At 48.5% G+C, this 114,868-nt stretch overlaps 2 protein-coding genes across 6 annotated transcripts; one reads left to right on the top strand and one right to left on the bottom strand.

Moving 5' to 3' along the window:
- Positions 1-523: 523 nt before the first annotated feature.
- hook2 (hook microtubule-tethering protein 2) lies at positions 524-75,883 on the bottom strand. 4 transcript variants are annotated; one of them, XM_072490996.1, is made up of 22 exons: positions 75,606-75,879; positions 66,861-66,946; positions 58,678-58,747; positions 51,054-51,104; positions 49,305-49,437; positions 45,733-45,800; positions 42,994-43,056; positions 42,077-42,154; positions 37,307-37,470; positions 35,326-35,466; positions 29,579-29,780; positions 29,285-29,395; positions 22,091-22,178; positions 20,165-20,231; positions 16,502-16,642; positions 13,773-13,860; positions 10,155-10,189; positions 8,986-9,068; positions 6,271-6,374; positions 5,813-5,917; positions 3,526-3,597; positions 524-1,822 (listed from the first exon to the last, which is right to left on the bottom strand). In XM_072490996.1, the coding sequence occupies exons 1-22, from the start codon at positions 75,648-75,650 to the stop codon at positions 1,682-1,684; spliced, it is 2,136 nt and encodes a 711-aa protein (XP_072347097.1). In that variant the 5' UTR covers positions 75,651-75,879; the 3' UTR covers positions 524-1,681. The 4 variants fall into 4 exon arrangements, with proteins under 4 accessions (XP_072347097.1, XP_072347099.1, XP_072347098.1 ...); XM_072490998.1 differs by lacking the exon at positions 75,606-75,879 and adding an exon at positions 69,165-69,426; XM_072490997.1 differs by lacking the exon at positions 5,813-5,917 and having other exon boundaries at positions 75,606-75,883.
- Positions 75,884-76,250: 367 nt separating this feature from the next.
- LOC140403236 (uncharacterized) lies at positions 76,251-92,782 on the top strand. Of its 2 annotated transcripts, XM_072491000.1 has the most exons (5): positions 76,251-76,521; positions 80,992-81,055; positions 83,746-83,808; positions 84,590-84,652; positions 89,856-92,782. In XM_072491000.1, exons 2-5 carry the CDS (start codon positions 81,016-81,018, stop codon positions 90,587-90,589), a joined length of 900 nt encoding a protein of 299 aa, XP_072347101.1. In that variant the 5' UTR covers positions 76,251-76,521; positions 80,992-81,015; the 3' UTR covers positions 90,590-92,782. The 2 variants fall into 2 exon arrangements, with proteins under 2 accessions (XP_072347101.1, XP_072347102.1); XM_072491001.1 differs by lacking the exon at positions 83,746-83,808 and having other exon boundaries at positions 76,253-76,521.
- The last annotated feature ends 22,086 nt before the right edge of the window (positions 92,783-114,868 follow it).

The following is a 114,868-nucleotide window of genomic DNA, read 5'->3' as shown; positions in this document are numbered from 1 at the left end:
AATTCCCCCCCCACCCACCCCTCTTTTTATCGTCGCAAAATCATATAGAACATCAGTGCAGAAGGAGGCCATTCGGCCAATCGAGTCTGCACTGACCCACTTAAGCCCTCACTTCCACCCTATCCCCGTAACCCAATAACCCTATCTAACCTTTTTGGTCACTCAGGGCAATTCATCATGGCCAATCCCCCTAACCTGCATGTCTTTGGACTGTGGGAGGAAACCAGAGCACCCGGAGGAAACCCACGCAGACATGGGGAGAACGTGCAGACTCCGCGCAGACAGTGACCCAGCGGGGAATCGAACCTGGGACCCTGGCGCTGTGAAGCCACAGTGCTATCCACTTGTGCTACCGTGCTGCCATTTAGATTGGTGTCAACTTTTACGGCTAGTAAATTGCTCCTGGCTTTTTAAGCAGCGCAATAATTAATGGCTGCTGAGATTCCTCTAGAGTTGTAAACTTCATTCAAGAGTCAGTTTGTCTATTCCAAAAGCGTTAAAAATCACAAGCAGCCAGCTACGCTTACATATATAAAGGACACAAACTTTATTTAAGTTAACAAAAATGTAGGACAACTGATAGAATCCAGACTCCATAATCTAGACGCTGCGTTGAGTACAGCTGAGATTCAGTTTAAATATAAATTAAAGTGTTTTCTTAAAAAAAAAGAATTCAGTTCAGCTAATGATTTCTGATCATTTCGCAGTCTGACTCCCCACGTGCTGGAGACCTTTACACCAGCGAGAAAATCATAAAAGTTAATTAGCCACAAAACCTAGTAAAATTCAACTCACCTAAATCATCCAGAGAGAATCAAATCTAAAAACGTTCAACTTCCTCATCATTAGAAGAGACAGAAAACACTATCATTTAGGGGGAGGGACCACATCCCATTGCCTTCATTGGGATGGGCAGAATCACCTGTCCCACTTCAATGCAGGCTTTTGAGCCTGCATGCCACCATTCAGTCTAACCAGAATCAATCAGCTACCAGCTAATAGTAAAGTGCAAGGACCTTGGGTATAAGCCATGCCAGTAATCCAGAGCAACCTGGCATCGTCAGTCAGACCTACAACTGCTTCTGTAACGTAACGAGACTCAGACACTCCCAAGCTGAAAGACAGCTCTTAAAAAGGAAAGCAGCAACAGTGTAAAAAAATGATTGTATCAATAGTCGTAGGGTTATTGCAGAGGAAGGCCCACACATGCCTACTTCACATTCATGTGGAGTAGTGGTGGCAAAAGGGGAGAGAATACCGACCGAGTATCTGAGACTGGCCATACGAGGGGGATAAATGAATACAGTTTAGGGAGAAAAATCATTCGTCACACCCTGGGTCATGGACAGCCCTGGATTTAATCCAATTCTCTTGTACGGTCGTGTCCCTTGCTAGTTGTCCCCAAGGGTATCATCGATATTTGGTGTAGTTCTTTAAAAAAAGCTTTCAACGTTGAACCAAAACCATGTCTCTGGTTTCTAAAATGATTAGGAACGGAAGGTGCCAACGTAAAGAATTCTCCTGCCGGGTAACTTAAAAACCTGATGGTAGGGAGAGTGGGGAAAAGAATGGTACACTCGGTAGCCTTTTGGACAGAAAGCAGTTAGTGTTTTTTTGGGGGGGCTGTAGTTGCATTGAGATACTCTAATTGCACTTGATGTTAGTGTGCTGGATTGACAGTTTATCTGGTCACAGACTGGTGCAGCCAGTTTGGGTGTATGCGACGCGCGTTGGTGGCTTGTCTCTGTTGAGCCAGGAACGACTGGGCTGGACCTTGGCCCCGAGACCTTTCTTCCGATACTTTCTGGTGAAGAGCCATTCCCTGTGGGAGAGTGAAGCGGAAATGATGCAAGCCCAACATTCCAAGGTGGATAAGTCAACAAGTATAAAGAAACGACCGAAGTCTGATTACTTCAGACAACAACCACTCCCATGCAGGCCCCAATCCCGAAAGACGTGCTCGTCATGTGAATTGGACATTCTGAATTCTCCCTCTGTGTACCCGAACAGGCGCTGGAATGCGGCGACTAGGGGCTTTTCACAGCAACTTCATTGCAGGGTTAATGTAAGCCTACTTGTGACACTAATAAAGATTATCTGAAAACCTCTGGATGGATCAAGCTCATTTTAAGCATCAGCCTTGGCTCAGTGGTACCATTCTTGCCTCTGTGGCAGGATTCGTGCCTCCAAATGAGAAGATTATCGGTTCCAGCTCCACACTAAAAACCTGAGGGCATCCTCCAGGCGGATATTTCAGAGGAGGGAGTGCTGCTCTGTCAGAGGCGCCTTCTTTCAGATGCGATGGCAGCACCAAGGCCCCCAGGTGGACATAAATGATATCGTAGCTGAAGAGTAGGATAGTTTGCGGTATTCCGATTCTGGTTAAGCAATGCCTCAATTTAAAAACTCTCATCCTAGTTTAAAATCCTTTCATGGCCACACGCCACAACCTCCTCCCCACTTCCCCATCTCTCCAAACTTCTCCAGCTCTACAATCCCCGGAGAACTGCGATCCTTGGAAATTCTGTGCCCCTCCAGCTCTGGCTTCTTGAGTATTCTCGATTTTAAAATCGCTCCAACCAGCCCCCTTCGGTTGTCTGGGTCCTAAAGCTCTGGAAATTAGACAGTCTCTAAAACTTATCTCTTTGACCAAAGCTTTGCTCATCTGCCCAGACATCTGGCTTGGTGGCAAATTTTGTTTGCTAAACCTCCTGTGCCTTGGGAAGTTCAACTAGGTTGAAGGGTGCAATACAAGAACAGGTTGGTTCTGTTGCTATGGAAACAAGATGGGCACATACCCGACTGCTTGTTTGGAGGTAACGCACCAGAACGGAGAGGCTGGACTGAATGGCCCATTTTCATATTGTACCTTCTGCTCAAGGCACATCACAAAGTACATATTAGCTGTGAAGTGCTTCAGGGCATCTTGAGCAGGTGAAAAACAAAACCAAGATAAGTTCATTTTTTTCCTCAGTGGAATGCAGATGGACCTTATGGAGCACGATCAGCCTTTTAAATTCTTCTTTACCAAATAAAACCTTTGCCTAAACTCAATGGGTTGACGTAAAATGTGACTTGTAAAAAGAGTCCCAACGCAGGTATTAAAGATCAACTCTAGTTTACAAATTTAATCTCAAAGAAAATGTACCACCCCCACCACCTAGTGGCAGATAACGTGCAAGATTACAATTTCTGACGGACCAGTGTTCAAATCTGAATTTTGACTGGAACGTCAGGTTTTATCACCTGCAAAAACGCTGGGGGGGGGGGGGGGGGGGGGGGGGGGGGAAAGGAATTTATTTTCACCAATCTGCCCTGCCTGGCAAATTGTGTACTCAAGTGTTGGAAGTAATGTTATATTTATTGTCTCCTATCTCTCTAGTCTCTTGCAGATCTGCACGGATGCTCCCCAAATTCAATGAGTGATTATATATTTTTAAAACTCACAAATGATCGTCCATTTCATAGATTTTAAGGGGAGGAAAATTAAAAGCGGCATCTATTTTCGCAGATTTCTGGACTTACCATGTTGTACCAGGCACTGATGATCAGTTTCTCTTCTTGGTCTCTTTGGGACTTGTTTTTTTCAAAGTCATTCTAACAAGGAACATAAAGTAATTTGAAAAAAAAAAAACAAGTTTTAAAAAAGGTGCCAGCAAGCCACTGGAATAATAATAATAATCTTTCTGGTCACAAGTAGGCTTACATTAACACTGCAATAAACTTACTGTGAAAATCCCCTAGTCGCCACACTCACAGAGGGAGAATTCAGAATGTCCAAATTACCTAACAGCACGTCTTTCAGGACTTGTGGGAGGAAACCGGAGCACCCGGAGGAACCCCACGCAGACACGGGAAGAACGTGCCGACTCCGCACAGACAGTGACCCAAGCCGGCAATCGAACCTGGGACCCTGGCGCTGTGAAGCAACAGTGCTAACCACTGTGCTACCGTGCCACCCCAATAACAGTGCCTGCAGCTCTTCCTGGAAACAAATCCACTGTCAAGCATTGGCACTGTGTCCATGCAGTTATTACAGGCACGGCACGAATCAGACACAACCAGCTAGCAATATGGACATTCCCTGTCACACTATGAAGGGGAGGGGAGCGCTAACAATGTAATTTGAGGCAACCTAAATGTGTTCTCTTAATTGTTTTTTGCAGCAAGCAATGAGATGGATTAAGGATTTGCCTCGTCCTTTGTAACTTTAAGAATGGGATAAAAAAAACTGTATTTATTTGGTTACAAGACATTCTACATTGAACCAGCAATTCATGTAAAAGGGTATATTATACGGCTGAGGAATCAAACGTTAATCTCTATTCCTACAAGAATGTTGTCTAATGAAATCCAAGACAGTTAATGAAGAGAATGAATAACTGTCAGGTGGACAAGGAAGATCCCAAGTTGTATCCCTGATTTTCGCCCAGTTAGCTTATCTCACTGAAGTAGGGCTGGGGAAATTGGTGGCCATACAATTTGAACTCCAAAGCCATGGGATAAAACGAGGGAAGTCATTTATTGCCAGGCTTCTTGTTTGTTAATTACCGGCCATCCTCGGGAATGGCCACTACTGACTGATACCCCGCGGCTGCTGACATCTGTTGACTAGGGTCACACAACAGGTGCAACACGTGCGTGCTACTGTGCCACAAGGAGTCAGCAGGCAGTAGCAGCAACGGGGGGAAAAACTGGGAAGGAATAAGAAAGAGTGAAAACTGCTGGTAACGGCTATAGGATCCTAGCAGCTGGTGAAGCCAGAACCAAGACACAGAGCTTTTCTTTATGGAGAGAGTTTATGGACTTGTTCAGTCTCAAAGCTCTCCTCCCACTCAACCCAGTGCCCCAGCTGTCCCCTATTTCTATGTGATCAAAGAAAGTTCATACCCCTCACCCGTTTCTTTTAACTGCAGCAATGTAATTGACATTAACAAACCATAACAAAGTAATTGACATGACATGAACAGCTATGCCCTCCTCACTGTAGGATATCAACTCATAATAATTCACGGTAGAAAGAAATTATTTTTTGGTTCAAACTCAGAATTGTAGAGGCAAAGAAATCTCAGATATACACCCCAAATTCCTCTGCATATCACCTAGAAGGCCATGGCCAACATGCAAGATACTGCAGGGGAGACCTGCTTAAGGTTTCTGAAGGTTTTTGGAGATATCAGAAGGAAAAAGATGGCATAGTTTGTTCTGTTGGTAACAGGATTTTGCAAAAAGCTAAACAAATCGTTTGTATTCTCTCCTCCGGTGTGAACATTCCACCCTATGCAATTAAGCTACCAATCAATTGGAAAATTAAATGATGGCAAAAACAATTAAGCCAAGCAATTACTGCTATTCTGAATACAAAGGCATCTTGCACTCCCTGCGTAGCTTCTCAACTTAGTGTCACTCCAGGGAACTGGTGTAATCTCATACACTGGGCTGTTCCAGTAAAACAGCTAGACAGCAAACAAAAGCTGTAACTTTAAACGCCCGAGATTTTGCTAGAATTTCTATCAAACACAAGGGCATTTCAAAGATTGAGTAAATGGTTCTCCTTCTCTTGTCCAGGCAACAGGGGGAAACTGATTCCACTGGCAGAAGGGTCAATCGCCAGGGGGGGGGAAAAAAGGGCAAGGCAAGGTGTTATAATGATTTAGATGTGCTACACGAGAGAAGCACATTTAATAGCAACTTTGAAATGGGAATTGAATAGACACTCGAAAAAGGAACAATCTGCAGAGCTATGGGGAAGGAAGAGAGTAAGCGATACTAATTCGATGGCTCTTTCAACCCGGCTAATCAAAGGCCTCACCTCCAACAGTTGAATCTTAGTCTCTTTCTCATGCAGTTGGTTTTTCAGAGCTTGAACTTCAGGGGCATTTGTTGGAGTTTGCTTTGGGTCGAGTGTTTGGATCACCTGGGAAAAGAGAATTTTTAAAAAAACATTCTGGATGAGCTGGTCAAACTATTTGGCACTGGGGAAATGTTCGGTTCGTTTTATTTCTGGAATTTAAATGCCTCCCTTACCCTGGGTAATCTGAATGCGCCCAAAGTTAATTTGAAAAAATAAAATTGGCAATCGAAGAGATTCCAATTTTTTTTTCAAATTAACTGGGTCTCAAAGTTTCTTAATCAGACCACACACAGTTTACATTGCAAAACTTTGTATCTGTTAAGATTTTCTAAATCCTAGTTTTTCTCTGAAAAATAATTCCTTTCTACTCGTTTGTGAATCATACTATACCACCCTGCAGTGATCAAAGGACATACCGTCCGTGCCTTCTCCAGGTACTTCTTATATCTTTCCTCCATGGCTTTCATATCTTCATCTTTCTTCTTCAAAACCTCTTGCAGCTCATCAATCTTGCGGGCTGCTGCCAATTTAAAAACATGAATTGCACATTAAGGGAGCCACGTTTACAGTCTAATGGTGCATTTCATTGAAAAGTAATTTGCTTCCTTTAAATGAGACCCCCTGGCTTTCCAAACACTGCTGCAAATTGGTGGTAGGTCATGCATTGAGGGTCCAGGAGGGTGGGTAAACTATGCATTCTCCTTGCTTCTGCATCTTTCCCCTCCTTCTCCCAAAGTTACCCACTCAGCTGCATTGGGTCAGTTAGCTCAGTGGGCGAGAGTGTGATGTAGAATGATGCCAACGTCCAGGGATCAATACCTGCAACGGTTATGGTAGTTCTTGGAGGCCTCCTTCCTCACCTTGCTCCACACACTTGTGGAGTGGTGCCCCTCAAGCTAAATAAAACTAATTGTCTCTCTTTAAATGGAGAGAGATGACTATGGTCCCTCATGCACATGGCTAATTAGGTTTTGTTTTTATTCGTACATGGGAAGTGGGTGTCACAGGTTGTACCAGCATTTATTGCCCATCCCTAATTGCCCTTGAAGGGGCAGTTAAGGGTCACCCACATTTCTGTGGGTCTGGATCACATGTAGGCCAAACCAGGCAAGAACGGCAGATTTCCTTCCCTAAAGGACATTAGTGAACCTGATGGGATTTTACGACAATCAACAATGGTCAACATTAGACTTTTTAATTCCAGATTTTACCATCTACAGTGGCGAGATTTGAACCTGGGTCCCCAGCGCCATACTCTGGGTCTCTGGTTTAATAGTCCAGTGACAATACCACTCTGGACTCCCCCCGCCATCGGCAACGTCCTTCCTGCATCTACCCTGTCCAGTCCTGTCAGAATTTTATAGGTTTCTATGAGACCCCACCCTCATTCTTCTAAACTCCAGTGAATATGATCCTAATTGACTCAATCTCTCCTCATAGGGTCTGTCCCACCATCCCAGGAATCAGTCTGGGAAAGCTTTGCTACACTCCCGCCATAGCAAAAACATCCTTCCTCACATAAGGAGGCCAAAACTGCACACAATATTGCAGGTGTGGTCTCACCAAGGCCCTGTATCATTGCAGCAAGACATCCCTGCTCCTGTACTCGAATTCTCTCGCTCTGAAGGCCAACATACCATTTGCCTTCTTCATCGCCTTACCTTCAGCGATTGGCGTACAAGGACACCCAGGTCTCATTGCACCTTCCCCTCTGTCAATCTATAGCTGTTCAAGTAATCATCTGCTTTCCTGGTTTTGCTACCAAAGTGGATAACCTCACATTTATCCACATTATACTGCATCTGCCATGCTTTTGCCTACTCGCCCAACTTGTCCAAATCATACGGAGGTATCTCTTCCCCCCTCCTCATAGCTCACCCTCCCACCCAAGTGTGTGTGTCACCGTGTGCCAGCCCTCATTCCTACAACTGACAAAATTCATGACTTGAACTGCTGATGGCCTATTTAATTTCTAACCTGGCAGCAGAGTCACAGCAGTCAAATACTGGTGGAGTGATTGACAGATTACAGATTTATTGATTGCTTCATTGATTCATTTGGGACCTTTAAGAATTGATGCAGTATAACTTTTTAATTAGGCAGAAAATGGAATATCCACAAAGGCAAAGTTTCAGACAGGAATATGATAACTGCTGGTCAAAGTTAATATGGTTTCAAAAGACATTTTCATAAGGCCTCCGTAATAAATAGATCATTGTTCCACAATACATTTAGGAATAAAAATGTATCAAAAGCAAGGTTAGTGCAAGCACCTTATCTTTGTAGGAATGGCATACATGGCAGATGCACAAAGACATTTAATTAATTTGATGGACATTAGTGAATTTTAAGTAATGACCAATGCCTGGATAACAAATCATGTTCTAAGTGACAGACAGTGGTTTGAATAAATCAGAAAACCTCAGCTGATAATTAGGACCAATGAAAGTAAACAAGGGGCTAAACCATAGATAAGGATTCCCTTAAGAATGTGATCCATATGACTGATTAGGAAGAAGAATTTTAGTCTTCTGAGATTCTTGAAGCATCCGTGAAAATTACTTTTAATAAAGCCTTTTGTTGAAATGACCATTAATTTGCAAATCTGGATTTACTTTTATCTTGAAGCTTTTTGCTTTCAATCTTCAACATCAAGGGCTTTTCAATGTACTCTCAAAAGTTTTTTGATTTAATTTTGTACAAACGTACCAAGGGAATTATTGAAAATAAAGAGTGATTTGTATACCTCTTCAACCGGACTGAGTGCCTTATCCGGAATAAGAGGATCTTTCAGTGATGCATTGTCAGAGGTGAACGAAAGGACAAATTGAATTAACATTGGATCTTCTGGTGCAATTTGAAGAGGAGCAGGAAATTCCCCCATGTGCCCCGGCCAATAATATTGCTCCCCTAAGTGAATGCTCCAAACTTAACAGACTACCAGCTCACTCATCTCGCTGCTGCATGTGGATCATCGTTGGTGCTGCTGCATTTGACCACACAACAGCCAACATACTGCAAAGGTTCAGAGCGTGTGAGGGGCGTCAAGGTGTTTCAATGGGCCGAGGAGCTTCACAATTGCAAGTAATTTTTATTTCTTTCCGAAAGGTCCTCCGGCAGCCGATACTTACTGTGGCAGTCAACGGTAGGCTCGAGGTCATCAATGTACTCCCTCTTTTTCTGCAGTTCAGTGTGAGCTTCGTGCAGCTTCTCTCTGTAACAGGATAGAAGGCCTCAACGTGGGGCTGCAGCACCTTTCGCGAGAAGTCAGACACATTACAAGAAGGTGGGGCAAATCAGTAGAATGGATGCATATTAAGGAGGCAATTTTAACAAGGCATTTGCCAATATAAATTGAACTTCCACGATGAACTCGCTAAAAGTTATTTTTTGCACTGAAGGTGGAAAACAGTTGTCAAAATACAGCACAACTCCCTTTAAGAGGGGCAAATACTTTCACCCCACGTTAGATTTCAGAGCATCGAGTCAGCTAGAGGCAATTAATAATAATCCTTATTATTGCCACAAGTAGGCTTACATGCAATGAAGTTACTGTGAAAACCCCCTCGTCGCCACATTCCGGAGCCTGTTCGGGTACACAGAGGGAGAATTCAGAATGTCCAATTCACCTAATAAGCACGTCTTTCGGGACTTGTGGGAGGAAACCGGAGCACCCGGAGGAAACCCACTCAGACACGGGGAGAACGTGCAGACTCTGCGCAGTGACCCAAGCTGGGAATTGAACCCGGGTACCCTGGTGCCGTAAAACAACAGTGCTAACCACTGTGCTAACGTGTTGCTGGAGACTCAAGCTGATGAACTAAGCCACAGGGCAGTGGGTTTGAAAGAATGGAGGTCAGACCCTTAGCTGTCCTCTACCCTAATATTGGTTGAGTACTGTTCACATTAAGTGAACCGAACAGGAACTGGGCCAGAATCAGATAGCCTCGTCTCCTGCAAGATAAAACCATTTTGGATCGGATTATTGAAAGAAAAAGAAATGGAAGCAATGAGAAAACAACACTAGACAATGGGCAGTAGTGAGAGCAACAAGCTGGTCGAGGAAGCAGGCCTCACTTCTGGACCACTTTCATCTTGAAGAGGTGCTTTTCAATGTACTCTCAAAAGTTTTTTGATTTAATTTTGTACAAACGTACCAAGGGGGGAGGGTGAGAGAGAGAGAGAGAGAGAGAGAGAGAGAGAGAGAGAGAGAGAGTTCTCGCCGGCGTTAAGGGCTGGAAAATTTGGTTCTCAAATTTCATCTGCATGACCAAACCTGTGGAGTTTCTTTTCTACTTACAAGTGTTCATCCAGCTTCCGTTTCAGCAGATTAGACTGCATGGAGAGAAAAAAAAAAAGGGGGGGGGGGGGGGAAAGAGGAAGGTACGGTTGAGTATCGATCACAGAAATACACAACTGCTCTTTTCATCAAAGATCCACTGAAATAATTTTCACTTTTACATAAATGGATTAACATAGGGGAGAGTGGGGGAAGGAATGCGTGATTGAGCACAAAGGACACAGAAAATGGCAGATAATCTAATGGGACTCCCCGTCCCAACTCTTTCACTCGACCATCAGGTTTATAGTATTTATATTTTAATAACGGTTTAAATCCGAATCCAGCAGGGCTCTTTCGAAGGCCGCCCTGGATCAATCAGATTGAAGTTACAGCTGGCTTGCCGTTTCTGAAGTGGACATAATCCAATATGGGGTGGATAGAAATGTTACTCCTCAACCACTTCTTCAACTCAACAGCCCCCACCAGTGTGTGAAAACAAATCTTTCTTCACTTCTACTCCAATTCTTCCCCAGGCCTCAAAACGTTTTGAGCTTCTTACTTCCTTCAGTCTGGTCTTTCTTCTATGGTCAAGATTTAGTAGTTTAATGTCCCACAGCCACTATTTCTTCTCTTCTACTTTTTCCAAGTGTTGTTGACATCCTGCGTTACAGGCCTTGGGTGTTTACCTTGATTTTCAAATTAAACAGATGCAGAACAGGCAATGTCGACTGAACATCAGTCCTGGGGTACCTAATGTAGCCAAGAGGATTCAAAATGTCGGAAAGGCCCTGCCTAACTACAGAGTTGTGAAGGCTCCTAAATAGGTAATTACCACACCAAAAGAGTCAAAAAACCCCAAACAAAAAATGAGGTTAGTGATATTTGAAATATAGCATTGTCTGAAAAGTATCGGGGCGACAATGTCTTTAAGCTCACAAGGTGGATTTAAAATCATCTCTAGTTCTAGTTGCGAGTCAATCTTTGAGGCAAATGTAAACCAAGGGTATGGCATCAATGGCCAACTTTGTTTCACACCTCAATTGCACCCCTTTGTATAAGCTTATTGTTCAGGTATTTGGTGGGAGTGTGGGGAAATTCAATTCTCGCTATTTGAAAGAAAACTTAATCAGAAGACTCTGGAAACACTCAGCAGGTCAGGCTGCATCCGTGGAGAGTGAAACAGTTAACGTGGGACTGAGTTTTCAAACTGGTGCCCCTGTTACCTAAAAAGGGGGTCAAGGAAAATCTGTAGATTTCTGTATTCCGTGACTTATTTTTGTATTATTTTAGTATTTTATGCCTATTAACCATTTTCTGGAATTCAAACGCTGTTTTCTTATGAGCAGCAAACATTGCCTTTGGCAAGTTAAATTTCCTGAAACTGTGTCAGAATTAGTGCACACATGCTGGTGCACACACATGCACAAAACGTGAAGATCAATACTGTAAATCTGCCAAGGAGAAATGGAGCAAGCTAAAACAGGTTGAAGTGATACACAGATTGAAGACTACACTCAAGGAAAACATCTCCTTCTGTGTTCCCTTCATTACAGCAGTGACTATACTTAAAACTGGCTGTAATTCACATTGGGATGTCCTGATGTTGAACTTGTGGTACTGCCCATCTCAAGTTTACAGTAGGGCCGACTAACCTTAACTGATCCAACCTATCCATACAAGTGGAGGAAATCGCCACGCTAGTCATGCAACGAAGAGGAAAGTTTTATGGTCAAAACACTGCATTATGCCCACAACAACCCAGCGAGTTTAAAAATCATAGCTTGACGCAAAGCATGTAAGACATTTGAGCGAGATTTTATTTAACATGAAAGACCAGTGAAAGAGTTAGGTGACCATTTTTCTTCCATAATAGCCAGCAGTGAATTCTATCTACAGCATTCAACCCTTTGAAAAGTCTCAGGTATCACCTACTTGCACTTCCAAAATTATTCTCGATGGATTTCCAATTAGAGGTGTGCAAATCGACCTTGGAATTGATCATTCAATGGCATCTGATAGTGTGCAGTACAAGCTACTTGTGAGGGGCAGGGGTCTTTACCCAGTTACCATTAACAGGGAGAGAGGAACCTACAGTGCAGGAAAAGACACTGCGCTCCACTTAGCAAGTGCCAGTAACATCAAACTTGGGGTTTTAAAAGCCTGTAGGTTGCAGGAGAAAGGCAAGGCTTGGGAAGGTGAAGTGTTTTAAAACCCATGGGTAAGGGATAGGCCAACAGTTGGAGAAATAGCACACCAGATGGGCAATAAGGAGATAGTGGCAGCACTTTAACCACTCCGTGAATTCATATAGGAGCTCAAGGGGCTTGATCCATTAATATTATCAGGCCATCTTCAACAACAAAGTAATCATTCATCTGTCATCTTCAAAGGGTTAAAACCACGCCCGAACCATAAATCAAGAAAAAATAAGCACTTTGAATGTAAAAACTGACCCTTTGGACGGTTTCAAAATTAAACGGTGATTTAACAGTAGCAAGAAAAATTATGTAAAGTGCACGAGGGCAACCAGTCCGTGCAATTTTCCATTGATTTGTGCTTTTGCTGTACACTAATGCTGGATTGATTTCTAATGCGGATATACTTACAATGACCTATTGCAGATGAAAACACACAAAAGGGAAGAGAAAGAAATACATTAGACATTTATAAAGCAAAGGTCATTTCATGTTAGTCAGTGCCACATTGTACATATAACATCTCCTCAGTAACGAAGATGCAGCTTTTGAAATACCTCGCATAGATGCCCAGTGAGGGCAAGAACAAATCTGCACAAAAGCAATGTTATATATGGGTTTTCAATCTGAAAATTTTCTCTGCACTCCCTGAACGATTCAGATTTGATCTCACCCCATCTCTGAAACCCTATCACAACTCTATGGAATAATTCAGATCTGCTCAGCCTCCCAGATTTGAATTGCCCCACCACTGGGGGCCAAGCCTTTTGATGCCTGGGCCCCAAGATCTGGAATTGCCTCCTTAAAAATCTCCACCTCTCCTTTAAGACCAAGATTTTGGTCACCAGTCCTAATATCACCGAATGTGCATCAGTATGAAAATTTGCTTTATATAACTGTGAGGCACCTTGGAACATTTGATTCGATTAAAGTTGCTTAATTGTTGTTTGCCACACCTGATCTTTCTTTAAATGCCTGTAGAATGGACGAGGATAACAATATAATATGCAATATTCTTGTTTGCGTTTGTAGAAACATCACCAGCAAGCTACTCCAACAATATTCCTCAGCTACAATCAATCACAGGGAGGGCAAAACGGACTGCTTTCATCATCTGCGCGGCATTTCAAATCGCATCTAGCTCCACAGGCAAAATTAGTGTTATGGATCTGGGCCCTTGAACTTCCATCAGGCTAAACTTCACTTAGGATGTGACACAAACATGGGTGGGTGGGCGTGGGTTATGGAGCAAGCAACAGCAAGACAGGCATACATAGAGGAAGGCGGGGGGTGGTACATCAAGGAATTTAACACGTCACTTGAATCGGCTTATTTCCCTCCAGCATTTCAAAACACCAAATATATTTTACTTTCTTGCTAAAAGGCCACTACGCTCTTTCCAGAAGACCAGGCCAGACAATTACCCACCACTCGTACTCACATCTTCAGCCTTGCTTCCCTGCTCCTGTAGGGCCCTTTGGAGTTGTTCCACTTGCAGGCGTAACTCAGTGATCTGCTGCCGATTCAACCTAGAGACATTGGCGAGCAGGGTTAAAAATTGCATTCATTAACGTTAAACTTCGCAAAAATGTTCATGTGGTAACTCCTGCTTCGGAGAAAGATCATGGGACTAAAAACAAAAAGATCACAGTGACCTGTAGGAACGAGTTTTACTTCGTAGCACAGGAACAAGACAAAGGCAATAAACCGGTAAGGCTTCTTTGCCATTGTCCCACTTTCATTTATCGGTCTTGGTTCCCTATTCCTCAACATCTTCACTCAACAAACAATCTTAGATTTTAAATTTTCACTTAAAGCCTCAACAGCTTTTTAGGGTACAAAAGTGCTTCTCACATTGCTCCTGAACAGCCCAACTCGAATTTTATTACTCTCCTTGTGCCAGACTTCCTATCTATCAGAGGAAAACAGTTTCTCCATCTTCCCGATTCCCAACCACAAATAGATCATCCCTTAATCTTCAGCACTCATTACAATGAAAAAAAAAAGGTGTTTACGGGATGTGGGCGTCGCTGGTTAGGCCAGCATTTGTTGCCCATCCCTTGAGAAGGTGGTGGTGAGCTGCCTTCTTGAACCGCTGCAGTCCATGTGGTGTAGGTACACCCTGTTAGGGAGGGAATTCCAGGATTTTGACTCAGCAGCAGTGAAGAAACGGTGATGTATTTCCAAGTCAGGTTGGTGTATGGATTGGGGGGGTTAACTTGCAGGTGGTGTTGTTGCCATGCATCTGATACTCTTGTCCTTACAGGCAGAGGTCGCAGGTTTGCAAAGTGCAATCAAAAGAGCCTTGGCGAGTTGCTGCAGTGCATCTTGTAGATGGTACGCATTGTTGTTACTATGTGCCAGAGGTCGATGGAGTTACTTTGATGGTGGTGGATGGGGTTTCAAACAAGTGAACTGCTTTGTCCTGGATGGTGTTGAGCTTCTTGTGTTGTTGGAGCTGCAAGTGGAGAGCATTCCATCACACTCCAAACCTGTGCCTTGGAGATGGCGGACATGTTCTGGGGAGTCTGGAGACGAGTTACGTGCTGCATAATTCCCGGTCTCTGACCTGCTCTTGCAGCAACACCATTTATGTAGCTGGCCCAGTTAAGCTTCCAGTCAATGTTATACCCCAGGTAGGGCAGCATGGTGGCGCAGTAGTTAGCACTGCTGCCTCACGGCGCTGAGGTCCCAGGTTCTATCCCAGCTCTGGGTCACCGTCCGTGTGGAGCTTGCACATTCTTCCCCACAACCCAAAAATGTGCAGGTAGGTGGATTGGCCACGCTAAATTTAAAAAAAAAATTAATAAATCTTTTAAAATAAAGTACCAAAATTACTTTTTTTTTCCAAAAAAGGGGCAATTTAGAGTAGCCAATCCACCTAGCCTACACATCTTTGGGTCGTAGGGGTGAAACCCACGCAAATACGGGACAAAGGGCAGCACGGTAGCATTGTGGGCAGCACGGTAGCATTGTGGATAGCACAATTGCTTCACAGCTCCAGGGTCCCAGGTTCGATTCCCGGCTTGGGTCACGGTCTGCGGAGTCTGCACATCCTCCCCGTGTGTGCGTGGGTTTCCTCCGGGTGCTCCGGTTTCCTCCCACAGTCCAAAGATGTGCAGGTTAGGTGGATTGGCCATGCTAAATTGCCCATAGTGTCCAAAATTGCCCTTAGTGTTGGGTGGGGTTACTGGGTTATAGGGCGGAGGTGTTGACCTTGGGTAGGGTGCTCTTTCCAAGAGCCGGTGCAGACTCGATGGGCCGAATGGCCTCCTTCTGCACTGTAAATTCTATGAATGTGCAAACTCCATACGGTTAGTGACCCAGGGCCGAGATTCGAACCCGGGTCCTCAGCGCTGTAGGCGGCAGTGCTAACCACTGTGCCACGTGCCACCCCCTGGCCATGCTAAATTGGCACTTAATAGGAAAAAAAGAATTGGGCACTAAATTTAAAAAAAAAATGTTAAACCTTAGGATATTGATGGAGTTCAGATTCAGCAGTGCTAGGTGTAGTTTATGCAACCTGTCCTCAATATTTCAGCTTTTGCTTAGTGTCTGAGAGCTGTTAAAACCCTGAAATAAGAGAGTGTAGGTTAGCTGTGCCGCTGACTTCTATCTGCATATATATGAGAATCTCAGGTGCCTCACAGCCTTTACATCAACATGTAATGCCAACAAATCTTGTGCATCTGATTTGGGATGTATCCTTCAATGCAGTGAGAGTCAATTCTAAACCTCCAATCTCACTAAATTGAGAGCTGTCTGAGCTTCTGGGGCGGCATACCTCGGGCTGACGGATCACATTATGGCACTTAATTTAGATTCTCAAGCCTCTGAAACTGGGAAGGTATATGTAACACTATACCCTAGCACTACGAGCTTTGACAGAACAATGTCAAACGGTTCACCATCAATATTCACCCCTTTCTTCTATTCTCTTTTCTTCCAGCTGCCTCTCCAAAAAAAGCACTTTGCGAGTAATAACGAATGTGCTATGTGGTAAAACCACTCGTCAAATCTGGATCGCAGTGACTTTCCATATGGCACATATATGTTATGTATGGATATATCACATATATATTATATAGCACTGGTACCGACCGTCTTATCGGGTGTAACCCCCTCCGCCCAGCCCCTCAGGCAGGAGCACCTTGCCAGCTTGTTGCTCACCTGTTTTCATTCTCCAGTTTGTGTTTGCTCCTGTTGGCATCATCCAGCACACTCTGGAACTCTGTTAACTGATTGTTGCTCGTCTCCTCTTGTTGTACACGCAGCATCTTGTTCTCGCGCTGCAGCTGGATGATCTTCTCCCTGAAAGCATTACAGGCTACAAGTCAGTGCCACCAAGCTAAGTACCAAAAGTAAAAGTGAAGTCGCCATAGTCCCAGATACCCATAGGCTACCTTCCCCTTTGAGGGGGAGAGCTGACTGGTGGTGGGGATTTAACCTCAAGGTCTCTTGAGGGGCAAAGTTGAGAAAGCGGGGCCCTTCATGAATCACCTCGGTCGGTACGGGAATTGAACCCACTCACTCCGCATCACAAACCAGCTGTCCAGTCAACTGAGCTAAAGTGGTCCCCAAGTACCAAGCTTTATATGGTACTTCTTTTTAAAGGAAGACACCAGCAGTTTGAGCTCTTTAGAAAGAAGGACCGTGTATTTATATGGCACCCTTCATGATATCTACTTCCAATGAATACAGTCATAGACTCACACAGTGAAACACAGAAATTAGAAGCAGTGGTAGGCCATTCAGCTCTTCGAGCCTGCTCCGCCATTCAATATGATCATGGCTGATCATTCAACCGTTTTCCCCCAATATCCTTTGATCCCTTTATCCCCAAGAGCTATACCAAACTCCTTCAGAAAACATACAATGTATTGTCCTCAACTGCTTTCGGTGGTGGTAGAGAATTCCACAGGCTCACCACTCTCTGGGTGAAGACATTTTTCCTCATCTCAGTCACCCCGTAACCTTCGACCGTGACCCCTGGCTCTCGACTCCCCCACCACCGGGAACATGCTTCCCGCATCTATCCTGCCCAGTCGGGTTCGAATTTCATACAGTTCTTTAGTGTCCCCACCCCCCCCCCCCCTCTTTGAAATTCCAGCGGGTACATTCCTAACCGGCTCAATCTCTCCTCATACGGCAGTCCCAGGTACAAGTCTGGTAAACCTTTTCTGCGTGCCCTCCAATGATAAGGAGACCAAAACTGCACACAATATTCCAGGTGTGGTCTCACCAAGGCCCTGTATAACTGCAGCAAGACACCCCTGTTCCTGTCTTCGAATCCTCTCACTACGAAGGCCAACGTACTATTTGTCTTCTTTACTGCCTGCTGCACCTGCATGCTTACTTTCAGGGACTGGTGTAGGAAATTCGCTTATTGTCACAAGTAGGCTTCAAATGAAGTTACTGTGAAAAGCCCCTAGTCGCCACATTCCGGCGCCTGTTCGGGGAGGCTGTTACGGGAGGACACCCAGGTCTCGTTGCACATTCTCCTCTCCCTTTCAGATAATAATGAAGGAGGTGGTCCTCCAGCCCATCTCGGTCAGCTCTTTGAAAGGTCTGTCCCTGCTCCCTTGCCAAGGCCTGAAAATTTCTGATCCAGTCGCACAATAAAGGAATTGCATTTGTACAGCACCTTGTCAAGGCCTCCCATCCCCTAAAGAGCTGAATGATTCATCGGCCTAGGCTAGCAGTCCCAGCATACTCACTATCGCTTAGATAAGTGTGGCAGCCATCCAGCGCGCAGAACCCCCACAAACTGTAGAGATAAATCTGTTTGAGCTAAATCAGTTGTGATGTCAACACCAGCCAGGCCAAGCGGAAGAAGCTCCGCCCACCTCCAACAGCAACACAAGGTTCTCCCAAAATATTTTTGATGCGTTACTACTTGCAATATAGGGTCTTTCTAAAGACAGCTGGAGCATACGGAGAGAGGAGAAGGAAGGGAAAGCTAAGACACGCATGCAGAGCAGTGCCCAAACTTTGATAGGTTTTGAAACCCGTAGCAATCTACACTAGCTAATGTTAACTGCTGGATCACTTGTACAGCTTTCTAATATCCTCTAGTGGTAGAAATAGAAACTACATTTCCCAGTTTCACACAAAATATATCACATCGCTATTTTGCCTTCAGTCATGATCTGAAAATAGATTTGTATTTCTTCAACTTCAAAATGTTAAAAACCTAATTTTGCATTCAAGTGAAAAATCATTGCATTGCATTAATTTTTTTTGTGGTTAGATTTGTTCATGGGCTGTGGGCAAGGCTAACCTGGCCAGCCTTTGTTGCCCATTCCTAACGGCCCGTGAGGTGGTGGTGGTGAGCTGTCTTCTTGAACCGTTGTAGTCTACGAGGTGTGGGGACATTCACAGTACCGCGAGGGAGGGAGTTCCAGCGTTTTAACCCAGTGAAGGAACGGGGATATATTTCCAAGCCGGAATGGTGCGTGTTTTGGAGGGGAGCTTGTAGGCGATGGCGTTCCCATGCATCTGCTGCCCTTGCCTTTCCGGTTGGGAGAGGTTGTACTTGTCGAAGGAGCCTCGGCGAGTTGTTGCAGTGCATTTCGGGCATGGTACAATTCAATTGAAAACTCACATCAAAGGCACTCACTTTTCATGGAGCACGCTGCCGCAGATATTGTTGCCCTTCAGTGCCTTAGAGCTATGCGACTGTGTGTAATGACAAGTGTCTGTCTCAAGGTATTTGATTAAACTACAGCTTATTGCGATCCACCTGCAGTAACCAGAGGGGGCAGGAATCCTCGGTGGGGGGAGGAAAAATGAGTGCTAAATATTTTGTTTAAGTTTGAGCCTAACCACATGCAGAGATAACCTCTTGTGAGGCAATGACTTGTCATTTTTGTAGTGCTCTTTGGTTTTTCAGTGCACAGTGCCTTTAAGTTCCAAGGCCTGCAAGCTGTCTTTTGGGTTGTTGGGTCGCCATGCACAAAGTCATGGAATTTACAGTGCAGAAGGAGGCCATTTGGCCCATCGAGTCTCCATCGGCCCTTGAAAAGCGCTCACTATCGCTTAGATAGCCCACGCCTCCGCCCTATCCCTGTGAGCAAGTAACCTCGCCTAACCTTTATTTATTTCTTTGGACACTAAGGGGCAATTTATCATGGCCAATCCACCTAACCTGCACATCTTTGGACTGTGGGAGGAAACCAGAGCACCCGGCGGGAACCCACGCAGACACGGGGAGAACGTGCAGACTCCGCACAGGCAGTGACCCAAGCCGGGAATCGAACCTGGGACCCTGGAGCTGTCAAGCAACTGTGCTCCATGTACTGCACAGCGGGAACATTGGTGGGAGGTGACCTGCAGCATTTGCAGGTCACCATCACGGGGGGGGGGTTCCATCACTGATGGAATCTGCGCAGTGACAAAGGCAGCAACTAATAAATATAAACTAGTACAAACGTGAACACTGTCGAGAGAAACTGGGTAAGGGCAAGAGGGATTGCGGGTGGAAATGTTTTATTTCCTTTATCCTTTCATAGGATGTGGGGGTCGCTGGCAAGGCCAGCACTTGTTGCACACAGGGCAGTCAAGTGTCAACTACTTTGGTGTGGGCTGGAAGTCACATGTCGGCTAGACTAGGTAAGGACGACCAATTTCCTTCCCTAAAGGACTGCTGAACCGGATAAGCTTTTACGACAATTTTCTATTCCAGAATTATTAACCAAATTTAAATTCCACCAGCCGCCGTGGTGGGATTTGAACCCGTGTCCTCACAGCATTAGCCGGGCCTCTGGATTACTCGTCCCGGGAAATTATTGCTATGCTACCGTCTCCCCACCCTCCAGTCAAAAAGAGACTTACTGGAGCTCCGCAGGAACCATCTCGGCTGCAAGGTTCCCCACTGACAAATCTTCATCGAATGCTGTATCTGAGCACAAAACACAAACCCAACGAGGTTATATACACTGCATGTATATAACATGATTAGCTACAGACATTCCTCCCCCACATTAGTAGGCTGGAGCATCATCAGTGATGTTAAAATGCAGATTACCGTACTGCTGCAGTACACAGCTTTTGGTGATTCAAAGAGGCTGGCAGATCTTTACGGGCCTGGTGGGTAAGGTTCAGGCAGACCTACAGGTGGGATAGCCTCCCTCTGTCCTTGGCAGGCCGTAATGTCTGTTCCTATTCCAATGTTTGCTTTTTTTTTTTAAACCAAGGGTGTTTTTTGGGGGGGGGGGGGGGGGGGGGGTGGAGAGGCTGATTTTGTCCTTTGTTTGGGCGGGTCAAGATGCTAAGGCTCGTCGAACAGTCCTGCCAAGTCAGGGGGGTTGGCGCTGCCGGAGCTTGCTCCATTACTACTGGGCGGCGAACGCGGAGAAAGTATTGGGTTGGTGTAGGGATCAGGAGGCAGCGTGGGTGAGGATGGAGTCAGGCTTATGCAAGGGCATGGGGCTGCAGGCGCTGGTGACTGCCGTTCTCTCCAGGGAAGTATTCAGATAATCCGGTGGTAGCTGCGAAGTTGAAAATCTGGCGTCACTTTTGGCAGCATTTTAAATTAGGTAGGACTTTGAAGCGGGCGTCGGTTTGTGATAATCATATGTTTGAGCCGGCAAGATAGGATGCCAGGTTTCGGGGCTGGGTGGATGGCATCAGGGACTTGGAGGCGCGGTTCGCGAGCCTGGAGGAGCTGTCAGAGAAATTCGGGTTTTCGCAGGCGGAAAGCTTTAGATATCTGCAGGCGAGGGACTTTGTAAGGAAGGTTTTCCTGTCATTTCCGGTCGTGCCGCCATCCTCACGGCTGGAAAGGGTTTTGACGCTCGCGGGGATGGAAGAGGGACGTTCCTCCGGAATCTACGGGAGGATAACGATGGAGGATGCTGCGCCCCTGGAGGGGATTAAGGCCAAGTAGGTGGAGGAGTTGGGGGTGGCATTAGAGGAGGGGGGTATGGTGTGAGGTCTTGTGTAGGGTGAGCGCCACTTCCTTGTGCGCGAGACTGGGGCTGATACAGTTGAAGGTGGTACACCGGGCACACTTAACTAGGGCTAGGTTGAGTTGGTTGTTTGAGGAGGTGGAAGAGAAGTGCGAGCACAGTGGGAGGGGCCCGGCAAACCATGTTCATATGTTCTGGGCGTGACCCAATCTGGTGAGATTTTGGTGTCTCCATCTTCAACACCATGTTGGAGATTTTACACATGGATTTGGAACCCAGTCCCCTCGTGACCATATTTGGGGTGTCAGACATGCGTGCGCATGAGTATGCGTGCATGTGCTTGTACATGGGTGTGCATACATATGCATCTGTGCATGTGTGCGCATATGTGCATGGGTGCATATGCGCTTGTGTGTATGCGTCTATACGTGTGTATGGAGAAGATGCCGATAAGGCCAGTATTTATTGCCAGTGCCTGATTTTCCTAGAAGGTGGTGAGCCTCCTTCCTCAACACAATGGAGTAGCTGCTAGGCCATTTTTGAGGGTAATTAAGAGCCACCCACATTGCTGTAGGTATGGACCCAGATATGGGTGGCCCGGTAACGACAGAATCCCTCCTCTAAAAGGACACAACTGAACCAGATGGGTTCTTTTGACAATCCAGCAGTTACGTGTTCACTATTACTGCTGCTAGCTTTTTATAATTCCAGGTTAATTTAATAGAATTTAAATTCTCCAGCAGCCAGGATGGGATTTGAACTCATCTCTCATGATCACTGGTCTGGGCCTCTGGATTAGCAGTCCCGCCAACAGAACCACTCGACTACCACAGGCCCGCAGCAGCTTTACCTGCTTTGCTCAGGAACTTCTGCTGTACTTGCGCACATCTCAGCTCTTCATTGGTCTCCCGGAGGGCATCTCTCTCTCCTATTAGCCTCTGAAAAAAAAAACATTTAACTGCATGAAATCAGGAGGTGTTTTGTGGTTACAATCAAGTGTGTAATTTAACAGTTTGAAATGTGGAACACTGCATTGCATTACAGCAGGGACTTTCTACGGTGTCCTTCATTCCATGGTTGCAGCCACTCTCCGTCTATTCCACGGTACGGCAAGAAGGCAGTTCGGCTAACAAATTTCTTTGCCTTGAAAAGGCGGCTTCTAAAATTCCCTGCTCCTCTTTCAGGCAGTGCTTCTGGCTGGGTCCTCCCAAATAAAGTAGTTCCACCGACCTTTGCTCAGTCCTCTCCTGAATCGGAGGATGAAACCGAAACACTGACAACGAGAGCAGACCTTGCTGAACTGCTGTCATTCCAAACTCAAACCGGCAAATAAGCCAGTGGTGTAAAAATAAATCCTTGAAGGTCTTCCAGTGGTGGCCATGGAGCGAGCAGTCGCACCCGCTCAAGACAGATATCTTTGGGTCTTGTCCCCAGCCAAAGGGCAAAGTATTTGAGGGCAAAAGGTGCAGGAGTGCCTGTTGAAGGTGTTACACCTTCATACGTAAAGAGCAAGAGGGTAGCCAGAGAAAGGGTTGATCCATTCAAGAATATTGGAGGGAATCTATGTATGGAACCAGAGGAAATGGGGAGAGATATTAAATGAATACTTTGCCTCAGTATTTATCAAAGAGAAGGGGCCCGATTCTCCGCTCCCGCGATTAAGTGCCCACGCCGTCGAGGTTCACGACGGCGCGAAACGGCCCCGATCTCGACAGATTCAGGGCCCGAAAATGGGCTAGGATTGGGGCCGTGAGAAACCTGGGGGGGGGGGGGGGGGGGGGTGTGTGTGTGTGTGTGTGTGGAGAAAGAGATTCGCTAAAGCAGCGTAGTCAGCGCGCGCCGGGCATTGGCGCCACATAAAAGCGGCGCCGCGTCATCCGCCGCCTAACTGGCGTCACCCGCGCATGCGTGGTTGCCGTCCTCCCCGAGGCCGCCCCGCAAGAGGATGTCGGATGGATCTTGCGGGGCGCGGAGGAAAGGAGGTCCTCCTTCAGAGAGACCGGCCTGCCGATCGGTGGGCACCTATCGCGGGCCAAACCCCTTTTGAGTGCAACCCCGGTGAAAGTACCCCCCTCCCCCCCCCCCCCCCCCCCCAGCGTTCCCGCGCTGTTCCCGCCGACAGCGACCAGGTATGGATGGCGCCGGCAGGAAGCCGTCTTTTTGGGCAGGCCACTCAGCCCATCCGGGCAGGAGAATAGCGGGTGTAGCGGAGAATCGCCATTTTGGGTGTCCCGGGCGATTCTCCGGCCTGCGCCACGCAGAACTCGACGGGGCCGTTCCCGCCACTTGGGTGCATCGCGGGAGTGCGTCGGACCGGTGTCGCGGGGAAAAATGGCCGCCAGGCGATTCTCCAAACCAGCGCGGTAGCGGAGAATCGCGCCCAAGGACTTGGTGGATGAGGAGTATAGGGCAGAGTGTGTAGGTATTCTGAGTCATGCCAATATTAATAACATTTCTTTGTTCTTTGAGGTGTTGGCCGTCTTAAAAGGCATTAAAGTAGATAAGTCCCCAGGGCCTGATGGGATCTACCCCAGAATACTGAGGGAGGCAAGGGAAGAAATTGCTGGGGCCTTGACAGTAATCTTTGTATCCTCATTGGCTACAGATGAAGTTCCAGAGGACTGGAGAGTAGCCAACGTTGTTCCTTTGTTCCTTCCGAGGTTTTTGTTTGTGTTTCAGTGCCTTCCCATCGTGATCACCAAGGGCTTTTTCAAGAGAGTAGGTGGGAGTATTATGGGGTTAGTGTGGGCGAATAAGACCCCAAGGGTAAGGAGAGGGTTCCTGGAATGCAGTAGGGACCGAGGAGGGCTGGCGCTGCCAAACCTAGGGAGCTACTACCGGGCAGCAAATGTGGCGATGATCCGCAAGTGGGTTATGGAGGGAGAGGGGGCGGCATGGAAGAGGATGGAGATGGCGTCCTGTAAGGGAACGGGCTTGGGGGCGTTGGTGACGGCACCGCTGCCGCTCTCGCCAAAGTATACCACGAGCCTGGTGGTGGCGGCAACGTTAAGGATCTGGGGCCAGTGGAGACGGCACAGGGGTGCAGAGAGCGTTTGAGGGGATGGATGAGCGGGAGATAACATGGAGGGTGGGGGAAACTGGCACGTGCGGGCGAGAGCCAGTGTATAAATCTATGTAAGTATACCATTTTGCCATGTATATATCTTGCTCAGTGCGATTTTGTGTTATTTTGTTACCGGGGTAGGGGGGGGGGGGGGGGGGGGGCGTTATTGTTTGTAAGGGGGAAAAATTTTGCTAAAAAACTTCAATAAATATATATTTTTTAAAAAAATGTTGTTCCTTTGTTTAAGAAGGGCAGCCGGGATAATCCAGGAAATTATAGGCCGGTGAGCCTTACGTCAGTGGTAGGGAAATTACTGGAAAACTCTTAGAGTTAGGATTTACTCACAATTGGAAACATATGGACTTATTAGTGATGGACAGAATGGTTTTGTGAAGGGGAGGTTGTGCCTCACTAATTTGATCGAGGACGTGACAAAAAAGATAGATGAATGAAAATCGCTTGTCACAAGTAGGCTACAAATGAAGTTACTGCGAAAAGCCCCTAGTCGCCACATTCTGCCGCCTGTTCGGGGAGGCTGTTACGGGAAAGGCAGTAGATGTTGTATACATGGACTTCAGTAGAGCCTTTGACAAGGTACCTCATGGTAGACTGGTACAAAAGGTGAAGTCACATGAAATCAGAGGAGAGCTGGCAAGTTGGATACAGAACTGGCTTGGGAACAGAAGACAGAGGGTAGCAGTCGAAGGGTGCTTTTCTGAATGGAAGGCTGTGACTAGCGGCATTCCACAGACATCAGTTATGGGGCCTTTGTTGTTCGTGGTGTATATAAATGATTTGGAAGAAAATGTAGCTGGTCTGATTAGTAAGTTCGCAGCCGACACAAAAATTGGTGGAGTTGCGGATAGTGAAGAGGATTGTTAGAGGATGCAGCAGGATATAAACTGGTTGGAGTCTTGGGCAGAGAAATGGCAGATGGAGTTTAATCTGGACAAGTGTGAGGTAATGCACTTTTGAAAGGTCCAATGCATGGCGGAATGACACAATAAATGGTAGAACTCTTGCGAGTACTGACAGGCAAAGAGATCTGGGTGTGCATGTCCACTGATCACTTAAAGTGGCAACGCATGTGGATAAGGTGGTCAAGAAGGCATACGGCATGCTGGCCTTCATCGGTCAGGGCATCAAATAGAAAAATTGACAAGTCATGTTGCAGCTGTACAGGACCTTCGTTAGGCCTCAGTTGGAATATGGTGTGCAATTCTGGTCGCCACACTACCAGAAGGATGTGAATGCCTTGGAGAGGGTACAGAAGTGGTTTACTAGGATGTTGCCTGGTATGGAGGGCATTAGCTATGAGGAGGGGTTAGATAAACTCGGTCTGTTCTCACTGGAACGACGGAGGTTGAGAGGTGACCTGATAAAGATTGTGAGTGGCATGGACAGAGTAGATAGTCAGATGTTCTTTCCTAGGGTAGGAGAGTCAAGTACATGGGGACATAGGTTTAAAGTGCGCGAGGAAAAGTTTAGAACTGATGTGTGAGGCAAGTTTTTTTTTTTTTTTTTTTTTTTTTTACACAGAGGGTGGTAAATATATGGAAGGCGCTGCCTGGGGAGGGGATGGGAGCAGGTACGATAGTGACATTTAAGGGGCATTCCCACATAGGGTGGGAATAAAGAACAAAGAATAAAGAAAAGTACAGCACAGGAACAGGCCCGTCGGCCCTCTAACCTGTGCCGACCATGCTGCCCATCTAAACTAAAATCTTCTACACTTCCGGGGTCGATATCCCTCTATTCCCATCCTATTCATGTATTTGTCAAGATGCCGCTTAAATGTCTCTATCGTCCCTGCTTCCACCACCTCCTCCGGCAGCGAGTTCCAGGCACCCACTACCCTCGGTGTAAAAAAAACTTGCCTCGTACATCTCCTCTAAACCTTGCCCCTCGCACCTTAAACCGATGCCCTCTAGTAATTGACCCCTCTACCCTGGGAAAAAGTCTCTGACTATCCACTCTGTCCACAATGGAAGGATACGGACTCTTGAGTGCATACGGTTTTAGTTTAGGCAGGTACCATGGTCGGTGCAGGCTTGGAGGGCCGAATGGCCTGTTTCTGTGCTGTATTGTTCTTTGTTCGTGGTGTGGCTGATGCATGGATTACAGAAGGAGTGGTGCAAGGAAGAAAGTGGTCGATGGAGCAGTTGGTGGAGTTCCTGAACGATAGGTTTCGGCAGCAGAGGAAAGAGGCCCTGGAATTGCTGAGATCCGGGATCAAGCAAGAGGAGCAGAGGCTAGAGTCCCAGGGCCTGCCGATCCAGAAAGTGGAGGAGGCGGTGGGGGAGCACGAGGAGCAGTTGGCCTCGTTGGTGGCTGAGGTGGGAGAGCCAGAGAAATCTGAGGAAGTAGGTGGAGGATTTGGAGAATCGCTCCAGAAGGCATAACCTAAGTATTGTTGGGATGCCTGAAGGCACTGAAGTAGGCGGAGGCTGCGGTGTATGTGGCAAGGATGTTGGAGAAATTGATTGGGGGGGGGGCGCCTTCGATCGGCCTCTGGAGGTCGACCGAGCGCACAGGGCAAGGAGGAGGAGGCTGCAAGCAGGCAGGCTGTGTACCAGGACCTGGGTGCAGTGCTGACGAAGAGGAGGACCGGGTTTAACCAGATTAAGGCTGCAATCTTTAAAAAGGGAGTGAAGTTTGAGGTATTGTACCTGGCCCGCCTGTGGGTGACTTTACAGAAGCGAGAGCTTTATTTTGATACGCCAGACGATGTGGGGGCTGGCTCAAAAAGGAATACGGCTGATTGGCAGGGGAAGGCGCCCCGACCAGCACCCACAGTAGAGGCTGGATGTGGGGTTGCTGGCGCATGAGGTGTGCGAGATGGCAAGAACAACCATTCGGGGCTACGTGGGTTTGGGGGAGGTGTGCTGGTGTTGCCGAATATGATGAATTACTACTGGGCAGCGAATATTGCTCTGGTTAGGTAATGGGCTGTGGAGGAGTTGTCAGTGTGGGAACGATGGAGGCGGCATCATGTAGGGCTGTGTGTTTAAGGGCTTTGTTGTTGGCGCCTTTACCATTCCCGCTGGCCAGGTACTCCGGAAGCCCAGTGGTGGTGTTGGTCCAAAGGGTGTGGGGACAGTGGCTGCAGCATCGGGGGCTGGAGGGTGCCTCAGTGTGGGCGCCGATTTATATTAATCATAGGTTTGCACTGGGTTTCTGGGATGGCGGCAGGGAGGGATCGAGCGCTTTGGCGATCTGATTATGGGGGACAAATTTGCGAAGTTGGAGAACTTGGAGGAAGGGTACGAGTTGCCCAGGGAGAATGGCTTTAGGTACCTGCATGTTCGGGACTTTTAGAAGGAGAGAAGTGCCGTACTTTCCTGGGCTGCCACTGCTGGGCAGACAAGGTGCTGTCGAGGGACGAGATCGGGGAGGGGGAAAGTGTCTGATGTCTATAGAGTTGATGGAGTGGGAGGGAGCCCTGGTGGCGGATAGTGGGAGGTGGGGGCCGAGAGGTGGGCAGAGGCCTAATGGAGGGTGAACGCGTCCTCGTCAAACGCGAGGTTAAACCTCATCCAGTTCAAGCTGGTACATAGGACTCATATGACGGTGGTGAGGATGAGTAGGTCCTTTGAGGGGGTAGAGGATACATGTTGGTGGTGCACCGGGGGGGGGGGATCACGTCCAAGATTGAGAGGGTTCTGGCAGGGGTTCTCGGTCGTGATGTTCGAGCTGCTGGCTGTGAAGGTGATCCTGAGTCCAGAGGTGCCGACATGCGTGGTGTTGGAACACCCGGGAGTCCAGGGGGTGAGAGAGGCCTTTGCCCCCCCTGATAGCCCGAAGGTGGATTTTGCTCGGGTGGCAGAACTCAGAGCCACTGAAAACGGAGGTGTGGGTGAGCGACCTGGCGGACGTCCTGAGGCTGGAGAAGTTTGCCTTGAGGGGTCGGGTTCTCCCCCGGAAGTTCTTTATTGATTTCTTTCAGGAGGTTTGATGTGAGCGAGGGGTTGACGTCAGGGAAGCCGGGGTGCAAGGGGGGGGGGGGGGGGGGGGGGTGTTGTTTATTGAATTGTTTGGTACATAATATATTCTAATCTTTATTGTATAATATATTATAATCACAAGTAGGCTTACATTAACACTGCAATGAAGTTACTGTGAAAATCCCCGAGTCGCCACACTCCGGCGCCTGTTTGGGTACACAGAGGGAGAATTCAGAATGTCCAATTCACCTAACAAGCACATCTTTCGGGAGGAAACCGGAGCACCCGGAGGAAACCCACGCAGACACAGGGAGAACGTACAGACTCCGCACAGACAGTGACCCAAGCCGCGAATCGAACATGGGACCCTGATGCTGTGAAGCAATGGTGATAACCACTGTGCTACCGTGCTGCCCCTCTCATTCTGTCTGTATATATGAAAAGGCCTGGAATAAAAATATTTAAAAATAATAAATCCTGGAACATTAAAAGAGCAGGAAAACAGGCTCATTTCCAGTTTGCCCTGTGCCAGTGTTGTACCCATCTGATCATGGGGAAAGTAACCATATTAGTCATTGCTGGATGCATTAAAGATTATCGCATCAATGTATTATATGATCAGCTCAAAGTCCTTCAAATCCTATGTACTGTGAACTCCCTGCCCCATTTCCACAGAAACACTTCTTCTCAAGATCATTTTACAAAAGCATAAATGCTGCAGTAGTTGGAACATGCTGGAAATGCGCAGCAGGTCAGGCAGCATCTGTTGAGGAAGAAAAAGAGTTAAAGTTTCAGGTCAAAATCATCCTGAAACATTAACTGTATCCCTTCCCTCCACCATACTGCCTGACCTGCTGTGCATCACGAGCTAGCACAGACATGATAGGCCAAATGGCCTCCTGCGATGGTGTCGCCACTCTGTTAAAATCTATTTTTCGAGATACTGATCTGATCGCTCGAAACGAGAGTCTTCCGCTTTCTCGCGCTGACCGACGCGCCGTGCGTATCTGCGTTTATTTCAGTGTCCTGCGCTTACCTCTTTCTCTTTCAGCAGTGCTTCATGGTTCTCCTGTAGGTGCTTGTACTCAAACTGCCACTTCTCGGTTTTCATTGACTCTTCGGTCTGCTTGTTGTGAAGCTCATGAACCTTTATGTTTAGAAGCAAAGAGGGGGGAGGAAATGGAAAAAAGGTCAAAGGATTTACCCCAGATTGAAAGGAAAAGTAGCCTCCAAAAAGAGTTCAATCGATCCTTTCGTGAAATTAATTCGGATAAGTCAAAACCAGTCCAGAGGGCCCGGGTTTAATGAGATAACAGCAGTTTCACATTACCTGCCTCTTGTATGCCTCCAGCTGGCTGCGTACGGAGTTTGCTTTCTTCAACTCCTCCTCCAGGTCAAAGGTCTTTTGCATGTACACAGTGTTCCTCTCCTCCAGGAGCCTGACTTGTCTACGCAAGTCCCCCAAGTCCTCAAGCTTCCTCTTGTAAGCCTCCACGGTCGCCTCCAGCTTACTGACTTTGTCCGAAGAGTGCCTATCAACAGCATCAGCAAAACCTTCATTAGTCCGGACTCCTTTAGTGCTTAAAAGAAAACACCTGCTGCTACAACAACTTGTGCACTTGCAGAGTACCAGCTCCTTATATTGACTAGGGAGAAAGCCTGTGCTCATGCAGCAGTTCCATAATGGCATACATATTCGTGTGCCATTAATGATCTTCATTAACCTTCCAACCGCTTCATGCTGTCTTTACCATGCTCCATAATATCAGGCTTTGATACTGGGAGGTCAGGCGGTTCTAAATAGGTGAAATAGGTCTCGAGAGCTAGGCTGTCATCCATCACCTCGCCAAGTTGGAAACGCAGGAGGAGGTTGACTGCACATTGTTTTGTTCCCCATAGAAATGGCACTTGGGGAGTGCAAGAGGGAGAAAATAAACCAGAAGGGGTTCAAAACTGATAAATTGGTGGGCATGAAGGGGGAAAAAGCTAATTTCATAATGCCTAGTGTGCCACTTGAAACTTCTCGATGTCATAAGAGGTTGTACAGATTACCTGTTAACTAAACTGTGAAACTTTCCATTCTGAGTTTTGAGTACTTAACAGTGACAGTGTGTGCGTAAGTGTTTTCTAAAAACCCATCACCACTGGGACAGTTGACCTACCCCAAGCACTGAAGGTAACAAAGAAAGAGCAATCTATGCTGAAGAATTGCGATGACCAACTGAGCTATAAGGAGACGATGGCATTAGACTAATAAAGATGAAGAAGGACTTCCGGTAGCGGCCATGACCTGCTAGGTCACACGAATGGCAGCTCCCGCCGGGATCGGTGTTTCGGGCCGCTAAAAGGAGCGGCGGCGGCAATTAACAGGAGGGACCGACGTGGGAACAGACGTGGGAGAGCCCCCCCCAGCTAGTACATGGAGAGAGGACCGGGAGCGGAGCTGGCAGACGCGCGAACCCGGGGAAGAAGGTCGAGAAGGTCCGGGAGGACAAAATGGCGGCCGGAGAAGATCGGGAGGTGTGGGCCCAGTGGGCCAGAGAACAGCAGGAGCTCCTTAAAAACTTCTTCATGGAGCTGAAAACGGAGATGCTGGCCTCCATGGAGAGAATTGTGGTGACCCAGAAGGCGCAGGAGAAGGAGATCAAAGAGGTGAGGAGGAAGGTAGTGGAGAACGAGGACGAGATCCTGGGCCTGGCGGTGAAAGTGGAGGCGCACCATAAGAGATGGCAGGAGAGGCTGGATGACCTTGAGTGCAGATCTCGGAGCCACAATCTGCGGATCCTGGGCCTTCCTGAAGGAGCGGAGGGGGCGGACGCGAGCACATACGTGGCCACAATGTTGGGGACGCTGATGGGTGCGGGGGGCCTTCCCGCGGCCCTTGGAGCTGGATGGGGTGCACAGGGTTCTCGCCAGAAAGCCGAGGGTAAACGAGCCACCGAGGGCGATGGTGATACGGTTTCAGCGCTTGGCAGACCGGGAGCGAGTCCTGCGGTGGGCGAAGAAAGAGTGGAGCAGTAAGTGTGAGAATGGCAAGATCCAAATTTACCAGGACCTGGGAGCTGAGCTGGCGAGGAGGCGTGCAGGTTTTAACCGGGTGAAGGCGGTCCTCCACAGTAAAGGGGTGAAGTTTGGGCTCCCGCACCTGGCGAGACTGTGGGTAACATACCAGGACAGGCACCACTATTTTAATACCCCAGATGAGGCGTGGTCGTTCATCAGGCAGGAGGCGCTGGACCTGAACTAAGGGACTGTTGTATGGGGGTGAAATGTGCGGGTAGGGAGGGACCGAGGGGAAGACGGCGGGTAAAGCATAAGTTTATGGGCATGTCTGCCCGAGGTTGGTTGGGGGTTTTGTGGTTTGTTTTGCTTGTTTTCCAGGTGTTCGGTGCTAGGGGGTGGGAACCGTCCGGGATGGGCTGTCCGGCGCACGGGGAGGTCCCAGATGGCGCTTGCCCCTCTACCCTGCGGGGGAGGGGGCCCGAAGGAGGCAACAAGTTAAGGGTGGATATACAGAGGCGGGAGTGGCCGGGGTCAGCATGGGTGAGCTGACTCACGGAAGCACAACAGGGGGGGGGGAAAGGTGTGCGGCTTTGCTGACTGAAGGGGAACCAGGTGAGGGGGATGGATGGAGAGTCGGGCAGGGGGGCCGCCGGGGGGAGAGCTGGAGGAGGGAGGCGGTGGCACGCGGTTGGCCAAAAAAAGGGAGATGGCTAGTCGGCGGGATGGGGGAGTGGTTACCCCCCCCGACCAGGCTGATCACGTGGAACGGGAGGGGCCTGAATGGGCCGGTCAAGAGGTCCCACATGCTCTCGCATTTGAAGGGGTTGAAGGCGGACGTGGCCATGTTGCAAGAGATGCACTTAAAGCTCATGGACCAGATGAGGCTGAGGAAAGGATGGGTGGAACAGGTGTTTCATTTGGGGTTAGACTCAAAGACCAGAGGAGTGGCTATTTTTGGTCAGTAAACGAGTGGCGTTTGAGGCAGGGAGCATCGTGGCTGATAAGGGGGGGAAGGTATATAATGGTGAGTGGCAAGCTGCAGGGGGCCCAGGTGGTGTTAGTGAATGTATATGCCCGAACTGGGACGATGCGGACTTTATGAGGCACGTGTTGGGTAGGATCCTGGACTTGGAGATAAGTCACCTGATAATGGGAGGGGACATTAATACGGTCTTGGATCCGAGCTTGGATCGTTCCAAGTCCAGAACGGGAAAGAGGCCGGCGGCGGCCAGGGCCTTGTGGGAGTTCATGGGCCAGATTTGGGGAGGGGGGGGGGGTAGTCCCCTGGAGGTTTATGCGGCCAAGGACAAAGGGGTTTTCCTTTTTCTCCCATGTCCATAAAGTCTATTCACGAATAGACTTCTTTGTGTTGAGTAGGGAGTTAATCCAGAGGGTGGAGGGGGTGGAATACTCGGCCATTGGGGTCTCGGACCATGCCCCGCACTGGGTGGACCTGCGACTGGGGGCGGAACCGGGTCAGCGCCCTCTCTGGCGACTGGATGTGGGGCTGCTGGCGGATGAAGAGGTGTGCGGGCGAATAAGGAGGTGCATTGAGAATTATGTGGGAGCGAATGACACAGGAGAGGTGACGGTGGCAGTGGTTTGGGAGGCTCTGAAGGCGGTCATTAGGGGAGAGTTAATCTCCATTAGGTCCCAGAGAGAGAGGAGAGGGCGGAGAGGGAGAGACTGGTGGGGGAGATACTCAGGGTAGATAGGAGGTACGCGGAGGCCCCGGGAGGGGGGGGGGGGGGGGGGGGGGGGCCTGTTGAACGAGCGCCGGAAATTACAGGCCGAGTTTGACTTGCTGTCCACGGGGAAGGCGGAGGCGCGGCTGAGGAAAGCGAAGGGGGAAGTTCATGAGTATGGGGAGAAGGAGAGTAGGATGCTGGCGCACCAGCTGCGCAGGAGGGAGGCGGCCAGAGAGATTGGGGGAGTGCGGGATAGGGAAGGCAACATGGTGCTGAGCCCAGAGAGGGTCAATGAAGTCTTCAGGGAGTTCTACGGAAGGTTATAAGAGTCGGAACCCCCCCGGGGAGGGGGAAGGGATGAGGCGGTTCATGGACCGGTTGAGGTTCCCAAGGGTGGAAGCGGAGCGGGTGCAGGGACTGAGGGCCCCGATTGGGTTGGAGGAGGTAGTCAGGGGGCTGGCAGGCATGCAGACGGGCAAGGCCCCGGGCCCGGACGGCTTCCCCGCAGAAGTTTATAAGAAGTCTCGGAGCTGTTGAGCCCGCTCCTGATGAGAACCTTCAATGAGGCAAAGGAGAAAGGGATCCTCCTTCCGACAATGTCGCAGGCATTGATCTCGCTTATCCTGAAGAAGGAGAAGGATCCGCTTCAGTGTGGGTCCTACAAGCCAATATCGCTCCTGAACGTGGATGCCAAGCTGTTGGCAAAAATTCTGGCCACCAGAATAGAGGAGTGTGTCTCGGGAGTGATTGGGGATGACCAGATGGGGTTTGTTAAGGGCAGGCAGCTGAACGCGAATGTGAGGAGGCTCCTGAATATTATCATGATGCCCCTGGAGGAGGGGGGTGGCGTGGGGGCAGTTGGAGGCGGCGTCGTGTAGAGGCACCAGTCTAGGGGCACTTATTACAGCTCCGCTGCCGTTCTCGACGGCGCGATACACCACTAGTCCGGTGGTGACGGCGGCACTGAGGATCTGGGGGCAGTGGAGGAGACACAGGGGAGAGGAGAGGGCCTCGGTGTGGACCCCGATACGGAATAACCACAGATTTGCTCCGGGTAGGTTGGATGGGGGATACCAAGGCTGGTACAGGGCAGGTAGTAGGAGGATGGGGGACCTGTTTATAGACGGGACTTTCCCTAGCATGCAGGCGCTGGAGGAGAAGTTTGGCCTGCCCCCGGGGAATGCATTCAGGTACCTCCAGGTTTGGGACTTCCTTAGAAAACAGGTGGGGACATTTCCGCTGCTGCCCCCACGTAGGATCCAGGACAGGGTGGTGTCTGGCATCTGGGTAGGGGAGGGGAAGGTGTCGGACATATATCAGGAGCTGCAGGAGGTGGAGGGAGCCTCAGTGGAGGAATTGAAGGGCACGTGGGAGGAGGAGCTGGGTGAAGAGCTGGATGAGGGCCTGTGGGCCGACACCTGGGCAGGGTGAACTCCTCATGTGCCAGGCTCAGTTTAATTCAGTTTAAGGTGGTGCATCGGGCGCATATAATGGTGGCAAGAATGAGTACGTTTTTTGGGGTGGAGGACAGGTGCCCGAGATGTGCAAGGAGTCCGGCGAACCATGCCCATATGTTTTAGGCATGCCCGGCGCTTAAAGAATTCTGGCAGGGATTTGCAAGGGTGATGTCCAGGATTTTGGACACTCGGGCGAAGGTGAGCCCAGCGGTAGCGATATTTGGGGTGTCGGAGGATCCGGGAGTGCAGGAATCGAAAGAGGCCGAGGTATTGGCCTTCGCCTCCCTGGTAGCCCGGAGACGGATCTTGCTAATGTGGAGGGACTCAAAACCCCCGAGTGTGGAGACCTGGGTTAGCGATATGGTGGGGTTCCTCAGCCTGGAGCGAATAAAGTTTGCCTTGAGAGGGTCCTTGATGGGGTTCTCTCAGCAGTGGCAACCTTTCCTTGACTTTCTAGGGGAGCAGCAAGTGTCAGCAGCAGCAGCATCCTGGGGGGGGGGGTTCTGTTGATACAATGTGAGTTGGGCATGGGCATGGAGACAGAACCCACCTTGTTCTGCTTAAAAAAAAAAAAATTCTGTTGTGTAAGTAGTTTCACTGTAAGCTTTGGGATATGTTTATTGTTTATTACTATCTGTATTTCTATTTTTGTTATGTAAAACGTTCATTGGAAAAACTTTAATAAAACATTTATTTTTAAAAAAGATGAACAAGAACGGTGACTGCTGACGAACAGGATTGTCAACAGCAATCCGAGATGCTACCATTCAGGCATCATCTGCGAACTAGTGGAGGTGAATGGATGGGCCCTCAGCTGGGCGTTTCTTTAATTACTTAAGCCAAAACATCAACACACTTAAATCAAGTCGTTAGTGCAAGATTTTGCTAACATGCAACTTAAGTTCGCAAGTTAGTGACCAGAGGCTTACCTCAAAATGTCCATTTCGTCTTTGAGAGACTGGGACTCCTCAGCCAGGCTAGTGAGCTCATCATTTCGGTGCTGCAAATCGTACACCTCCTTTTCCATCACCTCACAGCGGATACGGAAATCGTCCTTGATTCCTTCCAACCTGCGAAGGAAGAATCAATGAAATGAAAATCGCTTATTGTCACAAGTCGGCTTCAAATGAAGTTACTGTGAAAAGCCCCTAGTCGCCACATTCCGGCGCCTGTTCGGGGAGGCTGGTACGGAAATTGAACTGTGCTGGTGGCCTGCTTTCAAAGCCAGCGATTTAGCCCTGTGCTAAACCAGTCCCTAGGTGAAGCATTAGGCTCGAATGTTGGCTGTCTCTTTGAACGCAGAATTTCCCATAAAACAAGCAGGTGGCACACTGACCCGCTGGCCTGACAGTGGCCATTGGATTTGCATGTAAGCGCATGCAAAGTCGGGTATTTTGCCATTCTGCCTGACCATCGTGGGTTGGCAGGAGACACAAATCAATAGAGCTTGCAACATGGCACAGATGCACTTGCTAGAAGCAACGAACATTCATGTGCAGGGACCCATTCTCTGCAAAAGGAACATGCACCTTTCTGAAATTACTCAGGAGCTTGGGGGGGCCTACAGTACCTCGCTGTTTTCTCCAGCAGATGAATGCAGAAATTGTTATATATTTTATATCCTGTTGCAGTAATATCATTAAAAACCCCGATTTAAAATACATACATGCAGTGTGTCTAATAAAGCTGTAATTAAGTCGTGGAAGGGGAGATAATCATTCATTCCGACCACTTACTTGGTTACAGATAAAGGGCTAATGTACATTTGTTTATATTTTGGATGGCTTCCTGGAATGTAGATAATTCATGAGGCATTTCATTTAGTCCTAGCTATGCAGGTCATGGAACTTAGTGGGATACAGATGATGCAATTAATGAGAGGAGCCAGGTCTGTCTGTAGTTTTGCTGTCTGTTATATGATTTTAAGTTGATCAGCAGTTTTGCCAACTGCTGTTATGTTGAGCAGAAGTGGACTGGATCGGCTCTTGAAAGGGCCTCTCCACACAGCTAAGCAAGTAACTGGTTTTGTTAACTTTATTTATAAGTGGCATTTGAACTATATTGAGTTGCTGAATTGGAATTAGTGGCAGGTGTAGATCGTAAGTTCAGGTTTTTCAATGTGTTTAAGAACTGTTTATGACTGATAATTGTAAAGCCATTTCTGTGATGTTAATGTGATTAATTCTGTGTTTAAATTGAAATTTATTTGGACATAAAAGATACCTATTGGTCAGAGTAAAGTATCCTTTCCTCACAGTGCAAAAGGAGGCCGTTCGGCCCATCGAGTCTGCACCGACCCACTTAAGCCCTCACTTCCACCCTATCCCCGTAACCCAATAACCCTTCCTAACCTTTTTGGTCACCAAGGGCAATTTATTATGACCAATCCACCTAACCTGCACGTCTTTGGACTGTGGGAGGAAACCGGAGCACCCGGAAAGAAACCCACGCAGACACGGGGAGAACGTGCAGACTCTGAACAGACAGTGACCCAGTGGGGCATCAAACCTGGGGCCCTGGTGCTGTGAAGCCACAGTGCTATCCACTTGTGCTACCGTGCTGCCCACAGTTTTATAAATAGAAATATTGTTTGGGTTCTCATCTGTTATCTCAACAAAAGTTGGGGTCTGGTCCGGTATCCCAACACAGCAAATCAAGTCGATTTGCTAAGCAATGAGCGCCATTTTCGACTGTAGTATAAATTGTGATTATTTGAAATTTTGACCTTCTTGTCCTGGTAAGTACAAAGTGAAAAACTTCAGCAACATGTATCTTTTTTCTGCAATATTTAAATAACGGTTTGTTGCTGTATTTGAAATGCAATTTATCCAAGTGTGTTCAAAGGCCGGATTTGTTGTGTGTTCTTTTTTTAAAACCGCTTTTGATAATTTAGAAATATAGGAAAGCTACCTGAAGTTCTCCTCCTGTAACTGCTCCAGTTGGCTCTGCACCAAGAGGAGTTTCTTGTTGGTGACAGTGGTTGTTTCCTCAAAGGAGTCGGAGCATTTAATCTTTTCACGCAGCACTTTATTCTCAGCTACCAGACTGCTCTTTTCATCATTGAGAGTTGCAACCTGTTGGGATAAAGGTGCAGGAGTCAAGGCCTTGGATAGGGCGAAGAACGTTTGGAAAATCCTCACTACTCGGAGGGGATTAGCTGGCGAGTTCATCTCCGGTGGTCTAAACCCTTTTGTTACAACCCATTGCATAGTGGTCATCTCTTTCACGAGGAATGAAAATACTTTCTTCCCACTAAGTTTTTTTCCAGAATGAAGTGAACATGAGGCTCTAAAGATGTGCTGGCCTTATGGATGAAGTGAATGCATTAATCCAACATCATTTGCAAGAACTGTGCTTCTCCTAAACTGGAGCTACACCTGCAGTGGGAGTTCACCATCCAGAGATAGCATTGTAATAAAGATTGAAACTGGTTTTGCATCATAGTATTTACATTTTCTTTCCTGCCCGGAGGCTCGTCTTCAGGCAGAATAGCCCAACAGAGCGGTCAGATGTCGCCACAGACATTCACAATGTAATTGCAACAGCAGCAGACTACCTCCCTTTCCTTCACTCACTTCCCTCTATCCCAAGGTCTCACCTGGCATGTATGGTGAGGCCCAAGTTGAAATATCAGTGGTCCAATGCTCTAAATAAACAGAACCACAAGCAAAAGCATACACAGCACATAACAGGGAACAGAAACATCAGGATAGTGCTGTGTTGGTGTTTTATGGTTTATAAATATTAACAAAAGTGCATGCACTTAAGAAGCAGCAATTAAGTCAAGTAATCGTGCACAGCTACTTTAATACAAATTATAGCTCCAGTCAACTCGGACTCCTTGTCGATCACTTGGTTCCTTTTCAGCCGAGATAGGCAGTGTACTGCCCTGCAGGATTTGCCTGGGTCTCTGGATTACTAGTCCGGTGACATTACCACTACACCCCCGTCTCCCCAAAAGGTTGAACAAAGCCAGCTCAATGTCATGTCTCTGTTGCATTAACACCATTTCTATTAGAGAGGCAGTTAAGGTGGTGCGATTACCTCAGTAGCGCTGAGCCCGAAGGGAGAGAGGTGGGAAGAGAGAAAAGAAACCGAGGTACGTGGTCCTGAAGTGAATCAAGCACAAAAGTGTTTGTGTGAACAGATCAGACCCACCCATGATACCCTCCAGAGTATAAAACGGCATTGCAACCAGTTGGATCCAGATTATAACATATCCTGCAGATAACTTACATCATCGCAAAGAGAAAATTTAAGCCATTATTACAAAAGCCATGCTCGAGGTAGCATTTAGGTTACACTGTTAATAGGAGATGTGCTCATGCAGAACTTTGACTCCCAAGTCGGTTAATATACTTGTACAGCAGTGTACAGTGCCATTGTTAAAATTATATATTTAAAAAAAAAAAAAAGTAGTCTACTGTTTTTAAAACCTTACCTTAACCTGGCTCCCTTAGTGAGATTTTTTTTGGCCATTTATTCTTTTGCCCTTATGAAGCAAATGTATTAGACAAATTACTGAACTGAATAATGTAACTTTGCATGGAATGGTACATGATATTGGTGATGTATTCCCAAATAAGTCTCTCGCTCTCTCTCTAGGAATATTTTATCCAGCGAGTTCTGTAACACACCTTACAGGCAGACCCTTCTCACCTTCAAAGGTGTCACAACCCCCATGCACAGGAGGAGCCAAGGATTGATGATCTCTTTCCAGCAGTATCAACCTCTCACATGGATGGTTCAAATTCATGTTTGGACCATTTACAAGAAAAAAATGTGTTTGTTTGATGTGGGCGCTGCTGGCTAGACCAACATTTATTACCCACACCTAATTACCCTCGAGAAGATGGTGGTGAGTCACCTCCTTGAACCTCTGCAGTCCACAAGGTGTATTTGTACACTTAGCTCACTTGTATACTTAGCCTGATGTGTTCTGTACTTTGCCCCTAAGGTTCTGCCACTAACAGCCAAACAGACATTGGACAAACAAATCCTGAAGGGCATTTAAGAAAATAAACACTGGTTTTCTTTTGCTCTTTAGGAGCATCACTAAAAAAGCTTTATGGTGAGAATCTCTCGTCCCTTTATGGAAAGCATGTACTGCACAACTTGGCTACACAGTTAAAAGGGGCCACATATTATCTTGTCATGTGGTGCAATATTGATTGGAGGGAAGAAAATAACTCTGGCCCATGTTCGGGATCTAACTTGCTGCCTGACCTCTGCAATTTGGATTGAAATGAACGTCATTTTTCCAACGTTGCAAACAGATTGTTGTCTTTTGGTACTTTGCAAGGAGGATAGCAGAGCACAAGTCCACACACGTTACAGTAAGAACTAACCATCATCATAGTGTGTGTGCGCTCTGCCCGCAGGCAGATCTTTGGCTAATAGTCTTCTCCTTCTCTGTTCAAACTGTGCCAATCATTTTGTTATCGAATGAAATAACTAATACGAATAGAGCCAGGCACATGGGATGCCGCAGGTGGAATAAACACAAATTACCTGCGCTGGTTTTATCAGTGCAAGTCTACAGATTAAGGGTTTTTCTATTTTACTCTCTCCACTCCATGCCTTTAAAAAAAAAAAATTAAATTAATAAATAGGATGTGGGTGTTGCTGGCTGGGTCTTCATTTATTGCCCATCCCTAACTGCTGGTCATCTTGCTTCTCCTTCCCTTAAGGGCACGGCCATTTCACCCAGGAAAGTTATTCCTTTGGTGATTTCAACTAACTTCCCTGCAATCAAAGACAAAGGCCATTTGGTGACAAGATTATCATGGGAGCATATAGTTTTAAAATCAGTAGAGGGGCTACATTGGAAGCTTCAGAATCAAGACGGCTAAAAATGACCTTGCTTTTAAATAGTTGAGTAAAAGGTCAAACTTTGGAATAGCATCATCACAGCTGGCATAGTTTAGTTCTGATATTATTAGTTGTCCAGTGACAACAGAGCATTTGCAATGGGGCCAATCCTTCCACTTGGCATGCTTCCCCAGCTGCCCCAATTAACAAAATGAGCCATTTCCGCATAAGCAATATTCTCTAGGTACATTAATTTAATTTCATCAGAAAATCAGTTCTCAATTACCAGAGAAATACCAGCAATCATGTTATTTTGCTAGCTGAAGGAATGCAATGTCAGTAGTGTTGTTTCACCGGTTAAAAGATTACTGATACAGCCACCACAACTACAAGTTGAATAAAGTCTCTCAGAAATGTTACGCTCGGTTGTACCAACGTACCACATTTATGATCCTGCAAAAAAAAAACCTCCCCTTTGCTTAATATTATATTATATATTAACCTCGGCCTCAAGTAAAAAAAGTCAGAACTGCAGCTGTTTGGAGGACACCAGACTAACCAGTGTAATCAGTTAGGGGTTTAGGTATACATAAATGCTTTTAATTCACCTTCTAGACAATCCTCTATTTAAAAGAGAACCCTTTCAAGTACTTACTATTTGGGAACAAGGGCTGCAAAGCTAACTGCAATTTACCAGTGTCACTTTTCATCTTTCTGGGAGTGGGCAGGTGAGCAAGAAGCGAACACAAACTTTTATTTTATTGTGGGGAGGTGGGGGATAATTAACTTGAGGCGAGGATATTGGTTGCTGTTGAACTGGAAACTGTTAGCTACAGAGTCTGTACCAACCGAGGCAGTACCTAGCACAGCTCTGAATCTAGCTCTCACAGCCAAGAGAGAGAGAGAGAGAGAGAGAGAGAGAGAGAGGGCGAGGGCTGTGCGACAGGACTTACACGCACTGCGGGTCGCTCCTTCCAGCTACTTCTCAATGGTTTTGTGTGGGCGGCAGCAGGTTGTAGCATCGGCATTGTAAAAACATAACAATGAATAAGTCTATAAAATGCAGAGAGGTCTCCGAGTAAAGCCACCTACCCCCCAGAGCACTTTTAAAATCTGGTTTAATCTTAACGAGTTAGCTCTCTCTTAAGGGCGTCACTGGGTTTCACTAAAAATAACAATTTAAAGTTTATTTTAAAAATAAATTGAGAGTACCCAATTAATTTTTCTTTTCCAATTAAGGGGCAATTTAGCATCACCAATCCACCTAACCTGCACATCTTTGGGTTGTGGGAGTGTAACCCACGCAGGCACAGGGGAGAACAATTTAAGTTTATGTGCAAAGGTTCAAAAAAGTGCTACACAGTGCTTTGCACCATTGGACAGGCTGATATCACATGCAAAGTCAGGTCTCTGTAGTCCCAGAAAGAGATAATAGCAGGGGTTGGGAGAAAAAAATACCAAAGTAAATCAGTATTAGCATCTGGATTTTATTTAGGAAGAATAAACTTCTGAGGCATTGTTTTTGAGATGAAAGGTTTTGTTAAAGTGAAAACAATGTCAAGGGGGGCATTTGATCTCTTACCCGCAAAGAACATGTATTTATATAGCACCCTTAATATAGTAGAACATCCAATGTGTTTAGGGAAAAGGGATTGAAGCTGCATCTCCCTCCGCATGAGGCTGCCACTAATAATGTAGGCAGGGAGTGTAGTGTGCGTTTGAGAGAGAAAAACAGTTGTCATAAAGTTAAAACAAATCAGTTATTAGTTTCATGTGCAATATTGTCAATACCAGTTACTGATCCCTTTCAAAAAAATTTCTACTGCGCCACAGACACCGTATAAATCCAACTCATTTTTAAGCACACACCTGGAGATCAAGTTCATGACAACGCTGAGAGAGTTCGTCCTTTGATTCCACCTCGTCACACAAACTGAATCTCTTCAACTGGAAGGAAAAGATAGTTTCAATTCGATAATCTCAACATGTTACTTTATTCACTCTTGTGTACATGAGAGTAGCCATGTAGTGAGCCCGACAGCAACGTTGGGATCTAAACTAATCTGTGAAGTAAACTGTCCACTGACCTCCGCGATAAAGGCCAACCAATATTTATTTGTTTTATATACATGACAATTCCAGAGTCTAGAGACGCACAAGACAGGTGAAGCACGTCTGTTTTCATAGCATGCTTTTTCTGGGACAAGTCACTAGCCGGTTGTCCCACAGCTAGAGGGGCTCCACTCCATATCAATGGCTGACGAGGAGACGCTCCCGCTCTTACCACTGCTATAGGTCCTCCGGAAGGATTTACAGGCTGATAATCAACTTGTGCGGTCACCTTCCGCGGCCATCAAGTGGGGCCCGAACCAGGAATTTCTGGTTCAGAGGTGGGTGCTACCCACTGTGCCACAAGGCCTCAATGCACAACACTACCAACTTGCAATTGGACTAAAGTAAAGTAAAGTAATCTTTATTGTCACAAGTAGGCAATGAAGTTATTGTGAAAAGCCCCTAGTCACCACATTCTGGCACCTGTTCGGGTAACTGAGGAAGAATTCAGAATGTCCAAATTATCTAACAACACGTCTTTCGGGACTTGAGGAAACCGGAGCACCCGGAGGAAACCCACGCAGACACGGGGAGAACGTGCAGACTCCACACAGACAGTGGCCCAAGCCGGGAATCGAACCTGGGACCATGGAGCTGTGAAGCAACAGTGCTAACCACTGTGCTACCATGCTGCCTGCTAGTGTGAACAATAGCTAAATTCAATAATCGGTTACCTGGCAATCCACATCGCTATAGCTGTCGCTATGCAGTGATTCACAAGGGTCTCTGGTCAAAAGCTGGAGGAAAAGAAAAAATGATGATCAGTAACAGTGAAGTGATGGATGGTAGCAGGAAATCTAAAATTTGTGGCAATAAGAGAGATGTGCACTGGGAACTGATAGAGAGGTTTATAATCAGTAGTAGAGCTGCAAAGATAAAATTGGATACTTTTAATTATCTTTAGAAAATACCCAATGTTCAGTTGCACAAGTGCAGAAAGAACTCACCAACAGAGGGACACCACTATGAAACAGGAGAATGGGTATTAACGTGGCCATTAAAGAAATCTGACATAGGAGGATTACTAAAATCCCACAAGAAATAAAAACATCTTCTGTTCATCACTTCTATTAAATATAGGGTTCCTATTTAGAAGGCAAAAATGCTATCATTCAAACAAAGTGTCAACTTAGGGTTAGGATCCCGGAGGAGAACTCAACTATTTGCAATTTGTAAAATTGTGAGGCAATGTTACTACACCACAAGAGTGTTAACACTGACCAATAGGTATCTTTTACGGTAAAACAAGCTAAATTAAACACAGAATAGAATTCACCAAGTTAACAACAGAGAAATAGCTTTATCGTTAAAGGTTCTTTAGTAAAAGGAGAAAATTAAAAAATATATATATTTTCATTGGTTTTACATTTATACATTGTGCCCTTCTTCAGGGTCATCACACTATACTACAGAAGACATTCAATAAATAAAGTGGGTATACAAGGAGAAAAAAAGGAAACAGAATTATACAACAAATGAATAAGTATACTCTCAAATGTAATCTATGTACAGGTGTGGGGCCCCCTATTTTTGTGCACCTGGTGGTCAGTTGCTGCAACAATTATATTTTGGTTATGTACCTGCTGCCTCCTGGTACTAGAACATACCGGGGGGAGGGGGATCTTTTGGCATCTGCCTTGGCATTGCTGTTGCGGGTGTCCCCACTGCTCGTCCCTTCTGGCTCCGACCTTGCCCTGTATTTTGTTTGATGTCCTCCACCATTCCCGCCCCCTCCCAACTTGGCCGCCCCCTCCTGCCTAACCCCTCCCCCTCCTTTCCTCTCTCTTAGTTGCCTGTCTTGTTTCTCTCTCCCCTCCCCCTTTTACTTATTCTTATTGACCGATGGTCACAAACAGGTCTTGGAACAGGCTGGTGAATACCAAAACACTTCATCTGCAAAATCAGGGGTTACGTCACTTTTAAGACCCCTTAATCGCAGCTTTAGCAGGCATACTGTATGTATGCATCTTAACCCAGGTTTTAAAAACATTATTGCAAAAAAATATATATAATGACAATTTCTTGCATTCATCACGTTAGCTCTTGCCTCAAGATGTCTAAAGATCGTGGATTCGAACCCCACTCAAGGACATGAACACTCAAAATGGTTAACACTCAAATCTAGTGCTAAACTGTTGGGACAGGCTTTCCTTTGGAGTAAGACATAAAAACGGGAACCACGTCTGCTTGGGTAGGGTGGAAACAAAAGACCTGTTGGCACTATTCGCAGGCTATTCTCTTGCAGCCTGTCCAAGAGTCACCCTTCAAGCAACCCAAAAGAAAAAATAGAATAACTGACTCTTTTCTCATTATTTGACAAAATCTGCTGTGCACATTTGGCTGCTGCATTTCTGTGCAAAGCAGCTGTGAGCACTTACAAGTGTCAGTGGAATTTCCACACAACAGTGCTTTTTAAAGATCAATTCTTTCTTTCATGACTTCTATTCCCACCACCAGCTTAGTGTTATATTGGTTTGTTTTCCCTCATAATTTATTTATATCTAAAAGAGAGGTTTAAACATTCATCGCTCAACATGAACATTTTAAAAAGGGCTTGAAATTAAGTGAGCCATTGAACCAAAATGTGTCCAAATTCTTGAAATAATAATTTAATTATTCAGAATTTTCATGTTTTGCAAGTAATTATATTTTAAATGAATTACCAACATAGTAAAAGCACCAGGCAGAAAACCAAAAATCATTAAAAGTATAGAAGCTTACTAAACTGAGTCTTACTAACAAAACGAAATTATTTTTCCAGTAAGTAGCAGCAGTTTCTGCTTTCTCCAGCGTTGTGCCATAAAAATGTTAGTAAATGTTCAAATTGGTATTGTCGTATCAGCAGATTTTGATTGAAAAATCACAATTGCTGGTTTTAATCCGAATAACCATGAAGGTTTGGACTGAGAATTCAAGCTGTAATGGAGATTAAGGGCTCAGATAAGAAGCTCAACAGACCTGGCAGGGGGAGGGGGTAATAAAACGCACATTCGTACCCCATTGTCCCAAGGTCGGACATGCTGGTGCCCTGAAACTTTTTTTAAAATTCCAATTAAGGGGCAATTTAGCGTAGCCAGTCCACCTACCCTGCACATCTGTGGGTCGTGCTGGCGAGATCCACGCAGACACGGGGAGAACGTGCAAACTCCACAAGGACAGCGACCCAGAGCCGGGATCGAACACAGGTCTTCAGCGCCGTGAGGCAGCAGTGCTAATCACTACGCCACCGTGCTACCTTAGGTGCTCTGAAACCTGACACATGCATTGTTTTATCCGAGATTGACTGTGAAGCCAAACATCTGCTATATTCTCGCTCCGTCTGTACATTATCAGTGTAAATGGATCAGCGGAGCGTCAAACAGGGAGACGGCAGCCTCAAAGAAGGACTCTGCTTTTATATGTCCCGAGCTTACCTCCTGGATGGCCGTCATGACAACGTGTTGAACAGACTCCTCCAGCGTCATGATATGCTGGATGTATTCTGAAAGGGAAAAATGTGCTTCAGTTGTCGTACAGTATCACATTCATCATGTTAAAAGAAAAATGCAGTAATCTCAGGGACCAGAAGTTGCACTGAGAACTTTCAGAAGCAACCCGAGCTAGCAAGTGCTGCGTTACAGCATAAAAGTCCCTCTTCTCAAGGGCAGATTTCTAATTCCAGCCTGCAGTGCCATTTGAACCCGGTACTCTCCCTCTGCTGAATTTTATCAATGAGCAGCTGGGTTGTTTCATGGAATGCCACTTGCCAACGCAGCATTCCATTTGTGGGCCGGGTTAGAGGCAGAAAGAGAAAGGATTTTACAAATGAAAGACAACTGGCTTAATAACAGATATGGAAAGATCCATGTCCTGGAAAGTACCACAGGCCTTCAGGGAACAATTTTTTGAATTTCTTGCCTTTTTTTGAGCTAAAGTGCAAGATCCTGGAGCAGCTTTTAAAAAAAAAATTGTTTACGGGATGTGGGCGTCACTGGTAGGACCAGCATTTATTGTCCATCCCGAGTTGCCCTTCAGAAGATGGTGGTGAGCTGCCTTCTCGAACCGCTGCAGTCCTAGAGGTGTAGGTACACCCACTGTGCTGTTAGGGAGGGAGTTCCAGGATGTTGCCCCAGTGGCAGTAAAAGGACGGCAGATATATTTCGAAGTCAGGGTGGTGACTGACTTGGAGGGGAACCTCCAGGTGCTGGGGTTCCCATGTATGTGCTGCTCTTGTCCTTCTAGATGGTAGTGGATTTGGAAGGTGCTGTCTAAGGAACCTTGGTGAGTTACTGCTGTGCATCTTGTGAATGGTACACACGGCTGCCACTGTTTGTCGGTGGTGGAAGGTTTGAATGTTTGTGGAAGGGGGAGCAATCAAGGGGACTGCTTTGTCCTGGATGGTGTCAAACCTCGAGTGTTTTTGGAGCTGTACTCATCCAGGCAAATGGAGAGTATTCCATCACATTCCTGACTTGTGCCTTGTAGATGGTGGACTCCCAGGTACTCCCAGGATGTTGATTGTGGGGGATTCAGCGATGGTAATGCCATTGAATGTCAATGGGCGGTGGTTAAATCCTGTCTTGTAGAAGATGGTCATTATCTGGCACATGTGTGGCATGAATGTAACTTGCCACTTGTCAGCCCAAGCCTGGATATTGTCCAGATCTTGCTGCATTTGGACGTGGACAAGGGGTAGCATGGTAGCGCAGTAGTTAGCACTGTGGTAGCACAGCGCCAGGGAACTGGATTCGACTCCCGGCTTGGGTCACTGTCTGTGCGGAGTCTGCACGTTCTCCCCGTGTCTGCGTAGGTTTCAGGTTTCATCCGCATGCTCCGGTTTCTTCCTACAGTCCAATAATGTGCAGGTTAGGTGGATTGGCCATGCTAAATTGCATGGCCATTTGGACTTAGTGTCCAAAAAAAGGTTAGGCGGGGTTACTGGGTTATGGGGATAGGATGGAGGTGTGGGCCTAAGTAGGGTGTTCTTTCCAAGGGTCGGTGCAGACTCTACAGGCAGAATGGCCTCCTTCTGCACTGTAAATTCTATGATTCATTATCTGAGGAGTCGCGAATGGTGTTGAACATTGCGCAGTCATCCGCAAACATATCCACTTCTGACCTTATGATGGAAGGGAGGTCATTGATGAAGCAGTTGAAGATGGTTTGGCCTAGGACACTACCGCGAGGGACCCCTGCAGTGATGTCCTGAAGCTGAGATGATTGATGTCCAACCACCGCAACCATCTTCCTTTGTACCAGGTATGACTCCAACCAGCAGAGAATTTCCCCCGATTCCCATTGACTCCAGTTTAGCTAGGGCTCTTTGAAATCATACTCGGTCAAATGCTGCCTTCATGTCAAGAGCAGTCACACTCACCTCAGACACAGTTATTTTGTACAAGTTTGAACCAAAGCTGTAATGAGGTCAGGAGCTGAGTGACCCTGGCAGAACCCAAACGGAGTGTCCGTGAACACTTTAGTGCTGAATAAGTGCCGTTTGATAGCACTGTTGATGACTCCTCCTGTCACTTGACTGATGATGAAGAGTAGACTGATAGGGCATTAATTGGCTGGGTTGGATTTGTCCTGTTTCTTGTGTACAGGGCACACCTGGGCATTTTCCACATTGCCGGGTAGATGCCAGTGTTGCAGCTGTACTGGAGCAACTTGGCGAGGGGTATGGTATGTTCTGGAGCACAAGTCTTCAGTACTATTGCCGGAACATTGTCAGAGCCCATAGCCTATGCGGTATCCAATGCCTTCGGCTGTTTCTTGATATCACGAGGAGTGAATCGTATTGGCTGAAGACTGACATCTGTGGTGCTGGGGACCTCCGGAGGAGACCCAGATGGATCATCCACTCGGCACTTCTGGTTGAAGATTGTTGCGAATGCCTCAGCCTGGTCTTTTGCACATAGGTGCTGGGGACCTCCGTCACGGAGGATCACGATATTTGTGGAGCCTTCTCCTCCAGTGAGTTGTTTAATTGTTGACCGCCATTCATGGATGGACGTGGCAGGACTGCAGAGCTTAGATCTGATGTGTTTGCTGTGGTCTCTCTCTCGCTCATCTTTCCCCATCACCCAAAATTAAGTTTCAAATTCCTTAGAAGTTCTATTAATGACATTTTTGTGCACTTTATTTAAGTCTTTAGCAAACAATTGCTGTTTAATGTAAAAACATTTTAATCATAGAATCATGTGCAGGAGGCTATTCGGCCCATCAAGTCTGCACCAACCTCCGAAAGAGCACCCCACCCCCATTGTGACAGTATCAACTATTCCCAGGTCATGCAAGGTGTGACGCAGTGCAGCATGGAGCTCGACGCTAGCCCGCTCCCTGATGCTCTTGCAATTGGTGGCATTTTCATTTTCAGCTGATTGTCACAGGGTTAATCATTGGTGCCCGACGGCCAGTTCTGCACTTATTCATAAGTGGACTGACACTATCAGAGTCCAAATCATCAGTACACTCTTGTGGGGAGATGGTGGCATAGTGGTAATATAGAAACCCAGGCTATTGCTCTGGGGACATGGGTTCAAAACCCACCAAGGCAGGCTGGTGGAATGTAACTTCAAATCATTTAAAGCTCATCTCAGTAATGGTGACCATCGATTGTCATAAAGACCCAGCTGGTTCACCAATGTCCTTTCGGGGAGCAAATCTGCTGTCCTTACCCAGCCAGGCCGACATGTGGTCCAGACCCACAGCAATGTGATTGCCTTTTAACAGCAAGCCACTCAGTTCAAGGGCAATTAGGGATGGACAATAAATGTTTTAACTTACCCATCCCATGAAATGAAAACAAACTCTCCATGACCAAGGTTGCCTGAACAGACTTTCGTCCTGCACCCCTCTGGGATGTACTGGAAGTCAGATGGCATTCAAGGACAGCATTCAATAATCCACTACCGCCTCCCCTTCCTCAATTTGTAACGTTGTGGGAATTGCTCAGCAGCAAATGAGGAGATACAGCACAGCCCACTATTAACAGTTGGCACCTTACCTTGTTTCTTCTCACAACTGACGGCGCAGCCAAGCACCAGCTGCAGCATTCGGCCGAGCTCTGCTGCATCGGAGTGTTCTCCTATCAGGTTAACCTCGGGCAGATTGTACTCCGAAATCGGGTGACCTAGAACCTGAAAAGGTGGGGGGGGGGGGGGGGGAGAGAAAGAAAATAGTAAATCGGATCAAGGTTAACCTGAAGCACTCATTAATAATTCTACACTTTCAGGAAACCAGGCGCTGCCAAAACCCAAAATGTAACATTTGGAGACTGCTTCTACAGGTTGGTCTTTTTGTTTCGAAGGTGCATTTTCAAAGTTGCAATATTCAGTACTAATGTACATAGCTAATTGGGATTGCTGGGTCTAATGTTACAGGATACGTGAAAACTGATGCTTTCAGTCTTTAGTTTTGAAGATTTACAGCTTCCTTTTTTTTTTGCACCTAATCTATCATGCCAATGCAGAGCGGCCAGCCTATTCCAATTTTCTTTTACATTTGCGCCATTCTTCGTTTCTTGCCCAAAAGGTCTGATGGGGGTAATAGTACACAGGCTCGAGTTCACCTTTGCACAAGTAGTTTTTAAAGACCTTAAGAGTAAGGATTGTTTAATATCGTAACCAAAAGGCTATTTTAATACATTCTCCAGAGGTCACTGGACAGTAAATCCGGAACCCTTGAATGGTTTATCTTTCCTGGCTTGGGGACAATAAAGTCAAATGTAACGCTCCAGTTGGGACCTTATATGAAGATAGCCAAATCCAGCATAAAGCAGACTGTGAATCTCAGACCTTCGGGTCTGTACGCATTGGAGCACCACCATACTTACTGACTCAGCCATTAAGTAGAGCGTTATACTACTGTTCAGCCTGCTATTAGTGGGAAGGAGCTTATCCTTTAGGATTTCCCCCAAGTGCTGTATAATGTATAAATCACCAGACAATCTGTTCTTTAGTGATGCCGGTTGACAGATTATCCAAGAGAACCCCTCACTCTTTGAATAACTGGCATGAAATTTTTCAGACTCACTGGAGAAGACAGGCCTCAGTTTGCCAGCTCGTACATCCAACAGCAATGGCAGATCGACTGACATTGTGCGCCAATTGTAGACTCAACACCTAGTGGCTTCCAACTCAGGGGTGAGTGTTGCCAACCGAACCAAGATGATAGCCTACTGACAATGTTCCCTTACAGACTGACCTGCCTTCTCAAAGTGGCGGTGGTGCTAAGGGATGGAAGAAAGGGAGCCGAGGCAACTTGTAGCCCTTTGTACCGCCCAACTTACATTCCATAATCATAATGCAGCAATTTAAGACAATTTTTCATGAATTCAAAATAAATAAATAAATCATTCTGGATTTGTGCCTGTATTTTATACGATGAGCATTATATGACCTTTGCATAGTCTGAGGAGCATGGGAGGTGAGCGACTCCGATTGATAAATTTAATAACACAGGTAGAAGTATTGAACATGGGTGGAGATGACCCCATCGCAATCTTTACTGGAAATTCCACATGGACAGTGACAGAGCCGGGACCGAACCTAGGACCTCGGCGCCGTGAGGCAGCAGGGCTAACACACAGCACAACTTTAAAGGAGTTTTAAAGCTCCTGAAATATGTTCAGCATTGTTACCACTCTTAGTGTATCGAAGAGGCACAGCCATGGTTTATGGCCAGGTGTGGCAACATTGCAAATTTCAGACTGCTGAGATATAGGCCAGTGCACCACAGGTTTAGGAATACTTACGTCGTGATAATATTCCAACATGCTCTGAAGGATTTTCTTCAGGTTGCTCACCTAGGTGACAAGAGATTTTAAACAGTCAGAATCTCTCCGGCAAGCACAAGGCAAGGGAATGCTCAGGAGTTCGGTTCATCACAAACTTAAAAAAAAACATTACAGTTCAAACATAGCAACTACAGCTCAACCAGAGTGTGAAAAATCCACTTTATCGTGCGATTGACTATGTAATTTAAGCTTGTTCACAAGCACTCACAAGAGTGTGATAAGCTTTTAGCACAAACAGGGAATTTAGAGATTGCAACATAATTAGGTTTTTACCCTCTTGTCTATTAGCCAGCAAGTTATTTTGGGTATTAAGCAAGAAAATCTCTATTTAACACTGAATTTTCTCTTCGTAACTTCATTATTGGAGGAAATGTTTACTCGGATACTATACAGGATTTAGGTTTGGTTCGTTAGTAATTGATATATTTTTAAAAACAAGGTTCAAAGTTTGCATTTTATTTCAACAGAAGGCAAAAGGTCATCTGTACTTGCCCCTGCTGATAATCAACAAGATTAGTCTCAAAACAGAGTCATCTCAAAGAAATGGGTGGGGGACGGTAAGGTGTCGGATATATATAGGGAAATGAGAGACGAAGGGGAGACTATGATGGACGAACTAAAAGGGAAATGGGAAGAAGAGCTAGGGGAGGAGATTGAGGAGGGGATGTGGGCAGATGCCCTAAACAGGGTAAACTCGTCGTCCTCGTGCGCCAGGCTAAGCCTGATTCAGTTTAAGGTATTACACAGGGCACATATGACTGGAACACGGCTCAGTAAATTTTTTGGGGTGGAGGATAGGTGTGCGAGGTGCTCGAGAAGCCCAGCGAATCATACCCATATGTTTTGGTCATGCCCGGCACTACAGGGGTTTTGGATGGGGGTGACAAAGGTGCTTTCGAAAGTAGTAGGAGTCCGGGTCGAACCAAGCTGGGGGTTGGCTATATTTGGGGTTGCACAAGAGCCGGGAGTGCAGGAGGCGAAAGAGGCCGATGTTTTGGCCTTTGCGTCCCTAGTAGCCCGGCGCAGAATATTGCTAATGTGGAAAGAAGCCAAGCCCCCGGGGGTGGAGACCTGGATAAATGATATGGCGGGGTTCATAAAGTTAGAGCGGATTAAGTTCGTCCTAAGGGGGTCGGCTCAAGGGTTTACTAGGCGGTGGCAACCGTTCGTCGAATATCTTGCGGAAAGATAGATAGGGGAGAACAAAGAAGGCAGCAGCAGCGGCCCAGGACTTGGGGGGGGGGGGGGGGGGAGGAGAGGGTGTGTGGCCTGAGACAAGGCAGTTGCCAATTAGGGCTAGTTTTTATTTTTTGTTATTTAATATTTATTTATTTGTTGTTGTTTTTGTTTAAATTTAAAAAGGTCATTATTATCTGTATTGTTACAATGTTGTGTAAAGGATGCACAATGTACTGTGTTGGTTGACCAAAAATTTTCAATAAAATATTATTTAAAAAAAAAAGATTAGTCTCAATAACGAACTTCTTTTTTTTTTTACGCACGCACGCACGCACGCACACAAAGGACATCCTGCAGATTACTACAGTTGTAACATTTAACTCTGCTCTGGTAATTTAGTTTTATGCCCCAAAATGGATTTCAAAAAGAGCTGCATGACAGACAAGCACAATCCAACAAATACACTGCAGGATACCGCACAAAATACTTGTACTGATTCAGCTCCCCAAAATTAAATTTTACTGTAATACTTGGTAGTGCATTTAATGCCCGTAGATGTCAGTCTCAAAAGATGCCTCCAAAAATGGGGGTTGACTTGGATGTAGAGTATAATTTAAAAGTTCGAATTGAAACATTGAGGCTGACCTCTAATGCGAGGATATCAGGTTGTGGCTGAAAAGTGAGTGGGTCGGCTTGCACTCCCCAAGTATATGCAAAAACATGATTTTTGGGGCCGGAATAATGGGGTCACCCAGTTGACTTATACACCGTGATTTAGTGTAGCCATTTGGCAAGGATAAAACTATCCCCTTTACTCCGTGAAGCTTTAGGTTCCTGCTAGGAAATGGACCGATAAACATGGTTGGACCTCTTGGATTCTGCCCGTTCTTCATGCTTAGGCCTGGAGAGTGAATATTAGCAGAGCATTTAGCAGTGAGTGGCACAGGTCATGAGAAATAAATTGAAAGAGGAAACCAAGATTAATTAGATTTACAGAAACTGAAGGTAGGCATGGAACACGACTTGGATGAATTGCATTGTTTGCAAATGGAAAATAGTCACCTGTGAGACAAAGTTAGAGAGAGAGGAGAGGGGAGGGAGGGAGGGAGGGAGGAGGGAGAGAGAGAGAGAGAATATTGAACATACAGTGCAGGCGGCCATTCGGCCCACTTAAGCCCTCACTTCCACCCCATCTCCGTAACCCAATAATCCCTCCCAACCTTTTTGGGACACTAAAGGGCAATTTAGCATGGCCAATCCACCTAACCTGCACGTCTTTGGACTGTGGGAGGAAACTGGAGCACCCGGAGGAAACCCACGCAGACACAGGGAGAATGCACAGACAGTGACCCAGCAGGGAATTGAACCTGGGACCCTGGTGCTGTAAAGCCACAGTGCTAGCCACTTGTGCTAGAGAAACAGGGAGAAGAGAGGGGGGGGGGAGACAGAGGGGGGGGGGGGGGGGGAGACAGAGGGGGGGGGAGAGACCAGAGGGGGGGGGGAGAGACCAGAGGGGGGGGGGGGGGGGGGGGAGGAGACCAGAGGGGGGGGGGGGGGAGACCAGAGGGGGGGGGAGGAGACCAGAGGGGGGGGGGAGGAGACCAGAGGGGGGGGGGAGGAGACCAGAGGGGGGGGGGGAGGAGACCAGAGGGGGGGGGGGGAGGAGACCAGAGGGGGGGGGGGGAGGAGGAGGAGACCAGAGGGGGGGGGGGGGAGGAGACCAGAGGGGGGGGGGGGAGGAGACCAGAGGGGGGGGGGGGGGAGGAGACCAGAGGGGGGGGGGGGGGGAGGAGACCAGAGGGGGGGGGGGGGGAGGAGACCAGAGGGGGGGGGGGGGGAGGAGACCAGAGGGGGGGGGGGGGAGGAGACCAGAGGGGGGGGGGGGGAGAGGAGACCAGAGGGGGGGGGGGAGGAGACCAGAGGGGGGGGGGGGGAGGAGACCAGAGGGGGGGGGGGGGGAGGAGACCAGAGGGGGGGGGGAGGAGACCAGAGGGGGGGGGGAGGAGACCAGAGGGGGGGGGGGAGGAGACCAGAGGGGGGGGGGGGGGAGGAGACCAGAGGGGGGGGGGGGGAGGAGACCAGAGGGGGGGGGGGAGGAGACCAGAGGGGGGGGGGGGAGGAGACCAGAGGGGGGGGGAGGAGACCAGAGGGGGGGGGGAGGAGACCAGAGGGGGGGGGGAGGAGACCAGAGGGGGGGGGGGGGGGGAGACGAGAGGGGGGGAGACGAGAGGGGGGAGACGAGAGGGGGGGAGACGAGAGGGGGGGGAGAGAGGGGGGGGGAGAGAGGGGGGGGGAGAGAGAGGGGGGGAAGAGAGGGGAGAGGAGGGGAGAGGGGAGAGGAGGGGAGAGGGGAGAGGAGAGGGGAGAGGAGAGGGGAGAGGGGAGAGGGAGAGGGAGGAAATTATATTGGTAAACAATTGTCGAACAAGTTGTTGGAGTCTAAAGGCTGTGAATGGAGAGAGAGAGAGAGAGAGAGAGAGAGAGAGAGAGAGAGAGAGAGAGAGAGAGAAAGAGAGAGAGAGAGAAAGGGAGAGAGAGAGGAAATAAATTATATTTGTAAACAATTGTTGAACAGGTTGTTGGAGTCTAAAGGCTGTGAATGATAATCTTGACCATGTTATAACAAAGATCATTTCAAAATGCTGCACTTTTGTTGCAATCTGTTCAATGCAAAAAAAAAAAAAAGCATTTCACTGGAGCCAAAATTTTCCGTCCTCATTTTGCAGTTCGGATTTTACTGCGCAGCTGAAACTGAATGGAGCTCTCGCTTGCGACGGTCCCGCCATGGATGAGACTGGATAATCCCACCCGTGTTACTTGGACACGATGAGAATCAAGCGATATAGTGCAGAAGACGGGGTGAGATAGAAGATCCGCCTTAACTGACTGGCCACTCCCACTCCAAATGTTCTGAACCCATCTCCACGTGTAAATTCCCCCCCAAAAGTCAATGAATAGCGAGTAGGTGTGGGGACTCAGGATCCATTTCTCTTCTCTCTACCGGGAACTGTACCGTTTCAGCTAACTCGCTGGAGGCTACGGCTGGAATCTTTAATGTTCAGCAGGTGCATTCATCCAGTGAACCAATAAGGAAGTTAACAGTTTCTTGTTAAAGGTTTCAAGGCATCCCTTGGATGCCAACATCAATACAAAGCGAGTCTCGTACAGCGTGTGCTCAGAGTATGCAATGCAATCTCTCACATAACTCTCAGCAGATGCACAGAACGGCCCATTGATCAATCCTTTGTTCCCAGCTCTCTTTGATCTTCCAGCAACTTTGAGTTACTAATACAGATCACAGTCCGGCAGATTGTCTGACTTTACACCAAACTGCATTTTCCTCAGAATTGACCTGCTGCACACCTGCAGCACTGTGCAGGCAGCTGGGATCAAAGGTGCTCTGAACAAGCGTCACAGTTGGTGAGCACGTACACAATGCAATAATAAATAAAGGACACAACCCCTTTGATCCTCTTCACGGGATAAGTTACAGACCACCAAGTCAGTACCGGCAATAGACGGCATAGACGTTCAGGGAGGATAACTCGTCTTTTCCTGCCCCCACCGTTAACGGTTCTATGCTGAGCAAGGTCCGACTGATGTTCGAAGGCCTCCAGCACACTCATCACATAGCTGCCTTCCTAGACAGAAGTTGCTTATTCTGAATGGGTGACACGGCCAAGCTGGACCCCCTGGGATGTGAGCACCGCCCAGCAGATGACTCTAGATCTGGCATTGTCAAACTCGGGGTCGCGACCCGCGGGTGGGTCGAGGGCGGGTGTTGGGAGGGTTGCGGAGCCGTCCGTCTCGCCGCTCCCGATCGCGCAAATCCGCGCGCAACAGCCGGCTTTTAATAATGCCGGCTGCGAGCGGCCTTCAAAATGGCCAGGAAGAGAAGAAAAAAAGTCGGCCGCACTGCGCAGTGTGGCAGCATTTGTTTTTAGATGGTCGCAGCCTTTTTTTTTCCAATTTCGGGGGACAAAGGGACCATTGGGGCCAAAGGGACCCAAAACCATTTCCTCCATTTTTGTCAGCAACAAACAAGGTAAGAGAAAATGGTGGGTCGCGCAGCTCGGCCGGCGTGGGTCGCGCAGCTCGGCCGGCGTGGGTCGCGCAGCTCGGCCGGCGTGGGTCGCGCAGCTCGGCCGGCGTGGGTCGCGCAGCTCGGCCGGCGTGGGTCGCGCAGCTCGGCCGGCGTGGGTCGCGCAGCTCGGCCGGCGTGGGTCGCGCAGCTCGGCCGGCGTGGGTCGCGCAGCTCGGCCGGCGTGGGTCGCGCAGCTCGGCCGGCGTGGGTCGCGCAGCTCGGCCGGCGTGGGTCGCGCAGCTCGGCCGGCGTGGGTCGCGCAGCTCGGCCGGCGTGGGTCGCGCAGCTCGGCCGGCGTGGGTCGCGCAGCTCGGCCGGCGTGGGTCGCGCAGCTCGGCCGGCGTGGGTCGCGCAGCTCGGCCGGCGTGGGTCGCGCAGCTCGGCCGGCGTGGGTCGCGCAGCTCGGCCGGCGTGGGTCGCGCAGCTCGGCCGGCGTGGGTCGCGCAGCTCGGCCGGCGTGGGTCGCGCAGCTCGGCCGGCGTGGGTCGCGCAGCTCGGCCGGCGTGGGTCGCGCAGCTCGGCCGGCGTGGGTCGCGCAGCTCGGCCGGCGTGGGTCGCGCAGCTCGGCCGGCGTGGGTCGCGCAGCTCGGCCGGCGTGGGTCGCGCAGCTCGGCCGGCGTGGGTCGCGCAGCTCGGCCGGCGTGGGTCGCGCAGCTCGGCCGGCGTGGGTCGCGCAGCTCGGCCGGCGTGGGTCGCGCAGCTCGGCCGGCGTGGGTCGCGCAGCTCGGCCGGCGTGGGTCGCGCAGCTCGGCCGGCGTGGGTCGCGCAGCTCGGCCGGCGTGGGTCGCGCAGCTCGGCCGGCGTGGGTCGCGCAGCTCGGCCGGCGTGGGTCGCGCAGCTCGGCCGGCGTGGGTCGCGCAGCTCGGCCGGCGTGGGTCGCGCAGCTCGGCCGGCGTGGGTCGCGCAGCTCGGCCGGCGTGGGTCGCGCAGCTCGGCCGGCGTGGGTCGCGCAGCTCGGCCGGCGTGGGTCGCGCAGCTCGGCCGGCGTGGGTCGCGCAGCTCGGCCGGCGTGGGTCGCGCAGCTCGGCCGGCGTGGGTCGCGCAGCTCGGCCGGCGTGGGTCGCGCAGCTCGGCCGGCGTGGGTCGCGCAGCTCGGCCGGCGTGGGTCGCGCAGCTCGGCCGGCGTGGGTCGCGCAGCTCGGCCGGCGTGGGTCGCGCAGCTCGGCCGGCGTGGGTCGCGCAGCTCGGCCGGCGTGGGTCGCGCAGCTCGGCCGGCGTGGGTCGCGCAGCTCGGCCGGCGTGGGTCGCGCAGCTCGGCCGGCGTGGGTCGCGCAGCTCGGCCGGCGTGGGTCGCGCAGCTCGGCCGGCGTGGGTCGCGCAGCTCGGCCGGCGTGGGTCGCGCAGCTCGGCCGGCGTGGGTCGCGCAGCTCGGCCGGCGTGGGTCGCGCAGCTCGGCCGGCGTGGGTCGCGCAGCTCGGCCGGCGTGGGTCGCGCAGCTCGGCCGGCGTGGGTCGCGCAGCTCGGCCGGCGTGGGTCGCGCAGCTCGGCCGGCGTGGGTCGCGCAGCTCGGCCGGCGTGGGTCGCGCAGCTCGGCCGGCGTGGGTCGCGCAGCTCGGCCGGCGTGGGTCGCGCAGCTCGGCCGGCGTGGGTCGCGCAGCTCGGCCGGCGTGGGTCGCGCAGCTCGGCCGGCGTGGGTCGCGCAGCTCGGCCGGCGTGGGTCGCGCAGCTCGGCCGGCGTGGGTCGCGCAGCTCGGCCGGCGTGGGTCGCGCAGCTCGGCCGGCGTGGGTCGCGCAGCTCGGCCGGCGTGGGTCGCGCAGCTCGGCCGGCGTGGGTCGCGCAGCTCGGCCGGCGTGGGTCGCGCAGCTCGGCCGGCGTGGGTCGCGCAGCTCGGCCGGCGTGGGTCGCGCAGCTCGGCCGGCGTGGGTCGCGCAGCTCGGCCGGCGTGGGTCGCGCAGCTCGGCCGGCGTGGGTCGCGCAGCTCGGCCGGCGTGGGTCGCGCAGCTCGGCCGGCGTGGGTCGCGCAGCTCGGCCGGCTGGTAAAAATGGGTCCCTGGAAAAAAAGTTTGAAAAACACTGCTCTAAATAACAATCTAATGTGGAATCACAGTCGACTGTTTCTTTTGCTTGCTGAAAGGCTAGTGTCCCCATTTCAGCAGTGATCAAATCCATTCTCTCCAGCAGCAGAGAGCACCAGAATTTTTTTGTTTCAAAGTTGTTCGGACTGCAAAATAATTTCTATATGGCACAGAATATTTGTTACTCTGAACCATTCAGGGTCCAGCAAACAGACTAGGCACTAGTCTGCCCACAAAACCCCGTGCTGGTTTTGAGTTGACCTTTTCGGAAAGAGTAAAAACAATCATATTCTATCGCTATACCTTCAGCCTCCAGTCGCTGATGTCTTCCCTAATACGCCCTAGCCAGGCCTCATTAAACCAGGAAGGATCACTGTGAGAGAAAAACAACAAAGAGAATAATTGAAAGTAGTTCCAGGAAACAATACAGAAATGTATCGACAAAAGTCCAGAGTAGCAGATGACGTAAACCCACAAAATGGAGAGCAAGTTGTGTTTCAGATACTTGTAACGGCTTCATTCTGCATATCCCACACTGGGAACAATAGCACAGTGGCTGTGCTCGTAATCTAGAGGCCTGGATCAGTGCTCCAGAGATAGGGTTTTAAATCCACTATTGCAGTTGGGGAATTTAAATTCAATTAAGTGTTATGGGCCAGGGTTTAGAGAATCCCAAAGTGTATCATGGAGTTCACCTGACCCACAGCTTTTAATAGATTGTGGTATGGGGAGCACACGGTCCACTCTACAGGTGTGGTACAGCAGAAATGGAAAAGTATTTTTAAAAATGAAACAATGTTTATTCTATGAACTCAAGTTAACCTTTTTAAAACATACAGTGAACATCTTAGCAACCATCAATTCAATACAACCCCCAAAGAATACAATACTAAGTAATCCTTAACTTCCCAAATAACATCCAGAAGACAAAAGAAACACCTTTTAACAGAAGCACATTAGGTTTACATTCACTACTGAGAACATTTATAATTCTGAATTCACCAAATGATCAAGAGATAGTCTTTTCATGGCAGAGAGATCAACAGTACACCTGCTGTGTCTGGCTTCAGCTCCAACACTGAAAATGAAACTGAAGCACACCCTGCAGCAAACAGCCTAAAACAAAGTAAAAAGCTGACAGACAGCCCAGCTCCACCCACACTCTGACATCACTAATAAACACCCATTTCTTAAAGGTACATTTCTTAAACACACGCTTCTTAAAGGTACTCTCACATGACATAAGTGAAAAAAAAATCTGGAAAAAGCTAGTGTCAGTGATGGCGGCCATGAAACTACCAATTGTCATTTAAAAACCATTCTAAAATTTTATTAATTGAATTTAATTTCCACCAGCTGCTATGGTGGGGTTTAACCCATGGTACTCAGAGCTTTAGCCCGGGCCTCTCGATTACTAACCAGCGACAAAAATTTAAAGTTACTGCTTTGTGTTGGCACCACTTTTCAAATTACCTCCTGTGCACCGCGTTCACATTTTATATTGTGGCATAGACTCAGGGGTGAAAGTAGGAAACAGCTGGAGATCCTGCTGCTCATTTGTTCAAGTGGCTTAGGACATTCGCTGTGTCAGAGTGAGAGGGGGGAAAACAGGAACGTTCTCTTGGATGGGAGCATTGAGAGTTTCACCTACCACCATTCCTATCAGAGCGGAATGACTGCCTCAGATGGTAGGCACCAGTGGCGGCAATCGGAACACCACCAGCTGAAAGTTCTCTTTCAAGCCGCACACCATCCTGACTTGGAATTTTTTTGTGAGGGCCACGAAGAATCCAGCATGAGTTTTAAGGATACAAAGTAATAACATTTATTTGCAATAACATAACAGCAGCAGCAACTTCCCTTGCTGCACACTCCTTCCTGCTGGTTCCTAAACTGGCCAGCTTTATTTATACTAGGAGTTTACTAATGGTTTCTCCGTCCCCTCATTGGGGAAGCTCATACTCCCACAGGATTGTGGGATTGTCATTAGTCCCCAGCCAATGGTAAGTAGGCAGGTTATAACATCCCTCCCCCCAAAGTCCAAGGAATCCACCGAAGACCCTGGCGAAGGAGGGCATCGGACTAGTTTTGCCGCAGGCCGGACACCATTTGCACGCGGCGCTGGATCAGGTGGCGTGTAACGAGACGGAGACCGGCGCTTCCGTGATGAATGGCGCAACGGTTGTACATCCACGGCCCGTGGACCCGAGGATTCCCCCTCTGATGCATCCTGTGTCTCCATCTCGGAGTCAGAGTCTGCTGCCTCTGTCATGTCAGCGTCTCTATCTCCATTCGGTTCTGTAACGACCTGCGCAGGCTTCGAGTGAGGCACCAGTGGAAGATTGTGAGGACTACCTTCCCTTGTCTCTGGTCTCTGCAGCTGTAGAAATGAGCTCCGAGGGCGGGGAATCGTTTGAGGGGATAGTCTTCTGGACCGAACGTGGTCTACATGTTTGCGCTGGAGACGACCCTGGGCTTGCACCTGGTAAGATATAGGGCCCGTTTGGCGAAAGATTACGCCAGGAACCCACTGGGCACCACCAGCAAAATTCCGAACGAACACTGGGTCACCGGGCGCAAACTGCCGAATCGGCCGATGCCGAGAAAATCCCTGTCCCTGCCGTTCTTGTGTGCGCCGTACTTTTGCACCAATGTCCGGGAAAACCATACTAGGGCGGGTGCGAAGTCTCCGACCCATTAGGAGTTCTGCGGGAGCTACCCCAGTCACCGTATGGGGGGTGGTCCTATACGTAAACAAAAAGCGAGCCAGTCTCGTGTCCATTGATCCGGAAGACAGCTTCTTTAGGCCCCTTTTGAATGTCTGCAATGCGGCTCTGCCAACCCATTTGAAGCCGGGTGGTAAGGGGCAGTGCGGATATGGCGTATGCCGTTCATCTTAGTGAACCTCGCAAACTCCTCACTCGTGAATGGAGTGCCGTTATCCGTGACCAGCACCTTGGAGAGGCCCTGTGTACTAAACAACAAACGCATCTTTTCAATTGTTGCGCAGGACGTTGTCCCCTGCACCTTATGCACCTCTAGCCATTTAGACTGGGCGTCAATTAATAGAAGGAACATGGATCCTTGAAAAGGGCCTGCGAAATCTGCATGCAAGCCTGCCCAAGGCCGCCCTGGCCATTCCCAGTGATGTAGGGGCGCGGCCGACGGAAGCTTCTGATGCTCCTGGCAAATGGAGCAGTTTTGGGCCACCTTCTCAATGTCGGTGTCGAGGCCTGGCCACCAGTCACAACTCCGGGCCAACATTTTCATTTTGGTCACACCTGGATGCCCATTGTGCAAGTCTGTTAGTATCAGCTCCTGGCCTTTTTCCGGGACAATCACACGCGTCCCCCACAAGAGGATGCCGTCTTCCACGCTGAATTCTGACAGCTTGGAGGAAAATGCGTGCAACTCGCCTGGGAGCGGTCTATGCTGCCCACCATACAGGACTATGTGCCAAACCTTTGACAGGACTGGCTCCGTCTGGGTCCACTCATGGATCTGTGATGCCGTGACAGGCAAGGTGTCCATAAAATTTAGGGTTGCAACCACCTCACTGGTCGTGGGGGTCGACATGGGGCCGGTCGATAAAGGTAATCAGCTCAGTGCGTCGGCACTGAGAATACTCGTAGGCAGCAAGCAACAAAGCCCAGCACTGGATCCGTGCTGAAGCAATGGGCGGTATTGGCTTATCCTCTCTGAAAAGTCCCAGCAGAGGCTTATGTTCAGTCACGATAGTGAAATGGCAGCCATACACGTACTGGTGGAAGCGTTTCACCGCAAAAATCACTGCCAGGCCCCCCTTCTCGATCTGCGCGTACTTTTTCTCCGCTGCAGTCAATGTGCGGGAGGCGAAAGCTCGGTCCCGTTCTCCATCTTGTGGGACAGGATGGCCCCAATACCATACGGGGATGCAGCACATGTGACGAGCAAAGGCTTTCCAGGATCATAGTGGGTTAGTAACCCAGGCGACGACAATTGTTGCTTTACCCGCCGGAAAGCGGTTTCTTGCGGCTGACCCCAAACCCAGGTGTGATTTTTCTTTAGCAGAAGGTGCAAAGGGGCCAGCGTAGTTGCCAGATTGGGGAGGAACTTCCCGTAATAGTTTACGAGACTAAGAAAAGAACGAAGATGCGAAGTGTCAGTCGGGGCAGGGGCGTGTTGAATTGCACGCACCTTCTCTGCGACGGGGTGCAAACCTTCGCGGTCCACCCGATAACCTAGGTAGACTACTTCCTTTGCCTGAAATACGCACTTTGTGCGACGTAAACGGACTCCAGCCTCCGAAAGGCGTCTAAGGACAGCCTCCAGATTTTCCAAATGTTCCTGCTCCGACGTCCCTGTAATCAAAACGTCATCTAAGTAGACAGCAACACGTGGTAAACCTCTCAAAATGCCCTCCATAACACGTTGAAAAATTGCGCAGGCAGAGGATACTCCAAAGGGCAACCGTGTATATTCATACAGGCCCCGGTGTGTATTAATCATTACATATGGTCGGGAGGCAAGGTCCAGCTCCAACTGCAGGTAGGCGTGACTCATATCTAATTTTGTGAACGAGAGTCCGCCTGCAAACTTCGCGTAGAGATCCTCACGCGAGGCATTGGATATCGGTCGAGTCGGGAAGCCGTAGTCACTGTAAGTTTATAGTCGCCACACAAGCGAACTGTGGCATCTGGCTTCATTACAGGTACAATTGCTGCTGCCCAGTGAGCAAAACGGACGGGCCTGATAATACCCAAACTCTCCAAACGAGTGAGCTCCCCTTCTACCTTCTCGAGCAAGGCGTAAGGCACCGGGCGCACCCGGAAACAGCGCGGCGTGGCTCCTGGTTCGACTTGGATACGGACTACGGCCCCTTTTATTTTTCCCAAACCAGGCTGGAATACATCTGGGTATCATCCTAGCACCTCAGTCAACCCTTCAGAAACTGTTTGGAGGATGTGCTGCCATTGCAACCGCAAATGGCGCAACCAGTCCTGACCCAACAGGCTGGGCCCATGGCCGCGCACCACGATAAGTAGGAAACGCCCCTCCTGGCGTCCATAGACAACAGGGGTCATTGTAGTTCCTGCAATGTCCAGTGGTTCCCCTGTGCAGTTGGCCAACCTGGCCTGAGAGTCAGTTAGTGTAAGGGTCTGTATACCCTGCTTGATGCAGTCGAATGTCCTCTGGGTAATCACGGAGACCGCTGCGCCAGTGTCCAACTCCAGCTCAAGCAGGTGGCCATTGACCCGTACTGTCACCTTAATGGGGGCCACACGGGGAGCTGCCACACAATGCAACTGCAGGTAGTCGCCCTCCGTCTCCACGTCCTCAGGAGTAGTCGCCGCAGGTTCATCCACATGGAAGGTACGGCCCCTGGGCTGGTCCGAGTTACGGCCCCTGGGCTGGTCCCAGTTTCGGTCGGAACAGCGGCGCCTCTGGCGCCCCCAGGACCGCCATCCGCGACGGGGTCGGCGCCTACAAGTCTGACACGGACATGGCTCCTCATCCATTGGTTCTGGAGAAGGCTCCCTTCGGGGAGGAATGTCCGACGGCCACTGACGTCGGTCCGGACGTTGCCTCGCCCAAGGTACCGCAGGAATGCGGGGGGGACGTTTTCGGACGGAAGGGGTTGCGCCCCAAGGCATGCACTTCCATTCCCTGTAGCTCCTGCACTCCTCGTTCTGCGCTCTCTCGGGACAATACTATTTGAATGGCCTGTTGAAAAGTCAATGTTGGCTCAGCTAACAACTTTCTCTGAGTGGCCGCATTGTTAATACCGCAAACCAAACGGTCGGGTAACATTTCTGACAAAGTCTCACCATAGTCACAGTACTCCGCAATCCTGCGTAGCCTGGATAGAAAATCGGCAAGGGATTCTCCAGGGGTCCTCTCAGCGGTATTAAACCGGTAACGCTGGACTATCGTGGACGGGGTTGGGTTAAAATGTTGCCCCACTATATTCACAAGTTCATCAAACGTTTTGGTGTCCGGTGCAGCTGGGTACGCAAGGCTCCTAATCACCCCAAACGTATGTGGGCCGCAGGCGGTGAGCAATATGACCACCTGGCGCTCGTTTTCGGTGATAGTGTTTGCCCGGAAATAGTAACGCATCCGTTGTGTGTACTGGTTCCAGCTTTCCAGCGCAGCATCAAAAACATCCAAACGTCCGTACAGAGGCATGGTATAACAGAAAACAACTTCCAACCTGTATCCAACAAAAATCCAGGGAGGTGGCTTCAGCAGTGTAGATAGCTATTCACTTTAACCTTCATCGCCAGTTTTGTGAGGGCCAGCCAGCTTTATTTATACTAGGAGTTTACTAATGGTTTCTCCGCCCCACTCATTGGGGAAGCTCATACTCCCACAGGATTGTGGGATTGTCAATTGTCCCCAGCCAATGGTAAGTAGGCAGGTTATAACAGAATTATATTGCCGCTCCTTCACTGTTGCTGGGTCAAAATCCTGGAACTCACTCCCTCCCCAACAGCAGCATGGGTGCATCATGGACTGCAGCGGTCACAAGATAGCAGGTTACCCCCACCTTCTCAAGGGCAGAGGAGGATGGATCTCTGGCCTAGCCAGAGATGCCCATGCCTGCGGAAAGGATAAGTTTGTCTTTCCCATTGGCAGCCCTCCAGAGACGGGAGAGGAACAATTTCACGATGTAGTACTATGTCTCAGAAATCATGGACGAGGATCGGGTTTCTATTATAATACTGCCTCCAGTGACAAATTAATACAGTAAAAATCTTAAGTGCACATTACTTGTCAACATTTTCCATTCTAACTTCCTGTGCATATTTAATGGTGGCTGACGGTCTAAAACTCCAGTTGCCTGGCAGTGGAAGTATTGCAACATGGCATGTTTACAGAGGTCACTTGCATTTAAAATGTAGAAATAGGAATTCTTAATTTAATTAACTTACAGTATAAGGACACAATGATATCTCTACACCAGGGCAGCACGGTAGCACAAGTGGTTAGCACTGTGGCTTCACAGCGCCAGGGTCCCAGGTTCGATTCCCTGCTGGGTCACTGTCTGTGCGGAGTCTGCACGTTCTCCCAGTGTGTGCGTGGGTTTCCTCCGGGTGCTCCGGTTTCCTCCCACAGTCCAAAGACGTGCAGGTTAGGTGGATTGGCAATGATAAATTGCCCTTAGTGACCAAAAAGGTTAGGAGGGGTTATTGGGTTATGGGGATAGGGTGGAAGTGAGGACTTAAGTGGGTCGGTGCAGACTCGATGGGCCGAATGGCCTCCTTCTGCACTGTATGTTCTATGTTCTATGTTCATTTCAATTAATCACTGCATTGCCGGAACATTACTCAAATGTTACTGCACATGTATAAGGAAGCATGAGATTCAATTGTTTCAAAGTCAAGAAGTCCGTTCAGATGCCACTTATAAAACCATTTTTAGCATTACCTACACTTGGCTTACAACCTTTTAACCCATTTTCAAATAACTGCATAATCGTCTTTATCCATCATTTAAATTCTTTCATGGCTAGGCAAGCATTTATTTCCTATCCCTAACTGCCCTCAAGAAGGTGACGGTGAACCACCTTCTTGAACCTGTCATGAGAATGTAAGTACCCCAAGAGTGCTGTTAGGGAGGGAGTTCCAGGGTTTTGACCCAGCAACAGTGAAGGAGCGGCCAATATATTTCCAACTTATGGCATGTGGCTTGGAGGGGAACCTTCAGGTTGCTGGGATTCCCAGGCACGTGTTGCTCGTCCTTGTAGGTGGTACAGGGAGCTGGGATGGACAAGTGCCATCGACAGAGCCCTGGTGAGTTGCTGAAGTGAATCTTGTAGAAAGTTCACACTGTTGCCACTGTGTGTTGGTGGTGGAGGGAGTGGGTGTTGATGATAGTGGATGGGGTGCCAATCAAGCAGAGCTGCTTTGCGCTGGATGGTGTTGAGCTTCTCGAGTTTTGCGGGAGTTGAACTCAGCCAGGCAAGTGAGGAGTATTCCATCACACTCCCGACTTGCGCCTATAATAATAACCTTTATTGTCACAAGCCTACTGGTGACAATAAAGATTACTTATTTTATTTTTTATTAACACTGCAATGAAGTTACTGTGAAAATCCCTCAGTTGCCACATTCCGGTGCCTGTTCGGGTACATGGAGGGAGAATTCAGAATGTTCAAATTACCTCACACGTCTTTCGGGATTTGTGGGAGGAAACCCACGCAGACACAGGGAGAACGTGCGGACTCCAAACAGACAGGCAGTGACCCAAGCCGGGAATTGAACCTGGGATCGTGGCACTGTGAGGCAACAGTGCTGACAACGGTGCTACCATGCCGTCCATGGTGGACAGATTTTGGAGAGTCAGGAGGCGAGTTACTCTTTTCCATGCTCTTGCAGCCAATCGTAACCCCCCCCCCCCTCCCCCCTTGTTGTTAGTGGGTGATTGAAGAACATTTCCCATCAGCAACTCTCACTTCCAAATGTTAACTTTCAAATGCAACCAAACCTTCTTTTGCAACTTACATATGATAAAGGACCTGAGCAATTGCAACTCCACTGGTCAGTTGCTGTTTGGTATTACAGGGCGATGACACATGAAATGTCTGGAGCTAAGAGAAGAAAGATACAAAATGTTAAAACCAAAGGCGAGACAATAGGAGGAAATACAGAAAGGCTAACCGTTTGAATTCCAGATTCTCCAAACACTGTAGACGCTTGAGAGTTCAAACTGTACACTAGGATTTTGACTATTAAAACAGAGACTGACATTCACATGCAGCAGAGATGGCTGCAATTGCTGCCCTTTCAACAGGAAGTCATCCAAAGGTTCGGTCTACCAGTTTTCTGGTTTGGACGGTGAGATGTCAATGATTGTAAAACACTATCCGAATTTCAACAGGCAGTTCCCGCATTGTAGGTTAAAAAGTAGCAGTGGCCCCATCAACAGACTTCTTGTGTAGCAAAGAAAATAGATGAGGGGATTCAAATTAAAAGCTGCCAGCACAAACATTCAGTGTACATAGACCAAAGTTAAAGAAATAAATAACAACAGAAGTCAGGACTTCAACAGAACAGTCATTTTAAATGTTTGGTAGAGACATAAACTGTGCTCATTTGTGGTGGACATTTGGTGATTTAAAAATACACTATTTCAGCCTTAACCCCAAATTTAATGGTTAAATCATTCAAAAGATCACTGCTTACTAAGGGAAAATGGAGCTGTGTAGCAGCTCACTACATCCTGAATGCTTCATAATCAATGACTGAAGTGCAGCCATTGTTAAGTGGGTAAATATGACAGACAAATTTCAGCTGGCAATAGCTCATAACAGTAAGAGCTACTGGTTGAAAGAGGCTGTCCCGAATACTTGGAGAACAGTGACACAGTGGTTAACACTGCTGCCTCACAGCACCAGAGACCCAGGTTCAAATCACACCTTGGGTGACTGTGCAGTTTGCACTTTCTCCCAGTGTCTGCATGGGGTTTCTCCAGGTAATCTGGTTTGCCCCCCACAGTCCAAAGATGTGTAGGTTAGATGGATTGGCCATGCTAAACGAAATTGCCCCCTTGTGTCTAAAGATGTGCAGGTTAGCAGCGAGTGTTACATGGGTGGTGTGGGAGGGACGGGCCTAGGTAGGCTCCCCTTTTGGAGGGTCGGTGCAGACTCAATGGAACGAATGGCCTATTTCTGAGGCCGAACAGATCTGTATCTATGTTGATGTTCCCCCCTTCTGACTTTATCACACCCGAACACTCTTCTATTCCTTTCTCCCTCATGTGCTTGCCTAGCTTCCTATTATGTGCATCCGTGCTATTTGCTGAACTACTCAAAGTGGTAGCACTAAACTAATACAAGTTTAAAATTCTTTATCAGTGTTTCCCATGGAAGAACAATGTGCTGCAGTGCAGCTTCCCACAAACAGTGATAAGACAAAGGATTATTTGTTTCCCCTTGTGTGGCATTGGTTAAGGAATGAACATTGGCTAAACGGCTGGGAGAACTCGCTCCGCTTCTTCACATAGTACAATGGCAGCTTTAACGCACAATTTAACCAGGACAGGCAGGCAGAGCCTTGGTTTAAGCAGTTCAGCTGAAGGTTTGCAATTGCGATGATGCAACAGCACAGCAGTAGCACCCTGAAGTGTCAGTCCAGATTATGCTCACGAAGACCTGCAACCCCCAAGTAACTTTTGTCACGTCACAGGTCTCCAGCTTCACAGCAGAGACCTCGATATCTGGAATGTTCAACACCAAAATCTGTACAAATTTAAAAGTTAATGCTAAATTGCAGATTCTGTGGGTAAAATAATAATAATCGCTCATTGTCACAAAGTAGGCTTCAATGAAGTTACTGTGAAAAGCCTAGTCACCACATTCCGGTGCCTGGTCGGGGAGGCTGGTACGGGAATTGAACCCCTGCTGCTGCCTTGTTCTGCATTACAAGCCAGCTATTTAGCCCAGTGTGCTAAACCAGCCCCTTGTGTGGGAGCTGTAAATGAAACCTGTAAAAATGTAACCTGCATTGATTAACCCCATGCAAAATCTCACATTTGGATCATAAAATATTAAATTTTTCTCTTTAAACATTCTCAAATGCTCGTGTATAGAATCAGAGAGCATGACAATGAAGAGGAGTCACGTTTTGCACATCAGAACTAATCTTGCATGCTAACTATAGAATCATAGATAAGTTACGGTGCAGAAAGAGGCCATTCAGCCTATTGGGTCGGTGCAGTCAGAAAAAGAGTGTTCATTTTAATCCCAAGTTCCAGCCTGTAGTCCATAGCCCTGCACGTTACAGCACTTCAGATGCAGATCCAGGTACCTTTTAAATGAGTTGAGCGTTTCATCCTCACCCACCAACTTAGGCAGTGAATTTCAGACGCCCACCACCCTCGTGGTAATAAAAGGTTTTCCCCATGTCCCCTCTAATCCTCCTACCAATTACCCCTGGGTAATCGACCCCTCAGCTAGGGGAAACAGCTCTTTCCTGCCTACCTTATCTCAGCCCTGTCTAATTTTATCCACCTAAATCGGGTCGCCCCTTTTTAAAATTAATCTTCCTTTTCAAGAAACAATTACATTCATTATCAAATTACTTTTTTAAAAGTGATATATTCAGAACGACTACCAAACAAACTTTCTTAACATACTGCAGATGCTGAGGACAAAACAGAAAACTGCAGCCCCTGTGAAATAGGGCAATGTTGGGAGCAATTGACTTTAGTCAGAACTGGAATATATTATGGTGGGAGGCCCAGGTCAAAGTTGAGAGCAATGGAAAAAAGATATGGGTGGACTGAGGGGAAAATTTAAATTATATTAGGTGCAGACTCAAAAGTGCAGTTGAGACGACAACCAGATCTTATTGAATGACACAGCAGGCTCGAAGGGCTGAATGGTCTACTCCTGCTCCTGTTGCCATGTCGCTAAGATCAGATAAACAAGAAAGTAAAAAAATAAGCTGTAAAGTGATTAGCAGAGAGAGGAAGGTATTCTTGGTAACAGGATCATAATAGAGGCAGGAGAAATTGACAGAAGAATCATAGAATTTACAGTGCAGGAGGCCATTCAGTCCATCGACTGCACCGGCCCTTAAGCCCACACCTCCCCCTATCCTCGGAACCCAGTAACCCCACCTAACCTTTTTGGACACTAAGGGCAATTTAGCACAGCCAATCCACCTAGCCTGCACACCTGTGGTAGGAAACCGCAGGAAACCCCCGCACACACGGGGAGAACGTGCGGACTCTGCACAGACAGTGACCTAAGCCGGGAATCGAACCTGGGACCCTGGAGCTGTGAAGCAAGTGCTAACCACTGTGCTACCATGTCGCCCAGCTGAATGCAGAGACTGGTAACGGAGGACTGTTGGACCTCATCACAATGCGTGGAGGTGAGAGAGGGTGGAAGGATAGACTGTCGAGTGTCTCGATGGGCAGAGAGCCCTCAATTGAGGGAAAAGTCAGAAATTTCAGTTCTACCATGGAAGGGAGAAACTGGGAAAAGGGAACTGAGTTTTTACAGGAAGTGGTGTGTGTGGGAAGTATAATCCAGATAGGTGTGGGAAGTGGTGGGCCTATAACGAGACAGTATATCCCCAGAGGTAAAAGCAAAATACTGCGGATGCTGGAGATCAGCAGTAAAAACAACATGCCGGAAAAGCTCAGCAGGTCTAGCAGCATTGTGGAGAGAGAGAAACAAGAGACTTATTGAGTGGAACAAGAACAACCATATTAGACTTGAATTGTTCTCTCTCTCCCAACAGATGCTGCCAGATGTGCTGAGCCCATGAATGACTCTTCTGCCTCGCAATCAAAGAAAAGTACAGCACGTGCCGATGCCGATCATGATAACCTGCCTAAAAAAAAAAATCTTCTGCCTTACTCGGTCCCTCTATTTCCCCATAATTCATGTACCCATCCAGATGAGTAAATGCTGCTAATGTGCCTGCTTCCACACCCACTGGCAGCACGTTCCAGGCCCCCACCACTCTCTACCTGAAATACCTACCCCACATATCCCTTAAACACTTCCCCTCTCATCTTGAACCTGTGCCCCTTGAAATTAACACCTGCACCCTTGGTGAAAGCCTCTGACAATGCACCCTGTATATGCCTCTCATCATTTTGTAGACTTCTATCAGGTATCCCCTCAGCCTCCATCTTTCCAGTGAAAACAATCCACGTTTATTCAACCTCCCCTCATAGTCTTTGCCTTGACCACTCAGAGAAAAAAAATCAAGGTCGACACGCAGCACCGAGGGAGCGCCGCGCCATCAGCGACGCAAAGGATCGCCGCGGCCACTAATCTGAAATGCCGGAAACCTATCGCCGGCATGTTCTGGCCAATATTTATCCTTCAATCGACGTCACTTCAGAAAGCGCAAGATTGACTGGATCGCTCTCGCATCGCCGGAGCTTGCTGTGCGTCAATAGGCTGCCGGCGTTTTCCGTGGCCAGCGACGACACTTCGCGGAGGAACTACTCCATTGGCTGTAATGCACTTTGGGATTTCGAGGTCGCGAGAGGCGCTACATAAATGCACGTCCTTGCTTTCTTCGTCCTGGGGTGCGGATGTCCTCCACTCTGCTCTGAATCCCTCGTTTTCCAGGCTGTTTATACCATGCAGCTGGCCGGCCGGTCACTGAGTTTTCACTCCAATCCTTCTGCAACTGGTAACCTGCTCCCTCGGTCAGGTTTTCCAGGAAGGGGATTTGGGGGGGGGGGGGGTGAGGGGCTGGGATTTGGGGGGGGGGTGGTGAGGGGATGGGATTGGGGGGGGGGGTGGTGAGGGGATGGGATTGGGGGGGGGGTGAGGGGATGGGATTGGGGGGGGGGTGAGGGGATGGGATTGGGGGGGGGTGAGGGGATGGGATTGGGGGGGGTGAGGGGATGGGATTGGGGGGGGAAGGGGATGGAGGGGATGGGATGGGGGGGGGAGGAGGGGATGGTGGGGAGGAGGGGATGGTGGGGGGGGGGAGGGGATGGGGGGGAGGGGATGGGGGAGGAGGGGATTGGGGGGGAGGGGGAGGAGGGGATGGGGAGGGAGGAGGGGATGGGGGGGAAAGGAGGGGATGGGGGGGGAAAGGAGGGGATGGGGGGGGAAAGGAGGGGATGGGGGGGGAAAGGAGGGGATGGGGGGGGAAAGGAGGGGATGGGGGGGGAAAGGAGGGGATGGGGGGGGAAGAGGGGATGGGGGGGGGAAAGGAGGGGATGGGGGGGGAAGAGGGGATGGGGGGGGAAGAGGGGATGGGGGGGGAAGAGGGGATGGGGGGGGAAGAGGGGATGGGGGGGGAAGAGGGGATGGGGGGGGAAGAGGGGATGGGGGGGGAAGAGGGGATGGGGGGGGAAGAGGGGATGGGGGGGGAAGAGGGGATGGGGGGGGAAGAGGGGATGGGGGGGGAAGAGGGGATGGGGGGGGAAGAGGGGATGGGGGGGGAAGAGGGGATGGGGGGGGGAAGAGGGGATGGGGGGGGAAGAGGGGATGGGGGGGGAAGAGGGGATGGGGGGGGAAGAGGGGATGGGGGGGGAAGAGGGGATGGGGGGGGAAGAGGGGATGGGGGGGAAGAGGGGATGGGGGGGAAGAGGGGATGGGGGGGAAGAGGGGATGGGGGGGGAAGAGGGGATGGGGGGGGAAGAGGGGATGGGGGGGGAAGAGGGGATGGGGGGGGAAGAGGGGATGGGGGGGGAAGAGGGGATGGGGGGGGAAGAGGGGATGGGGGGGGAAGAGGGGATGGGGGGGGAAGAGGGATGGGGGGGGAAGAGGGGATGGGGGGGGAAGAGGGGATGGGGGGGGAAGAGGGGATGGGGGGGGAAGAGGGGATGGGGGGGGAAGAGGGGATGGGGGGGGAAGAGGGGATGGGGGGGGAAGAGGGGATGGGGGGGGAAGAGGGGATGGGGGGGGAAGAGGGGATGGGGGGGGAAGAGGGGATGGGGGGGGAAGAGGGGATGGGGGGGGAAGAGGGGATGGGGGGGGAAGAGGGGATGGGGGGGGAAGAGGGGATGGGGGGGGAAGAGGGGATGGGGGGGGAAGAGGGGATGGGGGGGGAAGAGGGGATGGGGGGGGAAGAGGGGATGGGGGGGGAAGAGGGGATGGGGGGGGAAGAGGGGATGGGGGGGAAGAGGGGATGGGGGGGGAAGAGGGGATGGGGGGGGAAGAGGGGATGGGGGGGGAAGAGGGGATGGGGGGGGAAGAGGGGATGGGGGGGGAAGAGGGGATGGGGGGGGAAGAGGGGATGGGGGGGAAGAGGGGATGGGGGGGAAGAGGGGATGGGGGGGAAGAGGGGATGGGGGGGGAAGAGGGGATGGGGGGGGAAGAGGGGGATGGGGGGGGGAAGAGGGGATGGGGGGGGAAGAGGGGATGGGGGGGGAAGAGGGGATGGGGGGGAGAGGGGTGGGGGGGAAGAGGGATGGGGGGGGAAGAGGGGATGGGGGGGGAAGAGGGATGGGGGGGAAGAGGGGATGGGGGGGGAAGAGGGGATGGGGGGGGAAGAGGGGATGGGGGGGGAAGAGGGGATGGGGGGGGAAGAGGGGATGGGGGGGAAGAGGGGATGGGGGGGAAGAGGGGATGGGGGGGAAGAGGGATGGGGGGGGAAGAGGGGATGGGGGGGGAGAGGGGATGGGGGGGGAAGGGGATGGGGGGGGAAGGGGATGGGGGGGGGAAGGGGATGGGGGGGGGGAAGGGGATGGGGGGGGGGAAGGGGATGGGGGGGGGGAAGGGGATGGGGGGGGGGAAGGGGATGGGGGGGGGGAAGGGGATGGGGGGGGGGGAAGGGGATGGGGGGGGGGGAAGGGGATGGGGGGGGGGGAAGGGGGATGGGGGGGGAAGAGGGGATGGGGGGGGAAGAGGGGATGGGGGGGGAAGAGGGGATGGGGGGGGGAAGAGGGGATGGGGGGGGAAGAGGGGATGGGGGGGAAGAGGGGATGGGGGGGGAAGAGGGGATGGGGGGGAAGAGGGGATGGGGGGGGAAGAGGGGATGGGGGGGGAAGAGGGGATGGGGGGGGAAGAGGGGATGGGGGGGGAAGGGGATGGGGGGGGAAGGGGATGGGGGGGGGAAGGGGATGGGGGGGGGGAAGGGGATGGGGGGGGGAAGGGGATGGGGGGGGGAAGGGGATGGGGGGGGAAGGGGATGGGGGGGGGGAAGGGGATGGGGGGGGGAAGGGGATGGGGGGGGGGAAGGGGATGGGGGGGGGGAAGGGGATGGGGGGGGGGAAGGGGATGGGGGGGGGGGGAAGGGATGGGGGGGGGGGAAGGGGATGGGGGGGGGGAAGGGGATGGGGGGGGGGAAGGGGATGGGGGGGGGGGAAGGGGATGGGGGGGGGGAAGGGGATGGGGGGGGGGGAAGGGGATGGGGGGGGGGGGAAGGGGATGGGGGGGGGGAAGGGGATGGGGGGGGGGAAGGGGATGGGGGGGGGGAAGGGGATGGGGGAAGGGGATGGGGGGGGGAAGGGGATGGGGGGGGGAAGGGGATGGGGGGGGGGGAAGGGGATGGGGGGGGGAAGGGGATGGGGGGGGGAAGGGGATGGGGGGGGGAAGGGGATGGGGGGGGGGAAGGGGATGGGGGGGGGGAAGGGGATGGGGGGGGGGAAGGGGATGGGGGGGGGGAAGGGGATGGGGGGGGGAAGGGGATGGGGGGGGGAAGGGGATGGGGGGGGAAGGGATGGGGGGGGAAGGGGATGGGGGGGGAAGGGGATGGGGGGGGAAGGGGATGGGGGGGGAAGGGGATGGGGGGGGGGAGGGGATGGGGGGGGGGAAGGGGATGGGGGGGGGGAAGGGGATGGGGGGGGGAAGGGGATGGGGGGGGAAGGGGATGGGGGGGGGAAGGGGGATGGGGGGGGGGGAAGGGGATGGGGGGGGAGGGGAAGGGATGGGGGGGGGAAAGGGGATTGGGGGGGAAAGGGGATTGGGGGGGAAGGGGATTGGGGGGGGGGAAGGGGATTGGGGGGGGGGGAAGGGGATTGGGGGGGGAAGGGGATTGGGGGGGGGGAAGGGGATTGGGGGGGGGGAAGGGGATTGGGGGGGGGGGAAGGGGATTGGGGGGGGGAAGGGGATTGGGGGGGGGGAAGGGGATTGGGGGGGGAAGGGGATTGGGGGGGAGGGGATGGGGGGGAAGGGGAAGGGGGGGGGAAGGGGATGGGGGGGGGAGAGGGGATGGGGGGGGAAGGGGATGGGGGGGGGAAGGGGATGGGGGGGGGAAGGGATGGGGGGGGGAAGGGGATGGGGGGGGAAGGGATGGGGGGGGAAGGGGATGGGGGGGGAAGGGGATGGCGGGGAAGGGGATGGCGGGGGAAGGGGATGGCGGGGGAAGGGGATGGGGGGGGGGGGGGAGGGGATGGGGGGAGGGGATGGGATGGGGGGGGGGGAGGGGATGGGATGGGGGGAGGGGGGGATGGGGGGGAAAGGGGATGGGGGGGGGGAAAAGGGGATGGGGGGGGGAGGAAAGGGGATGGGGGGGGGGGAAAAGGGGATGGGGGGGGGGGAAAAGGGGATGGGGGGGGCGGGAAAAGGGATGGGGGGGGGGAAAAGGGGATGGGGGGCGGGAAGGGAGGTTGTTGGGGGAGGGGAGGGGATGGGGGGGGGGGGGGGGGAGGGGATGGGGGGGGGGGGGAGGGGATGCCACCTGGAAAAAAACATCACCTCAGGGTGGCCCGGCCACCTCTGGGCTTTTTCTTTTGGCTCCCATTGAGCTGAGGCTCGGTGGCTGCCTCTTTAAAGAGTAAAGGTCGGGGGGGGGGGGGGCAAGAGAACCGCTTGTAAATCTCACCCAGAGCAAGAGGCTGTCGCACAGTTCAGCTTTATCCAAACTCATCCTTGTTTTTTTTTTTCCAAGGGGGGGTATTTAAACGACGACACTACCGAATTCTCCTCCGTGTCAGCCCCTCTCTCTCTCTCTCTCTCTTATCCCTCACGCTTCGCCTTATCCCGACCTCAACGGCTTCCGTACTAACCGCCAACAACACCCCGTAAAGGCGCCTGCGTCGATCTAGCAGCCACACCCCTCCTCATAATGCGCATGCGTCGATCTAAGCCACGCCCCTGCCCTGAGGCAGCCTCTCTCCGCCCCCCCGCTCATGCGCCGACGTCAATCTACCAGTCAAACTCGCGTCAGCCCAACAGCCACACTCCCGCCTAATGCGCCTGCGTCGATCTAGCGGCCTCCTCCCCCTCCCCGCTAATGCGCCTACGTCTACCGACCAACAAACCCCTGCCTAATGCGCCTGCGTCTCCCCTCCACCCAACCCCCAACCGCCGAATACGCTTGTGCCAGCACCCTCCCCGAATGCGCCTGCGTCAACCCGCCAGCACATCCCTCCCCGAATGCGCCTGCGTCAACCCGCCAGCACATCCCTCCCCGAATGCGCATGCGTCAACCGGCCAGCAACCCCCCCGGCGAATGCGCCTGCGTCAACACACCGGCACCCTCCCCGTGCGCCTGCGTCAACCCGCCGGCACCTCCCCATGCGCCTGCGCCGACCCCCACTTTTAGTCGCCCTCGCCGATCGCCTGCTCTGAATTATTGTGTTGGGGGTAGCTGAGTAGCGGCGGCCTTGCTGGTTCTCCACTTGAGGAAGAGCGAAATAACTTGATAACAATTTAAAAAACCTTCCCTTATGTTTGAGGGGGATGAAGAGGGCGATGGGGATGCTGAATTGGAGCTAGTTTAACCCAGAGCTGCCCAGGTAAGATGCTTCCAGAAACCTCAACACTTATTATTGTCCCCTCCTCAAAAACACTGCTGACACTTTCACCACAGCCCAAGGATGCTTCACCCTGCAGCATTTCTCTGCAAATGTGCCTCCAACCCCGCTTTTAAACAAATGGCCTCCTTTAAATTTCAGGGTCTGGTTTTCCACTCTTTAAAAACAAACAGCAATACTCCTTTTGTCCAAAGTGCAGTCTGAGGGAGGCTAACATGATTGTCCTGAGACCCCCTGGTGTCTCCTCTCTTACCCCCATCAACTTTCTCAATTCTTTCATTCCTCTGATCTGGTACTGAAGCACCTGCCAACTCCCCCCATTTTCATAATGCAAAGTGAAATCTATATCTCTTTATCTGTGAGATTGATGAACGCATGGTGACGTATTATGGGTGGGATTCTCTGTTGGTTGACGCTCAAATCGGGAAACGTGGTTGTGTGGAGAATAGGTTCCAATGTCAAAATTGTGGTGGGTGCAGATTTGATGCCAAATCGCAATTCTCCGTCACCTCGACAGCGACGTCAATGTGGCAGGAATGCACTTACAGTAAACACTGCATATCATTAGTGGGCTCGACCCGGTATTCCCCGGGGCATCCGTGATTCTACGCCTCTGAAGGGCCGAGTTCCCGATGGCGGAGTTCACTTGTGCTTTTAAAAATCGTGAAACCAGCGTCATGGCTGCTGAGGGAGAGAGAAGGGGTACGGAAAGTGTCCAACATGACCATAGTTGTCTGACAGCTGTGTTTTTGGCTGGGGGGCTTCTGCCAGAGCCGGGGGAGTAGAGGGAGGTGTTAGAAGGTGGGCTGTGGGGTCAGAATGGACGGGCACAGAACACCATTATTGCAGCCGGAAAGGCAGCCATGCAGCTGTGCACGCTGCTGACTGCCCACTGCGAACTTAGGGCCACGAGTCATGTAGGTGTCTCCCCAGGCCACCCCCCTAGGTGCCTCTGTCCCAGCTGACCCATCAGCTGTATGGGCGCACTCCAGCACAACCAATGCAATCTTGTTGGCATGGATGAGTATGTGGGGATTGTAATGTGTATGTGCAGCTGCAGCTTGTCAGCCTCCTGAGTGTCAATCATTGAACCGGTGAATTGCGCACCGTTTTTCATTGGAATCGATTGTGTTCCATGTGGAGCCGGTGCTAACCCATCCACAGTCGCTGAAGAGGTCCAGGTGCAGCGCCAGTTTTGCTCTCGTGAAACTCCACAAATCCTGCCCCGGAGTCAACACTTAGTCTCAGGAACGGAGAATTTATAATAATCTTTATTGTCACATGCAGGCTTACATTGACACTGCAATGAAGTTACTGTGAAAAGCCCCTAGTCACCACACTCTTGGCACCTGTTTGGGTACACAGAAGGAGAATTCAGAATGTCCAAATTACCTAACAGCATGTCTTTCGGGACTTGTGGGTGGTGTCATGTGAGAGTATCTTTAAGAAATGGGTGTTTAAGAAATGTACCTTTTTAAGAAATGGGTGTTTTTCAGTGATGTCAGAGTGGGGTGGAGCTGGGTGGTCTGTCAGCTTTTTACTTTCATTTTAGGCTGTTTGCTGCAGGGTGTGTTTTAGTTTCGTTTTCAGAGCTGGATAGCTGCAATCACAGCCAGATGGGTTATTAGTCTCTCTGTAATCTAAAGAATGTAAATCAATCCTTTGGTGATTTAAAACTACTAACTGCTCTCAATAGTGACTTTAACCTGATGTGCTTCTGTTAAAAGTTCTTTTTTTGGGTGTTAAAAGGACATCTTAAGGATTACTTAGTGTTGTATTCTTTGGGGGTTGTATTTGAATTGATGGTTGCTAAGATGTTCACTATGTTTTAAAAACGTTAACTTGAGTTCATAGAATAAACATTGTTTTGCTTTAAAAAAAACCTGCTGTACCACACCTGTAGAGTGGGCCGTGTGCTCCCCATCCCACAATCTATTAAAAGTTGTGGGTCAGGTGAACTCCCATGATACTTTGGGGTTCTCTAAACCCTGGCCCATAACAGTGGAAACTGGAGGAAACCCTCACAGAAACTGGGAGAACGTGCAGACTCCACGCAGACAGTGACCCAAGATGGGAATCGCACCCGGGACCCTGGCGCTGTGAAGCCATAGTCCTAACCACTATGCTACCGTGCCCTATATGTCACATATTTGTCCAATTGCAAATTATTTTTTAATCATAGTGTCAGGAATGTGTTCTTTCTCCACCTAAATATAAACCGTGATAATGCGACCAACCGGTAACAGTAGCCAAATGCATGTATAGGTCTGAAGTCACCTTCACGCAGTGATCAATACTTCCAAGTAGTTAGTAGTGCTGATAGCTTTAGAATCATTTAAGAACTGGTTGCATGTTGTGATGGGTGATTTGAGCATCTTTCCCACTGGTCTTTCTTCACTGTATGTATCTTGTGATCTCTTCCCCATAACAATGTTTCCTTGTTTTAACTTGTCAGAATATTTATACAAAGATCTCATGAATGATTTAATCACAGAATAGTTAGGGGACAAAAAGAGGCCATTTGGCCTATTGGTTCTTTAATTAAATACACCGTAGGCCCAGGACTCACCATGATTTTTAAAAATACATTTAGAGTACCCAATTATTTTTTCCAATTAAGGAGCAATTTAGCATGGCCAATCCCACTAGTCTGCATATCTTTGGGTGCGAGACCCATACAGACACGGAGAGAATGTGCAAACTCCACATGGACAGGGGGCCGGGATCAAAGCCGGGTCCGTGGCGCTGTGAGGCAACAATGCTAACCACTGCGCCACCGTGCCGCCTAGGTCTCATCATGGTGAGTGTCTTTTATTTCCATTTTTCTCTCTACCTCTCCTCCTAAAATTGCCAATTCTGAGATATAGGTTTTCCACTTCTGAGATACAGGGTGCCAACTACCCTACAGTGCCAAAGTCAAACTGTCCTAGATGGGTCCTTATTCATGAGTCACAGAAAACTAGCATGTAGGTGCGGCAGATAATAAGAAAGTGAATGGAATGTTGGCATTTATAACTAAAGGAATAGAGCATAAAGGTAAGGAAGTGTTGTTGCAACTATACAATACATTGGTGAGACCGCACCTGGATATTGTGCATAGTTTTGGTCCCCTTATTTGAGGATAGATGTAGTGGCATTGGAGGCAGTTCAGAGGAGGTTCATTGGGCTGATTGAAGAGATGAGAGGTTTGTTGTATGAGGAGAGATTGAACAGTTTAGGCCGATACTCTAGAGTTTAGAAGAATGAAGGGAGTTCAAATTGAGGTATATAAGATGATGAAAGGTATGAATGAAGTAGACGTGGAGCAGATGCTTCCCGTTGTGGGGCATTTTAGAACGAGAGGCCATAATCTCAGAATAAGCGGTAACAAATTTAAAACCGAGTTGAGCAGAAACTGCTTCTCCCAAAGGGTTGTGAATCTGACGAATTCGCTTCCCCAGAGTGCAGTGGATGCTGGGACAGTGAGTCAATTTAAGGAGGAGTTAGACAGATTTTAATTGGTAATTGGTTGAAGGGTTATGGAGAACGGGCAGGACGCTGGAGTTGAGGCTTGCATCTGACCTGGAGCCCCGAATTTATAACCATTTTCCAATAAATTTCCTTGTCAAATGGTAATTCAAGTCTGTGACATCCAATGCGATGTTTCCCCCCAGTAACATTGCCTGACTGTTGCTGAATACTCATCCATATTCTTGTTGCTGCTAAATGCGATTATTCCACTGCACTTCTGGCTGCTCCCTCTGCTGCCCAAATCCTATCTCTCTCCAATTCCTCTTCACCCACCACCCCGTGGCTCACTGACGTACATTAACCTCTGGTCAAAAATTGTGTTGATCTTAAAATTCTCATCCTTGTTTTTGAATCCTTCTATTGCCTTGCCCCTCTATATCTTTGTAACCTCTTACAGTCCTCTGACGTCTCTGCGTTCTGCTGGTTCTAGTTGCATAAACATCCCTGATTTTAGTAGCTCCAGCATGGGCGGCAGTACCTTCGGCTGTCAAGTCCTCGCACTCTTCCACTCTCTCCACCTCCTTTAGGGCGGTCCTGAAAACCTACCTCCGACCACGCTTTGACCCTGACACCTCCTTGTGTGCCTTCAAGTCAAGTGTTAGTTGGTGAGGCTCCTGTGTAGAGCCTGCGTCGTTTTACTATGTTAAAAGCGCACTATATATGCAAGTTCTTGATGTAGTTGTCGTTCTCAAGAAAAATCTTGCATTCATACCACACTTCATAACCTCAGGACGTCCCAAAGATCTTCACAAAACCAGTGTAGGAGCTCCTTGAAGTGTAGCTCCAGTATATCACCCGAAGGCTGTGACCTGAGCAGGATTTCCCCCTCTTGCAGACCTAACATATCGATGTATAACGTGATTGTTTTGATTTCAAATGCTTTATTTTAACATGGAGAAGCTTGTGTTGTGAGAGGTAATATTTAAGAGCTTTTCTTTGTAGAGACAGGATTATCCCCGAAGAACTATGAATGAACTGTCTTCGAATGGACATCCTTTTCTTTGTGGTAAGACTCCAAAAATCTCTAACAGCTGTAGTCCGTGTTTCAAATAAGCGAAAGCATAGAAATAGCTGATTCTATTTTGGTGCCAGGTGTAGAACTTGTGATTTTCTTTTCTCTACGAATGTTAACGGATTACCCGCAAGTGCAGAAATTGACAAAAGACCGCAGTAGTTACCCAAAGGAATTCATGCTCATGTCAAAGAATGTTTTTATTCGTGAACAAATACAGAATTCTTGAGAATCTAGGTTCGCGGTGCACATTTTGCTTGACACTTAAAATGGTGGAAGTAATTTTTTCTTTCTTGAAAATTGGTGATGGACACCAAACCTTGCCTGATGAATGGAACGACAAAAGAGGTTGAGGGGTGACCTCATAGAAGTCTACAAAACTAGGAGGGGCATGGACAGAGTGGAAAGGCAGAAGCTTTTTCCCAGGGTGGAAGAGTCAATTACTAGGGGACATAGATTTAAGGTGCGAGGGACAGATTTAAGGTGCGAGGGACAAGGTTTAGAGGAGATGTGCGAGGCACGTCTTTTACACGAGGGTGGTGGGTGCCTGGAACTCGCTGCTGGAGGAGGTGGTGGAAGTAGGTACGATATGAAGTTTAAGGGACGTCTTGATGAATAGGATGGAAATAGAGGGATACGGGCCATGGAAGTGTAGAAGGTTTTGGGTTAGACGGGCAGCATGGTCGGCGCAGCTTGGAGGGCCGAAGGGCCTGTTCCTGTGTTGTATTTTTCTTTGTTCTTTGAATGTGACCATATATGAAAAATATTTGAAGTAATAATGAACCTTTGGCCCCAGCCAGCTGATTTGGAGCTAGGAAAAGAACAATAAAAATGACGTGTACCATTCTATGAGCATAGATTAGAAAGAATAGTAACAATATGTGACAAGCAAAATATACAAAAATTTGGAGCTGCTGATTTAAATTTTCATGCACTTTTTATAAAAGGATGGATAGTAATTTTTATTATTGTCACAAGTCGGCTTAGATTAACACTGCAATGAAGTTACTGTGAAAATCCTCTAGTCGCCACACTCCTTGGCCACGGGAAGCATCACAGTCGAACCCAATCATGTCCTGTCCGGGTACACCTGAGGAGGAATTTGGAATGTCCAATTCACACGTTAGCACATCTTTCGGGCCTGGTGGGAGGAAACCGGAGCACCCGGAGGAAACCCACACAGACACTGGGAGAACGTGCAGACTCCGCACAGACAGTGACCCAAGCCAGGAATTGAACACGGGTCCCTGGCACTGTGAAGCAACAGTGCTAACCACTGTGTTACCGTGCTGCCCTATATTTGTGCCACTTGGTATTTAAGTAATTTTATTCGGTGCTCCTCCAGTTGAAGATCCCCTGTTCAGTTTTTTTTGCTGGCGGCAGCACAGTGACACAGTGGATAGCACTGCTGTCTCACGGCACCGAGTCCCAAGTTCAATCCCAGCTCTGGGTCACTGTCCATGTGAAGTTTAGCACATTCTCCCCGTGTTTGCGTGGGTTTCGCCCCTACAATCCAAAGATGTGCAGGGTAGGTGGATTGGCCGCACTAAATTGCCCCTTAATTGGAAAAAATGAATTGGGCACCCTAAATTTATTTTTTAAAAGTTTATTTGCTGGCATCGACTGAGATGTGACAATTGTTCCAGGCACCCGTTGGGAAGTGGGAAAGGCAACCGGGGTTCCCACTCCGCAGATTGCTGCAAGGTGATGCCTGCTCGAAGTGCGGATGTGTGTGTTTGGAGGTCGACTGTGATGCCCTCTCAGTCAAATAGCCTGCTGACACTCACTGTCTCATGACTTTGGTGAATGGCCATTTGGGTGTTGGAAGAAAGATGTTACCATTGGGATTTTACCCCAGTTAGAACCATAAAATGGTTACAGCACAGAAGAAGGCCATTTGTGTCTGTGCTGGTTCCTGGAGAGTATTGTGGGAAAGAATATCGAGCAGGAGGAAGAGGACCTCCTGGTAATTATATGTTGCAGTGTTTTGAAAACTAGATAATTGGATTATATCAAGAAACTGCACAGACATGGGATTCCACTAATGGAGGAAATGTGTTGGAAACTAGACAACCATTTCAAATAAACTAATGGAGAATAAAGGTTGGTAGTGAGCCACAAACCTGTGACAATAAAGATTATTATTATTATAAGTCGGCTTACATTAACACTGCAATGAAGTTACTGTGAAAATCCCCTAGTCGCCACACTCCGGTGCCTGTTCGGGTACACCGAGGGAGAATTCAGAATGTCCAATTCATCTCACAAGCATGTCTTTCTGGACTTGTGGGAGGAAACGGAGCACCCGGAGGAAACCCACGCAGACACTGGGAGAACGTGCAGACTCCGCACAGACAGTGACTACTTGTGGAATTTGATATCTTAACGCATGAGATCAGTGATAGAAATCACTGGGTTTAATTACCTGTCAATTTATCCATCTGCTTTTCATAACTAATAAAATAGTTTAGGCTTATTATAGAGGCACTAAATTTTATTCAGCCATTCAGATTCTTCTGCCCTTTTGTTGCCTAGCTGCGGCACATGATACACCTAGGTCAGAGGTGGGTACAGGGCCTGAGGTTTGGGAGCAGTAGAAATTGATAGCTTGTGGGAGATGATGCTGAATGGCACATGTGTTTTTAAACTTTGTCCCCTCGCTTTTCTCGCTGCCTTTTCTGCAGGTGATGACTCCTGCTGGGGTATGGCTCCACAACTGCCTGTGGCTCTTCAGTGCTTCACCCAAGGTACAGAACACCAGACAGGACTGGACATGATTGGGTTCGACTGTGATGCTTCCCGTGGCCAAGCGGGCTGCTGGCTGCCTGGGCTCACAATGAAGAATTGGTAGCTGTTTGGGTGGAGTATTGGAGAACTACTAGCAACCATAGAACCATACCCAGCAAGAGCTGGGGAAGTTAGGGGGGGCAGAGGCACTATTTTTTAAAGAAATATGCCATGTGTTTTAGTGGGCAGGGAGTTCAGGGGAACGTTCAGTAAGATTTGGGTTTCAGGGTACAACCAGATCGGAATCAGAATTCTATATACTCTGATGAATTATTATAATTTTGCGATGTATTCTTAAAGTAGAAGATTTGCCATCCGGAACCATTTTGCAAATGGGGGATTGCAAAGATTTAGAAACCTTTTTGCCATTTTGTTTCTCCCCATCTTTCCCTTGTTTAAGTGATTGGTGGTGACAACCAATTCCTGGTGGCATCATCAGAACTGCCGCTTTTATTTACACCGCAAAGGTGCAAAATTAATATAGAGTGCCAAATCTTCCAGTAATCCTTTGCAGTTGGCCTTGGCAACTGCTTTAAGGCTGCTCATCCAATGACATCAATCCTTTTACCGCTTTTAAAGCAAAAGGACACCATCCGGACCACTGTTCAATCAGTAGTGAGAATCGATCAGGGGTGCCTCGCAGTAAGCTCTGCTATGGCCTCAAAAACTGAGAGCATTTTTCCTTTGGGAATTTGACAATCGTGTTCAAAGAGTTGTGAATTTTGTCTTGCATGTTTGTAGACTGGGATCACCTCAGGAGAACTATGACCGAGCTGTCTTTGAAAGGTCTTCCAATTCTGCATGGTAAGTTGTTTCCATGTCGATGGTATTTAACTCACAAAGCTATCGATAGTCATTGTAAGAATGTGAACACTTTTCAATCTATGATGTTGCGACTTGGCACTTTGAGATCAGTGCGTAGTACGGCCATCTTACTATTCTGACCTCATATAATCCCCATTCTTACTCAGTCCAAAGGGCTAACCCTGCTAAGTAGGATTGCCAACTGTGATTAAATTAAATGTATTCCTGGAGATTTCAGTGCATAAATTTTCCCCACACCCGCCACTGTTCAGCTGACACACCCATCCTTGTGACAAACTACCAGTTGGAAAGCAAAAAGACTCATTACACAATTGGGGGATGTCAAACAGGGAAAGGGAAAAGATCAAACCGAGTAGGTGGGAGGGGGGGGGATATCTTGAATACCCCGCTGATATTTCCTCCACGATTTCACACACCAGCGTCCTCTGGGGACTAAGTGATCTTCAATTCCTGGAGACTCCAGGCCAATTGTGGAAGGTTGGCAACCCTCCCTCAGAGCCTATTGCGATGTAAAGTGCATACTATTTTACGCAACTACAGATAACCCTAACCCTAGTAATTAACTAAAAATCTGACCTCCGCATGCACTTGTGTCAGTGTCCAAGTGCTTTGTAAACCACTGTTCGGCTTCTTTGAAAGGACATCCCCTATTAGTCCCACTCCCCTGCGCTTTCCCCATAGCACCAATGTGTATTTTCTCATTTTAGCTACATACCCAGCGTCTCTTTTAAGACGGTCCTTAAAACCTACCTCTTTGACCAAGCTTTTTGTCACCTGTCTTAAATGTTCGATTTGCTTGATCCTGTTTTTTTGCTGCAACCTCCCTCACTTCAATCTTTCCTCTCTCCTTGTTGGTCCTTTGGGAACAAGTATGAGCTGACACCCGTGTCAACTTTGCTTCCTGTCATTCCAGAGTACCCTTGATTTTAAAAAGAAAGATATATTGCTCGGCAGCTAAGATTTTCAATTGGTGTCTGTAAACTTGCCAAAGCTTTCACTAGCTGAAAACGTTTTCGTTTTTTTCATTTTCTTCCCGCTCTGCTCTTGAAAGTTCCAGCTCTTGCTTGTGCCTCAGTGCTGTTTACTTTCCATTACTTCGCCCGCCTGGCCATTCTTTGTGATAACCATGTGTGCTGACTGGCTGTCTGACCAAAGGCACATCACAGCTCAGTCTGAGCCTTGATTGCCCCAATTGCCCATTACTCATGAATCATAATCGGGAGTGAAAACCTTGACTAAATTTTTTTTAAAACCAGACACCGAGATCAGAGGGGCTGTTTAACACCGGGCTAAATCGCTGGCTTTGAAAGCAGACCAAGGCAGGCCAGCAGCACGGTTCAATTCCCGTAACAGCCTCCCTGAACAGGCGCTGGAATGTGGCGACTAGGGGCTTTTCACAGTAACTTCATTGAAGCCTACTTGTGACAATAAGCGATTTTCATTTCATTTCATTTCAATTAAAAGAATTCTCTCTCTCTCGGCTGTGGACGCCTCTTGTCCACTGTAGCACCCAGCTGAGATCTGCCAACTGAACACTGGCCGAGGCTCCAACACTGGTCCTTTCAGTCTGGGTAGATTATTAACACACTCGGCGGTCCCTTTGCTTACTGAGGATATTGGAGGAAGCCATTGAACTGAAATCTTAAGTAGACAAATATAATCCTGAAAAGGAAAATAAACTGCGCCCTTTTTGTGTAGGTATGGTAGTTGTGTAGCAAAGAACTGGAACAGGCCTCAAACGCTCATTCATCAGGAAGATAGAGGAGTCAAGGGATTGAAGTTGGGGAGTAAACATCAAGTTGCTACACACATTGCTTTTGAGCTTGAAGCTGGAAAGTAAGTCAGCTCATTGTTAACTGGAACTTTCCAGCCCTGCTTGCTTTGCATTGCTTTAATAAATATCAGCACATATTTTTGTGCCTCCCACTCCTTTCTAAAACCCATTGTATTTCTTTGTACGTAGCCTGCCTATATGAAGGGAGAGGGGAGGAAATTACATCTTGCTGAATCAGTGTAAGTGCTGCTGTCAGAGTCTGGAACCTGTTCTGAAAGAGGAGATGGAGGTCTTCAACCTGAGATTTATTTTTAAATTAGTGGTTCTGGAGGCACTAGTTTTGGTATGTAAGGAGCTTGGCTGTGGCACAAATTGGCCAATGCGGCTTTGGCCACAAAACAAATTGGATGGTGTGGGAAAGTAGAGTATGCAGAATGAAAGGGCGGCACGGTGGCGCAGTGCTTACCACTGCTGCCTCACTGCGCCGAGGACCCGGGTTCGATCCTGGCCCTGAGTCACTCAGTGTGGAGTTTGCACCTTCTTCCCGTGTCTGCGTGGGTCTCATCCCCACAACCCAAAAAGATGTGCAGGGTATGTGGATTGGCCACGCTAAATTGCCCCTTAATTGGGGGAAAAAAAAGAATTGGGTACTCTAAATTTATTTTCTTTTAAAAAGTATGAAGAATGAAAGTAGCAATGAACGGCAGATCCTCCTAGAGTCAAATATTAGGTTAACTTACAATCAAAGTTTAGACAAGGAGTTCCGTGCTGTATCCTACGCTAGATCCCTGCTAATGTTAAGGCGGTGTCTTGAGAATGTGCTGCCATTGACTTGCTTCACTTTTTCCTCCACGAGTCTCCAGTGGTCCAACAGAATAAGATCTTACTACACATCAGTAGCATGGACCTCACACCCTGTGCTGCAAGATTGTGTGCTGCATATTCCAATGTGCTGTACAGGCTATCAAATAGAATCACTATGATTATTTCCTGTAGACCCTGAACCAGGAAAAAGCAACTTGAGCTGCTGCATAAACACAAGCATGATGCCAAATCGCTGCAAACTATAGCAGCAAAAAAAAAGTTAAAAATGCACGGTAGCACAGTGGGTAGCACTGTTGCTTCACAGCGCCAGGGTCCCAGGTTCGATTCCCGGCTTGGGTCACTGTCTGTGCGGAGTCTGCACGTTCTCCCTGTGTCTGCGTGGGTTTCCTCGGGGTGCTCTGGTTTCCTCCCACAGTCCAAAGATGTGCAGGTTGATGGACTGGTCATGCTAAATTACCCTTCAGTGTCCGTTAAAGGTTGGGTGGGGTTACGGGGATAGGGTGGAGGTGTGGGCTTAAGTAGGGAGCTCTTTCCAAGGGCCGATGCAGACTTGATGGGCCGAGTGGCCTCCTTCTGCACTGTAAATTCTATGATTCATAGCAGTTTGAGCAGCATCCAAAGATGTGCAGGTTAGGTGAATTGGCTACAGTAAATTGCCCTTTAGTGCCCAAAGATGTGCAGGTCAGGTGGATTGACCACGCTAAATTACCCCTCAGTGTCCAACGATGTGCAGGTTGGTGGGGTTATGGGGATAGGGTGGGCGGAGAGAGCCTAGATAGGATACTCTTTCGGAGGGTTGGTGGAGCCTCAATGGGCGGAACGGTCTCCTTGTGCCCTGTAGTGCATATCAAGTGAAAGGAGATCTAACAGTTATTTGAAAGATTCAGAGGTTTGATTAAAGTATCAAGGAAAAGGTACCATTTGAGGAGGTAATGAGGGCATTAAGTTAAGATTATCGCCAACAGAATGACAGGAGTGTTCAAGTACATCTTGTTGCCGTGGTTAATAACCATGGAATGTCCTTCTGCAAACTGTAGCAGCGGCATGATAGCTCTTTAAAAGGGAAGTAGATAACTTTGGAAATGTTTTTAAAGGGTTTGAGGAAAGCGAAGTGAAATTAGATGAACTGGCTAACTTGGAGAGCTGGCACAGGTGTTTGAGACAAAAATGGCCTTTTAGTTTTGCTTTGGTTCGAAGTGTTTTCACTCGCATGCTGTTCAGTGTTTTGAGCATTACTGACCATTTGCAATTTTTATTTCCTCTTTTTCCTATTTGTTTTCTTCTTTGATATTTTTAATGTGGATTCTTTAAAGTAACGTTAAAAAAAAAAAACGCCTGTATTTGTGATCGCTTCCAGCATGTCCTCTTTTTCATTTCGAGACCAACGCCATTTAAAAAGCGTTATGCTTTACTTTCAAAATCTTTTCAATTTGCTCCTGCACTGAGAGGATTGGCTGGCCATCATTACTGACTCCTGCTGAGACCGGGGGCTGAACTGGTGTCCGGGGAAAAATAGCCAAACTCGTTCAGAGATGAAAGCAAAATACTGCAGATACCGGAACTCTGGAATAAAAACCAGAGGATGCTGAAAAATCTCAGCAGGTCCGGCAGCATCTGTGTAGAGAACAACAAGAGTTGACGTTTCAAGCCTGAATGATGATTCTTCAGAGCTGAGTTTAGAGATAGTAGTTTTGACTGTACGCGTGATAATTCGGCTTCCCTGTACCACTGGGGTCAGTAATCCTCTCCAGTCTGTTTCCCTGATGTTCAGACAAGTGCCATTAGATGAGCAACAACAGAATGTGGAAATAATTTGCTCGCTTCAACTTTGTCTTGCCATTTTTGCTCTGTTTGAGCATTTTCTGCATCATCCATTGCCTCCATTAAGACCTCCTAGCTGCGAGGGCATACATGTCTCCGGTGTCTGCTAAAGCTACTCTTAAACAGGCCAGTAGGAGGTTCATTCAAGCAGCTTCCCTCCCTTACATACATGCACGTCCACATTTTACCACATCCTCTTTTGAGCAAACACTAGCCTCTCCTTGTCACATTCCAACACTGATGCCCTTGATAAAAATGACAAACGGAGGAGTTATGGACATGTTGACGCACTCTGCTAATTTAAGATCTGTCTAGCAACTCTCTTCAACTGCATAATGCATCTCCACCTTTCCACTGCAGTCTTGTCTTTTTTGTTTTGGCCTATCTTCGCACCCATATTTTATTTTTAACCCTTTTGGGGAATGGTGGGGTGAAATGGTGGAAGGATTCCCGTGCTGATCATCAGTCCGTTGAATCGTGTCCACGGCCAACAAGCCCTAGCCTTGGAATCGATGGCGGAGCTTCTGGTCCAGCGGTAGGGATGCTACTACAACGCCACCAGGTCCGGTCTTGATAATATGGGTGCTATTAATCTCTCATTAAATTCACTTTTTGAAAAATCTGTTGTCAGATAATTTGTGTTTAAACCAACAAAAAGAGCCACGATTTGAAAACATATCCGTAGAATATCAATGTTGGTCTCAAATCTGGGTAATGTCGCAGTTCTAAATGCTCTCAGCTGTGTCTATCTGTTTTTTAAAGATCCAGTGATTGGCGAGCTGTTAGCTGAGAAACAGGCCGTGGACTCCAAGAAAGAGGAGAAACTGAGGAAGAACCGGGAAGCCATGAAAAAGCACCGGGAAGATGAGACGGCGGAGCAGAGGGAAGACCGACTGCGCAAAAACAGGGAGGCAATGAGAGTCCGCCGTCAGATGGAGTCCGAGGAGCAGCGGGACGACAGACTGCGCAAGAACCGCGAGGCCATGAAGCGGTTCCGCGAAAGGGAAACCGAAGCGCAGAGGGACGAACGTTTGCGCAGAAACAGAGAATCCATTAAAAGCCGGCGGCAGCTGGAATCGCAGGAGCAGCGGGAGGAGAGACTGCGGAAAAATTGGGAATCGACCAAAGTCCGCCGGCAGGAGGAATCCGAGGAGGAGCGGGAGCAAAGGTTGCGCAGAAACTGGGACGGCATCAAAAGGCGCCGCGAGCAGGAGACCGAGGAGCAGCGGCAGAAACGTCTGCGGAAAAACTGGGAAGGCATCAAGAATCGGCGGCAGCAGAAGAACGAGGGCGAGAAGGAAGACATGTTGTGTAGGATTTGGGAAGCCATGAGGCAGTTTACCCAGCAGGAAATGCAGGAGGACAGAGACAAGAGGTGTAATTTGCTTTTCGACAGGGGACTGATGGAAGGAACACAAGAGGGGAAAGATGAACGGTTGCAGGACAGGGAGCCGCCACGGTGCTCTTTCCAACAAGAAATGGATCAGAGGAAATGAAGGGAAAGATGCGAGAGAATTTTGATAACTGCAATGCTTCAATGCCATGGTTCCTCCAGCATCCCCTAAAATTGAAGCTTTTGACCAATTGTACACTCACGTTTTAGCTTATTCAACAATGCTGGTTACTAGGAAACAATATCATGCCAGAGAATGTATCAAGTCACGCAGGCGGTGGATGAAATCAACTTAATTCACGGTGGTCAGTGATTCACTAAACTTAAAATATATGGTTATCGAGGGAACACGTGGTGGCCACTGCACGTGCTATTATTCTGATATACAAGCAGCATTGTTGTTTTCTTGGTCAGTTGCAACTGGATGATTCCTTTCTACAGAAAGAAATGGAAGAAATGTTTCATGATATTGTACATTATAGATGATTTGTGTCGTTCATAGACATTGTGGTTCATTTCCGTTCTAATGCAATTGTGTTCATTCTGGAAGAAATCCGTTGCGTTTATTCGAGGCCGGGTTAAGATTTTTGATAAGGCAGGGGAGTTCAGGTTCATAGGGACTGACTGGGAGAGTGGGGTGGAGTGGTGTCCACGATCAAACCAGCCCCATGATTTTATCGACTGGCGGAGCAGACTCGAAGGGCCGAATGCCTACTACTGCTCCTAAGTCCTGCTGTCCAGCGATTGGGTTTGCTGTGTAGACAGAACCATTAGCCAGACAGGTGCAATTCGATAAGTGAAGTAAATGGAATAAATTGATTCGGGACCAGAAGCTCTGCTGCTAAATATCAGCGATGAAATTGCATTAATTTAATTGTCAGCCCCTATCTTAAGGTTGCCAGTAACTCTTTTGAAGGGTGTGGAGGTTGCAACCAAGGCTAGCTGTGTCCCTAGAATGGTTCGCACTGAAAGCTCTGCTATGTTTGTTCCTAGCAGTTGTTTCTACTGTATGTTTTTTTTTTTAAAAATCCATCTCTTTCACAGCAAAGTTTCTGATGTACATGTTATTGTGGAGAGACATTGCCTCCATTTTTACTGAAAATGTCACTATCCACCATGTCTTTTAATCGGGTAACAATTCCCATTTAGACGCAAGATCTGGTCATGAATGCTGAGGCTCCTTCACAAATGCAAAATTTGAGTTTCCTCTTCTGTGTAAAGGTTCGGCCGGGGCTGGGAGACACACACCCTGATTTTTAGCGGGAATCTTTGGGCTGGAATCCTGTGCTGTATTTGCTCTTGTCCTTTGGTGAGCAAATGAAAGTAGAGTTTTAATTTTAATTTCGATGAAAGTCACGAATTATGGTGTTCTCAAGTTCATTGTGGATCCACATTGCAATGCTCTTTGTAATAAAATGCTTGCATATTCTATAAATTCAATTGATTAACTTAACAGAAGGAATAAGCATTGTATCGTGTCTTGAGGTTGCCCGAGAGGCACTTTACAACCAGGGAATGATTTGAAGTGTAGTCATTGTAATTATGTAGGCATATGTGGGAACCAGTTTGTAGATAAACCACAAATAAATAAACTCACTAGGTAAAGTGTCTTTTGGGGTGGTTAGCTGAAGGAGAAATATTGGCTAGGATAGCATCACTGTTTTGTTCCTTTGGGATCCATCCAAAAAGACATTCAGGGTTTTGGCTCATTTGAAGAAACAATGCACAAGGAAGCAAGTAGTTGAAATTCCAAACTAGCATTGTTTCTTGTATAGGCAAACAAGAGAGATGTGTTTTGATGTTGTTCTGCATTTGGAAGGAATCCAAGTATGCATGCATGTATGATATATAATGTCTCTATTTTGTTTAAAACTGTAAGAGGTAAAATTCTAACCAGTGGCCTGAATTGTAGAGTGTCAGTGAAGCTGCCAACGTTCATTGGCATTATTCCTCTGAAATTGGTAGCAACTTCAGGAATTCGCGCGTGCGCAGTTAAATGTGAAAATCCAGAAGTTGCTGTCAGTGATTCTCCTCTTGGGGTGTGCTGTTGAACACACCCCGTAATTCAAACATGTAGAAATCACTGAACTGACAAAAACTTGCCCTGTTACAGTATTCATCTCTGTAAAAACCCTTGGAAAAGGTTGTACCTTGTTGAATGAGGTGCAATCGGATCTTAATGATGTACGAACCTAATCATTATTGAACAGCATAATTTTGTATTTGCGGAATGTTAAGTTTCTCCATTTCAGTAATTCAGGTTTTAAAGTTTTTGGTCCTTCAGTTTTTACCTTAATCCCATGTGTGTATGTCAGAATTTATTTTGCTCTGAGATTTAAATTTTGCAAGTGGAAAAAAAAAATCAGTGCATTTTACTCCCTGATTTGCTGCCTGTGAGAATACTTTGGTGTGATTGGCTGCTTGGCCGGTTCCATTACATCATTGTTGCTGGACCCCAGGCCTAGGTAAGTTGCTCTTTCAGAGGGCCGATGTAGACCCGATGGGCTGAATGACCACCGACTGCACTGTAAGGATTCTATGGAGTGGGAAGGTCAGCACCACACCACAGAACAATGGAGGTGGAATCAGCGATGTACTTTCTTGTCCAAGCCTGTTTTGTGAGATTGCATTCTGTGAAAGCAACCTTTTTGGGCAATTCCTGCCACACTGTTGCGACCATTGAGAGCCTCATTCCAAAAATGGGTAACCACTGCGTTTTCTTCAAAAAAAGCTGTGATGATGGAAGGAGAGCTGGCGGTTTTGCTTATCTGCCAGATTCAAACTTGCTTTCTGGTTGATAACTCCGAAAGACTGGGAAAAAAATTAACTACTTTTGGGTCACATCTGTATTTTTTTCCCCCATCATTTGCAATCGATAATTAAAGTTTCTTCATGGAGACCTGTTGGGGGACGTAGAGGTGGGATTGGACTGGCTCGCTTTTTCTCGACCAGCATGAACATGATGGGCTGAATGCTCTTCTTGCGTGTCGTAAATCTTTCCCAGCTTCACATCAGGCCGAGTAGGGCATGGCATCGTCCTGTAGCTTCTCACTTCAGTTTAACGCACAGCAGTTGTCAGATTTGAGCTGTACTTAAACTGGGTACACTAGGGACAGTAATGCCATGCACCACTCCGCAGTCCTCACCACGGTGCAACCAAAATCTCTTCCGCAATCACATTGTTTCATTCATGGCCTGTATTGTTGCTGGTTGTGAAGTTGATTAGTGACGGTCAACTTGTAGGATTCCTGCCCAGTGGGAAAGGCAGGAGCAAGTGGGACAAAAGGAGGGCCATTTATTTTACACCAATCACCTGCTTGATTCTCAAATATTGCTGCCTTATAGCTCTCTTGCTTGGAGTTTTCATATTGAAATAGTGACTTGATGATATTGAGCTTTGCTGAGTGGCCTTGTAGTAGCTGTCGTAAGCTAATACTGTTATTTATGGAAAAGTTGGCAAGTATTATTAGATCTCATTAGCTTATTTATCAACCAGATCTATTAGTATGTTGAAGGTGTATTGAAAGTGCACCTTCCCTGCCTCCTTTCCCCTTTCCTCCCATACAAAAAAAAATGTTCAGCTATTGTTAGCCTCCTCGGATTTTGTTTCAAGGGTGGACCTGCCCTTGTCATCTCTGCTTGACTCGACCTTTGCAGACCGACGTGAAAAGCCCTCCCCTGCAGGTGGAAACTCGAGTGTTTGGCCTGATCCGAAAGAGAAATTCCTGAAATGAATTGTGCTGTTACAATTTGTGATCTGCTTCAAGGCTGAAGTAAGCTTATGCCGAGGGGAGCTTTGTGAGGCTTTTTTTTTTTGATTCCTTCCCTTATTTCACTTTCCTTCGACTTCCTTCCAACCCATTTCTGAGACATTTTTGGGTTGCCACCTCTGGTTCGTGTGGATTGCCGTTAACTCAAACTCTCAGTTCTGCTTTCCCCTCCTTTTTTTTGGTTTGCTTTTCTAGTTGGCACTAATCACCCAGCTCGAAGCATAACAGATGAATCCGGTGACAGTTACACCTCCCAGAGAACAATCCAATCTCCCTGATACCGACCCAAGCTTGAGGTGCTTTGTTTCAAAGTGCACCTGATGGTCAAAGAACATTTTATTTTCATTTAAAACATCAGGTTGGCACCAGGTGGCACTTCGATTCTAGGCAGAATGGACACGATTGGATAATTCTCCCGTCAATCTGACCTAGAGACTTCTGTAAGTGATTTTATTCACATACTTTATCTGTAACTATCCTCCACGAACTGTATTTTGCTGGATAAATAACCCAGCTTTTAGTGGGAGACAGTGGGTGGGATTCTTCGCCCATGCCCGCCCAGCGACCGGTAATTCCTACCCTAGGTCAGTGGATTTTCACGTGGCCCGCGTCCCACCCGTGGCTATCTTGCAGTAACATTTTATTTTTGCTCTTGGGAATATTAACGCACGTAATGCTGAATTAAGACCGTTGTTCCATTGTTATTTTTACCTGTATTAATACGAAATGAGGCTCAACTGTTAATGAAATGCTAACTTGGCACCGATAGTATCCTGTATGTTCTGTTGTACCAAGCAGGTTGGACTGACCCAAATTATGTACTGTACAATGGTCTCGTATGATGGAGTGTGAAGCATCTCGAACTTATAAAGGTGGGATCTGCCCACTTTGTGTTCTGCGGTACATTTTGTTGTTTAAATATTTGCACAAGTTGGGGGTCGAAATGTGTTGAAGCTCCATGGTGGGATTGTAGCTGCTGCCCTCTACAGGGTCAGGGTAAGCACACTTGCGTACTAGGAGTAGGCCAGTTGGCACCTCAAGCCTTCTCCACGATTCAAGTAAGATCATGGCTGAGCTGATCGTAGTCTAGATTTCACATTTCCGCCTACCACTCGGTGACCTTTCACTCTGTTGCTTATCAAGAATCTACCTACCCCTGCCTTAAAAAAACATTTAAAGTCTTCCTTCCTCAAAAAGGGGACCAGTGGGGGGTGGTGGAAACAGTGTTCCAAAGACTCATGATCCAGTGAATGAAAAAAGCTGTCAACTCTTGTCTTAAAAGATGGGCGGTGCAGTGGTTAGAACTGCTGCCTCACGCCGCTGAGGACCCGGGTTCGATTCCGGCCCCGGATCACTGCCTGTCTGGAGTTTGCACGTTTTCCCCGTGTCTGCGTGGGTCTCACCCCCACAACCCAAAAAGATGTACAGGTTAGATGGATTGGCCACGCTAAAGTGCCCCTTAATTGGAAACAAAAATCAAAACAAATTGAAAATGCTTTCCTCATGTTTTATGAATGAACGTGTACTTCGTAGACATTCCAGTTCAAATGTAGTTGCACGTATTCGTGAAGAAATGCCTTGAGTTTATTCAAGGCTGAGTTGGATAGATTTTCTTTTAACAAGGGAGTCTAGGGTTATGAGAGGCTGGCGGAGAAAGTGGAGCTGAGACCACAATCAAGTCAGCCATGATCATATTGAATGGCAGAGCAGACTCGAAGGGCCGAATGGCCTACTACTCCTAAGGCCTGTAACCAAACATTATTGTCCAGGTTGGGAACAAACTGAAATATTGGTCCTTTTCCCTGACTATGTAATTGGTGTGTTTTAGTTCAGGAAGCTATATAAATAACAACAGAAGGCTTTTGTGGGTTTAAATAAAGAAGATTATTTATCAGGGCAGCACGGTGGCGCAGTGGGTTAGCCCTGTTGCCTCACGGCGCCGAGGTCCCAGGTTCGATCCCGGCTCTGGGTCACTGTCCGTGTGGAGTTTGCACATTCTCCCCGTGTTTGCGTGGGTTTCGCCCCCACAACCAAAAGATGTGCAAGGTAGGTGGATTGAACATGCTAAATTGCCCTTTGATTGGAAAAAAATGAATTGGGTACACTAAATTTTTTTATTTTTTAAAAAAGATTATTTATCTCTGCATTCACCCTGACAGCCTTAGCACTACGTCTCTCATGTAGACAAACGTTCAAGAGGATCATGCACTTTTATAAGTTTTAAACAAAAGAATAGTTCACAGTTCACATATTTGCCTTGTCATAGGAAAAACCTATTGTGTGAGTATTGAAGGCAGCATTTTCACTTTAGAAGGGTAGTTTAGGTGGGTTCAATAGCTGTAATCGTATATCAGGGTTATCACTGGTTTCCCTTGCAGTTATGGATGTTCAGCATGTCAGAAAGTAAAGTCATTTGCAGTTTTCTTACCAGGAGCTCAATTTGGTCTTGGTGGACTTTGATAAACGAATAAGCTGGGGAGATTTTTAAGATGTAATGATCTCCAGGTTTTTAGAACGGCATGGCTGCTGCTGCTATTCTTTGTAGGTGATATTCTTGTGTAGAATGACCAGTTTCCCTCTGGCTCTTGGGATAATAGATTTGTTGTCTGTAGCCAGTTTCAGTCATATGATGGCACCTTTCAGTGCCTTCCATTGTTGACATAATGGGTTGGAGCCAGGGTGATTGATATACAGTGGGGAAAATGATACGTTAACAATTGGTATACCAACTACGATTAGCTTATTGGAAGATCTCATTTAATATTCCATCCTCTTAGCCTCACCTCGTCTGGCAGCCAATGTTTGTAAATCACTTTCACTGAGCTGGTCAGGACGGTCCCTTTTCACGCCTGAGAAATCCATTTGCATTTGGGAATCTTCCATGGGCATTTTCAGACGCGAGTTAATCATTTTGTCTGCGCCAAAATTGCAAAAGTCACCTGACTCTGCCGGCCATCTTTTTCGTGTTCGATTGAGATTGCATGCAGTCCGTGTTGAAAGTTGTAAATAGGACATTCGCTGACAAAATATTGGAGCTTGGGTTCCAAAAGTGTCCCGAGATCCAGATTTCTTAAGCTGAAGGGTTTGGTTGGCAGCTGTGGGTATTGGCTGACGGTCACAATAGTCCATGGCCCTTGCTGTTAACTGGAGTGGGGCGAAGGTGGCAAAGGGCTTCCAGCGGCTCCCAAATACCGCGCTGCATCGGAACAAAAACCTGCAAAGCATTGGACCTGGGCTGCACTGTTCACGGACATGTAAGGGTTAAAATTGGAACCCCTCAACAAAAAATTGCCAAGAACGAGCCAACCTGAGGCATTGTGGCTACTCAATGCATTTTGTTGCCTTGACTGATGCCCATTTTCTGCGAGTTTACATGGGAATGTCCTCTTGAAATGAAATGAAATGAAATAAATCGCTTATTGTCACAAGTAGGCTTCAAATTAAGTTACTGTGAAAAGCCCCTAGTCGCCACATTCCGGCGCCTGTTCGGGGAGGCAGTTACGGGAATTGAACCGTGCTGCTGGCCTGCCTTGGTCTGCTTTCAAAGCCTGCGATTTAGCCCTGTGCTAAACAGCCCCTATGTCTATTCTTGCTTCTCTCTTACCTTTTATATATTGAAAAAACTCTTGCTATCTTTTATATTACTAGCTAGCTTACACTCCTATTTCATCTTCTCCCCTCTTATTGCTTTTTTAGCTGTCCTCTGCTCGCTTTTAAAGCTTCCTTTTGTCTTGTGCCCGCCCGATCCGCAGGTATGTGACTTTGTTCCATGCTCGGCTCTGTTTTTTCTAACATTAATTTCGAGTACCCAATTCTTTTTTTTCCAATTAAGGGGCAATTTAGTGTGGCCAATCCACCTACCCTGCACATCTGTGGGTTGTGGGAGTGAGACCCACGCGAACAGGGGGGGGAAATGTGCAAACTCCACATGGACAGTGACCCAGGGCCAGCATCGAACCCGGGTCCTCAGCGCCGTGAGGCAGCAGTGCTAATCACTGCGCCACCGTGCCGCCCCGGCTGGGCTCTGTTTGACGATTCTTCGATTATTTTTCTCCAAAGATTTGTAAGAGTTGAAGTGTCCGAGGGATTGTTAGTCTTGACACAAGCTGGGCTTGGAGTCTTCGATTCTTGGGAAACACATTAGGCCATTGTTCATTTCCAGCTTCCCGTTGCGAATCCAAAGAAACTAATGGGCGCTAGTTGGTACCTGTATCTCGTATTTCAGGTGTTGGTGCTTTCTCCCAATGGGTTGTTCCTCTCTACATGCTGCACTGTTATGTCCACCACCGCTGCTTCTTTACCTTTCACAAACACCAGGCCAGGTTTCCAAAGCATCCCATCCTTGTTGGCAAAGAGTCTTAGTTCAAGGTAGAATTTCCATTCAGATTTTGGGGCAAATGACTGCAAGTGGGTTAAATTTTATTTTGCCATTTTACTCTTGTGTTCTTAACGAATGAACAGTGCTTCATTGTTTTGAGGCAAGTGTTTGGCATAAAGCTGTTGCCATAATACTCCAAAGCCGCGTATACATTGATCGGTTTGGGATTTACTGTTGGGATGATGTCAGCCCAATGTGTATCTAAGAAGTCATTGAGATTGCCCTCATCTTGGGTCTCTCTGTATTTCTTTCTCCGGATGTCCTGGATTTCTCTGACGACTTTTAAGTCTTCTCCCCGAACAGGCGCCGGAATGTAGCGACTAGGGGCTTTTCACAGTGTGAGAAACACTGCTCATTTCTCATAACAGTAACTTCATTTGAAGCCTACTTGTGACAAGCGGTTTTCATTTCATTTCTCAGGGAATTGATTGTTGTTCATCCCACTATACTCAAAGGAGGCTGGCTTGGCACAGTGGGCTAAACAGCTGGCATTGTAATGCAGACCAATGCTAGCAACGCGGGTTCAATTCCGGTACTGGCCTACCCGAACAGGCGTCGTAATGTGGCGACTAGGGGCTTTTTACAGTAACTTCATTGAAGCCTACTTGTGACAATAAGCGATGATTATTATTGTAACAGTAGTGGTAGTAACAGTGTCTGGTGACCGCTCCAGCGACTCTGATTTCTGGATGATAGCTGCTGAAATTTGGATTTTCACTTTCGGGGATCCCAATTCTCCACTCCTGTTACTGCTGCCCAGGATTCCATTGACAATGTGTTGCGGAAGGCGAAGGGTTTCTTTAACTGTGTTCTCGATAATGTGGTTGAGCTTGATCAATGTGTTTTGGGAAAGTTCTGCGAGTGACAAAGCGCGAGTGTATTCCCGGTAATTTGTGGATCTTGAGGATTTTGGTCCTTTGCTTAGGATGTAGGGCCGTTGCTTTCAGACTGTCTGTCCAAGCTTCCAATTTGGGCCCCCACTTCTCCTCGGCTGCACCCACCCAAGGGTCGGTTCCTGCTCCTAAGCGCTTCTCTGTTTCACCAGGCGGTGTGTATGAAATGGGGCCACCGCACAGTTGCCAGTCTTCCAGGAAGTTATATAGTTTGTGCATGAAGTGGAAGTCCTTGGTTTTCGCAGTGTTCTATTAGATAACATGTACGTTTGCAGAAAACCTGGATGATGGATGGCTCATTCCTACGCGGGGGTTGCTGAGGAGTGCAATGTCATCGGCGAAACCAACGCCAAGCAGTTGATCTTACTTCCATGAAGGCACAAATGTACGCTCCTGCAAGGAGGGACCATTGTAATGTTGAAATGCGTTGGGGAGAGAGGGTCACATTTGCTTGACCCCTCTTTTGATTGGTCTCGCCACTGATGCTCTCGATAACAACGTTTTAAAAAAATATAAATTTAGAGTACCCAATTCATTTTTTCCAATTAAGGCGCAATTTGAAATGAAATGAAATTTCAAATGAAAATCGCTTATTGTCACAAGTAGGCTTCAAATGAAAAATTACTGTGAAAAGCCCCTAGTCGCCACATTCCGGCGCCTGTTCGCGGAGGCTGTTACGGGAACAGCCTCCCCAATTTAGCGTGGCCAATCCACCTAGCATGCACATCCTTTTGGGTTGTGGGGGCGAAACCCACGCAAACACGGGGAGAATGTGCAAACTCCACACAGACGGTGATCCAGAGCCGGGATCGAACCTGGGACCTCGGTGCCGTGAGGCTACAGGGCTAACCCACTGCGCCACCGTGCGGCCCTAAACTACCGTTTTTCAACAAGATCATCAAGGTGAATCATTTAGGCAGCCCTGCTCTCTGGAGTGCCTTAGTGAGCATTTTATTCCATACAGAATTGACCGCTTTTTTGCCTAATGAACAAAGACAACTGCCAGCTCTTTTCCATTTGTGTTTGGCCTGAGGGTTAATCTCCACTGTCTCGTTTCACCGCTGGCTAATGATTTTGGTGAAGAACCATAGTGGAATTGGGCCAATTGTGGAGAAGGTAGTCAAGAAGGCATACGGCATGCTAGTCTTCATCAGCCGGGGTATTGAGTTTAAAAATTGGCAAGTCATGCTGCAGCTGTACAGAACCTTAGTTAGGCCACACTTGGAATATAGTGGTCGCCACACAGTATCATTATGATGGTTCTTTACCAGAACCTTAGTTAGGTCATAGTTGGAATATATGGACCTTGCATCAAAGAACAAAGAAATGTACAGTGCAGGAACAGGTCTTCCAAGCCTGGGCCAGCCATGCTGCCAACTAACCTAAAACCTTCTACACTTCCGGGGACCATATTCCTCTCTTCCCATCCTATTCATGCATTTGTCAAGGCACCCCTTAAACATCACTATCGTACCTGCTTCCACCACCACCTCTGGCAGCGAGTTCCAGGCACCCACTATCCTCTGTGTAAAAAAACAAAACGTCCCTTGGACATCTCCCCTAAACTTTGTCCCTCGCACCTTAAACCTGAAGTCCCCTAATAATTGACTCTTCCACCCTGGGAAAAAGCTTCTGACTATCCACTCTGTCCATGACCCTCATAATTTTGTAGATTTCTATCAGGTCGCCCCTCAACCTCCGTCGTTCCAGTGAGAACAAACCGAGTTTATCCAACCTCTCCTCATAGCTAATGCCCTCCATACCAGGCAACATCCTGGTAAAACTCTTCTGCATCCTTTCCAAAGCCTCCACATCCTTCTGGTAGTGTGGTGACTAGAATTGAACATTATATTCCATGTGTGGCCTGACTTGCAAATTTTTAAACTCGATGCCCCGGCCGATGAAGGCAAGCATGCCGTATGCTTTCTTGACTACTTTCTCCACCTGCGCTGCCACTTTCAGTGACCTATCAGCCATGATTGAATTGTGGAGCAGACTCGATGGGCCGAATGGCCTAATTCTGCTCTTATGGTCTTATCTGTAAGTAGACTGCTGAATACATGAATATTGGGTAATGTTGCAAAACCGTTGATTGACATCGGATGAAGTTGACTCCATTTTCCCCCTCAAACCTCTTGCTTTCCATTTCCCAGGCAACCTTATCTCTCCTTCCTGAGATCATTGATCTATTTCGGTTGAACTGGTGCCTCTGCAGCTCGACGCTGTGATGAATTTGTGTTTCTTCTTGGAGGGCGTGGATGTTTAGAGTGAGATAATCTCACCTGCCCCTGAGGCGAAATGTGAAAATAATGAAATTGCTCATTGCTTTTATGTTAATCTAGAAGCCACTTAGGCAAAGACGGTGTATGATTTTCGTCGATAATAATCATAGTTCTGAGGAACTTTCAAGAACCCATATGTGAACTTTGTGGTTACTGAGATGAGGGATCTCTGTATCAGGAAATGCAACATTTTGTTTCACTGTCTGCACCAATGCGAAATCAAACCTGGGGTCTGTCCCGTGACCTTTCTACTCAAACGCCTGCAACACTCCAGAAGCGCCAACTCGCACGTCTACGGCACCTTCTCATGTAATAAAAAGTCCCAAAGTGCTTCATGGGAAAACCTATTCGGCCAGTGGCATGTCTGCATATCCGGACTTGCGCATGGTCCTGCATACTCCATCTCCCAACACGCTCCCCAGGCGTGGAATCCACTTCCATGTGTCCACTAATTAATTTAGAGTACCCAATTATTTTTTTCCCCAATTAAAGGGGCAATTTAGCGTGGCCAATCCACCTACCCTGAGCATCTTTGCGTTGTGGGAGTGAGACCCACGCAGACACGGGGAGAATGTGCAAACTGCACTGGGACAGTGGGCCGGTATCGAACCCGGGACCTTGGCACCGTGTGGCAACAGCACTAACCACTACGCCACCATGCCGCCCTCCACGTGTCCACTCATGATGCCCCTCTCCACAATCGTTTTACCACCTCTTGACCTTTTGCGATGTTGCCCCGCTTGTCATGATTCCTAGCCTTGGGGGGGGGGGGGGGGGGAGGAGGTGGAGAAGGAGAAGGAGAAGAGTCCCAATTTCCTGCAGCTAAATGTTGGGAAGACTGTATCTTCTTTGGGCCTGTAGACCGGGAAGCCCCTTGCGCCTCACCATCTCCCTCCCTCCTTTGATGACACTCTCTCTTTTAAAAACTCATCTGAGCTTTTATTTTTGATCACTACTCTTAAAATCTTCTCTCTTGGCCTGACTGCCGTTTGCCGATTTTCTTTGGGAATTATATTTGTTTCTGAAGAGGAGGTCTATAAAAGAGAGAGGTGTTTCTGTTTTTATCTGAATGGTTCTTGTTCTATGTGAATGCGGTTCAGTTTTGATTTCCCTAATAACTTCCTCCGAATTTGACTCATCCACAATTTGCTCTATTGATCAACTTTCCTCTCTGGGTTACTGGCAACTCCCATGACTTGCAAGACTGAATAGAAGATTTACTGTTTCTGACCTAAATTTGAGATTGAAAGATATGGACTTTGTATTTGTAATTTTCATTCCTGTGCTCGCTTGGCTCCTGTCAACCCATTCAGCATTCTCAGTAAAATCACTACAGACTTTGCAACTTTAAACCACCCACGTCTTGATGTTAAAGCTTGAAACCAAGGGCAAATAGAGGGTCTGGTGTTGGGCAGCGGGGTGGTTGTGAAAAAAACACTAATGAAAACTCGATGGACCAAATCAGGAGGCAGTGGCGTGGTGGTACTGTCACTGGACTAGTAATCCAGAGATCCAAGGCAAGGTCTGGGGGCTGTTGGTTTGAATCCCACTACGGCAGATGGTGAAATTTGAATTCAATAAAAATCCGGGATTGATTATGGGGAGGCCAGAGTGGTTAGCACTGCTGCCTCTCAGTGCCAGGGTTCAATTCCAGCCTTGGGTGACTGTCGGTGTGGAGTTTGCACCCCGTGTCGATGGGTGCTCCAGTTTCCTCCCACAGTCCAAAGAAGGGCGGGTTAGGTGGATTGGGTAGGTTAGGTGGATTGACCATGATCAATTTCCCCTTAGTATCCAAAGATGTGCATGTTAGGTAGGTTTACAGGGATGGGGTGGCGGACTGGACCTAGGTAGGGTGCTATTTCAGAGGCTCGATGAGCCGAATGGCCTCCTCCTGCACTGTAGGAATTCCCTGGTTCTAAACGTCTAATAATTGTCGATTGTCATAACCCATCTGGTTTACTGGTGTCCTTTTCGGGAAAGAAATCTGCCGTCCTTACCTGTCAATCCAGATCCCCAGCAATGTGCTTGACTCTCCAATGCCCCCTCTGAATGGAGGGCAGTTAGGGATGGGCAATAAATGCTGGCCCAGGCGCCCACACCCCTTAAATGAATTTTTTTAAAGTGTCCAACCCTGGGCTGTGACACTGAGCAATAATGTTACTGCTCTATCTGAGTTCAGTACACAGTTGTGTTTAAAATAAACTTCACATTTTAGTTAAATTCTAATAACAACACGAATGCCTGCATCGGGATAGGATGAAGGGAGTTGGAGAAGACTGGGAGTGAGCAACCTTGTGTGGAGCATGGATCAGTTGGGGACTGCATGGCCTGTTTCTGTGCTGTAGATACTGTATAATTCGAATACTTTGTACCGCTCAGCACTGCTGCTTTCCGACTCTCGGGAACTGCATCGGGCATTTTCTATGGACTACTGGAGGGATGCTGTTTGCTGACGGATCACTGACAAATATGGGGGAATTGGGCATTGTTCCAGGTGTCTGCAACAAGCTACACAATGCAACAAAGCTAATCCCATCGAGGACTGTGACTTTGAAATGGACGTTGGCCGCGCTGGCATTTATGCATGCGAAGTGTTGTGCGGCAGTTTGAATCCCTGTTGAGTTCCGAAGCCAGGCCGGTGAAAACCTGGGCTTTCTTAGGCTGGCAGGTTCGCAGTCGGGAGGTTTCCCCGCAAATCGGGTAGTTGTGAAAAAAGCGGGACCCAATTGTGAACGCTAAATTGAACCGGAGCGGGACAAGGGACGGATGCACTCGAGAGGCCCATCAGTGAGATCTTGGTGCTGCAGCGGCAGTGATCTTACAGATTGGGTAACGGAGGCAATGGTGGATGGGTTCCGAGAAGCAACAGTTGGATTGGATGCAGGAGCAGGATGGGGAGGAGAAATTCGGGATCTTTCTGAATAAATGAACTAAAATGGGTTGAATGGCCTTCTACATCTAACTCTGGGCACAGAGGTCACCATTCAATGGATGGGAAGTCCTATCATTCTTGTATGCATCATATTATCCTTTTGGTAGCTTGTCTTTCCATGAAACCTATTGCTCAGTGATATGTTTTTATATTAGTGAGTGTTAATATTTGGGTTGCTCTGCATGCCTAAGGAAGCATTGAAATTTAGGTCAGTATGGGTGGAGGAGGAAAGTAAATTAAAAGTACTGATGACACCCATTCCCACCTATCTACTACCACCTCTCTCAACCCCTACACTGCCTCTGCACTTGATGAGCAGAAATGTCCTTCAGCTAAATATTGGGAAGATGGGCAAGCACGGTAGCACAAGTGGATAGCACTGTGGTTTCACAGCGCCAGGGTCCGTGGTTCGATTCCCCGCTGGGTCACAAACCCTTGCTGTTCCCCTAACTGAGGAATCCCCCATCATTATCATAGAATTTACGGTGCAGAAGGAGGCCATTCGGCCCATTATTGCTCTTCCTTTCTTCCCTCTTGTATAGCCAGGCCACACGTAATCCCACAAACCTGACTGCACTCCTCTGAGGGACCAGCAGCCCCACCAACTTCCAAAGCAGAAGACCGATTTTGTGAGTGGGACCCCAGGGGACTCGTACATTACCTGCCTGGTTTTCTTGGTGGTCACGCACTCCCTTTCTGCCTCCAGGATCCTAAGCTGCCGTGTGACCACTTCACTGAACATGCTATCAACGTTGCACCAGCCTTGCAGATGTGCCACAGTGACTCCAGCCACCGCTCCAGCTCTGAAACCCGGAGCTCCCAGTTTCTGAAGCTGGCCACACATCCTGTACTATGGTCATCTAGGACACCGGTAGCATCCATGTCTTCCCACATATTACAGGACAAACATCGTCCAAGCTGCCGTGCTATGTCTTAACTTTTCTTGCCTTGCGTTAATTTTATTTTACTTTGGGTTACGTTACCGTACTGGACTTGACTTTACCTTATTCCTGGTCCTTCACGTTTAAATCCAAATGCAGCTACTGCTTTAAAAATAATACACTTGTATATTGATCCAACATTGGCAGCCAAGCCTTCAGCTGCCTGGGCCCTAAGCTCTGGAATTTGCTTCTTAAAGGCGCAGAGAGAGGTAGAGGTTTAAGATGCTATTTAAAACTTATCTCGGTGTCACATTTTGTTTACTTGTCTATAATGTCCCAGGGGATACATTACCATGGATTTTACAAATTTACATGGGATGTGGGTGTCACTGGCTAGGGCAACATTTGTTGCCCGTCTCTAATTGCCCCTTGAGAAGATGGTGGTCTTCTTGAACCGCTGCGGTCCATGTGGTGTAGGTACACCCACAGTGCTGTTAGGAAGGGCGTTCCAGGATTTTGACCCAGCGACAGCGAAGGAACTGCGATCTATTTCCCAGTCAAGATGCTGAGTGGTTTGTAGGGGAACTTGCAGGTGGTGGTGTTCCCATGTGTCTGATGCCCTCGTCCTTCTAGATGATCAAGGATGTGGGTTTGGAAGGTGCTGTCGAAGGAGACTCAGCAAATTACTGCAGTGCATCTTGTAAATGGTACCCACTGCCGCCACTGTTCATCAGTGGTGGAGGGAGTGAATGTTTAAGGTGGTTGATGATAAAGGCACACTTATACATACGAGTTGTTGAAAACAATTTACCACACAAATTCATCTATTGTAAGCTGATACGATCCTTGTTAAAGACTGAAAGTGGCGGTATTGTTAGACAGGAAAAGAAAAATGAATCCTTAGTTTGAGGGGGATGTGACTATAGGTCCCCCAGCTATTGAACTGTGAGGTGCATCATAGCCAAACCCAGTGCTGACAGAGACCAATGTTTCATCCCTCGACCAAACCCCTAAACAGAGTACTTGTTTCATTCTTCTTCACCTGCATTACTGATCTTTGCAATAAAATTAATTCAAGCTTCATTTTAATTGGCTTTGGTTTTTTTTGTGTTTTATAAATTTGACCCCAAAGACCCGTGTGAAGTACATTTTTGCTGGCTTTGCCTGCGTACGTGAGCTGCACGGCCAGCTTAAGCTTTAGCCACATGATGGCGCTGTTTTCAATGTTTTTTTAAGATATAGACCAACCATCCTCGTATGTTGTACATAGTAATTCTTTCCGAAACGCATTTTTGCAATGTGTTTTTCATTAGTTTTCAATCAGAATCTGATAAGTCTACATGCAGGCAGCAAGTCCCACGATGCCTCAACTTTTCAAATTCTCCTTGTTTTAAGGTCCCTCCGATCTTGATGCTCCTCCAATCCTTGTGCGTTGATTTTTCTTTGCTGCGCTGTTAGTGGCCCTGCCTTCAGCTGCCTGGGCTCTCAAGTTCTGGAATTCCCGCCCTAATCCTCTCTGTCCCTCGGTAGCACAGTGGTTAGCACTGTAGCTTCACAGTGCCAGGGTCCCAGGTTCGATTCCTGGCTTGGGTCACTGCCTGTGCGGAATCTGCACCTTCTCCCCGTGTCTGCGCGGGTTTCCTCCGGGTGCTCCGGTTTCCTCCCACAAGTCCCGAAAGACGTGCTTGTTAGGTGAATTGGACATTCTGAATCCTCCCTTTGTGTCCCGAACAGGCGCCGGAGTGTGGCGACTAGGGGATTTTCACAGTAACTTCATTGCAGTGTTAATGTAAGCCTACTTGTGACAATAATAATAAAGGTGATGAGATTATGATCTCTCTCCCAAACGTTGCCGACTGCAATTAAATATATTCCGGGGGCGGGGGGGGGGAACCTCACAACCCAACAACCCAAAAGATGTGTATGGCAGGTGGTTTGATTACGCTAAATTGCCCCTTAATTGGAAAAATGAATGGGGTACTCTAAGTTTATTTTAAAAAAACTTGCCTCCACCCTCCAGCCATTAGTTGGCCAACACGTCCAATCCTTGTGACGCACGGCCTTCCTACACTAACTGGAGAGAGAAAAAAGACTCATTGCCCAATTGGATGGTGCTTGACTATCAGCCAAACAACCGTTTAATCCAATTTTCAATAACTTTACATCTGGTACAAGGAAAATGAAGAGGAAAACAAAGTCTCCTTTAATGCCTGATGATTCTTCACCATTGCGCATAGCAACGTCGTGGATATTGATCTTCAATTCCTGGAGACTCCAGGCCAATTCTGGGAGAGGCTGACAACTCTGCTGACCACCTCCATTTTTAAAACATAAATTTAGAGTGCCCAATTCATTTTTTCCAATTAAGGGACAATTTAGCTTGGCCAATCCACCTACCCTGCACATCTTTGGGTTCTGGGGGCGAAACCCACGCAGACGCGGGGAGAATGTGCAAACTCCACACGGACAGTGACCCAGAGCCGGGATAGAATCCGGAAACTCAGCGCCGTGAGGCAGCAGTGCTAACCACAGTGCTGCCCTAGCTGACCTCCTTTACAATGCTCCTTTTAAAGCTTACTGTTTTTGAGTGGGTGTAGCTCTGGTGCAATACGGTGTGGGGATTTGCTGCACTGCCTTTTGTTATAAAGAAAATCTTGTTTGAATAAAAATATTTTTCAAATAGAGCTCACCGTTTCGAACGATCTCTTGTTGCTCTCTCCCAAAACCTACTCAGATGGTCCCGCGTCAAGTCTTGTTTGATAACGCTCTCGTGTGTGAGGTAGGTTTAAGGAATGTCTTAGAAGTTGGGGGGGGGGGGAGGCCGAGTGGTTTAGGAAGGAAATTCCAGAGTCTGCGCCAGACGGCTGGAAGCATGGATGCAAATGGGATTGTGAATGCTCAATAAGAGGAATACCGAGACCTCGGATGGTTGTAGCACTGGATATAGGTAGGAGGAGGGGGTCAGTGAGTATTATGCACCCCCCTTATTATTTTAAGAATTAATATTGTGCATTAGTATGAATAGAAATCCCACATTTATAATTAAAGATTTATTTCACATGGGAATAGGAGATAATGATACTGATTGTAAATTCACATCGTTCAACACTTTTCGCAGGATGTGATTTGTCCCATGGCTTAGAGGGGTAGGGGAGGGAGGGGGGGTTGAGAGGTAGGTGAATCCGCAGGTGGAGTTGAAACACCGGTGAGAGTTTTAAGATTGATGCATGGCTAGACTTGGGGGGGGGGGGGGGGGGGGGCCTGCCGTCAAACACCGGAGTAACAGGTGAACAGGACTTTGCATTGGACCATCGTCTCGAATTATGTACGGACGTGTTGAACTTCAATAAGGAATTTTTTTTTTAATTTAAAAAAAAAGGACGTACAATCAAAATCTGTCTGAGCCTGCAATGTAACCACTTGCTGGAAATCCTGTCTGGGTTCTACTCGGTACCGAGAGAGGCAACAGAATGTTGCACTCTTTTCAGTGGGAGACATTTCAAAGGACGAGATGCAATGCAAATCGAACTGTATTCTCCTGTGTGGATAATGGAACCTGATTCCCATCGCGGCAGAAATGGGCGGCACGCCAGCACAGTGGTTAGCACTACTGCCTCACAGCGCCAGAGACTCGGGTTCGATTCCGACCTCGGGTGACTGTGTGGAGTTTGCACGTCCTCCCCGTGTGCGTGAGTTTCCTCCCCGTGTGCGTGAGTTTCCTCCCACAGATGTGTAAGTGCAAGTTAAGTGGATTGAACATGCCAAATTGCCCCAGGTGGAGTTACGGGGATAGGGCGCGGGATTGGGCCTAGGTAGTGTGCTCTTTCAGAGGGTGGGTGCAGACTCAATGGGCCGAATGGTCTTCTACACTGTAGAAATTCTATAACTAAACTATCTTCCATGAGTTATATCCAAGTCATGTTTGTGTTTTCCCCCTTCCAGGAATGCACAAGAAAAGGGCTTAAAAAAACAATTTAAATCTGGTCTCTGCCAATCTGGGGTTCTAGCTCTGATGTGCTACTGTGCTGTGAGGGTCACAGCTGACGAACATCTAGCCGCTTCTGCCCTTGCAGGTTGAAAAGTCTTGTTCTATGTTCTTTTTCCCTCTCTCTGTTTTCTGGAGGCAAGAAAGAAACGCCATAGTCGAAAAGGAAACCGGACACATCCCTTTTGGCTAACCTGCAGAACCAAGAATCTCCAAATCGGCTGCTCAATCACCAAAGTCAGCGCTACCAGAATCGCCCAACTTAACAGCCGCAACGTTTCACCATCTACTCCTTACAGACAAGTCAAAGACTGATTTGTATATCTTTTCAACTTTTTTTTTGGACTCATTTTTCATTTCGAATGCCCTGCCTGCAACAGTAGTGGACTCGCCAACACTAAGGGCATTCAAATGGTCATTGGATAGACATATAAGGGAATAGTGTAGATGGGCTTTAGAGTGGTTTCACAGGTCGGCGCAACATCGAGGGCCGAAGGGCCTGTACTGCGCTGTAATGTTCTATATTCTATATATATTCTATAATGTGTATGTATGCTGCATTTTTGTTAATTTCTCCTCTTACTTTAGCAACTTTAAACTCGCTCCTTAAACTCCAGCCTGGTGAAATTAGCTCCTTTAAAAACTTTTTTTTTAAAATTAAGGGACAATTTAGCGTGGCCAATCCACCTACCCTGCACATCTTTAGGTTGTGAGGGTGAGACCCACGCAGGCACGGGGAGAATGTGCAAACTCCACACGGACAGTGACCGTGCCTTGATCAAATCGGGTCCTCAGCACCATGAGACAGCAGTGCTAACCACTGCCGCCCACCCGCTGGCTCCTTTTGAAGCTTGAATGACTTTGGACATTAGATAAACTATCCACAAGGAAAGGAATCTGTATTTAAAAAAAAAAAAAAAAATTACCTTGTTGCGACCAACAAATTGGGTTGAATAAAGTCAACCTCACCATGATTTGGGGGTATCCCGTCCAGAATCGTGACAGACCAGGTGACGTTGCCTGGGGAGGGGTTGTGACAACTTGCTGTAAGTTAGGACGTGAGAAGCAGAGTTTTTGCTGCGTCCAGAGTGGTAGAAGGATAGAGCTTGGCCAGGATAGTGTTGGAACAGACCAGTCTGGAGTTAACGTAAAGGTACGGATGAGGGCTTCAACAGAAGGGATGAGGCAGGGGGGCAATGCGGTAGAGGTGGAAGTAGGTGGCCTTGCTGCTGGTGTGGGTCTGGGGTCTATGTTCGCGGTGAAGTAGGATGCTGAAGTTGTGAACAGCCTGGTTGAGCCTCCGACAGCGGAGGGGGCTGGAGTAGCGATCAGAGTTTGTGATGACAAAGGTTTTCTTCGTTCCGACATTTCGTCGGGGGAAATTACTCCTCATCTAATCTTGTATTTCAAATAAGGCAGGCCAACAAGGCTGAAATGAGTTAGGAGGAAATGGTTAGTTGATTCAGTATTTGGATTATAAAGGTTTGTAGATTTGGAGAACTAAGGGAGTTGATGACTTCATTCCTTTTGAAAGAAGTTGCTGTAAGAGTCCATATGATTAATTTTAACTTTTAACACTGAGAACATTGCAAAATATAAAGTAATTTTAAAAAACTATTCACTCCCACCACCATCACCAAACAGTACCTCTAGTGCCCCGTCTCTCCAGTGCCCCGTCTCTCCAGCGCCCCACGTACAGCACCTTTAATACCCTCTCCACAACTGAAAACACAGGACAGCAGGCACGTGGGAACACCACCATCCACACATGCCCCTCACAACATCCTGACTTGGAAATATATCAGCCATTCCTTCACTGTGGCTGGGTCAAAATCCCAGAGCTCTCTCCCTAACAGCACTGAGGGTGTACCTACACCACATGGACTGCAGCGATTCAAGAGGCAGCTCACTCACCTTCTCGAGGGCATTTAGAGATGGGCAATAAATACTGGCTGAGCCAGTGATACTCGTGAACAGATGCAGCACCCCATCCATGAAACACTAGAGGTGCAATGATCTGCTCAGCCATTGGGCTCTGGGCAGTATCAGGCCCAGCATCAATGATCTGCTCAGCCATTGGGCTCTGGGCAGTATCAGGTCCATTCCTATGCCTGCCCCACACAGCCTCAAATAGACTACCAAGAGTTGGACCACACTGATCTGAGAATTAATTCTGGGATACAGAATGATACTCTGAGATCTCCAAGATTACCACCTAGTCCATCTTTATACCATAGAATGTTGAAAAAGAATGTTTATTATAGATCTTTGCAACTGGCAAAGTCCAGACTAGCCAACCAGACCGTGCTTGCAAAACGTAAAAGACAGTGTCCAACATTAGATGTGATTCTTCAATTGGACAGCACTTGCTAAACAATCCTGATCGTGCTAAGAATTATACTGAAAACCAATTTCAGATTGTCAGCCGGGCTTGCAGTGCGTCTGACTTACACATGCTAGAAGCTCCATATGTTCACATACACAGTCCTGTTCTTTGCAGACAGAAAGAGCATGGCCACACACTGCGCTGTTTTCAACTAAACAACAGCTTGGGGGACAGCCATGACCTGGTTCATTCCTCGCCACGCTAATGCTTTTAACAATCAGAGTTGACCTGCCTCCTTCGAATTTGAACAAAAACGTGGCAGTTAAGTGTACCCTGGTGCATTCTCCATGGCAACACAACCACCAATCAGAGTACGCTGCCTGGAAGTGTGCGTGGGGGTAGGTTCAATCGAAGCAATCGATGTACAGGGCAAAGGCTGGGGAATTGCAGCAAGCCACGACGCTCGTTTTGGAGGGCCGGCGCGCACACGATGGGCCAAATGGCCTCCTGCCATTCTGTGATGGAGAGCTGCAGGAGGCATTTTAAAGCCTGCACATCCAGCACTTCCTAAGCCCCAATACACGATGATAGGCGAGATCAGCTAGTCAGGGTGTCTGATTCCATGGCTTAGCGAATAGCGTGCTGTGAGAGATGCGGGGCGGTGGCAAAGGCCCTTTCTTTCCCCACCTTCCTGAAGAGAACGGCGAGAGATCTCCATGCGAGAGAGATTTCAGATATCTCGGGGCACAGATGATTGTGCTTGTGTTTGGCTGAAACAGTTGTTTTTGCTGGTAGCCTTTCACTTCCTATCCCGTCCACAAGCATCCTGTCCCTCTGCTTTTCCAACGAACTGTGCTCAGATTTTTATCAAGTTCTGATGAAGCTGCCCGCAACTTTTCTTGGAATTTAAAAGCAAACGCCACAAGATTCCTGCTCGGTTAAGCGTAAAAACCCCTTTCTTGCTGCAGTGCGCGTGGGAAGTACAGATAGGCTTTACATGCAGTGGCCCAGTTTGTCGTAACGCCGCGCGCCATGTTTGTGTTTATCTCCTTAATGTGGTGACGCTGGGAACATTAATGCCGCTGCGCTTTCGAAACGTAGCCGCGCTTCCTCGGCAACCCTCGAGTGCGATTACCAACGAGCATCAGCTTTGGGGAAGAGCCATTGTGCCCTCCCCGGCGGCTCAGAGGGCCACAGACATGAATGGACCTCAGCCTTGATGACTGGCCTGCTGTCTGGGTGGTGAATTCCTGGGGGCAGGTTCGCTGGCGTTTTGGGGTCTCGGCAACTCTGACCTAGCCGGGCGGGGGGGGGGGGGGGGGCCCTGAAGGAGGCCTGGCCGCCCTCTGCTCATAGGCGTTGATGTGCAACGGTTGGGCGGCGGGGGATGGTGAGTGTGGTTGGTGGGGGGGGAGGGGGGAGGGGGGGGGTTACCCCAAAGATGCGCAGGGGAATCCCCCTCAGATAAGGGTTTACCCGGCAGTTGTGCAGAAACACTGATTTCCCCTGGACTATTGTGTTGTGCTGTGAACCATCCCACTTATTGATTTCAATCGCTAACTTTGGATGGTTCTGCCAGCTAATAGTTACACTCTTAAAGAGATAGACGAAATAAAACTACTTCTAACTTCAGCATAATGACTTTAAAAGCCCATATTGGAACCCCCAAGGGACCCTCCCCCATACTCCCGACCACAGAGTGGATTCCCCCATTAAGCAGCACCCCGACCCACCCCCCAAATATTCCGCATGCAATTTTCCCCCCTCCCAAACTGATGCCTAGTAGGTAAGATGCCCCCACCCTCAACCCAGCTCGATCCACCCTCCCCAAACCTGACACCTGTCCCTCCCGACCTGGCTGGAACTCCCCCAGTTCGATGGGCCGAATGGCCTCCTTGTGTACTGGAAACCCCACACAGACAGTCACCCAAGGCCGGAATAGAACGCGGGTCCTAGGCGCTGTGAGGCGGCGGTGCCAACCACTGTGCCGCCCACAGTTCTGTGCGGATGTGCCTCCATCCCAGCTTGGATAGAACCAACCCAAACTCCTCTTAATTAAGGTCAGTCGGATATATGCGAGTCAATTTTGATCCCGTCCGTTAAGAAGAAAATAGGGCTTAGAAATGAAGCTGCGACATGCTAACCCACAGCCCCACCCAGTCCCTGTCCACTCCGTTATTCTCTCCTCGTTTGTGCTTCTCTTGTGTAAGCTCCAACTCCCCCACGCTCTCTCTCTTGCATAATATTCACCATATGACTTAACAGCTGGCCTCCAAATTCTTTGCTGTAAATAAATTCAAATCATCTCCTAACTCGTGATGTGTCGAAGCGGCCAAGTGTCAGACCCATCAGAAGATGTGGCAAGGATCGCCCCAAACGTTCCTGTTTTGAATGTGCGGGCAAGGCCGCGCGCGGGACCTTTCAGCGTGAAATCCAAACAATTGTTCCCCTCGATTTTAGACCCTTATCTAAAGCTGTGGAGGGGCTGTTCCCTTTGTGAGAGAGAGAGGACCGAGAGGTAAAGTGATGCGCAATGTCGAGGGATTTCGATAAAGAGTAGAAAGAGATGAGGAGGCATTCTGTTTTTCACCGTGCAGGATCTGGATATGTCTACCAGTCCCCTGTGCCCTCTGAGGCATTAAACCTGCCCGCTGACTGTTTTGGAGAAGAGGAGGAGAATTATCTTCCGTGCCCTGGCCAACGTTTATTCCCTCAATCAGTGGCAATTCGGAAAAAAAACACGAAGATCTCATTGTCTCGTTGCCGTTTGTGAGATTTGCTGTACGCAAATCGGTTAATAATAATCGCTTGTTGTCACAAGTAGGCTTCAATTAAGTTACTATGAAAAGCCCCTAGTCGCCACATTCTGGCACCTGTTCGGGGAGGCTGGTACGGGAATTGAACCCGCACTGCCGGCCTTGTTTTGCATTACAAG

The sequence above is a fragment of the Scyliorhinus torazame genome, chromosome 27 (genome assembly GCF_047496885.1).
Source record: "Scyliorhinus torazame isolate Kashiwa2021f chromosome 27, sScyTor2.1, whole genome shotgun sequence".
Lineage (NCBI taxonomy): Eukaryota > Metazoa > Chordata > Chondrichthyes > Carcharhiniformes > Scyliorhinidae > Scyliorhinus > Scyliorhinus torazame.
The sequence above is the reverse complement of the archived record's forward strand: the minus strand, read 5'-3'. Positions and strand labels throughout refer to the sequence as shown.

Coding starts and splice junctions, on each gene's coding strand:
- hook2 (XM_072490996.1), bottom strand. CDS start 75,650: ATGAGTTTGGATAAAGCTGAACTGTGCGACAGCCTCTTGCTCTGG. Junction 49,438..51,053: donor TGTTGGAATATTATCACGAC/GTAAGTATTCCT, acceptor CCACCTTTTCAG/GTTCTAGGTCACCCGATTTC. Junction 22,179..29,284: donor CACTGCTGAAAGAGAAAGAG/GTAAGCGCAGGA, acceptor TTTTTTTTTCAG/AGGCTAATAGGAGAGAGAGA.
- LOC140403236 (XM_072491000.1), top strand. CDS start 81,016: ATGAATGAACTGTCTTCGAATGGACATCCTTTTCTTTGTG. Junction 81,056..83,745: donor TGGACATCCTTTTCTTTGTG/GTAAGACTCCAA, acceptor CCTTTTCTGCAG/GTGATGACTCCTGCTGGGGT. Junction 83,809..84,589: donor TCTTCAGTGCTTCACCCAAG/GTACAGAACACC, acceptor GCATGTTTGTAG/ACTGGGATCACCTCAGGAGA.